Here is a 144,179-nt window from a genome sequence, read left to right on the forward strand (position 1 = left end):
AGCAGAGCCCTAAAAACTCACGTGCATTCACCATAATGCACTGCTGCCATGTCAAGGCCAGTGGGAAAACACCAAATATAGCAGTAGGCCAGCAACATGGCTGACTAGCAGCACAGATGTGCACTAGGAGCCCCAGCAACTACTTACATTAAGGTTTCACCATTTCCTTTTTGACTCTGATTGTGTATTTCTGGCAGGCTAAGGAAGGCTTTGTAAGGCTCACAGGATGGAGCCCTCCTCTGAAGCGCTTTAGATCTTTGTGTTTGCAGGGAAGACTGTGGGGCAGCTGGCAAAAGTAGCATACAACTAAACAGGTTATGGAATTTACATGCACAATTAATCATTTGAGTTAAGACAGCAGATCTTTGAAGTCCTAGAAAATGAAGCTTCGTTTTAGGGGTTTTTTTAACCATTTTTCCTTTTTCAAAATAGTAGAAGTTCCATATGACAGTAAGAGAACATTAACTGAGCAAAGTTAAGCACTGAAAAGTCAGGAAATGTCTGTTATTTTGGCATGTGCTATCTACCTCTCTCTCTTGCACATATGCTATACAATATTACTTAGCCCGGGTCTACACTTACCTGGAGATTTGGCAGCAGGCGACGGGAGTTACGCAAGCTACACATTGACTGCTGTCCTTCCCTTCTGCATGCCGTCTTCACTGCATTGCGCCGATGGGAACCGCATTCCCACCAACTCAGCGCTATGCTACTTGAGGGGATGGTTTTACTCAATCGACTTCCTGATCGATTGAGCGGGTCTACACTGACCTCTCAATCGACACAAAAAGATCGAACTGGCGGTGGCGACTTTGGCGCCGTCAGTATAGACACACCCTAAGTGTAAGTACTATGTGTAAAGAAGAACTAGAGGTGACTTTTTTATGGTGTACAATAGCCTTCAGTGAGAGGAGTGCTTACGGAATTAGCTGAAGCAGTTTCAGTTACAAAGTCAAACTGAAAACCAGACTGACCTCTAAAAGTCAGGAAACAGTGCCATCAAAGTTAATGCACAGGCTTAAACCTTGCCTATTCTGTGTAAACACTAAGGTGCAGTGCTACTTACATGGCCACAACGAGTTCTCAAATCATGCAGTGTAATATCCTCAAATTCATAATGAGGAAGATAATTGCAAAGCTATCTTGGCTACAAGTGTACTGTCTATGCCAACAACCCCTTAATCTTTACTCTGTGCTGTATACTTTTGTGTAATAGAGTGTGTACATATGATTCACTGTATATAGAGTCACAAATAGTGTACTTTGTCCAGTAATGTACTGCCTCTTTCTGCCTCGTACACTAATAAAATGGCTTTTGGATAGACTCTGGGCTGACACAGTTGAACTGATGGTGTGGGAGGCAGTGTGCATTCCACCTCCTTCTTGATTAGAGACAGACTCAGACTAGAGAGTTTATACATGAATCACCTCAAAGCTCTGTGGGGTTCAGATCGACCATTCTGCTGCAGCCTCATCTAAAATCTTTGCTATCTTAGCTCTGCACTGCTAACCACTCCTGCCTCCACTGAATTCAACAAGAGTCGGTTTGAACCTTTGTCATATCCTTCATATGCAGGAAGGATGTTCAAAGGGGCCCAGGGAAACAATGTGACCAGTGAGAAGGTCATAGAATATTAGAGTTGGAAGGTATTTCAGGAGGTATCTAGTCCAAACCCATGCTCAAAGCAGTACCAACCCCAATTAAATCATCCCAGCCAGGGCTTTGTCAAGCCCACACCTTAAAAACCTCTAAGGATGGAGATTCCATCAGCTCCCTAGGTGCTTCACCAGTGCTTCACCACCCTCCTAGTTAAAAAGTTTTTCCTAATATCCAACCTAGACCTCCCCCACTGCAACTTGAGAAAATTGCTTCTAGTTCTGTCATCTACTACCACTAAGAACAGCCTAGCTCCATCCTCCCTGGAACCTCATTTCAGATAGTTAAAGGCTGCTATCAAATCCCTCCTCATTATTTTCTTCTGCAGACTAAACAATCCTTGTTCCTTCAGCCTCTCCTCATAAGTCATGTGCTCCAGCCCTCTAATCATTTTGTTGCCCTCCGCTGTACTCTCACCTATTTGTCCACATCCTTTCTGTAGTAGAGGCCCAAAACTGGACACTGGAGTTGTGTGCCCTTGTCTGTCTGGCAGTTCACTCATCCCTCGCCTCCTCTTCTGGAGCGAGTGTGTGTGCATGCTTCCTTCTGGCTTGGAAGGCATGTGAGATTTTTCTAAAAGATCTGCTCCAGGAATTGTTATGGGGCAGTTCCACGTGCTATGCAGAATGTCAGTGTAGAGGATCACAGTGGTCCCTTCTAGGCTTGGAATCTGTAAGCGATCACCTCCCCTTCTTCCGTACAGACTGGCACTACTACAGCATCGCCACAGACCTCTAAGTTCAGTGTATTTCGGCTGTTCTGATCTAAAGTAACATAACTTCAATTTATTAGACACTGCCACCCAAACATACTGTGAGTTGATGCAGGGCTTAATTCGTAATGAAAGACATGCTGGGGCTCTAGCAATGATTTTAACTTTCATAACTGGCACTGCAAACCCAGAAGTGCTGAGGCTCTGAACTGCCAGGGCCAGGGGTACAGGGTGTCTGAGCTGCCAGGCCCAGAGGTGCCAGGGCTTTGAATTGCCAAGCCTAGAGGTGCCAGGACTCAGCCCTGGCAAGCCCTGGCACAAATTAAGCCCTGGTGGAAAGTCTCTGCATCTCAATCATGACTTCAATGGGAGCAGAAATAGGACCACAGTCTTTACATAGACAAAGGCTTGGTCTACATTTACCCCGGCAATGCAGCGGCAGTCGACAGGAGTTACGCAAAGTATACAGAGAACTTGCGTAACTCCTGTTGGCTGCTGTGCTTCTCTTCTGTGTGCCATCTTCACTGCACTGCACCGACGGGAACCGCATTCCTATCAACACAGTGCTACACCACTTGCGGGGGTAGATTAATAGCATCGACTTCTGGATCGACTGAGCGGGTCTTCACTGATCCAGATAAGTTGATCTGACGGCGGCGACTTTGCCGCCGTCAGTGTAGACATAGCCAGACACCCTGTGGATAAACGTACTACATCAGTCCATGTATAAACTCACTACCAAGTCAGAACATTGTTTTTCACAGCTGGATGGTAGTGAATAATCCAATTTGTTTAAAGTTAGCGCTGTTTCACCACTAACACTAGGTCTGAATTGGATCCCCAGAGTGTACAAAGCATTTTAAAAGAAACCTGAGATTATTTCCAGTGATTTGTGCTGGGGTATCTTTTTTAAGTTAGGAGAAGATAAATTTCTTACTGCATCACTGATTGTATTATAATACAAACTGAATTTGTTCTTATAATATCCTAGACTAAATTCATTCTTGGTTTAAATCAACCAGAGATGACTTTGGCCCACTATGTTTAATGCAAAATCCATATAAAATGGAATACTTTGGGAAATTGGGTTAATGCTATACAGTGGTGCCTATATGACTTCATAACCTGCTTTAATATTTTCCACCCTATTCAGATTGTTACCAAATAACATTTGTCTTGCATAGTTTTAGGGCATTACCATATTGTTCTTTATTTGTGGTGTTTAAAATAAGTATAATGTATAAAATATACTTCAGTGTGGACCAAACTGTAAGGTTCGCATTCAGTTTGCGTTGTTGCCTGACCCATCGATTGTTCATTGATTATGCTGATCATTTTAAGAATTCCCAATTAACACTGAAGTATTTGGTAGCTTCTGGTCCCAAGACCAGGCCCAGTACTAGAATTACTCCTGATTTGCACAGTTGCAACACCCATACTTGGAAAAACCTTCTGTGTTTCTAAATAGTTTTATCAACACAGTTAGCAAAGATACAAATTCTTCAACCCAGCCGAGGACAGAAAGAGAATACAAAATGTGTGTGAGCATCCATATACTTGCAGAACAACCATAGAACTGCAGGAAAAGAAGGGACATTCAGAGGTCTTCTAGTCTGGTCCCCTGCACTTATAGCAGGACCAAGTACTATCTAGACCATCCTTGACTAGTGGACTAGTGTTTGTCTAATCTGCAATTGAAAATCTCCAGTGATAGAGATTCCACAATCTCTCTAGTCAATTTATTCCAGTTCTTAACTAGCCTGACAGTTAACAAGTTTTTCCTAATGTCAAACCTAAATCGCTGTTCCTGCAACTTAAACCCATTTCTTCTCATCCTATCCTCAAAAGTAAAGGAGAACAATTTTTCTTCCTCCTCCTTGTAAAAACCTTTTATGTACTTGAAAACTGCATCATGTCCCCCCTCCGTCTTCTCTTCTCCAGACTAAACAAACACAATTTTTTTCAATCTTCCCTCATAAGTCATTTTTTCTAGACCTTTAATCACTTTTGTTGATCTTCTCTTGGTTTCCTCCAATTTGTCCACATCTTTCCTGAAATGTGGCACCCAGAGCTGGACAATACACTCCAGGTGAGGCCTAATTGGTACGGATACTGCGGAAGAATTACTTCTCGTGTCTTGCCTACAACACTCCTGTTAATACATCCCAGAATGATTGCTTTCTTTAGCAACAGTGTTACACTGTTGATTCATATTTAGCTTGTGATCCACTATGACCCTCAAATCCATTTCTGCAGTATTCCTTCCTGTGGGGTCATATACCATTTTGTATACGTGCAATTCATTGTTCCTTCCTAAGTGCAGTATTTTGCATTTCTTCTTATGAATTTCATCCTATTTACTTCAGACCATTTCTCCAATTTTTCCAGATCCTTTTTAATTTTAATCCTATCATCCAAAGTACTTACAACCCCTCCTGATTTAGCATTGTCTGAAAATTTTATAGTGTGCTTTTTATGCCATTATCTAAATTATTCATGAAGATATTGAACAGAACTGCACCCAGAACTGAGCCCTGTGTGACCCAACTTGTATGCCCTTCCAGCTTTTGTGAAAGCTTCCAGCTTTGTGAACCGCTGATAATTACTCTCTGGGAATGGTTTTCCAGTGGTTTATGCATCCACCTTATTGTAACTCCATCTACACTGTATTTCCTTAGTTTGTTTATGAGAAGGTCATGCAAGACAGTATCAAAAGCCTTACTAAAGTCAAGATATACCACATCTACCGCTTCCCTTCTATACACAAGGCATGTTACCCTGTCAAAGAAAACTATCAGGTTGGTCTGACTCGATTTGTTCTTCACAGATCTATGTGGACTTATTTATTACCTTATTATCTTCAAGGTGTTTGCAAATTGATTACTTAAATTTTTGCTTCATTATATTTCAGGGTACTGAAGTTAAGCTGACTGGTCTGTAATTTCCTGGATTGTCCTTATTTTCCTTTTTATAGATTGGCACTATATCTGCCATTATCCAGTTCTCTGGAATCAATCCTACCTTCCAATATTTTTCTAATATAATCGCTAATTGCTCAGATATCTCCTCAATCAGCTCAGTGAATATTCTGTTTCATCAGGTCCTGGTAACTTGAAGACATCTATTTTGTGTAAGTAATTTTTAACTTGTTGTTTCCCTATTTTAGCTTCAGAACCTACCTCATTTTCACTGGGATTCATTATATTAGCCATCCAATCACTATTAACCTTTTTGGTAAAAACTGAAACAAAAAGGAATTTAGCATTTCCACATTTTCTGTTGTTCTTCCCCCCACATTGAGTAATTGGCTTACCCTGTCCTTAGTCTTCCTCTTGCTTCTAATGTCTTTGTAGAATTTTTTTTTGTTACCCTTTATGTCTCTAACTAGTTTACTCTTGTTTTGTGCCTTGGACTTCCTATTTTTTCCCCTACTTACTTGTGTTGGTTGTTTATATTCTTCCTGTGTAATTTGACCTGGTTTCCACTTTTTGTAGGACTCTCTTGAGCTTCAGATCATTGATGATCTCCTGGTTAAGCCAGGATGGTCTCTTGCCATACTTCCTATCTTTCCTATGCAGTGGGATAGTTTGCTCTTGTACCTTTAATAATATCTCTTTGAAAAACTTCCAACTCTCTTGAACTATTTTTCCCCTTAGACTTGCTTCCCATGGGATCTTACCTATCAACTACCTGAGTTTGCTAAAGTCTGCCTTCTTGAAATCCATTATCCTCATTGTACTGTTTTTTCCCTCCTACCATTCCTTGGAATCATAAACTCATCTTTTCATGATCATTTCCACCCAAGCTGCCCTCCACTTTCAAATTCTCAACCAGTTCCTCCCTATTTGTCAAAATGAAATCTAGAACAACCTCTCCCCTAGTAGCTTTCACCACCTTCTGAAATAAAAAACTGTCTCCAGTATATTCCAAGAACCTGTTGGATAATCTGTGTGCAGCCATGTTATTTTCCCAACAGAAATCTGGGTAGCTGAAGTCTCCAATCACCACCAAGTCTTGTGCTTTGGATGATTTTGTTAGTTGTTTAAAAAAAGCTTCATCCATCTCTTCTTCCTGGTTCGGTGGTCTGTAGTAGATCCCTACCATGACATTACCCTGGTTTTTACCCCTATTATCCTTACCCAGAAACTTTCAACAAGTCTGTCTCCTATTTCCACCTCAACCTCAGTCCAAGTGTATACATTTTTAATATATAAGGCAACACCGCTTGTCCTTCCTGACCAAGCTGTAACCTTCTATAACAATATTCCAGTCAAGCGTATTGCCCCACAATGTCTCTGTGATGCCAACTATGTCATCATTGTGTTTATTCACTAGCATTTCAAGATCTTCCTGGTTATTCCCCATGCTTCTCGCATTAGCGTACAGACATCTAAAATACTGATTTGATTTCCCCTTATGTTCTCTCTTGTCTCTCTCTTATCACTGCTATAACAGTCCATGATCCCCCGTAATTCTGATACTTCTCACAGGTCTCCATGTTTTTGCCATGCTTTTGTCACCTGTCCCCATCGAATCTAGTTCAAAGCCTTCCTCATTAGTTAGCCAGTCTGTATCCAAATATGCTTTGTATATGCAACCTGAAGTATTAGTCATTATCTTCATCATCACCTTCACCAGTGGCCATCATCCTGGCATCACCCAAGAGCTACCTCTCTGAAGGCACACAGGTGGGGATACAACTTGTACAATGTGTTACACTGATGCCACTATGCCTAATACATGTTAGTTTCATCCCCTTTTCCTTATTTGTATTTCCTTGCCCTACAAATGTTTGGGTGCCCTTCTGTCACAGATCACTAAGCCTTTTAACTTCAAGTTCATTAGAACACATGTCCATTAGTTACTGTGCTATCCTTGTGGTTGGACATCTGTTGATGTCCCTATTTCATAATATCTAAAACAGGTACGAACAAGCATCTCATGGTTACCAGTCAGCAGTTTATTCATTCGTGTGTATTACAGAATTCTATCTTGTGATAACTTAAGATGTAGGGTTATTTTGGTTAGCTACTTATGCTAAGGCTTTTTGGGCTGCATGCCTTGATTAGTTAGCTAAACTGTTGTTTTACAGGCCTTGAGGTGTGCAGGTGCATTGCTTTACTACCTTAATTTGTACCTGTGCCTTAACTGTAGGCTACAGTATACAGTTCTTGCTCAGGCAAACCTCCCATTGACCTTTGGATGGAGATTGGCCTGAGTAAGGGTTGAGTAAACAGTAAATAAGGATCCTTTCAGGGTTTGGCCCAATGTCCTTATTTCTGAGTGATCCAATCTCTCATGCCATCAAGCCTGTGTTGCAATCAGTTCTGCCTTTTAAAAATGTGATTAGTATCTTTGCGGTGAATACATTTTTCCTAATGGGATCTACATAAAAATGTCAAAAGGGATTTTTCATAAAGGGATATGAAGGCATGTAGAATTCAAGGTTTCTGTAGAAAACTGCTTTTAGGATTTCAGCAGTAGACACTTGGTAGTCCCAGAGGCAAAGATGCTGTTGCTACTTTTGGAGGTGAATGCCTGGAAGACAAGTGCTATCGTACAGTGAGAAAAGTAATTCTTGTCTAATTCGTACCAGAAGTCTATTAGACCCCCTCCAAAAAAGTAATAAAGGTAGAAGAGGTGAGATGCAAGGATAACTAGCTGAAATGCCATAAATTGTTATTCTAGCATAGACGGGCTGGATACTAAAGTGTGTTTACCTGTCGGGTCATATTGATTAATTTTCTGTACATTAAATACCACAAGTGAACATTTTACAGTAAATATATATAGTGCTACAGCAACTTAACTGGAGAGTGGTTTGCCCAAAGTCCTGAAACTGACTTATTGGAAGGAACTGTGGTACTAGAGGTGCTAAGCAACTACTTAGTTCCTTTGGTCTTAAGGAAGAAGACTGTATAGAGAATAAAAAGTCATAGAATCATAGATTTTAAGAACAGAAGGAGCCATCAAATCAACAGAAGGCCATGTGCATCACAGTGAAATGCCCTCAGCTCCAGCCAGTACCTTACAGTCAGAATGTGGCCCTATGGTTAAGGCTAAATTGTGCTGTCAAGGCACAGCTGGGGTGAATTGTGGTTTTATGATTGCTCCAGTAATCACTTACACAACATTTTGAAATGTACAGTTTAATTTAATATTCAAACTTTAAAATTCATTCATAAAATTGCATGAGTCAGTGATGCACAGTTATAGAAGCCATCCAGTCAAGGAACAGAAACAATGGCACATGAGTTCTGAAATTAATCAGAACAGCCTGGGTTTCTAAGTCTGAATATTTGCAGCAAATTATTAATGGGACAGGAAAAATCATGGGAATATTCACAAATAACATTGAATAATGAATCATTTGATAACTCACACAGGGAATCATAGAAACTTTTTCATGTAAACTGTTCCTGGAAACAATGCATCTGAAACAAGAGACTTGTTAATGAAATGCAAGTCCACATTAATATTTATACCAAAAGTCTAAAAATCAAGTTCTCTCACCAGATACCATTAGCATATTTACTAGCATGGTTGACATAGAAGTCTATTCTCATTGCTGTCATAATCCAGGCATTGTCAGTAAAGCCTGACATTAGCAGGAAATGACACGGTCAGGAGAAAATGCAACCATTTTGTTATTTATACATCCTGGAGAGGAGTAATGAAACACAGTTAAAACTTTAATTCCGTTAGTTTGAATGCTTTGACTCTGAATCTTTTCATCAATAAATAATCAACGACGTCTAAAAACTTAAAGTCTGAACCTTATGTCTGCAAACTCTAGCTACTTCTGTCTGATACGTTCCAAATTACAGATGTACATAGTCTTTATAAATCTTAACGGGAATAGGTCAGACCTGGCACTCCTTACTCAGTTTGTACTCACTAGTACGTCAGTGAGAGTGTTTTGCCTGAGTGAGGACTAGGAGTTGGCTTACTATTTGTAATTGTAAGTGGCCTAATATGATTCTGAGGGACTTTTTTCAAAGTGCAGTACACAATATGTCATTTTCAGGTGTGCATTTGTAAATATTTTGTTCCTGTCTCAATTTACTGCATCACACCCTCATATGCTAGCCACACTTGTCAGACATTCTTCTAGAGCAATGTCACATTGGTGATTCTCATGCAGAAAATGAAATAAGGCAAATTTGTATTCACTGAACTGTCTTTCTGGCCCATCTGAAATAAACCTGACTGACTTTTAAACAGCTATGGTAGGAAGAGGCACTTAAGAATTATTGGTACCTCCTTAAGGGCTGTTTTAGCAACGCATGTGATGCATAAGCTAGTAACTGGTCACCCTGCTGAAATGCAGTGGTGATAACTGCAGCATCAGTTCTGAACACCAGTTATTTGCAGTGATGGGGAAGAAGAAATCTGTAGTGGGTTTGGTAAAAGTCATAGAATCATAGAAGATTAGGGATGGAAGGGACCTCGGGAGGTCATTTAGTCCAACCCCTGCTCAAAGCAGGACCAACCCCAACTAAATCCTCCCAGCCAGGGCTTTGTCAATCCCAGCCTTAAAAACCTCTAAGGATGGAGATTCCACCACCTCCCTAGGTAACCCATTCCAGTGCTTCACTATCAGTCCTGGACTGATAATGAAGAGGAAAGCACAGACATCATATAGTGGAATGTCTAGTGGTTGGGAACCTTTACTGGAAGCAAATAAAGAAAAGGAGACCTACAATGAGGTGGGGTTCTGGAAGACAATGGAAAGAAATATGGTTCTAGAAGTGGGGAAAGAGTGGGAGGGAATTGGAAGAAGAGTGATGGGGCAATGGAAACAAGTTAGTACATTCAATTTTGATTGCAATATCATTACATTTTATTAAAATATTAGAAGTGTTTTATCAATAACCATGATGAAATTGGCACAGACACAAAAAATCTGGCAGAATGAATGTTCTGTTTATTATTATTCTCTGTTACAGAATCAATTTGTAGATTTTTTGTTATAGGTTTAATTAAAAATTGGTTCCTATGTGGCAGTGATGCAGCCTGTATAATCTGGTCTTCTCATCTCTATATTTTCTGTACTTTGTTTTGTAATTTCTTGTTCATAAGTTTCATTTCCTTATTAGTTTGCCTAGTAAATCTATAATGGTGTCATGGCTGAGTGACTATTGACAGGAATTTCTAATAATCCTAGTTTATCAATTCAAACTGTCTGCACTGCAGTTGTGAATTTGGTAATTAGGAAGATTGAGTATAACCAAATGAACAGTAAACTGATTTGCACAACAATAATGGCAGGGATTATCATGCATTTTTAAAGGAACATTAAGTCTTTACATTTTTTTTAAAGATTGGAATTAAACCATTATAAATATTCATTATTTGAAATGAAGTTCACAAGATAGGTTATCCTGAAGGTTTGATAATGATTGCATTGCAAGCCACATTAATCATTATGAAAGCAATTAACTTATTTCTGTAAATCCATATACAGTACTTGAGGGAATTTGACATGCCCATGCATGTATAAAGATTTATAGCATAAACTGTTATTTCTCTGAGAGATGATGATTATTAGATTAGGGAATACTTTCAGTTACATTGTAGCAATAAAGTTCAATATGTTCATCTGCCTGGAACATATATAACAAATGGCTGGCTAGTCAAAGACTCCCCATTAAAACCAACAGGCTGACATGGTTTTGAAGTCTACCTGTTACTGCGCAAAAAAAATCTGCATAGGAATGAGTCGCCATGTCTGGAGGAAATAAAACAATCTTTTCTTTGCAGGACCGCTGCACCGCACAGCCTAGGCCATCTCCCCTCCAGCTGTTAGCAGTATCCACTGGGCCCAAAGCCAAAGATCATTCGCACGTGATAAACACAGTAAGGAATACACTTTCCTTCAGCACCCTGCACACTAGCCATGTGTGTCAGGCAGTTCAGGAAAGGTAGATGATCAGTTTTCCTACCCACACACACAATCTTTGAGTCTCTGCTGGAGCAGTCAGAGAGCAGGGATCTGGGATTCCTATTCCACTGAGTCATAAAAGGAGAGTTTGTAACAAAATGTTCAGAGCATTTCAGCCCTGTTTTTATGTCACCAGAAGACTCAAACCCGAGAGTCCCCACAGAGTTGGAGCCAGTGGAGAATTACTGGGCAAAAATCAAGGAATGTCTTGTAGTTGGCATTGAAGGGCCAGTTTCCAAATCTCCTCAGTTTGAAGCCTATAGAAAGATCTCTTGTCCCTCCATTGGTTGTATTACTGTGGTGAGGCAGATGAACCACCCCACCAGCAGCAGCAGCAGCAGCCAAAAAGAAGATACAGAACTTCTGTGGTCACAATCAGTCCCAGCCCTGTGGAGCTTCTCAGGCCTGGAGGAGGACACTTCAAAGGGAGGGCCCATGCTCAGTTTGGACAACATGCTGAAACAAGCAGAACTGGATCTCAATGCTCCCAGACTGGGATGCTGGGTTACTTGCAGAAGAATGGCTTGCGCGTGTACTCACCCAAACCATCTGAGAAAGGAAGGCCAGTTTTGTTGTTGTTGTTGAAATCCCCAGGGCTGAGCCCTGGCTATTGCTGTGCAGGAGGGCAGGAGCTGAGACTTCCTCTGAGGCCTGAAAAAAGCTTCCCATGTCCTGGGTGAGAATGCAGGGAACTCAGTCTCTTGGGAGCTGTACAGTATTTTTCTTCGTACCCCTGGAACAGGCTGGAACTCTGTTTGCCAGAAGCTGGGAATAGGCATCAGAATGCATCACTTGATGATGACCTGTTCTGTTCATTCCTGCTGCAGCACCTGGCATTGGCCACTGTTGGAAGGAGGACACTGGGCTAGATGAACCATTGGCTGATCCAGTATGACTGTTCTGAGAGGTACAGCTGGAGGGCTATACCTCATTCACAGGAACCGGTCACAGGATTGCCATCACCCAGGGAAGAATTGGCAAGTATGTGAGTTGCCTGTCCTTGCACCAAGGGGATGACTGAGAGGCACAGCCTGTGACAGGAACCTGCAACGCTTCTGTGCATTGTGTACATAACAGCGCTGCTTCTGTGACTTGGCTCTGACCAGTGCCAGGACTCAAGACAAGGATAAATGTGGTATGATGAGTGGGGTGTCTATCCCACACAGATGGCAAAATGACTGAGGGCCTAAGCCAATTCACACACCTGGCTGCACCTGGAGGGGGCCAGGCCCCGTTAAAGATGAGTCCCTGCTGTGGGCAGAGCTGGGTGACTCTGCAAAGCGAGGAAGCCCAGAACAGAAGGTGGCTGCAGGGAGAGAAGGGAAAGACTATGCAGTCCCTCTCTGGGTAACAAAGAGCAGAGGAGATCCAGAAGGGAGTTTACACCCTTTCCTGATGGGAGAAGGCAGCAGGGATGAAGAAGACTCCAGGAGTGGGCCTGAGAAAAGCCAGCCCACAGGCAGATGGCCTGGGGGTAGACGGGAGCGAAGGATACAGAGTAGGGGCAAGACTGAGAGTCATGTGTATGTGTAGGATGCTGATACTCTGGAAGGGAAGTTTAAGATTTTAATCTGACCTGGCCAGTGGAGAGATCACTGCAGAGCCTGGGCTACTGCTGGCTGAGGGTTTTAGGGAACAAATGAGCTGCTAATGGCTCTGTTTATATTACTCAGCTCACAGAGAATTTTCTTTCTAGATGTCAGTCTGGTGGGTCTTCCTCACATGCTCAGGGTCATACTGATCACCAGATCTGGGGTCCTGAAGGAATTTTGCCCCCAGGTCAGATTGGCAGGGATCCTGAGGATTTTATGGAACATGGTTCACCTGTGGGGATCATCTGAGCCATTCTCACCTAATCAATTCCCTGCCATCACAGGGGTCTAGGACATTGGTGACAGCTTGGACTCTCCTATTCTCTGTCTGGAGAGCACCACAGTTAGTCATCTGAGGACTGAAAAGTTTTAGTCTAACCCAGTGATTCTCAACCAATTTACCACTGTGGGATGCATGTGCAGCTCTTTGAGTTATGTGTGCCATTTCCACACAATATATATACTACTACCTGTATGGCCTTTGAGGGTGTTGCATGGGCCATAGTAGTGTGCTGATTGTACTGCAAGCGGTCCGTGGGCCATGGGTTGAGAACCATTAGTCTAACCCAAGTTATTCAGCTCAAAAAGGTGGTAACTGGGTGAAATCTAATAGCCTGAGATACACAAGAGGTCAGACTAGATGATCCAATAATGAAATCATAGAAATGTATGGCTGGAAGGGACCTCAGTAGGTCATTTAGTCCAGTCCCTGCACTCAAGGCAAGACTACATAATAACTTGGCCATTCCTGACAGGTGTATGTCATCTGGAATCTCTCCTGTCTTCCATGAGTTTTTGAAGATAATCATCAGGCCCTGTTAACTTGAAGACATCTAAATTGTCTAAGTCAGTGTTTCTCAATTGGTGGGGTTCCACGGGAACACTGTTAGGGTTCCACAAGCAGCTGTTCTCCGCGCCACCAATCAGCTGTTCTCCCCGCCGCTGAAAAAGGGAAGATGTCCCGGATTTTTCGGCGGAGGGTATCGTCGACATTTTTTTTGGCCCCATATGTAAAAATACTGTTAAGAGTTTGGGTGTTCCGCAATTATTTATCGAGTTCAAAAGGGTTCCGTGGCCAAATTTAATTGAGAAACGCTGGTCTAAGTCATTTTCAATTTGTTCTTTCCCTATTTTAACCTCAGATCCTATCTTTTTTTCAATGACATTCACTGTTAGACATCCAATCGTTGGTAACCTTTTTGGTGAAAACCGAAACAAAAAAGTCCTTTAGCACTTTTGCCATTTCCATATTTTTGTTATTGCCCTCCCTTCCCCTCATTGAATAACTGGCTTACCCTGTCCTTAGTCTTCCTCTTGCTTCTAATGTATTGGTAGCATGTTTTATTCTTACCCTTTATGTCCCAAACTAGTTTAATCTCGTTTTGTGCCTTGGCCTTTCTAATTTTGTCCCTACATGCTTGTGGTGTTTGTCCATATTCATCCTTTGTAATTTGACCTAGTTTCCACTTTTTATAGGACTCTTTTGAGTTTCAGATCATTGATTAAACCAGGATGGTCTCTTCCCATACTACCTTTAGTGTTGATTTGCAAAACATACCTCAGCCCAGTCTACCTTGAACAGAATGGCCAAAGAAACAGTAAAACTTGGCAGTTGGGGTTACTGTTGTACAGGCCCCCAACTACAACACTATTGCATCCAGCCATGAAGCCAAGGTGTTGGGAGAGTGTTGGTCAGTTATGTTGGACTTGCAAAGATGTACAAGTCTGTGTCCACTATTCCTCTGCAGTAGCCAGGATACTGAGCCCTTATACTAGTGATGAAGTAGTTTTAATTAAGTTCTGAATGTCTAATGGGTTTAAAAGTTGGATTAAGTCTAAACCTTTTTCTGAACTCATGGATTCCTTGGCCTCTCTCTGCAGATTCAGTCTCTAATTCAAACTGCCTCAAAGACATACACATTCTTTTGTATTCTTGGGTTTGAGCTGTTGACTAATAAATGCTGGCTAGCATACATATATATACTCAATATATTTACTCAGTGAAGGGAATAAAGCAAGAACAGAAAAGGTGGAAATGGCAGAAGTGTCAAAAAACTCTTTTGTTTCAGTTTTCACCAAAAAGTTTAGTAGTAATTGGACATCTAAAATTGTGAATACCAGTTAAAATGAGATAGGATCAGCAACTACAATAGGAAAAGAACAGATGAAAAATTACTTAGACAAATTAAATGTCTTCAAGTCACCAGGCCTGATGAAATACATCCTAGAATACTCAAGGAGCTGACAAAGGAGATATCTGAGCCATTACAGATTATCTTCCAAAGTCATGGAAGATGGGAGAGATTGCATAGGACTGGAAACAGGAAATTATAATGCCAATCTATAAAAAGGGAAATAAGGATAACTTAGGGAATTACAGACCAGTCAGTTTAACTTCAGTATCTGGAAATATAATGGAGCAAATAATTAAGTAATCCATTTGCAAACACCTAGAATATAATAAGGTGATAAGTAACAGTCAGCATGGATTTGTCAAGAACAAAATTATGTCAAACCGATCTCATAGCTTTCTTTGACAGGGTAACAAGCCTTGAGGATAGGAAGTAAGCAGTAGATGTGGTATATCTTGACTTTAGTAAGGCTTTTGATACTGTCCTGTATGACTTTCTCATAAACAAATCAGGGAAATACAACCTACATGGAGCTACCATAAGGTGGGTGCATAACTGGTTGGGAAACCATTCCCAGAGAGTAGTGGTTATCAGTGGTTCACAGTCAAGCTGGAAGGGCATATCGAATGCAGACCTGCAGGGATCAGTTCTGGGTCCAGTTCTGTTCAACATCTTCATCGATGATTTAGATGAAGGCATAGTACTTTATAAGTACACTTATAAAGTTTGTGGATGATACCAAGCTGGGAAAGGTTGCAAGTGCTTTGGAGGATAGGATTAAAATTCAAAATGACCTGGGCAAACTGGAGAAATGGTCTGAAGTAAATAAGATGAAATACAATAAGGAAAGTGTAAAGTATTCCACTTAGGAAGGAACAATCAGTTGCACACATACAAAATGGGATATGACAGGAGTACTGTGGAAAGGCACACAGTTGCAAAAAAAAAAAAGCAAAGAACATTCTGGGCTGTATTAGCAGGAGTGTTGTACGCAAGACATGAGAAGTAATTTTTCCGCACTACTCCCTGCTCTTTAGGCCTCAACTGAACTATTGTGTCCAATTGTGGGTGCCACATTTCAGGAAGGGTGTGGACAAACTGGGATAGTCTAGAGAAGAGCAACAAAAATGATTGAACACACAAGCTATGAGGGAAGATTGATAAAATTGTGTTTAGTGTGGAGAAGTGAAGACTGTGTGGGGGAGATATGATACAGTTTTCAAGTACATAAAAGGTTGTTAAAAGGAGGAGGGAGAAAAATTGTTCTATCTCTGAGGATAAGGTTAAGAAGCAATGGGTTTAAATTGCAGCAAGGACGGTTTAGGTTGGACATTAGGAAAAGCTTCCGAACTGTCAGGGTAGTTAAACACTGTAAAAAATTAATAGCAGGTTAGACAGACACCTGTCAGGAATGGTCTAGATAATGCTTGGCCCTGCCTTGAGGGCAGGGGATTGTATTAGATGACCTTGTGAGGTCTCTTCCAGTCCTACGATTCTATGATTCTTTCTTATGCTGATAATACTACCAGCAATATATACTTCAACTATTTAAGTATACATATTTAAGTATTAGAATAGCAGGTGTAGCCCTCATTGGCCTGTAGTTTTGTTATAATCCTTTAGGCTTATGCTAAGTATCCCATAACACCTTGCCTTAGCTGAAATAAGCCTTGTATTAAGTAGATAGGAAAAACTGTGAGTATCAGGACATATGATTATTTCCTCATGGCACAGGAGAGGAGTCACTCACACAAACCTAGGCAGAGTCTTCATGCCTCTTCGTATCTAGAATGCATGTGCTCCAAGCAAAGATAACGGTGCATTATGACCTGCAATTACTGGGTTCAGAACAAAGAGATAAAGGAGGTACACAACGGTACTAGAAACAAAGAAGGTAAAAAAATGATTAACTGAATTAGGTTTCAGGTGACATATACAGCACCTGTCACTGGTAAACAAGTAGAGTTTAAACGATGGCTTTAGGGATGTAACTCTGGAGAGCATACCTTTTGCGTAAGGTGTAACATTGTTGCATGGGATGGCTTTTTGGAGACTGGTATCATATAGAACATTTTTCCTACGTCATATTAATAATCCTGATTGACATTGGTTAGTTGGTCTCTTGAATATATTTCATAAGAAAGCAAAGTGTGGTCAAGCAATTGACTCTACAACCTAACAACAGAGCTAATAGGACCAACTTGATGTGGTAAATCTCTGTATTTCTGGGCAGGGTTCTGACACGTGGCATCAGAGTCAGCAAAAGGCTGCTTCACGTCTCGGCTGTTCCCTAGAACCGTTCACGAGCATTTCTAACAACAGTGTTGAACAATGGGGTCAGAAAAGTTACAGTAAAACTGCTTTGCTGTCTGCAGCTATTGCGGTGTGTGATGGAAAGAGCAGGGAAAACCAGTTTCTATTTGCATTTTGGATTTAGTGGCATAGACAATTATTGAAAGTGATGTTTCTAGAAGATTAAATAATATTTAATCGGGCTGTTTTCCTCTAAATGATGGTAGAAGCTACAGCTGCCTTGGCAGTTTTTATATTCTTTGCCTTGATAGTGAATGTTGTTTAATATAAGTGCACTGCAGAATATCAAAGTACTTTTCAACCATATCAGTCAGAAAAACGTACTTTCAACTTCCTCGTACCAACGCTCTTTCTAATGGATGTGCTCTCTGCAACGACAAGTTTAACAATTATAGTTTATTTACACTTAAGTTGCTAGAGCATTTAGATTTAAAAGTCAGACACAGGAAATTACAGCTTCTTAATACCTCAGTGTATTGTTACAAAGGTTTCAAACTTACTGGTATGTTTACTTTCCTAGAAGTTTGTTGTTGTGTTAATACCCAGAAAATACCTGCACGTTTATCTGTAATGGATTATCTCCTAGACAACAGTAAAGCTAGGATTATCCTTGTACACTTCTGTAAGCAAATGTTATAGTTAAATATACATAGAGTTAACAACTGTAAATGGAGTTTAGACATGAAAACAACTGGGATCAGTGAAAATCCTGTTCCATTTTATAATGAATGAAAGACTTAATAGCATCATTAGTTTTGTTCTTTGGCTTATGGCTACTTTAAAAAAAAAAACTAAAAAGTGCTCATGAACGGTGACAGTTCTGGGCTCTAAGTTCTCTTAATTATAAAATGGGCTGATCATGCAAGACTCCCAACCGTCTGACAGTGCCTCTGCCTCAACTGGAGGCAGAGAAGTGACCCTGTCTCCCTGCTATATGGATAGGTCACATGTACTCTGTCGTGGATTCCCTCTGACCTACACACATGCACTTGCCAATGGGTGAATAGGGAAGTGTCTGAACCAGTGTAAACTACACCTGGAGGAGCCAAATGAAGGTAAAAGTTAACAAAGGGATGACCACTTTTCATCATCACTGTTGTTGTTGGCACACTCTCTTCTAGCCTATTGTCTCATGGCCATTTACGCCTTCTCTGAACTCAGTGAGCCCTGTGCAGAGGTCTATAGGGTGTAAAATGTGTGTTTGTTTGTTAAGCTGGTCACATTCCTCAAATGTTTATGAGAATATTTGTTGAAATTTTGACCAGAAAAGAGGGGGGAATCATGGGAAATTTCCAACGTTTTTCCCATTTTCCAACCAAATGGCTGCAGGTTATGGAGTTTACTGTGAGTCTGTCCAAATCCGTGTAGTGTTGAAGTAACATGCATGCCTAGAAAGCTGGCAATGGATGTGAGTTTCACATTTTGGACTCCCTCTAGATGTTCGGAGCCCAATTTTCAAAGGTATTTAGGTGCCTAGGTGCTTCCATCTGCAACCTTAAGCACCAAATACCTTTGAAAATCAAGCCCTTAGACTTAATTCCCATCAATTCCTTGGCGGCTCTGCTGAAACTGCTAGTGACTATGCTAATAGTGATGATGGTTTCTGTAGCCGGGGCAATGGCCCACTGAATAATAGAATCATAGAGTTGGAAGGGACCTCAGGAGGTCATCTAGTCCAACACCCTGCTCAAAGCAGGACTAACCTCAGTTAAATAATCCCAGCGATGGTTTTCTCAAGAGACAGCTTAAAAACCTCTAAAGATGGAGATTCCACCACCTCCCTAGGTAACCCATTCCAGTGCTTCACCACCCTCCTAGTGAAAAACTTTGTCCTAAATCCAACCTAGACCACCCCAACTGCAACTTGAGACCGTTGCTCCTTGTTCTATCGTCTGTCACCACTGAGAACAGCCTAGCTCCATCCTCCCTGGAACCCCCTTTCAGGTAGTTAAAGGCTGCTATCAAATCTCCCCTCATTCTTCTCTTCTGCAGGCTAAACAAGCCTAGTTCCCTCAGCCTCTCCTCATACGTCTTGTGCTCCAGCCCCCTAATCATTTTTGTTGCCCTCTGCTGGACTCTCTCTGATTTCTCCACATCCTTTTTGTAGTGGGGGGCCCAAAACTGGACACAATACTCCAAATGCGGCCTCACCAATGCCAAATAGAGGGGAATAATCACTTCCCTCGATCTGCTGGCAATGCTCCTACTAATGCAGCCCAATATGCTATTAGCCTTCTTGGCAACCAGGGCACACTGCTGACTCATATCCAGCTTTTTATCCTCTGTAACCCCCAGGTCCTTTTCTGCAGAACTGCTGCCTAGCTCGTCGGTCCCCAGGCTGTAGCTGTGCATGGGATTCTTCCGTCCTAAGTGCAGGACTCTGCACTTGTCCTTGTTGAACCTCATCAGATTTCTTTTGGCCCAATCCTCCAGTTTGTTTAGGTCCTTCTGTATCTTATCCCTACCTTCCAGGGTATCTACCACTCCCCCCATCTTAGTGTCATCTGCAAACTTGCTGAGGGTGCAATCTACCCCATCCTCCAGATCATTAATGAAGATGTTGAACAAAACCGGCCCCAGGACCGACCCCTGTGGCACTCCACTTGTGACCGGCTGCCAGCTAGACATGGAGTCATTGAGCCCTACGCACTAGCCAGTTCTCTATCCATTTTATAGTCCATTCATCCAATCCATACTTCCTTAACTTGCTGATAAGAATGCTGTGAGAGACCGTACCAAAAGCTTTGCTAAAGTCAAGGTATATCACGTCCACCACTTTCCCCACATCCACAGAACCAGTCACCTCTTCATAGAAAGCAATCAGGTTGGTCAGGCATGACTTTCCCTTGGTGAATGCATGTTGACTGTTCCTGATCACCTTCCTCTCTTCCAAGTGCCTTAAAATGGATTTCTTGAGGACCTGCTCCATGAATCAGACAGCCTTTTGGAGATATTGGTTGTATTTGGTCACTAGCAATCTGTGACCCATGTCTTGATGCTCAGATGACCAACATGGTGTTGCCATGTTGTGCAATCCTGAAGTATGGCTGAACCCCACTCCCCGCCTTTTTTTTTTTTTTTGGACCGTAACTTTATTGATCCTTTTTACTTAGAACAGTGCATGCATACATACAGGACATGCATAGATACCGGGGAGAAATAAATCCTACATCCATGGCTTATTTCTCTGTCAAAAAGGGCCTGTCACTTTGCCATCTATTACCTGACCAAGACATTTTAATGTCTCTATCACAACAGATTAAGCCAGATCTCAGTACCAACAACAAAGGTTGGAGGTGTGGGGGGAGCTGGGGAAGCTTCATCTTTCGACAAGCTGATGGCAGGTAATCCTGACTGGAGGTTGGTTAGACATACAAGAGGATCAGAATACTGGAAGCCTTCAGATGATGCACAACTCAAAATGTCCTCTATTTGCCTTTCTGTTTTTGCTTGAAATCTCTCATTTAAAGAAAAAATGGCTCTGTAAAAACAGAGACCTTGACTTAACCTTCACTTCAAAGAAAAGCTTTTGATACAGTCTCCCGCAGTATTCTTACCAGCAGGTTACAGAAGCATGGGTTGGATTGGATGAATGGACTTTAAGGTGGATAGAAATCTGGTCAACGGGGAGTGATCAATGGCTTAATGTCTAGTTGGTAGCCGATAGCAAGCAAAGTGCCCCAAGGGTCAGTGCTGGAGCCAGTTTTGTTTAACATCTTCATTAATGATCTGGAGGACGTGGTAGATTGCACCCTCAGCAAGTTTGCAGATGACACTAAGTTGAGGGGAGTGGTAGATACACTGGAGGGTAGGGATAGGATACAGAGGGACCTAGACAAATTGGAGCATTGGGCCAAAAGAAATCTGATGAGGTTCAATGAGGACAAGTGCAGAGTCCTCCACTTAGGATGGAAGAATCCCATGCACAGCTACAGACTGGGGACCAACTGGCTATGCAGCAGTTCTGCAGAAAAGGACCTGAGGGTTACAGTGGACAAGAATCTGGAAATCAGTCAACAGTGTGCCCTTATTGCCAAGAAGTTAACAACATATTGGGCTGCATTAGTAGGAGCATTGGCAGCAGGTCCTTCTTCTCTTTTGCAGACTAAACAAGCCTAGTTCCCTCAGCCTCTCCTCATAAATCATGGGCTCCAGTCCCCTCATCATTTTTGTTGCCTTCTGCTGGATTCTCTCCAGTTTCTCCACATCCTTTTTTAGTGGGGGGCCCAAAACTGGACACAATACTCCAAATGCAGCCTCACCAATGCCAAATAGAGGGGAATAATCACTTCCCGCAATCTGCTGGCAATGCTCCTACTAATGCAGCCCAATATGCTATTAGCCTTCTTGGCAACCAGGGCACACTGCTGACTCATATCCAGCTTCTTGTCCACTGTTACCCCCCCCAGGTCCTTTTCTGCAGAACTGCTGCCTAGCTCGTCGATCCCCAGTCTGTAGCTGTGCATGGGATTCTTCCGTCCTAGGTGCAGGACTCTGCACTTGTCCTTGTTGAACCTCATCAGATTTCCTTTGGCCCAATCCTCCAGTTTGTTTAGGTCCTTCTGTATCTTATCCCTACCTTCCAGGGTATCTACCACTCCCCCCAGCTTAGTGTCATCTGCAAAGTTGCTGAGGGTGCAATCTACCCCATCCTCCAGATCACTAATGAAGATGTTGAACAAAACCGGCCCCAGGACCGACCCCTGTGGCACTCCACTTGTGACCGGCTGCCAGCTAGACATGGAGCCCTTGATCACTACTCGTTGATCCCTATGCTCTAGCCAGTTCTCTATCCATTTTATAGTCCATTCATCCAACCCATACTTCAACTTGCTGATAAGAATACTGTGAGAGACAGTATCAAAAGCTTTGCTAAAGTCAAGGTATATCACATCCACCGCCTAATCTTCTAATCCTAATCTTCTATGATTCTAATACACCTCTTAGGAGACTGTATCTTCTTTTCTACGATAGTCACAAAGGGGGCAAGATTTCATCCTCATGCATCTGTTAATTATTCACATCATCCTGACAAACCATTGCAGCTGTTTCACTTTTCAGGAACACACACTATTTTTAAGTATTTGCTAGAATAAATATGAGCTTCCTCAGATATATTCTCTATAGGGAGCTCTCTGCCCACTTGTAATTTTAAACATCTTTCAGTTAACTTACACACACCCTTGGGGAGAGATCAATAACTGCTAATAAAATGTTTTGTGACATGTACTCCAGAACCACTGAGCCATGTTTGCTGTTGTGGGGAGAGACACATTTTTGTCTTGGTGTAACTGCTAAATTCACCAGGGTAACTGAGACCTAAATCTGGCTAAAAGACTGGACATTTTCACCTGGAAAAGTAATAACACAGAACTTAGAACAAGAGAGAATGGATATGTTTATAACAACTTTGCTACAGAGGCCACTGCCCTTACTGCGATACCAGCTTGCATATTGCAATAAAGACAACAAACAACACTACATGAAACCACCTTAACTAAACAAAGAGTGCAGCACTAGCAACAGAGCACTAAGAGAGCTGGAAGTACTGGTCTCTGCTTATGTCACCAGTCCCAGTCGAGCACTCCCTCCATAGACTGCTGGGAGTGAACCAGTCAAGGGTCACCCAGGAATTTTAAGCTTCCCTGGGTCTGAACAGGTTACAGCACTCTTTTCTCCCCTGGCCGCTCTGCCATATTTCCTGGGCACTGACCCTAGTCTGCTATCCCTTCATGGAAACGGGACCCCTCAACTCATCTGCCTAGGCCCCAGGACTAGCACTGACCCCCAAGATATCCCAGCAACTTAAAAACACCCTCTCCCAGGACTCACGCAAAGGAATGAGCCCTCTGGTTTAACATTTAACTCCCTCAGAGGCAATGTGGCAATTGTGAACTACAAGACAGACACAGACATTCTACACAGGAGTCTAACACTTTTACTCTATAATTAGTCACCTATAACACAAGAGGGTACAAAGCATTTTCCTCACTAGCTCACCCTTCCCTTGGGAGTCCTCGGGGAGCATCTCTGTGTTCAGGAAGGCAGTAATGGACTCTTGCCTTTTCTAGCTCCTACACACTTGGATGCTTCTCCCCACTCCTGAGTTGTAGATAAAATGACCCTGAAGAACAGCTACCGCCCCTATATAACTTTCAGTCCCCTCTTGTAAGAACTGATCAACCTCTTCAGGTGGACAGAGACTTCTGCCAGGTGACTTTGTTGTTAAGCAATCTCTGCCCTAAAATAACCGTTCTCCTAGTTGGGAGCCAGCCTCTTGTTTATCATAGAGTCATGGAAGACTAAGGATGGAAGGAACCTCAGGAGGTCACCTTGTCCAACCCCCAGCTCAAAGCAGGACCAACCCCAACCAAATCATCCCAGCCAAGGCTCTGTAAGGCCTTAAAAAACCTCTAAGGATGGACTAACTAAATCACCCCAGCCAGGGTGTTTTAGAGGCCTTAAAAACCTCGAAGGATGGAGATTCCACCCCCTGCCTAGGTAACTGATTCCACACCCTTCTAGTGAAAACATTTTTCCAAATATCCAACCTAGACCTCCCTCAATGCAACTTGAGACCGTTGCTCCTTGTTCTGTCATCTGCCACCGAGAACAGCCTAGCTCCATCCTCCCTGGCATCGCCTTTCAGGTAGTTAAAGGCTGCTATCAAATCCACCCCCTCATTCTTCTCTTTTGCAGACTAAACAAGCCTAGTTCCCTCAGCCTCTCCTCATAAATCATGTGCTCCAGCCCCCTCATCATTTTTGTTGCCCTCCACTGGACTCTCTCCAGTTTCTCCACATCCTTTTTGTAGTGGGGGGCCCAAAACTGGATACAATACTCCAAATGCGGCCTCACCAATGCCAAATAGAGGGGATTAATCACTTCCCGTGATCTGCTGGCAATGCTCCTACTAATGCGGCCCAATATGCCATTAGCCTTCTTGGCAACCAGGCACACTGTTGACTCATTTCCAGCTTCTTATCCACTGTAACCCCCAGGTCCTTTTATGCAGAACTGCTGCCTAGCTCGTCGGTCCCCAGTCTGTAGATGTGCATGGGATTCTTCCATCCTAAGGGCAGGACTCTGCACTTGTCCTTGTTGAACCTCATCAGATTTCTTTTGGCGCAATCCTCCAATTTGTCTAGGTCACTCTGTAACCTATCCCTACCCTCCAGCGTATCCACCACTCCCCCCAGCTTAGTGTCATGTGCAAACTTGCTGAGGGTGCAATCTACCCCATCCTCCAGATCATTAATGAAGATGTTGAACAAACCGGCCCCAGGACCGATCCCTGGGGCACTCCGCTTGTGACCGGCTGCCAGCTAGATGTGGAGCCATTGATCACTACCCATTGAGGCCAATGATCTAGCCTGCTTTCTATCCATCTTATAGTCCATTCATCCAACCCATACTTCTTTAACTTGCTGATAAGAATACTGTGGGAGACCGTATCAAAGCTTTGCTTAAGTCAAGGTGTATCACGTCTACAACGTTTAGAACTAATCCTTTTCATTTCAAGGACCTTCTTGTTATCCTTTTGCTACCAGCCTTTGGAATTTCAGCCCCAACATGGAGGCAAACTCAGTGGAGAAGGCAAATAGACTTTGCAGCTTGGCACAGATACAGAGTTCATAATCTCACACAGAATTCATGACCTGCAGAAGCAGTTTTCAAGTCATCACAGTTTAGGCTAGAATTCAAAGAGAAACATTTGCTCATTCAGTGTAAGCAACCAGTCATTGCTTTTTAGAAAAGTCTCGAAATGAAACTTAAAACTTAAACAGTAGCAAGAGCTCTCCAGAAAACTCCTCTGATTCACCATCAACTTGTATTTGAATGAACTTTCTTGAAAGTAACTTCACACACTCCAGGTAATTAGTGGTTTAGAGAAATGATAAATAAGCTGTGAACTCATCTGAGTTTCCTTGAAGTAAAATACTCTAGATGTTCAGAGTCTGATTTGTTTAAACATTGACACACAGGGAGATACTGTCAAATTTACTGCACTGAAAGATCTTTAATTTACAAAGAGGAATTAACACAGACTATATAAAGCTACAAATTGCTACATTAAAAGAGAAAATCTTGACAACCTGATAGGAATGTGAAAGGATTTAAAGAATGAAGAACGTTACCATATATTTCATAAACACAAGTGTTTTTAAGTAATTTCAAACTCATTAGCACGGCCATAGAAATAACCTAATGACAAACTGTGTTTCTTGCAGAAAGTTATCCTTTCAGAGGCAAATGCTGCCCCGTTGGTATGCATAGCTTGGACCACAGCAGGACAGCTGCAGCCCACAGGACTAGCTTGCCTTTATTATAGTAATTGCTTAGCATTATATGCAGCAGTAATGCAAGGAATGTACAAGCCTGTGTCCTGTAAGACATTAGCTTTAGCAAGTAAGCAGAAGGCTTGAGGCCTATGAACTTTGAACAGATAAATGGCCCAACGGAAAAGCCCAAGTACTGGGAAGCTGATAAAAGAGTGTTTAAGGGGAATTTCTGACCCCAGGAACATGACCCAACCACAGTGGTGTCATGGCAATAAATTGATGTACATAACAGGTCCATGAGCTTCATCAGCAGATACCTAACCACAAGAGGCCCATGGTAACGAACTGATACATATGATAATAAGTTGAAATAATTGATATATCAACCTATAGGAGAAGAACATGCCAACATTGGTAAGGTGAGGAAATACAAACAAGGAAAAGGGGAAAATCCCCTACTGAATATGCCTCAAACATAGTGGTGTCTGTGTAACATATTATAAAAAAGTTACATCCCAGACTCAGGGCAGTAGAAAAAGGAGATGTAGTCCTTGGGAGGTGCTAGAATGATGGCCACTGGTGATGAGGGGAAGGTGATGAGAAAGGAGATGGATAACATTTCAGGTTGTTCGGCAAGGAATGGTGTGAATATATGGATGTGCAGATGTACATTTTGCAGTCTCTTTATCTACCTTACTGAACTGAGGTGTTTGTGACTGTGCTAAATGTACTAATAAACTCTTTGTAACTATGGAAAAATTCCTATAGTGTGAGTGTGGCAGCTGTGCACAGCAGGGTTCCCAGCTATATAATAATTTGAATAATACAGGGACTGACCTTGGGACAAAAACTTGTCAACCTTCAAAGTGATAACTGTGGATTATTAAGAAATCTATCTAGCTAATCTATAAATCGGGCTACACAGTGAGGTTCTGCTCTGCAGGTGAGCAAGAACACAGGGGGCAGCCTTAATGTTGAATTTTCAACCTTCAACACTGCATTTCTTGTTTTGTGTACACAATTTCTCAACATCATTGCGTTAGAGCAAAATAGTCCATGAATTTTCAAGGTGCTTTAAAAATAGATGAAGGACTTCACTCTAAAAGGAACAAGCGCTATGAGATGGAATCATACAAAGCAATCCTGTGGAGCTCAGAAACTGTATAGGATCAGAACTGCAGGGAGAGCTTTAGGAACTCCACAGGACTAAACTGCAAAAAAGTTTTATATACACGGTCTCTACGGAATGTATTGTTGCACACGCACACGCACACACAAGTGAATCCTTTGTTAAGTGACCAACTGCTCTAAATAAAGCAGCACAAGTATTTGAAAAAGTTAAACTGTCTGTATCAAGTGAACTATTCTCCAGTGCAAAAGAAACTACCCAGACTTGATCTATGTTGAGAGATCGATTTATCAATACATAGAAACTACAGATGCCAGGCTAATAAGATGCATATATACCTGTTTTACCTACCTCTTTGGTAGACAACCTTTCAGGGAAAAGTTACAATTTATACATTCAAATTCTATTTTTATTTTTATAAAATATTTTAAACTTTTATTAATATTCTATTTGTAATTTAAGGTTTCTATAAACTTTACCGTATTATTTGGTATCAAATATTAATGCACCCCTGAAACTCTCATGGGTTTAAACAGGATTTAGATGGTGCATAGGCCTCTTGGCTGGCCCTTATGATCAGGAGTGAATTTCATCTCTAGGGTAGAGCCTTACTTTGGGAACAGTTCCATTGCTTTCAGTAGCACAGTTTGTGGGGTCATCAGAAAGGGTGTAAAAACCAGGCACTTTATTGGGTCATCTTTATGTGCCAGAAGAGGACCATCAAAGGGGGAAAAATTTTGGGGGGGTATGCATCTGTTCTCTTTTGCTTTGTCAGAAAAAGGCACCACATTCTCTTCAAACGGACCTATGCCAGTCTACACTAGCATATAATTTGGCCCTGTTCTTAGATTTCAAGGCCAGAAGGCACCATTGTGATCACCTAGTCTGACTTCCTGTCTAAAGCCATGTTTATATTGAGGGTGGCAAATTCACCGCCGCCAGATCGATCTTTCTGGATCGATTGAGTGGTCAGTGTAGACCCGCTCAATTGATCAGGAAGTCGACTGAGTAAAACCAGCCTCTCAAGTAGCGTAGCGCTGCGTCGACAGGAACGCTGTTCCCGTTGGCGCAACGCAGTGTTCACAGTGCACAGAAGGGAAGCACAGCAGCTGACGTGAGTTACACAAGCTACTCTGCGTAGTTTGCGTAACTCCTGTCAACTGCCGCCGAATCGCCAGCTGAGTGTGAACCAGGGCTAAAACAGGGCATGGAACTTCCTCAAAAACTTTCCTAGAACAGATCTTTTAGAAAAACATCAATCTTGGTTTTAAAATGTCTGGCTCATTTCCAATCTGAATTTGTCTAACTTCAACTTCCAGCCATTGCTTCATGTTACACCTTTCTCTGCCACATTGAAGAGCCCATTGTTAAATATTTGTTCAACACAGAGATTCATACAAGATTAGACCTCCCCCACTGCAACTGGAGACCATTGCTCTTAGCTCTGTCATCTTCTACCACTGAGATGAGCCTAGTTCCATCCTCCTACTAATGCAGCCCAATATGATATTAGCCTTCTTGACAACCAGGGCACACTGCTGACTCATATCCAGCTTCTTATCCACTGTAACCCCCAGGTCCTTTTCTGCAGAACTGCTGCCTAGCTTGTTGGTCCCCAGTCTGTAGATGTGCATGGAATTCTTCCTTCCTAAGTGGAGGACTCTGCACTTTTCTTTGTTGAACCTCATTAGATTTCTTTTGGCGCAATCCTCCAGTTTGTTTAGATCATTCTATATCCTATCCCTACCTTCCAGGATATCTACCACTCCCCCCAGCTTAGTGTCATCCACAAACTTGCTGAGGGTGCAATCTACCCCATCCTCCAGATCATTAATGAAGATGTTGAACAAAACCAGCCCTAGGACCGACCCCTGGGGCACTCCACTTGTGACTGGTTGCCAGCTAGACATGGAGCCATTGATCACTACTCGTTGATCCCTATGCTCTAGCCAGTTCTCTATCCATTTTATAGTCCATTCATCCAACCCATACTTCTTTAACTTGCTGATAAGAATACTGTGAGAGACAGTATCAAAAGCTTTGCTAAAGTCAAGGTATATCACGTCCACCGCCTTCTCTACATCCACAGAGCCAGTCACCTCATCATAGAAAGCAATCAGGTTGGTCAGGCATGACTTTCCCTTGGTGAATCCGTGTTGACTGTTCCTGATCACCTTCCTCTCTTCCAAGTGCCTTAAAATGGATTCCTTAAGGACCTGCTTCTTGATTTTTCCAGGGATTGAGGTGAGGCTGACCGGTCTGTAGTTCCCTGGATCCTCTTTCCTCCCTTTTTTGAAGATGGGCACTATATTTGCTTTTTTCCAGTCCTTAGGGACCTCCTCCTGTTGACACGAGCTTTCAGAGATAATAGCCAATGTCTCTGAAATCATATCAACCAACTCCCTCAGCACCCTCTGGTGCATTGCATCTGGCCCCATGGACCTGTGTATGTCCAATCTTTCTAAATAGTCTTGGACCTATTCCTTCAGCACTGCGGGATGTTCACCTCCTTCCCATTCTGTGCTGCCCAGTGCAGTAGTTTGGGAGCTGATCTTGTCTGTGAAGACAGAGGCAAAAAAAGGCATTACCTCAGCTTTCTCCACATCCTCCGTCACTAGGTTGCCTCCCCCATTCTGTAAGGAGCCCACACTTTCGCTAATCTTCCTCTTGTTGGTAACATACCTGTAGAAACCCTTCTTGTTCCCCTTCACGTCCCTTGTTAGCTGCAACTCCAATTGTGCTTTGGCCTTCCTGATTTCATTCCTGCATGTTTGAGCAGTATTTTTATACTCCTCCCTAGTCATCTGACCAAGCTTCCACTTCTTGTAAGCTTCTTTTTTGCGTTTAAGTTCGCCAAGGACATCTTTGTTAAGCCAAGCTGGACGCCTACCATATTTGCTATTCTTTCTGCACATCGGGATGGTTTGCTCCTGTGCCCTCAATAAGGTTTCTTTAAAATACAGCCAGCTCTCTTGGATTCCTTTCCCCGTCATATTAGCCTCCCAGGGAATCCTGCCCATCAGTTCCCTGAGGGAGACAAAGTCCGCTTTTCTGAAGTCCATAGTCCGTATCCTGCTGTTCTCCTTTCTTCCTTTTGTCAGGATCCTGAACTCAACCATCTCATGGTCTCTGCTGCCTAGGTTGCCACCCGCTTCTACTTACCCTACCAAATATTCCCTGTTTGTGAGCAGCAGGTCAAGAGAAGCACGGCCCCTAGTTGGTTGCACCAGGAAATTGTCTGTGACACTATCCAAAAACTTCCTGGATTGTTTGTGCTCTGTTGTATTGCTCTTCCAGCAGATGTCAGGGTGATTGTAAGTAAGTATACATTATATACTTACAGCTGTGGGTGTCTTGCACTCTAGACATACCCTCAGTCTCGGATGTCTGCTAGGCCCTAGGCATTACAGAGTCTCTCACTGAAGGGCTCTAAATGCCACATGCTGCTACATCTCCTGCAAGATACCTGGGAAGGCTGCCAAACCATTCATTTTTGAAGCTCTCGTCCTTTTCTCCTCTCTGGACCTGCACTTTGTTAACTGCACTCTCTTTGAATCATTTCTCATGCCTGCTCTATTGTTGATGTTTTCCATTTGTTAGCATTTGTTAGTAAATAGTAACACGTTTAGCTCTCTCTTTCTTTATATTGGATTCATTCACATATTAACTATTCTTTAGAATCTTTATCTTCAACCAAAAGTAGGTCTGAATGCCAAGGTCTAGAACACTGGTCCTTTCTCTAGACGTAACCCTTTATTCATTATGCTGTATTTAATAACTCTTGGATACCTACACCTTATAAAACTCCGGCTATCCTTGGAAACCATCTCCTTAACATATAGATATAATGCTGCTATAAGCACATAAAGACTTGAGGATTGTTATATAAGAATTTCTGTTGGGGAAGTCAACAGGAAAGAATGATGGTGGGATAAGAAAGATCTAATGTGATATATTAACTTGAAGATTTGTTTTCCTTTCCAGCTGTAAATAATCACACTTAAATCAGATAAACTGAGAATGTACAGAAATGACATCACACCGTGTATTTCTGGGAGAATATCGTTGGCAGCCAGGGTTCCTTTGTCTGAAATCCCATGTAATGATACTGATATGAAAACTTCGTGGTGGAATGAAGGTTGTGTCCCCCTTCCAGATGCAGGAGACACACATATCCAGCTCTTAGTCTGAGAAGAAAGGGTGGTAATGTATCTGTTTGATTTTCTGTCTTCTCTAATACTGTACTATACTCTGATTGATAATCTTAGGTTAAATAATTCCAATTGAGCCTGTTATTTTGACAATCTTGACTCATTAACTCAGACATGCAATTAAGTGGTGACCCTGACATGATTGTCAAAAACAGCATCAGTTGGATCCAGATTACCTTTAACTACCTAACAAGCTTTTAACTACATGAAAGGGGGTTCCAGGGAGGATGGAGCTAGGCTGTTCTCCCTGGTAGCCGATGACAGATTAATGATCTGGAGAATGGGGTGGATTGGACCCTCAGCAAGTTAGTAGATGACACTAAGCTAGGGATAGTGGTAGATACCCTGAAGAGCAGGGATAGGATACAGAGTGACCTAAGCAAATTGGAGGATTGGACCAAAACAAATCTGATGATATTCAACAAGGACAAATGCAGAGTCCAGCACTTAGGATGGAAAAATCCCATGCACAGCTACAGACTGGGGACCAATTGGCTAGGCAGCAGTTATGTAGAAAAGGACCTGGGGGTTACAGTGGACAAGAAGCTGGATATGAGTCAGCCATGTGACCTTATTGGCAAGAAGGCTAATGGCATATTGGGCTGCATTAGTAGAAGCATTGCCAGCAGATCGAGGGAAGTGATTATTCCCCTCTCTTCGGCACTGGTGAGGCCACATTTAGAGTATTCAGTCCACTTTTGGGTCCCCCAATATAGAAAGGATGTGGACAAATTGGAGAGAGTGCAGCGGAGGGCAACAAAAATGATGAGGGGGCTGGAGCACAAGACTTATGAGGAGAGACTAAGGGAACTAGGCTTGTTTAGTCTGCAGAAGAGAAGAATGAGGGGGGATTTGATAGCGGCCTTTAACTACCTGAAAGTGGGTTCCAGGGAGGATGGAGCTAGGCTGTTCTCAGTGGTGGCAGATGACAGAACAAGGAGCAATGGTCTCAAATTACAGTGGGGGAGGTCTAGGTGTGATATTAGGAGAATCTTTTTCACTGGGAGAGTGGTGAAGCACTGGAATGGGTTATGTAGGGAGGTGGTGGAATCTCCATCCTTAGAGGTTTTTAAGGTGAGGCTTGGCACAGCCCTGCTTGGGATGGTTTAGACGGGGTTGATCCTGCTTTGAGCAGGGGATTGGATTATGACCCCCCCTGAGGTCCCTTCCATCCCTAATCTTCTATGATTCTATGCCTGGGATAGCGACTTACATTTTCAGTAAAGGTAAGGAACATCTTACTGAGAGTTTTCTCTAGTGTTCTAATGACTGAATGCATATTGCATTCTGGCACTCAGTAGTAAAAGGTACCTGGGGAAAAGAATCAAGTAAGTTTAAGATAATAAAAAACTTGAAATAGGCTTAATAAGAAAAATGTCAGCCGACAAGGGGAAAACAATAGAGAATTTTATAATAAATTATGTTACTGAACAAAGAACCACTTTATTTGCAATAAAAACAATTGATGAAAATGATCCTTGGAAATGTGTGTGTAAGCTGTTTGAAGATGTGACAGAGGGGAAATGTAGAAAAGGGAAAGAGAAACAGTTAAAAGGCATGGCTATTCACGCTCTGTATGTAATCTGCATGGTGTTCAATAGTATGGTTATTAAAATGAAGGAGAAAATAAGAGAATTGGAATATGATTTGGAAGCAGAAAAGGAGCAAGCCAAGGAAGTAAAACCACAACAGGAAGATGTCAGCAGTTTAAATACCTTCTTGACTTGTAATTTGTAGGAGGCAAAGGATAAGATGGGGAATTCCAAGAACAAATCAGACAGGAGAGAAAGGAGAAATTAGGGTGGAAATCGCAAGCAGAGGATTTGAAAAGTGCGTACAGGATAGTGCTGTGTCAGGTTGCAGCAGCAAGACTCGGGGAGTGTGACAGACCACAGTCAGTGTAAAGTTGAGAGAGACAGATTTAAAGGACAGATCAGAGATTTCAGGGGGCAGATAGCAGTTTTAAGACTACACCGCCCACAGCATCTCCATATCCAGACCCTGGAGACAATGCTTATTGGGATTCTCATGAGTATGGTTATAAGTATGTGGAACCACCATGGGTAGATGAGGAGAGACAGCGAGAGCATGTGTTGAAGGGTTAAGATTCCCGTAGCCACAGGGGGAACAAGACAGTCTCAACAAACAGCCACCAAAAATCAGAGTTGGATTGATTTAGGGGGGAAAACTGAGGAGGAAGGACAAGAAACAGAATCTGAAGAAGAGGAGCCAGATCTCAGCATTATGCCTTGGCAGCCACTAAGGCCTTCCTCTAACACTAAAATAAACAGATCAGGAACTTCCACTAAAATGGAAAAGTCAGGGACTGTTACTAATAGCAGAACTCTTACATCTGTAGCTCAACTTGTGGGTCACATGCAAAAATGAAGTCAATTTCAGAGGATTGTCAGTGTGTTTTTTCAAAGATCAGATTCAGACAATGTGTTCCTCATTCTCACTTGATTTAATGTTCTCTGTCAGCTTGGTCACTTACTGGTCACTTATTAACCTAGTAGTTAGCAAGTGCATGCTAATAGAGCATGTAGAGCAAGCCCCATACAACGTAGTGCCAAAGATATGAGAGACAGTCTATTGGGACAGTCCCATGGCTCTGCCGATAACACATGAAAAGCCACAAAGGCTACTGGACCAGTCTCTGCTCAGGTATGCCCGTGTAAATCCTGTACAACTCCACAGAATACTCCAGATGCACAGCAATGTAACAGAGGCAAGAGTCTGGTCCATGGTGATTAGTAGCTTTGTTTTTAAGCCTCAGGGTTTTACTAGAGCATTAATTCACACTTGGGGAGGCAGTGAAGGATGATTTACACCATTTCTTTTTTTCCAGGGATCTTATCTACATCTTTGTGCCTCTCTACTGTGTATATAAACATTAAGCTTTGACTAGAAATTTATCCTCACTACAGGCAGTTCTGTCATACGTCAGAACATGGGATAAGATATTGTCAAAAAAGATAGAAAAACCTTTCTGAGATTCCAAGATCAAGTTTAAAGTAGAAACTTTTTTCTAGGCCTGGTCTATACTTAGCGGGAAATTTGGCGGTAGTTGACAGGAGTTACGCAACCTACGCAGAGTAGCTTGTGTAACTTACGTTGACTTCCTAAATTTTCTTCTGCACGCCGTCTCCACTATGCTGTGTCGATGGGAAATGAATACCCGTTGATGCAGCACTATGCTTTTTTTGGAGGTGGCTTTATTTAATCAACTTCCAGATCGATTGACTGGATCTTCACTTCCGCTCAATCGATCCGGATAAATTGATCTGACAGTGGCAAATTTGCTGCCATCAGTGAACACATACCCTATGATTTTATAGGTCTATATGGTGTAAAGCAAACTCACCCTTGGTTAAAAGTATCCATACAGTGTTAGCGTCCCAGAGCACACTCAGGAAGCTACCTTCTATTTGTTCATTCATTCCCTTTCAGTGCATTAGGCATCTCAGACTGATCAGAATTCACTTCTTTTTACCTTTATCTTTCACCAGCGTTTTCCATGTTACAGAACATAAAGGGAATGCAGTTATCTAAAGTATAGAATTAATAAAATATGTGAAGTTCCAGTAGGATTGAGCTATTCTTGTACTTATTTTATTGATGAATTCATCTATGTTTTCTACCAGTTACAAACAAGTATGAAAGAAAGACCTTTTTCTCTGGATTTGTCTTCCTGAAGGTATTTAGTTTCTCATTCGTGTGTATCGACATAATTTCTCCACTGCCCGCCTCCCTCTATATATTATTATCTTAAAAAAACAACTAATTGAATTTCCTTGTTAGGAATGCTCCTCTTGTCAGAAGGTTATTTAGCATGGCATTCAGAGAGCTTAATAACCTTGCAACGGAAGGGAGTGAATTCTATCAAAAGACTCAGAGAACTAATTAAGATGTTAAGCCTTCCCTACCATGGTGGTTCAGAGCTCTAGTGCAATAAATTATTGACTCAATGCCTACGGATCATAATTTGTACAGCTATCGATGCTGATAAAGCTAGGAGCTGAATGGTGGGACTAAATGTATTCTGTTTTGATAGCAATAACATTTAACCTGTCTTGAAGGAGCCAGCTACCACCTAGGGTGGAGGAGAAGGATTCAAAATTTGCTAAGATTCAGTTTGCTAAAAGGGGTGAGTTGATATTATGTGTTTTTCAAAAAATCATATTGTAAAACAATTAGTTTTATATATAAACAAGAAAAGCCACACGCATTAAGGGGACATTTAGACCACATAGAATTACAATGGTTCATTCTAGATGTCATAAAATCACTCTCACTGCAACCAAAGTGCTATCATACAAAGTCTACATTCCAACTCCTAGTGATACGCATTTTATGCTCTGGCAATTTAAAATCTCTTTATCTCAACTTGTTTGAGAAGTTGAGTAATCAAGGGAGTTTCATAAGAAACACATAAGTGAAATAAAAACCAACGTTGCAGATATATCTGGTATTTGTGTGCAGGTATGAGTAATTCACTGGAAAAGTGTTTGCCGCATTCAAGTATCATTCTCAGACGCTTTACTTGGAAAAAGCCGTAAGGGTTTTTGTCATGCATATTAACTAGACTGTGGTCTTTTGAAGTTGATCAAATAAAGCAGTGCTTTTCAGTCTTATGTACCAATGCCCCTTTTCCCTTACTAAGCCCCTCCCCCAGTATAGCCAGAACCAACTTCCCCTTTAACAATATGGGAAAGGTAGAGTGGTTGTGACCCCCTCACACCTGTTTCCTAGCTGAGAACCCAGGATTTAAAGAAATTAATAGAAAAAGGTATATTTAATCACCCTTAGAGATTTCTTTAGCAGGGATATAATTCTCTAGTAACATCTGCAAGAGGTTTTTTAAAATCCTATAGCAAGGTCATCATTTCCTATTATAGTCTACAGCACTTCTCCAGAAGGTGCAGATGCTCTTTTCATGCAAATGCTGCCTATTTTCAATAAAAGTCTCTGCAGAAGTTACAATGTGAAACATTGCAAGACCAAGCCAGGCCAGGCAGATAGGAAATGTCTCCCTTACAGAAATAAATTAGAAGAGGTTCCTCTTTCTTATGAAATCTCCAGCACATGATGAGATAAATTAACTCTGAGGGAAAATACAATTATGATTTAACCAAAGACAATGAACATGTGTGATTTCGATATTCATTTTCTGAGAGGTTCTTGAGAAGAGTGAGCAAACTCCTCATCCTCCCTAGGTAATGAAAGGATGTTTTTAATCCATAAGGTAAGGAAGTCCTGGTAATTCTCAGCCTCTCTCATTGAAATGTCTTCAGAGGCCATTCACAGAGTATGCCAGTCAGGAAAACACTTGCAGGCTGATTCACTGCTGTGGGCAAAATATTCCAGCAGCCCTGAAGCTGTCAAATAACCTCATCCATCGATAGTAGCTGCAGCTAGGGAATGAAGGGGAAGAGGTGGAGGAAAAAAAGAGAGAATTCACTAGGGCACCAGGAGTCCTGTGGAGTGTCATATTCTGACTCTCCCACAAGCCTGTCTGAAGGACTCCACAGCACAACAGGTTGCAGGGACGGTTTTGGGTTTGTTTTTTTTTTTTAAATGTCCCATGGAAATGGCAACATTCGCACCTTTGAGATGTGAGCTACTGACTATAGATAACCCTCTTTAGGTTCTTCCTACCCTGCAATCTCACTTCCTCTATGTACACTTGCAAGCTGACCAGAGCAGCTTTGTCTATAGTGAAGGGGGAGGATCAGGACTGCGTAAGTTACAGTGTATCACTCAGGTATTGTGTTGTTCAATAGCAAATTGTCTTAAAGCAAATCACTGAGTCAAAAAGGAAGAAGTTAATTCATTAAATTCAGGAGGTGGAGAGGAGGGCAACAAGTGAGGAACACTGACTTGGTGTGCCGCAGAGAGGGGGTGGGAAGATGCCACTGGCCCTAGTGAGCATCCCCTCACAGACACTCCCTTGGACTGGGATAGGGGAATCCAAGACTGTGGTTCTGAATCCCCCAGGTTAAACCTCTGCAACCCAGTCAAGGCCCCAAACCTAGGCACATGCTCAGAGCACAGGCCTGCCTGGCACCTTTAAGAGTTGGAACCCACAGTCCAGCTGCCTAGCCTCTGGGCCCAGGTCTGACCCTTCACACTCCCCCACTCCTAAACGCACCTGTGACGCTGGCAGAGCAGGTGCCAGCTCATGCCCAGGCCTCTAGACCTCACCAGAAATTGTTGGGAGGCTTGGGCGGATTGTCAGAATGTAACAGAACTCTGCACAATTTCTTATTATTTGTGAAGTATGAGAGAAACCATAAACCCGTTAATTAAAACTGGCTGCTGTGTTTATCATCATTGCATCCTTTATTTTTCCAGCTTTTCCACTTCTCCTGAGGGTTATGGATTCTGCAAGCCTGCGGTTTAACTGGAGGAAGAGGGAACAAATGTTATAGATGGCTGCAGCTGGTACAGGCAACCACAGATGAAGCCAAAGCAGAGACTATTACACTGGGAAAAGGTAAAATAGGGCCCAGCTAGGCCAAGTGTCCCCCTCAGCACCCACAGATCCAGAACTGTGCAATAGAGAGCCCACACGCAGACTGGGAGAACTGGGACCCAGGTGCCGCCTTGTTCATTTCTTCCCCCCTCCTCCCCCATGTTGTCTTGAGGAAACAGCTGGTTGGGTCAGAAGCAGCCCAAGCAGGGCACCCGGGACATGCCAAGAACAGTCTGCAGTTTTCACTGGACTTTCTCTGCTGGGTGCCAATTTACTGTTTGCTCCAGCCTCACCCCCCATCTCTTCACCTCAGCTTCATTCCACCCCAGCCCTTATCTCCTCCCTTGCCCCAGCTTCACCCTCCTTTTCTTAAATATCCCTTCTCCCTGAGATTCTTTTTCAATTTAGCCAATCCTTCCTAACAAAACCCACCCAAAATAATCATGGCACTAACATGTCCTTTGCTGCCAACACACTATCTACTCTGCTGGTGGGTCCTGACTCTATCCCGCCCTGTTTCTGTCTGGTGGAGTTACACTGTAAACTCGTCAAGGCAGGCACTGTCTACTAGTCTGTTCGTACAGCACCAAGCGCAATGGGGCTCCATTCTTGGTGCTCCTTTGGCACTACCACAGTAACCAGGATTATTAATAATGCAGACTCACACCTAGCCCTGTTGGGTAATACCTTGCACCACAAGGGTCCCTGATGCTTTCTGAGGGTTGAGCAGGTCCATCCGAGTAATGATATCAGAGAATCTAGCCCAAGCTTTTTGTACAATAGAAGGTTTTCATTAGCCAAAAACCAATGAGCCACGTACAGCCTGCGGGGAGCAACAAGATTGCAGGGAGCACAGGACAGGATCCAGAGCACCCAACTCACCGTTTTACTGCAAGTTGCACAGTTGGCTTTTTAATTCCCAGCTCCTGGAGTCACATGATCCTCAGAGAATCTCAGCTTCCATTGAAAAAAAAAAAAGTAAGTTTCCAGCCCTCCTGGCTGCAGAGAAATGCCTGGAAACGTGACCAGAGTGCATCCAAGCAGCTCGGAAACCAGAAGGGAAAGAAAGTCACCCCACATTCTCTAAGTCTCATGATCACGGTGCACATCTCATGATTGAATTTTGGAGTTAGCCATACTGGTGTCCACATCACCATGCCCAGACCACACAGGGTCTGCCCTTCAGATGCAAAGGATTTTTTTCTACCTTTTCTGTACTTTTTCCAATATACCTTTTTTGAGATGGGGCAACCAGATCTGCACACCGTATGCAAGATATGGGCATACCATGGATTTATAAAGAGGCAAGATGATATTTTCTGTCTTATTATCTATCCCTTTCCTAATGATGCCCAAGATTCTGTTAGCTTTTTTGACTGTCGCTGCACATTGCGTGGATATTTTCAGAGAACTGTCCACAACGACGCCAAGATCTCTTTCTTGAGTGGTAGCAGCTAACTTTGACCCCATCATTTTATATGTATAGTTGGGATTATGTTTTCCAATGTGCATTACTTTGCATTTATGAAAATTGAATTTCATCGGCCATTTTGTTGCCCAGTCACCCAGTTTTGAGAGATCCCTTTGTAATGCTTCACAATCTGTTTTGGAGTTAACTGTCTTGTTTTATATCATCTGAAAATTTTGCCACCTCGTAGTTTACCCCTTTTTTCAGATCACTTATGAATCTGTTGAACAATTCTGGTCCCAGGTCAGATCCACTATTTACCTCTCTCCATTCTGAGAATGGATCTTTATTCCCACCCTTTGTTTCCTATCTTACTTATAGTACTGATCCAGGAAGGGACCTTCCCTTTTATCCCATGACAGCTTATTTGGCTTAAGAGCCTTGGGTGAGAGATCTTATCAAAAGCTTTCCGAAAACCTAAGTACCCTATATCCACAGGATCACCCTGGTCCACATGCTTATTGACCCCCTCAAATAATTCTGTTAGACTGGTGAGGCATGATTTCCCTGTACAAAACCCATGTTGACTCTACCCCAACAAATCGTGTATGTGTCTGATATTCTGTTTACTATAGTTTCAACCAATTTGCCTGGTACTGAAGTTTGGCTTCCTGGCCTGTAATTGCCAGAGTCACCTCTGGAGCCTTTTAAAAAAAATTGGCATCACATTAGCTATCGTCCAGTCATCTGGGACAGAAGCTGATTTAAATGATAGGTTACATACTTCAGTTAGTAGTTCTGCAATTCCACATTTGAGTTCCTTCAGAACTCTTGGGTGGATACCATCTGGTCCTGGTGACTTGGAACAAATTGATAAATTTAAATAGTAACAAAACCTCCTCTAATGACACCTCAATCTGGGATCATTCCTCAGAATTGTCACCTAAAAAGAATGTCTCAGGTTTGGGAATCTCCCTGACATTCTCAGCCGTGAAGACTGATGCAAATAATTCATTTAGTTTCTCCACAAATAACCTTATCTTCCTTGAGTGCTTCTTTAGCAACTCGATCATCCAGTGCCAATCCCCCCCCCGGTTGTTTAGCAGGCTGCCTGCTTCTGCTATACTTAATTAGGGTTTTGGGTTTGTTTTTTGTTTTTTTTTGGACTGTGGCTAGTTGCTCTTGTAATTCTGTTTTCGCTTTCCTAATTGTATTTTTACACTTCACTGCTAGAGTTCATGCTCCGTTCTGTTTTCCTCAATAGAATTTAACTTCCCAGTTTTAAAGGATGTCTTTTTTGCCTCTTTTACTTTGTTGTTTAGCCCATGGTAGCACTTTTCTGGTCCTCATACTGTACTTTTTAATTTGGGGTGTATATGAGCCTCTATTATGGTGTCTCTAAAAAGTTTCCATGCAGTTTGCAGGGATTTCACTTTTGGCACTGTACATTTTAATTTCTGTTTATCTAACTTCCTCATTTTTGTGGAGTTCCCCTTTCTGAAATTAAATGCTACCGTGTTTGGCTGCTCTGCTTCTCTCCACTCCCCACAGGAATGTTAAATTGTATTATGTTATGGTCACTATTACCAAGCGGTTGAGCTATATTCACCCCTTGGACCAGATCCTGTTCTTCACTTAGGACTAAATCAAGAGTTGCCTCTCCTCTTGTGGGTTCCAGGACTAGCTGTCCAAGAAGCAGCCATTTAAGGTGTCCAGAACCTTTATCTCTGGATCCTGTCCAGAGATGACATGTACCGTCAATACAGGGATAGTTGAAATCCCCCATTATTTTTATAGCCTCTCTCATCTCCCTGAGCATTTCACAGTCACCATCACCATCTTTTTCAGATAGTTGGTAGTATATCCCTACTGCTGTATTTTTAGTGTCCAAATGCCCCTGGATGTAACCTTTGTTGACCTTAGTAAGGTGTAAGACTCCATTGGATGCTCTGCTGTCTGGTGCCTTCTTGCAAAGTTTGGCTGCAAAGTTAGGCAAAACTAATGAACTTTATATGCTGCTTCTGTGACAATACGCAGGCCCATCTAGCAGTGGGTGCTGACTCATCTGATCCCTTCTCTGAAGCCCATGGGGTTAAACAGAGCTGTGTGCTTGCCCCTATGTTATTTACTTTGTTCTTGGTCGGAGTGCTAGAAATCGCCGCACGTACCACTACTACCGCTGTCACTTTAACAACATGATTCGATGGCAGACTTCTCAACCTCTGCTGAGTCAAAGCTAAAAGTAAAACCCAGCAAAGTGCAGTAAAGGATCTACTGTATGCCAGTGACTTAGCGTTGGTCACCCTCGCCAAGACCGACCTGCAACACTTGTTGAATTCCTTTGGGGCTTTTGTATGAATGTGAAGAAAACAGAAGTCCTGTGTCAACCATCTCCTGGCAGAAAACCATTACTTCCACCAGCACCAGAAGTAAAATGGAAGGGCTGCCATTGCACAACATCAAATTCTCCCTCTACCTAGGTAGCACGGTCACTGGCAACACCAGCACTGACAAAGAACTCTCAGCCAGCTGCCTCAGCTTTTGGTCTGCTATGCAAGGAGGCTTTAGACAAATGGAGGGAGAGTTCTAGTGTCCACAAATGCCTATTGTGCTCCCGTCTTCTGTATTCAGAGACCTGCCCCCTTTATTGTCGCCATATCCAAAGCTTCACTGCCTGCAACAACGCCACCTACGCAGCATCACGGGAATCAAATGTCTGACAAAATGACCAGCAATGAAGTATCGTGGTTGGCAGCCATGCTAAGCATGGGAGCCATGCTAGAGCCGATGCAAATGACCAGAGTCGTCATGCGATACGTATGACGAACACTCGGCTGCCAAAGAGAGCTCTGTACAGTAAACATCAAAGAGGCAGGAGGAAGGCTGGCTGCCTCAAACTCCGCTACATGGATTGCATCAAGCAGCACAAAGTCTGTCAGACTGGACTTAATGACCTGGGAGGATACAGCCCCGGACAGGCGAGCTTGGCTTTCTGCTGCAAAGGAAGCAGAATGTGCAACAGAAGATCATTGCACTGCCTTGGCTGACCAGAGTAGGGATGTAGACACCAAAGTGCCCCGGCACGGCTCCTGAACCCTACATGCGGAAACGGATTCCCAGTAGTAGTAACACCCACGATGTGTATCTATAGAAATATATAGATAATGTCTGGGCAAAGTGCCATGTCTCAAAGAAAGCATGATCTGGAGAGCAACAGCCCGCCCAGATGCAGCCCCGCCCCAGGCTCTGAGCAGCAGAACCCCAAGCCTGATCTCGCTGCTGTTTAGCGATGGTGGCTTTTTGGGGGTCTGCTTGCTGGGTTATCTGTCATTGTTATCTGAGGTACATGTGTAGTTAGAGCCTCGAGTCTGGTGTTTTTAAATAGTTTCCATGCAGCTTGCAGGAACTTCACTCGTGACTGTTCCTGACACTTTTCATTTAACTGGCCTCCTCGTTTTTTGTAGTTCCCATTTTTGAAGTTGAATGCTACTGTGGTGGGTTTCTTTGGTATTTTATCCCCTACAAGGATGTTAAAATTGATCACCTGATAGCCACTATTACTGGTTCAGCTATAGTCACCTCTTTGACCAGATTAAGAATTGCCTCTTCTTTCGTGGGTTCTAGGACTAGCTGCTCCAAGAAGCAGTCAGTGTGTCTAGAAATTTTATTTCTGCATCCTGCCCTGAGGTGACATGTACCCGGTCAGTATAGGGATAGCTGAAATCCCCCATTACTATTGGGTTCTGTTTTTATACTCTCTAATCTCATGAAGCATTTCACAATCATAGCCCCCTTCCTGTAACTTCATCTTTGGGTTGTGATTCACCCATTTTTCTACTGTAAAGCATTCAGCACTAATCATTCGGTGAGTTGAATAATCCATAGGTTTTTCAAAATCCAGTGGCACAGGACAGAGTGGTAATCATTATTGCCATACAATACCGTGCAAGGTTACCACTACAACCACCTCTTCCCACACAAAAAAGGTACAAAAGTGAAAATGGGGCAGGTAGAGAGGGAGGAAATGGAACAATTTCTGTGAAAACCTTCAAAACAATTTCCTGAATTGCTGTAGTAAATGCCTGGTAGCGTGATGCTTTTAATTCCTGTAATCTGGTGCAACAACTGAACAGGAAAAAGAAACAGCTGCAGTCAGCAAAGTCTTATCCTCAAAGGTTAGAGTTAATAGCAAGATAAATACAATTTAGCAGTTTGTTTCCAGTACCATCCACCATGTTCCAAATGCTCAAAATGAAAAACAAAAGAGGGCATGGCTCCAGCCCCGAAGAGTTCACAGTATAAGAAAACAAGAAATAGGGAATAAAAGCATAACATACAAGAGAAGTAGCCACGGGGTTCACTGGCCCCAACATGGTCATGCCATGTCTGATAGCACAAGGTGGGGATTTTAAATGTATCCATCTTTTCAGGTGGACAGATTATGCCCAGTTACTCCTCCTTGCCATCAGTCAGCTGGTTCCGTTGAGGTATCATAGTATGGAGGAATCTCCATCCGTAGAGGTTTTTAAGGCCCGGCTTGACAAAGCCCTGGGGGGGGTGGGGGATGATTTAGCTGGGGTTAGTCCTGCTTTGAGCAGGGGGTTGGACTAGATGATCTCCTGAGGTCCCTTCCAACTCTAATATTCTATGATTTGAATATGGAGAGGGTAGTGGTCAAATATATAGTCTTGGGATGAGCATTTGTAATAGTGACATGGGAAAAGAAATTAAGTGGCCTGCCTGAGCTAAGGGAGTAGGAAGGATGGTGTCAAGGAATTGCTCATTCCATGTTACCGGATACAGATAATTTTCCTTCTGTTACCAGCTTCTCTCCATGTTCACTACTCATGGGCTAAGACCGCCCCCCCCGGAGTTGAGAGGCAGTCCCAGGATGAGGGACTGGGCTCTGCCCTTGAGCTTGGCCAGAAGAACAGTTCTTCCACTGCTGGACAAACTCCAGAAAGCAGCCAGTTGTCAGCATTAAGACAACTTGATATGATGTATTCAGTTGACCTTAAGAGTATATAATGTCAGTCTCTCGAGAGACGGATTTTCAATTTAAATTCTAGTCATTTACCAGACAACCAGCGTGGGTTGAATTCAGAGAGAAGCCATGTAACAGTGAGACATTTCTTATCTGATTTTTTTTGCATCTGTTACACAGCTTCTCTTCTCATTCATTACTCATAGGAAGTAGAGAGGAAAAGGATAAGCAGTGTTTAAACATTATTCTTCTACAAGAGGCAGGAATGGAAGTTCCCCCCATTAAACAAGAGGTTTATAAACTAAGGAGTTATGTGGGAACCAACTGAGTAGCCCCTTCCTACCAAAGAATGGCTCTGCAGAAGAACAGAAACTTACTTTGTGTGAGCCGGATCTGAGGAAGATTTACTCCTCTCCCCCTGTGCCTCTAGGGACTTCTGTGAAGAGTTTCCCAGATGCTTAGCAGGCCAGCTTCTGCAGGGTTTTTACATCTTGTCTGCAGCAATATTGAGCCCCTAAAGCTTTGGTATTTTGGATAGAATGAGGCAAACAGGGTACAATTAATATACGCACTTCATATGCTTGGGATAATCTTTAGAGCTCTAGGAAGCCCATTTATACCTCAACCTTCCAAGGGTTGGAACAAAATGATGGGAGAACTATTTATCAGGAACTGCGGAAAGAGGAACTTACCTTGGACAGAAAGGTTTCTGGAACCATAAGAATAACTTTTTCCTCATGACAAAAGCAGTGTGGTTCTGATATGGATATGGGAACTAGTTCCAAAACTTGCGTTTTGGACATAACAGCAACTGGACAAGCCAGACATGGGCTTGTCTAATCTGTCGTTCTGATTAAATTTGGCACCCAGTATTCAAATGGAGGCTCCAATATGCCCGTCTCCAAAATGCTGGTGTGCCTGGTATCCACATTTCTAAGTTGTTGGATTCCAGCTACACACTTCCAGAAACTCTAGTGTAGCTGAGCTGACTATATCTATATACTATAGAATCACTTTGGGATTATTATAACATTTGCATCACAACAGCAGCTAGAGGTCAGGACCCCATAGTGCTGGATGTAGCCAAGGTCCTGCCTAACGTAAATAATTAACACATGGAGGGCGGCCTTATTTCCTGAAAGACAGAATTAGGGAGGTAAATAAATCAGGTTGAAACGAGCACATTTGGGCGAAATGGACTAAATAAATAGGTCAGTAGGTGAAGACCACAGAATGTCTGGACCAAACAAGATAAGAGGGAGAACACACATGGAACTATTTACTGTGAATTAGAGAACAAGGGAAAATACACTTTTAAATGAAAGATAAAGGTAAAGAGTAAATCAAACCATGGACAGTGCATAAACAGTACAAGCTGCACAGGTCCTGGTTCCTTCAAAGTAACTAAGCCAGTCCAGGAAGGGGCCAAGTTTCTGTGCAACTTTGAAGTTAGTGAACCTTGCAGCCATCTCCCAAGCACCTCATGCAGCACTGCTGTATGACAAATGCAGATAGCTGAGTTGGATGAAGGTGGAAGTCAAACTGAGTTCTTAAAAAGCTGAGTGGAAAGAGGTCTGGCCAGTCCTAACCCTGGACCCTGCACAAACAAAGGCAGTCCTGCCCCAAAGAGCTCTGCTTCCCCTCAGCCCAGAAATGTACGTTTGATCAGATCGATGAATAACTGCGTTGCCATCTGGCTACCAAACTGTATGAGAGGTTAATGGAGAATCCCCGCTGAACTATACTTCTCTTCCACTGTCCAGGCGGTTAATTGTTAATGTTACTGGCCTGAACGAAGGACTCCCTGCTTCAGGAGTCTGCTGCTTTCTGCAGGACAATGTGTGGTCCTGGACTAGCCAGCAAGTTCAAAATGCCTTCTGGGCCAGTGGAGGGGGACCTCAACTCTCCCTTTCCTGTCTCAGTTATGTGAGCCGTCTTGAAAGACTGTCTCTTCTCCCCAGGATATTATTTCCATTGCCACAGAGAAGCTTTGACCTCTGTTACACCCTAGTTTTGGAAGGGATATAAACACTCATGCCTCAATCAAACTGACCCCCTAATGAGAAGCAGGAGGAGCAGACTTTTTCTGTGGAGTATCAATATTGACCATTACAGGATCTCTTCAAACGTCTAGAGATGCAGCTGGTATTGGTCAATGTCACAGACAGGATATTAGACTAAATGGTCCAATCCCTTTGTCCACATTTCTGCATTTTGCCTCTTTTTAAAAAGACACCCCACAGAGGTGTCCAAATGACATGTGCTGTGAGATTTTGTTTTCCAAGTGTGCAAGTGTCTAGAGTGAAATTTGGATTGGCTTTCAGCAGGTTATTTGTACTTAACATCCATCCAATCCCCTTTACAGGCAGGTATCAGAGGGGCACCTAATTTTTCATGGTCTCAAGTGCATAGTTTCATATTTGGAAGGAATTTCAGCGGATGCATTTTGTCTCACTCAGGAGATCAAGCTGATGAATACCACCAGCAACCTCAGCCACTGGAAATAATTGGCTACTGACGACTCCTCAGGAAACAATTGATGCAACAAAGTTTTGAATCTTTACCATTATTGTAAGAATTATAGCCAAGCCAAGTGTGTTTTGACCCCTAAGTGAGTAGTTCTCTGCATTGGGATCAAAATCTCCTCTTGATTATGAAGGATTGGTGGCTATGAATCTTTTCCAGCAGCCGATCATTTACTGGACAGGGCACTGATTGGTTTGTTGTCTACGCATGGGTACAGGTGTAGAACGTACAACCCTCTGGATGCAAAGGATGGATCAGAAGAAGTCTTGTACAGAAATTGTGAATTTTCATATACAACTGCTCTGTGTCTGTGTCATGCTGAGGATTTTGTTGGTTTGGAGGAAAAGAAATCTCTCTCCATTTCCTTGGAAGCTTCTGTTCCAGATTCTTCTTTCTGCCAGGGTGCTTGTCCGTTCTTAGACACTCTGGGTACTGGTAGCACCCAGAGGATAGCTATGATGTCTTACAGTGGGGCTCTCTGCAACCTCAGCCACTGATTCCCCCAATAGCTCCTCACTTGCAAGTCTGGATGCACAAGATCTGTTCAGGATGAGCAATGGCTATTCATGGATGTAACACGGCTTCCTTGTAGCCAGCACATTAGAATGCAGGACTTGTCACAAATCTCATCAAGGGTTTGAGCAAGACAGAACCCAGAGGTTTCTGATTCCCAGCAAGAATCACGCCCTTAGATGAGCCACTTGTTTGCCACAAAGAGACTTTCCTTACGAAAGGTATGAAAAGCCTTTGGCCTGGAAGGCGATAGGGAGGCCTTGAAATTCCTGTGCCGTGTCATTCCTCTCATGGCTATGGGGTCTTTGGCAAGAAATTCCCATTCTAATCGGTGTGACTGTCCTTCACGGAGGGACTCCTGCACCAACCATAGACATGAACGTCCGTTGTTTTATGGAAAACGTTTTAGTTTAACCCGATGTCCTCATCTGGATCCTAGGATGCCCTCCGAGGAAGCCTCAACAGGAACCGATATTAATCACAGAGTGGTAAGAGATTGTTTTTTATTTAATGGAGTTCCTTGCAAGCCACTGACTGACCCTCTGTCCCGGGACAGACCTGCAGGATGCACCCCCCCCACACACACACACTTTCTATGATGTATCTGCGGTGCGTCTTCCCCGGGCTGTTTATGGCGGGAGGTAGTACGTCATTCATCCTGCCAAGGGCACCTATGACAGAAGGCGGCACGGGACCACATGACTCAGTGGTGGAAATAGCTTGCTCGGTGACCCTGGCAGGCTAAAGGCTGCCTGCCTGCTCCTCCCTGCTGGCTATCCCCAAAGAAGGCCTCTAGGAGCAGCATTGTACCACTCAGGGTGTCAGTCAGTAGATGAGGGTCCTTTGGACCTGGGAAGGGATTTCAGCCCCTCCTCTGTAAGCCCGTGACTGTGCAGCTTGTGGCAAGTGCAATCCTTGGTCACAGGCTGAGTGAAGTGACCCTATGGCTTTCACATGGAGCGAGCCTGCAGAGCAGAGCAGGGGAGGGGTGGGGTGGTCAGTGCCTGTTTCATCCTCCAGGGTCTGAGCCCTTTTCCCTGGCTGTGCCAGGGGCCATGAGCTGAAACCCAGAGAGGCCCAGTTTCCAGTGGACTGCAGCCTGTGGCAGGGCTGCCTGGCTGGAATGGGTTTCTCTGCAAACCCAGACCTGCCGCAGGGCCGGGGAGCGGTGGCCACAGGATACAGAGCCTCTGTACAGGAGAAAAATCCTCAACACAGCCTCCCTCTGAGGGACAAGGCAGAGGAGAAGGGGTTTGACCCTGACCTTCACCCCAACGGTTAATGAACACTAGAAATTCCTGCCTTGGAAGGACACTCCTGACTTTGCTTTTCTGGAGTCTCGGGGGGTTGCGAGACTCACCCCTGAGCATCACAAGAATTCCCAACTCCCAGCGGGAGGAAGGAGAGCTGGGTAGGAGCCCTGCTTCTTTCCCCAGGGAGCCGGGGACCCATTAGCATCTGGGGGGGAGCAGGCAGGGGAAGACAGACTATCCTGTCAGGGTTTTTTCCCCTCCTCCAGTCCAAGTCTGATGCAGGACTGACCCCTACGTTGGCTAATGGTGTCATCCTTGTCCTTAGACTCTCTGAAAACTCAGAAGTTCCTGATTGGGCTTTTCTGCATTGAATCGCTGATCATTTGGCAGGGGGGGGCAGCCCACATGTCAGCCTGACGCCAAGGCCCGGCAGTCTGAGGGTCAGTGGGCTGGGAACAGGCAGGAATAATCTCCCTCCATAGTGCCCGTTAGTGCTACCTCATGTAGGGGCACCACTGATGCAAGCTGGGTCTTTGCAAGACGGATCTGCCTGGCCTGAGTGAGATGGAGGAGTCTGACAGAGAGGTGCCTGAGGTCTGAGCCCCTGCATCCCAAAGGCATTCAGGACACTAACTCGGGCAGCCGTGCTGAACCTCTGTCCCTGTACACATGAGGAGCAGTCCCTGGGGGCAGGGTCGGATCTGGCTGTTTCCAAGTGGGAGTTACCCCCAGGACACTAGGGGCACTCATGGGAGGCAGTACCAAGGCTCCTGACAGGGTTGGGGGAGACAGGTCAGTGCCCTGGCCACTGCTTTGGGCTTGATGGGGGAGGGAGGTGACCCTGAAGATCGCACCATGGTGACTTCTGTGGATTTGTACCTACTCACACCACATGGTTGGTTTGCCTCAAAGCACAAGTTACCAAAGATGACAGATGTGAAGGTCACCCGAAAAGGGAGAGACAGACAGAGTGCTTGCTGGAACAGTCTGAAGACTCTGAACTACATTTGTTAATTTTGACTTGATTTTCAGCACATTATCTGGCTCCAACAACACGAGAACATCAGAACGGCCATGCTGGGTCAGACCAAGGGTCCATCTAGCCCAGCGTCCTGTCTTCCGACAGTGGCCAGTGCCAGATGCTTCAAAGGGAATGAACAGAACAGGGCAATCATTGAGTGATCCATCCCCTGTCATCCAGTCCCAGCTTCCGGCAGTCAGAGGGCTAGGGACATTCAGAGCATGGAGTTACTGCCCTGACCATTTTGGCTAATAGCCATTGATGGACCTATCCTCCAGGAACTTATATCATTCTTTTTTGAACCCTGTTATATTTTCCCCCTTCTCATTATGTCAGCCTAAAAACACAAAAATAAATGTAGCTGAAAATCCAAAATAAAAACATAATATTCAATTAGTTTAAAAACTCCATATTTCCGAAAGGAATTGTAATTTAAGGAGGTCAGGATACATATTTGAATGGCCTTTTAAAGATGTGAACAGAAGAGTTATACCAGGAAATGAGTAAGACATTAGAAAAAACAGGCTCTGATGAAGGAATTGGATTCCAGTTGCTACCACGGTGAAATGAATATTTGCAAGCCAGAAGCCCAGTGCCCCAAACCTTCCCTCTTCTGAACACACACAATCAGTAAAGCCTACAGTCATTTTACTGTGTATTTTAATCTTTCCCTCCGCTTTGTTCCATACAGGACGACAACATTCACAAGGAAACAGGCAGCCCCACGGAAGGCTTTACATGTCACAGGAATGTCATGCTTTGATCACCAAAACCAGGGAGCCCCTGGGAATTAGCTGGGGGAAAAGAAAAGAGCGAATTAATGGGCATTTCCTATCTTCCTCAGGTGGATTCCACTTCCTGCACCATGTCTGACTCCAGCCCAGAGACATGGGCCAGCCTGAATCTGAGGACAGGGGACTGTGCTGGGCAAGCAGAGAGGATGAACGCTGGCCTCCTTTCTATGGAATTCCCATTCCTGGCCATGGTCACTGGAGAATCAAGGTGTGGCCTCATTAGTTAAATAGGGCACAAAGAGCACTTCTGCTAGCACCACCCCCTTACTTACACATGCACATTTAAAATTCTCAACCCTTATATGCTGCAAGCCACATCCAGCCTCACCTCTTCGAGACGAGGATGTTCTCGGCTTGTGTACTGTCTGGAGTGAGACACTTTCATCGGCTCAGTTGTAGCTTTGTCTTGCAGCCATTTCAGAGACTTGCTCCTTAGTCTTACAGTTCAGGTAGGCACATTGTACTGGCATGACATAAAAAGTGTGAAGAGGATTTTCCTGCATCTTTTCCCACACAGAAGGCCAGTCACATGCACACTTTAGTACAGAAATGTGCTCCAAGCAGATCTGACACCACAAGTTCTTGCTCTCAAATTCAGTAAAGATTCCATTTATAACTACTAATGGAGCTGGTTGGAAAACTGAATTTTCATGCCAAGGCAAGTGCCAATATTTGGAAATTGGTTTTTGTTCTGAATCAGACAAAAAGTCAGAATGCCAACATTTACCGCTACAATTCACAAATTATTATTTCTGAAACATTAAAAGAACTTTTCAAAACAAAATGTTTTGCTAAGACACAATGTTTTGATCTTATATTAAATTAATAAGGTAACAGGAGTTGAATAAGTTAGACCTTATTGAAGTGAAATATTGATATTTTCTAGAGAGAATCTCTTATTAAAATGTCTATGTTTTGATTTAGTCAAACTAGCATTTTCCAATGGAAAACATTCAGTCAGAACATTTTAGACCAGCGCCAATTAAAACATCCTCTCCTAGGCCTTGCACTCTGAGCCCTCCTCCCCACAAATCCCACGGAGATTTCAGCACAAAAGTTCTTTAGATGCATTTCAGGATCACAGCTCTACGGTTTCAGTTTTCCTACAGCAATGAAACAGGAAGAGATTTCTCCAGCCCTACTTGAACTCTTAGCTTGCCCCATATGGAAGGTTTTGTAGACCATAGAGGTGCATGTATTTTTCTCAATAGTAAATTCAATAAGCCTGATATGCTAAGGAAACCTGGCCGAGCAATAACGAACATGAACACCTTCAGCATATTTCTGTCTTGTTTGATTGCCAATGGAATTGGAGACATGATGAAAATAGCTGGCAGGCACTCTTTAGAGCACAGTATGGTTGTCACCATTTCTTGTGAAGAACAGAAAAACATTTATGCACCATTTGTTTTATTATGCAGTTGGTAACTTCTCTCAACACCTCTGAAACGTGGTGTTATACAAGGCCTGATGGTGCTCAGCCCCTGTGAAGAAGACTCCACGTTGAATTCTTGGCAGGTGCTCAGCAAATGTAAAGTATGGGTTTTTCAAATGTTTTTATATACGAGTTCATTTACAGTACATTAGAGGTTGTATCTATCTATCTATAGGTCCTGCTTTGAGCAACAGGTTGGATTAGATGACCTCCTGAGATCCATTCCAACCCTAATCTTCTCTGATTCACTAAGTGGCCTACTCTTTCTCATCCAGACATCAGAATATAGCTGCCATCGCCATCAGGGATCAAAAGGATGAGCTTTACAAAAAAAAGGTGGGTTTACAATTTAATAGCATTCTAAATTAGTCATTTTGACAGGTAATTACTCATTCATTTCTGTAATGCGTGGGGTGTAAAAATTATGAACTCCCTGACCCAACAGACAATGCTTCTCTTGTATCTGTAGTTTAGTTTATTTCCACCTCCAGAATGTATTAATTGAATGTAGACTAGAAGCCTGACTGGAATTTAAAACACCACTTTGTGGTTTTTATATCTAAAGTGTCTCAGAACTAACCAAACAAAGCCCAATAATCTGGATACTTTTATCTGTAACCAATTTAAACATTAATTCTTAGTGGGCTGTGCAGGACTGCTGAGCAGAGATGAGTTCATTTCCTAAAGAAGGGGAAGATTATCTTTGAACACAGACTAGCTAAACTAGTGAGGAGGGCTTTAAACTAGGTTCTGTGGAGGCAGGACGCAAAAGCCCACAGCTAAATCCAAAGCATGGAGACCTGGGTGAAGGGTCAAAATTTGGGACAGGAGATGGGAACCATGGGCAATCACAGCAGGGACAAAGGATAGACAAGAGGGGAAACTAACAAGCCTCTTAGATGTCTGTATACAAATACCAGAAGAATGGACAGTAAGAGCTAGAAATACTGGTAAATGATGCCAGCTATGTCATGATGCTTAGAGACGCAGTGGGGTAATTCACAGGAGTGGAATAGTGGTCTAGAAGAGCACAGCTGGTCCAAGGAAGACAGGCAGGGGAAAAGGGAGGATGTAGATCAGAGATGAATACCAGTGACACTCAATCAGGTTGACTCGCGGGCCGACTGGAGAAGTTTATGACAAGAGGGCCATTTATGCAGAAACCCGACAAAATACAAACCTAACAACAAACCTTTAGCTGCCAGTGAATAGACCTGGATCGAAATACCAATATCTATGTTGCAATCTTTTAAACGATTTATAAATCAATCTTATTACCTGTGCTTGGATGTCCAAATGAGACAGGAGACATGGGAGAGCAGCGCTGCCCCCCAGTTACCCAGATAGCTCTCTCAATGCCGGAGTGTGTGTGAATCCTCCACCCCACCCAACACACCGCTCCTATACAAAGGGGCTGTGGTCTCTGCTCCCTGAACCCAGATTGCTCTGCTCAACTTAGAGAACTTCATCCCTTGCACAAGGGGAACCAGAATTGGGCCCAGCTCTCACCTCTTCCTGGTGTGGGTTCCCGCAGGGGATGGTGGGTGGGCAGTGTCTCCCACCCACCCACCCAGCATGGCTGCTGCTGGGGGCTGTGGCAGCTGGGATCACAGGCACCATGGCGGGTTCAGCCCTCCCCGGCCAGAGCACAGAGCATCTCCCTGTCTTGAGCATCTTGCACACTCCTCTCTGCCTGCCCTGGGCACCAGCTCCACCTCCCCTGGGGAGGCTCTGCCCACAGCACTGGGGCGGTCTCCCGAAGCTTCCCTCCTGTGCGGGTGCCCAGCCTGCCCAACGTCCTAGGTGCACCGTCACCTCCCCAGTCCTTGACAACTCATCTTTCTCCTCACAGCCAGCACTGGGGAGTCTCTGCCCCTCCTGAGCCTCCCAGGGGCAGCAACCACTGCACAGAAGCCCCCCCAGGAAGCCCAGGGGGCAGTGGCAGAAGCGCTTCCTGGGTTGGCCTCCCCGGCCCCCAAGGATTCACTGCTCAAGACATAGGAGCTCAGCTTGCGATGATTTAACTAGTTGTACGTTCTGAGAGTCAGGCAGGCTGAGCACGCTGCTGGCCTTGCACCGGGGCATGGGGAGGCAGCGGCACTGGAGCTTGTGGGCGGGAAGGGCGCTCTGCGGCCAGCATGAAGCTCTTGCTGCCCACGCTGGGACTGGTAACAGAGCAAGCCCAGACGTGCCAGGGCTATGAACTGCTAAGTCCCAGTGCAAAGCAAGCACTGGCTGGCAGGCCACACCAGAATCCGTCGTGTGGCACTTTAATTTGATCCCTTTTATTCTTAGCCAGAGGATTTCAAAAGGTCTGCTTCCCACACCTATCTGAACCTTCCTTCATGGGGCTGGGGCCGAGCAGGATTTCATATATTGCCCTGAGCTCTGCACTGGGACAAGGACTGAAATCCACTCCTGCTTCAGGGCCTCAGCTTCCCACATGCAGGGGCCAGGAAGGTTTTTTGTCTGATGCTCAGAAGTATCCCGCCCCCATATGCTGAATCGGAACTTGGCCAGAGTAGGCGACTGAACACTGTGGGAGTGGACCAGTGCTCTGAGATGTACAGAGTAGCCTGTCTGATGCCTGGTTGGTGGTCTTACGCACATGTGCAGGGTTAAACCAACCACCAGATTTGGTGCTGGGAAGAGTTTTCCCCCAGATTAGGTTGGCATGGACCTTGGCGGCTTTTCATCTTTTCTGCCCTTGGCAGCAGAGTATTGCCTGCCTCTCTCACCTAGTCAATTCCCTGCCATTGCAGGGACCGAGGGCACGAGTGGCACCTGGTCTCTCATGGTCTCTGCCTGGGGCTCACAGTTGAGTTTCAAGCACTGAAATGCTTTCAGAAAAAAAAAGTATTTGGGTGAAATTTGGTAGCCTGGGACATTACAGGAGCTCAGACTAGATGATCTAATGGTCCTTTCCAGCCGTAACGTCTATGAAGTGGAGGGAGCAAAGACACCAAGGAACCATGGATCCAGACATAGCCTGAGGAAACAGGAGCTATTTGAAAGAAAGCTGATGGCTTGAGGGATTTTTGGGATGCTGTTATGACGACTTGGTTTATTCTCTCATGGTTGCGGTGTTGGGTAATGGAGGTCCAGAGATGTACCTGAAATAGAGTCTAATGCCCCAGTCCTGCACAGAGCTTCCCTAGTGTCTGAGCACCTTGTAACTATTAGTGTATTTATCCTCGCAACACATAAGTGTCTTGCCCAAGGTCACACAGGAAGCCTGTGACAGAGGCAGGCATGGAACTACGGTCTGTTGTGAAACATCTTCCTCCTCCAAAAGTTCTCTGCAGGGAGAGCTGGATTCCCTTTCTCACTATGGGGAGTTTAGAGAGACATGCTTCAATGAGAGAGACATCTGGTCAGAAGTCTCTCTCGATTTTAAGTTTTCTATTGTGCTCGACCCTGAATTAACTTGGCTAACAGGTAAGAGAAACAATGCAAGGGCAGCTGCTCGAGAAGTTGGTGGGAAATTCTCTGAACTCCATGAAGCCACAGTAATTAGGCTTCATAAAAGTGATGTACACAGAGAAAACGCACCCCATTTCGGGTCAAGGAAGCAGCTCATCCATTCCCTGTGCTTTCCCATGCCTGTACCAATCCCACTAGGTTGGCCTGTGAAGTACCAGAGCAGAAACCAACTCAGCAGTCCCTGTTGAGATCCCCTGGATGGCTCCCCTGCCCAATGTGGGGCTTCAGTGGGCCGAGGACCTGGCCTGAGCCATCAAGGCCCTGTGCAGAGCAGAAACAGGCAGAGCTAGTTGCACAGACACCTTACATACACACAAAGCAGAAGGGTGAGTCAACAGGCTGCCCTCTCTTCTTGAAGAAAATGACAGGGATTAACCAGCTTCTGGGGAAAGGGGAAGAATCTGACTGAGCAAGTTCACCCAAGTTTTGTGAAGTCGCACCAGGGAAAAGTCCTACCACTCGTGACAAAAATTAAACATGTTGCATCTACAGCGGCTTATTGCATTCTCAGAAGATACTTATTGTCCCCTTCAACCCGGAGGGATGGAATAGCTTGCCAAAAAACCAAACCAAGACAAAACACGAATCAGTATACTTTGAATTTCTTTAAATGGAAAGAAAAAAAAGATTGTTGGGGGGCTTTGTTGGATGTGGATTTCTTCCCACAACTCATGATGTAGGACAGTCATAATGCTACGATTTTAAACACAGCACATTTTCAAAGATATTTGTCACCATCTCCCAGATGTCCAAAATGAAACAGTAAAACGGATTGTTTTGAACAAGACTGAGTAGAAGTAAAAGACGCACCACAAACACACACTGCTGGAATTGCCAGACACCACTTAACAAGAATACTGATGTTCGTAGCAAAAACAAAAGATCAAAGTGAAGTCAGAGCTGGAATAACCATGGCTCATCTCGTATAAAGTCAGCGCTCGGAGGGATGGTGGGCCTCGAACCTGGGCCCAGAGCCCGAGCCCAGGCCATGACTGCCACCCAGCAGCTCACTTCAGTAATCAGGGAAGGGCTAGTTCACAGAAGGCCCCACCCCCATAGCTGCCAATTGGGAGAAATAGCCAGACCTCCGACTGGCTGAGGAACTCCATATAAGCCAGGAAGTTGTCTGAGCAGCTATAGGAATCCCTGGCTGGCTGCAGTTATGGACCCCTCTGGCTTACCTAACTTCTAAGCCTGACCCATCCCTGGTTCCTGACTGCCGGCCTGTTCCTGGTTCCTGTCCTCCCATCCCAGACTCCTGTCTACTCCCAGATCCTGCTCCTCCACCTTACCTCTAATGCTGTTTGACCCCTGCTTGGCACCTGACTTGGTATTTGGTTTTGAGCCTTGGCTCCAACCCCTAGACCCCATTCTGACCACCAGACATGACCATCCACCCACTGGTTACTGAGAACGCCACCCATTATTACAGTTGCTCAATGCTTCACATACGTTAGAAGACCCAGACTCACTCATTAGCTATGTGGGCTGATGTTCCCCCCACACAGGCTGTCTCCAGTGGGATTTTTTGGTCTGATCGCAGTTAAAACGGTTCAGCGGTTTGAGAATGAGGTTAAAGAAAAATACATGGTTTCCCCAACCAACCCCATTGCCCCACATCCTAAAATAATTCTGGCAACTCTGAGAAGTGCTGCTACCCCCATGCTTTGGGGCAGGGACTTGACACTTCGTCAGGAGGTGCCTTCTCCAATTCCCATTAAAATGCATCCACATCTGGCCAAATTATCAACTTAAACTCTGCAGCTCACATGCTCACTAGAGACTTACTAGCGCCTCACAGCTAAATCCCCAGATACTTGTCTGCACTGAACAAGCCCAGGCTTGTCCCAGGTCCTAGGCCAGATGTTGCTAGCCCATGGCTGAGTTGGAGTCTTGTCTTTACCACAGTCTCTGCAGTTTTCATTATTTCATGGCCAGAAGGGACCATTCTGAATATGCTCCAGCTTTTGCCATTTCTTAACTTCTGAGCACAGGACTTTGCAACCGTAATATTTATATACATCCCTACTTTGCCAGCCATGTCTGGGGAACGGTGACCACAGCATAATTTCTCTCTTATATCCTCCCCAAAAGCACCTCTTCACCCATCCATCAGAGGCATCCCTTGTTCTCCCATCCTTAAACTCCCCAGATCCTAACCCCTCCTATCTGAGCTGGAACCTCCTTGGGGTGGAGGGAAGGAGGTGTTGGTAGGCAGGGCTCACCTCCCTCCGATCCTGGCACCAGTCAGGGATGCTCTTGGCACCCCAAGCTGGAGGTGCGTTGCTGAAATGCAAGGAGGAAACGGACTCTGCTGGGGCATGTCCAGCTCCATCTTTGGCATACTGCCCACTGTGCTTGGCGTTGATCCCGTGGTCAGTCCTGCGCCCAGAGCCAGGGTGGGCACCTCCAGCCTCCACAGCAGGAGAGAACCAGCCCTAAGCAGCAGGAGCTGTTCTTGAATAGATGATCTGCTCAGCAGGTGAGCAGGATGCAGATAGTGGAGGATAGAGAAGTCTGAGGCTGCACAATCTACAACACCCTGCTTCCTATCCCCCCTCCAGACAGGGCCTGAAAGCGGAGGAGGCTAGAGAAAGATGCCGGTGTGACATTGGCCTCCAGGAGAGCCATGCTGAGATAGCTTAAACTGCAAAGAGTGGCAAAGCCCTACAAACTGGTGGTTTTTCTTCCATAAGATATACTAAGCAAGCAAACAGCTTCTGATCACCTCACTGGTCATTCAGTAGACAAAACAGTTTCCTTAAAATTATCCAGGCCTTTGGCTAGCACCCAGACAGCCAAGTCAAATATGATGGGGATTACTGAAAATCTTTATGCATCAGATGTTAAAAAGTTCTACCAATCCTAACGGATCAGACACGTTATCAAACAGGTCAATGAACAGCTCCGATCTTACCCAAACACACGCTTAAAGCCAATGCTTATTAACTAAACTAACATTGATTTTAAGAAGGAAGGAGAGTAATGGTTAAAAGCTCAGTATACGTACACAGTGCAAACAACGCTCTGGGGTCAGTTTCAAAGTAGAGATGATAACTGAGTTGCAAAGTTCTTAAATGACAAGGTCTCTGAAATTACCCAAACAGTTTGGGGGTCATCAGTGCTTGTGCAGAGCTTCTTTGTTAGAAATCTAGCCCAGTGAAATGAAGACTAAATAGTCCATGTGCAGGGTCTGTTCAAACTCTCCATTGAGAGTTAGCAGGGTGATTCCAGGCTGGTGCTGGGATCTCAATCTGGTGATCCAAACTTTCCCTGACAAGCATGAACAGATTTGAGATAAAAAGGATCAGGCCTAAAGCTTCCTTTACAATTGAAGTAAGGTGGACACTTGCAGGTAACTCCCTCAGGTGGGCTTTGATGAAAGCAACATTTGAACTTTACCCAGTGGGTCCTTCCTCAGACAAGACAGACAGCAATAGCCATTTCAACATTTCAAGACAGTCCACAGATACTTCCTGGAATGGAGAACAGTGATGTATGTTGTCCTTTGAAGTAAAACCTTCATTTCCTAGGCACACAGGTAACCAGCTGCATTAGCACAATTCACAGACAGTTTACACAAACCTTAAAGAATAATACAGGCAAATGATGTTATTACACCAAAGGTCCATCTAGAAAGAGGATCCAGGAAACTACAGACTGGTCAGCCTCATGTCAGTCCCTGGAAAAATCATGGAGCAGGTCCTCAAAGGGACTTAGGGGGCTGGAGCACAAGACTCACGAGGAGAGGCTGAGGGAACTGGACTGTTTAGTCTGCAGAAGAGAAGAATGAGGGGAGATTTGATAGCAACCTTTAACTACCTGAAAGGGGATTCCAGGGAGGATGGAGCTAGGCTGTTCTCAGCAGATGACAGAATAAGGAGCAACGGTCTCAAGTTGCAGTGCAGGAGATCTAAGTTGGATATTAGGAAACAGTTGTTCACTAGAAGGGTGGTGAAGCACTGGAATTACCTAGGGAGGTGATGGAATCTCCATCCTTAGAGATAAGCCCTGGCTGGGATGATTTAGGTGGGGTTGGTCCAGCTCTGAGCAGGGGGTTGTACTAGATAACTCCTGAGTGCCCTTCCAACCCTAATCTTCAAGGATTCTATGATATGACCTAACAAGTGCTGAATAGAGATCTCGTATTGCTCTCCCAGCAGATGTCAGGATGATTGAAATCCCCTGTGAGAACCAGGGCCTGTAATCTGGAAATTTCCATTAGTTGTCTGAAGAAAGCCTCTTCTACCTCATCCTTCCTGGTCTGGTGGCCTATAACAGACGCCCACCACAACATCACCCTTCTTGCTCCTGCCTCTAAACTTAACCCAGAGACTCTCAACAGACTTTTCTCCACTTTCATACTGGAGCTCTGAGCAATCATAGTGCTCTCTTACATAGCGTGCAACTCCACCTTTTCTCCCCTGCCTGTCCTTCTTGAGCAGTGTATACCCCTCCATGACAGTGCTCCAGTCTCGTGAGTTACCCCACCATGTAATCACAGCACAGTTCCTTGACTGCGTCAGGACTTCCAATTCCTCCTGCTTGTTTCCCAGGCTTCTTGCTCTGGAAGCTGCAGGTGCTGCAGAGCCTGGTGGGACACATTACAATTCTCTAGTCATCTCCACTATATTAATCTGGTTCCCTTCAGTCCTGCCAATAATGTTTCAAGGGGTTTTATTGCAGTGGCTATTACGTACTAATAGTATGAGGTATTGCTTAATGACTGGACTAGCTCGTTACGCTGGAGCTGCCTATCAGATTCTGCAAGTCTTTTGGCACAGGCCTTTGGGCATCTGCTGCCAAGGGAATCAGCAGAATTTGCCAATAAACACTGAACCTGAAAACGAAGTAGACAGCCACAGTATTACAGACAGAATGATCCTCCGGTATTTTCAGGGGTCTCCTCTTATTGAAGCTAGCCAGAGAATTCAATTAAAACAAAAGATCGCTGCTCACATTGGAAAGTGCTCAGAACACTTGAACACTTTCCTGTTAAATTTTTGGTGACGTTTTAACTGAAGACTTAAAATGTGTTCTAGATATTTTCTGAAAAGCTGGGTAGTGTTGACAATCAGCGGGTGTTTTTTGTTTGTTTGTTTTTTTAAAGAGGCCCTTGTCAAAGATTTTCTATGGTTCTGCTATTCATCACAAAGACTGGAAATGCATCCAATTTCTTATTTCAAGGCTGGCTAATGTGAAGCAGTGTAGTTCTTTAGCTCTGTTTGAAGATGCACAGAAATTCTTGGAAACAGTAAACAGTAGATATCAGCTTGGTGTTGAGGTATGGAGCTACCTCACAACCATTTAACATCTGGTTAGCCATACTTTGTATTTACTGCCTGGCTTTAAAAACAAACCAAACCCCCTCTCCCCCCCCCCACACACCTTTGTTATGCCATTAACAGAGGGCTTATAAAAGCAATGTGACTTTTACAGCTGTTTATATTTAACAGCAAGTAAATTCACATTTTTACACCAGCATCCAATCTTTGTGTATGTGCAGCTTTTCTGTCAGGCTAGATTTGGTAGACAGTGAAATTAAGCATGACATTTTCCTCTTATTACCAGCTGTGCTGTGCTGCAGTGTACATAAGCATTATTGCAGATGAGGGTATCATGAAAACATTGTTGCAATGTTCTACTCATTGTACTTTGGCTACAAATTCAGCATTTTCTTGTCTCCCCCCCAGGTTAATTATGCACACCAAAATTGACTAGTTGTCAGTCACCAGTTAGGGACTGCTCCTGGATTCCTTGCTGGTGTGATGCTCTTACAAACTGCAACTATCCCCTGTCGGTGGATGACAGCACACGCACCAACCTTTGTCACTGCCCATCTGTATTACACAATGCAATATACCTGGATATGGAACCAACGAACAAATGTAAGGTAAGCTACATAATTACTTAATTGAGTGAGTATTGCTATTATGCATATCCCTGCTTAACAAAGCAGCACCACATCTAGTGTAGATGCTTATTTAGTTGCAAATCAATGTTTAAGTGGTTACCAACCAATGAGGATCAGCCTCTCTTTAGGAAAAGAGAGTACAGTTGCAAAACACAATTATAACTGATGATTTATATCAAGGGTATCCTTCCTGCTGACCTAATTCATGATTAAAAACTGGTGATTTAAGTCACTTCAATTTAAAATCAATCCACCTTGCACTGTGAGCAAGTTAGAATAAGCCTTCTGCACAAGTGGTAGGTTGAGGAGGACAGTGATAGATGGTATCAGAGGCTGCATAGAGTTTGAGGATAAAGATAATGTACAGCCATGAGACTTGGCCAGGTAGCAGGTAATGGAAGAATGGAAAGCCAGCATTACAGCTGCTGTGCAAGCACTGTTTTTCCTCTTACAGGTCTGATTTTGTAGTTTTGCACCAAGAACTCCAGTTGATTTTGTTTTTGCTTTGGATGCTTAAGGAATTCAAGATTTGTTCCTGGATTTAGATCTCCTGTTTTGTATCTGACTTCAAAATGAAAGAATTGGAATTCTATTTCAAGTCTCACTATTCAGAAAGCCTAAAGATTTTGTTCATGTGAAGAAAACATATTACATTTAAACTGAATATTTTATGATTTAGGGTACAACATCAAAACCTTTTGCCATGCTTCTTTGAACTTCAGTTAGCCTACCACACATTAGTAACATTATATATTTTCCTTCTTTATATGGGCCCTGACTAATGTGAATGTTGTATCATGTTACAGTCAATTGGAAAGTACATGTGAAGTTAGTCCATTTTTGTTTTATGTGTAATGATATGAAGCCGTTAACTACATTTTAGTTATTACTAGTGCATGGTTTTCAAGAAAGCTAAACTGCTGCAAGTATTCGGTAATTAAATAAACTGAAGGACAATTGGGTAAAATCTGTTATTGCCTGAATATTCAGGTATTATGTAGTAATCTGGAGAGGCAGAAAATATGGTTAAATGTAGATAGCAGGTGTCAAAACAGCTGCTCTTTGATTTACTGTGCTGGTGAAATACTTGTCAGGAATGCATGCAGGAATCATTTCTTTTAGTAACTAGAAACACTAAAATGATCACAATTTCAACATAAATCCTAAACAGCATCTCTCTTCTAGGTCATGCCATTCTAGGTGATCGCATCGCCTTTCTAGTAGCTCCAGCACAGTCCATACAGGGCAGGATTTTGCAAGTTTGATGTCAGGTTGACACCTTTACAGTCAGAGTAGCAGCAGACTGTAGTAGCAGCAGACTGTAGTCAGAGTAGTGAAGACTGGGGATTGCTCTGCATGAGAACTAGACTAGCCTTTGGAAGCGTAACAAGTTCTTTGAGCTACAGAATCTACAATAAGACTTCACAGATAGGATTCCAAATTGAAATGGCAACAAGTAACCTTACATTCCTTAGGCCCTTTATATTGCTATGCTGGTGGAAGTTGCAGAGTGTTAATACCCAACATGGAAAAAACAGAAGCTCCATACAAAAAGGTTCAGACAGATTTCCCTTACCCTGGCTATCTAGTTGGGAAAGGTGGCGTTGATTTAAGTTCCTGATAGATGAGCGTCTGCAACGTAAGTTGACTACACCGTGTCCTTTCTTAGGTGCATATTCAGCACTGGAGAGTCTGTGATGCTCCCTATGCCAAGATCAGCTCCCAGACTACTGCACTGGGCAGCACAGAATAGGCAGGAGGTGAGCACCCCGCAGTGCTGAAGGAACAGGTTCAGGACTATTTAGAAAGATTAGACAGTCCATGGGGCCAGATGCAATGCATCCAAGGGTGCTGAGGGAGTTGGCTGATGTGATTTCAGAGCCATTGGCTATCATCTTTGAAAGCTTGTGGCAATTGGGAAAGGTTCCTGATGATTGGAAAAAGGCAAATATAGTGCCCATCCTCAAGAAAGGGAAATAAGAGGATCCAGGGAACTACAGACCAGTCAGCCTCACCTCAATCCCTGGAAAAATCAAGGAATCCATTTTAAGGCACTTGGAAGAGAGGAAGGTGATCAGGAACAGTCAACATGCATTCACCAAGGGAAAGTCATGCCTGACCAACCTGATTGCTTTCTATGATTGCCATCCTCTGTGGATGTGAGGAAAGTGGTGGACGTGATACACCTTGACTTTAGCAAAGCTTTTGATACAGTCTGCCACAGTATTCCTATCAGCAAGATAAAGAAATATGGGTTGGATGAATGGACTATAAAATGGATAGAAAACTGGCTAGATCATTGGGCTCAATGGGTAGTGATCAATGGCTTGATATCTAGCTGGCAGCCGGTCTCAAGCAGAGTGACCCATGGGTTGGTCCTGGGGCCGGTTCTGTTCAACATCCTCATTAATGATCTGGAGGATGGGGTAGATTGCACCCTCAGCAAGTTTGCAGATGACACTAAGCTGGGGGAGTGGTGGATACGCTGGAGGGTAGGGATAGGATACAGAGTGACCTAGACAAATTGGAGGATTGGGCCAAAAGAAATCTGATGAGGTTCAACAAGGACAAGTGCAGAGTCCTCCACTTAGGACGGAAGAATCCCATGCACACCTGCAGACTGGGGACCGACGGGCTAAGCAGCAGTTCTGCAGAAAAGAACCTGGGGGTTACAGTGGATAAGAAGCTGTATTAGAGTCAGCAGTGTGCCCTGGTTGCCAAGAAGGCTAATGGCATATTGGGCCGCATTAGTAGGAGCATTGCCAGCAGATCACAGGAAGTGATCATTCCCCTGTATTTGGCATTGGTGAGGCCACATTTGGAGTAGTGTCCAGTTTTGGGCCCCCCACTACAAAAAGGATGTGGAGAAACTGGAGAGAATCCAGCAGAGGGCAACAAAAATGGTGAGGGGGCTGGAGCACATGATTTATGAGGGGAGGCTGAGGGAACTAGGCTTGTTTAGTCTGCAGAAGAGAAGAATGGGGGGGGGGGGATTTGATAGCAGCCTTTAACTACCTGAAAGGCGATGCCAGGGAGGATGGAGCTAGGCTGTTCTCGGTGGCAGATGACAGAACAAGGAACAATGGTCTCAAGTTGCAGTGGGGGAGGTCTAGGTTGGATATTAGGAAAAAGTTTTTCACTGGGAGGGCGGTGAAGCACTGGAATGGGTTACCTAGGGAAGTGGTGGAATCTCCATCTTTAGCAGTTTTTAAGCTGCAGCTTGACAAAGCTCTGGCTGGGATGATTTAGTTGAGGTTAGTCCTGCCTTGAGCAGAGGGTTGGAATAGATACCTCCTGAGGTCCCTTCCAAACCTCATCTTCTATGATTCTAAATGTTGTGGGGGAAAAAATACTACAGTGCTGCAACCCTAGAAAGCTGTATCCTGGGAACACTGTTCTGGGGCATGAGTGACAGCACCCTTCCTCTTGCTTCATCTTGTGCTGAGGGGTAGAAGGTGCCCAGAAAAATAAATCCATTGTGGATGGCAGTATGTATAGTGCGATGCAGCACGGTTGCTTATCTGGAAGCATCCCCCTCCTGTTGCGTTATGGCTAAATAAATCCTGATGCTGCACTATTTTAGTTCCCAATATTAAAGAGTATAGCTCAGATTTATCTATCTTCTCTTACTGCATGTGTGACCACCACATCAAGCTACTGAAACTGATTTTGCACGTGCTTATATTCAGGAACTACTTTGAGGTGTAGCTATAATTTGACTTCTGAGAGAGGGGATTTCTTCACCAGCCTCAAACTGTTGCCTGGTAGAGTGAGAGCTAGATTGATTAACAGCTGAGACAAAACTAGAATGCAAATTCAAGATTGGCTCACATTGGCTATGATGCTTTGCCAACAGCTCTCAGTATTCTACCAGTCCCTTTTTATAAGAACAGGAACACCAGGTTTCTGGTTGTCCTCAGAGGAAGGAATTAAAGAAAAACCCTCTCCCACAATTGCTTGAAAAATTCCTACATCAATAATTGAGCATTTGTGAATAGATTATGTTCTATGAACTAGGGTTTTGTTTTATCTGAACCAGGGAGAAAACCCTCAGCGTCGTTTGACACATTTAGCCACCGATAAAAGCCAGCTTGGACCTGCCCCTACCTATCAGTCAGAGCTTGACAATTAAGTTAAGCTAATCTTTTCATGTTTCAGTATTTCTGGTTCCGGGACTGGAAGCAGATGTGCCAAGACATTAGGAGGAGGCTGGTCTTACTGTATTTCCAGCCCAGAGATTTGATTCTTGTCCAAGTTCATATCATTAAGACTCTACTAGTTTCAATAGGAGGAAAGAGTCCCAGTTTTCTAGGCCAAAGTATCCAGATTGTTGCTTTTCCAGCCTAAATAAAATGTCCAAAGCCGAGATGTTTAGAAAGGTATTTAGGTGCTGTGGAGCCCAAGATGGCAATTGCAATTAGGAGCCTTAATCCCTTTGAAAATACAATTTAGGTTCCTAAGTCAATTGGGGATTGCCACACTGGGCTACACAACAGAGAAACACCATTAAAAGTTTGGGCCCATGTCTTTTGAGGTCCATGTATAGTTAACATATCCTAGAAAGCATCATGTAATAAATCCTTACCCATGTTTAACTGCCAGCCTCAGATAATTATTTCCTTTGTGACCCACCTTTTTATTTGATAAATGCTTTCTTGCCTGAGTTAGGCTTACACTTCACATGTAAGTGAAACAAGAAATTTGGCTTACTAGACTGTAAAATTAGAATGCCCATGTCTCTATTATCCCCAGGGTGATAAAACGCTGCTATTAAAAGTGACAGCACAACACTGAATGTACTGGGGTTGCAACTACCCTAGTTTTCCAGTAATTCTTCTGTTTAGCCATTCCGTTAGTTAAGGCATAGCCAAGGGACTGATCCAACGTCCATTGCACTCAGTGGGTGTCTACACAGGAGCCATTCAGTTAAGTGTCACATTGAGTGTTCGTTTCCCTTAGCATTTGACTATGAAAGGACAGTCGTAAGTACTGCTTTTATGTATTAGCAGTTTTTGTTTCGGTCTTGTGTGACATTTAATCAGGTACATTTTAAATTGCCTCTAAAGAAGAGGCAGAACAAGAGGCAACACGTTTGCAGCTCCAAAAAGAATTGTACGTGGTGGAGAAGTTATAATTAATGCATCTTCCTGCTTTCATTTTTTAATCCGTTAAAGTTGGGTTTCCAGGTGGTTCTGACAGCTCTCAACTTCAAAGTGAGAAAGGAGTGTCACATAGACACGTAAAGTTTTATTGTGTGATTTAGTATGGCCATTTCACACCTCCCTCTTACCATCAAGTTCTAACGTCCTTTGAGTGTGACAAATCCAACACATTTGCCCATTCTGCCCAGAAAGAGCCATGAGAAGGGAATGCTCAGAGGCCACTCATGAGAAATATCAGATACTATTCAGGTGGAAAGATGGTTGGCACTCTATATTTGACCTCCAACTGACAGTTACCAACATTGTGAGAGGATGTACTGCATTTGTTTCATAATGCAAGAGAGCCAGCAGCCTGCCCTACCTCACCTGTACTTCTACTCTGAAGTGCATCTTCAAAAGCACTCTTGAAAGTGGTTTATTCCTCCACTCCACACAAGAGAGCTTCATGACATTAGATGTCTTCCTCCTCATCTTATCTGCAGCAACATATTTCAAAGCCAAGGATTCTTTGCATCACCTAGAGATTTTCAAAATAAGATCTAGATGTAATTCCAGTTGGTCCTGCTTGATTAAACTGATGCAGGAATGGGCTGGAAGATGTAGTAGGAAGTGAGATCCTGAGACGTGAGGCCTAGTAGAACAGGCCAGGTCTGAGGCGTGAGCTAACATAGCTGTCAAGCCCTGCCATTAGAAAGTGAAGTGAGCAGGAGTCAGGCGGTGAGCCTGCCTGTAAGTTCACAGAAACTGGCAAACACACATTCCTGAAGAAGCACCAGGCACAGAGCACTCACACAAGCACATCCGGAACAAGGTAAAGGGTGGTATCTTAGCACGTCGCACTGTGGCAACTGCACATGTCAGAAGGGCAACACCCAACTTGTTTGTATCAGTGTATCAGAGAGGGTCTCAAAGGGAGTGTCTTTGTCTGGCCGAGTGAGGAACAGAAAGTCCTGCCATTTACAGAGCTGGTCCAGACACATATTAACTGTACTTGTAGCACACATAGGACACTTTTTACTGTGCTCGGTTGACAATAAAAATGGCCTGGTGCCTTTGTTACTGAAGCAGATTTCTGGTCTTATTGGATAATCCAATGGTGGTTTGGTGTTGGCTTTCTGTGCAGAGCTGGGACAGCATACACACTGGGAGAACACACACGCAGCCAACAACTGACAACACTGGTGATGCTGACCACTGTTTGGTAAGCAAGCTGTCCTCTATAAAAATCGCAATCTAACATGACAGAAAACCACAAGCTGGGTAGCCCCCTTATCCCTTCCCTGCAAATCCCCCAGAGTTCAATAAGGTATGGGCATGCTGGATTGCCAGCAAAAGAGGTCTATGTGAATTTGAAAAAAAGAGTGGGGAAGAAATATGGAATGGAATCTGTAAGGGTAGAGCAGAGACTGTAGCTTGAGAAAATAATAGAGTAAAACATGTACACAACATGCCACAAAATTGGCAGGGCAATTAACCAAAACAAAGTAAGTCAAAAGAATTAAGAAAAGCAACAGAGCCCTGGAATGCTGCTGCTCTTTTAGCGGGACGACAAGCAGTCCAGAGACATTATATGTTACGGAAAGCACAGGAACAGAATAAAACAGTTGCAAAAACTCTGCAAAAAAGAGAAGTGTCATTCCCCGTTATAAATATTTGTGGTCTACAGCAAACTTCAGGTAGTTAACCTGTGCCTTACGAATGGGGACAGCAATGGAAAAAGATGGCCTAGCAAAATTTTAAAAAATGAAACAGGGGCCACCACATTGCAACCATCACCATATGAAGAAAGCCAGATTCCGGTAAAACTTAAACCAAGACTTAGACTGGTGCTGTCAGAATAGAAGTAAGTGCATAGGAGGGAGAAGTAGCAAACAATACTTTCACTGGATCGATAAATCAGATAAAAGGAAAAAATGGAACTGATCACAGAGCACATTAGAGGACAGGAGCTGCGACTTGATCGCAGGGGAATGGACAGAAAAGAATTTCAAAGTGAAAAACTGAGAGTAAGCAATTTAACATCTAAACTTAATGCATTAGCACATGGAGTTGCCAAAAAACAGTTAACTGCACCAGGAAAGGACACTCCTGCCATCCACTTGGCATGCAGACAAGAGCAACAGACACTGGGGGAACAAATTCAGATTTCACAAGAACAGTTAAGGATCCCCACTCTCCTCTCAGAGCCAGGATCAGAACCAGAGGTGCGGGTTCCCAACTGCTTTCACCCACTCCCCATGCCTCACTCAGAGCTAATAATATAAACCAGGTAAAAACTTTACTTTAAATAAATCCAGTAAGCTAATTATTTTAACCCTTCAGCAAAGCAATAGCTGAAAATATTCCAAACTTTCTTGAAGATATTGTTGCTAAGCAACGACAGAAAGGCAGACTGCATCTAATCCTAACCACTGACTAATATTTGAAGCATGGGCATTACTTATTCCATATAGCGAAGTTTTAAAATAAAGTAAATGCCTTAAATTACTAAATTAATACAACAAATTTCACAAATAACTTGATATGTTTTTATCAATTATTAATTTTGAAAAAGATAAAAGGTAACAACTTAATTATTTAAATGTTTAACTCTTTGGTTTGTCTATTTTCTAAAATGCATTGCGTTAATTTTAGCTCTTAATGCCTTAGCTTGTATAGTTGTAAATAGAAGTCTGGCACCATTTGTTTTTAATTGTAAATGTGTCCTGTACGTATGTTGTCCTGGGTTGTGTGTGTGTCTCAGAGCTATATTTTTTCTTTTGTTGCAACAAAAGTGATTTATAGTTTTTAATGTAAGTGGTACCTATCTTTCTTATGCAATGGGATAGTTTGCTCTTGTGCCTTTAATGGACCAGAGAACCTAGCTGTTCCTGTTCCCTAACCAGCAAAGCTTACCAAAGGATGACAGCCAGCGGTACGGGTAACCGATAACATGGATGGACAGTGCAGTGTAGTAACTAATCACAGAAAGTTATATATAAGGCCTCATTGGTAGTGTCACTCTCCTTATACACATGGCACTGAAGACTACGGTAATAATGCCTATCCCAGTATTTCAAAAACACTTCGCCTGCTACTGATGATAGGGCAATTGCAGTTGCCACCTGCATTAACAGAAGTGTGTTGCTACCTGTGGTACCAAAGTGAAGGGCCAAACTAAAACACCAGATTGGAAAGGATCATAATGAGGTGGTGTTGTATGTACACATACGTACCACATGCACATATCTACACACCACATCCATTTTATCCATCTACATTAATTATTTAAGAGTGGCCCCAAGGGTCAATCATAAAGCTACATTCCCCAATCAATATCCCGGACCTCACATTCCCAGGCCCACGATAAGAGACTAAAAATTGAAAAATAAAATCTGTCCACCAGTCATACGAGGGAATGTGCAGACTAAGGAACAGATAGGGCATGAGCGTGTGGATGGCAATAAAAGGTGGCCATATAACAGTGTTTAGCCCACTGGGTTATCTTCAGTCCATGCATTATGCTTTTCTGGGATGTTGGGTAAAACATCCTCCCCATAAAAAGACAGAGGGGGGAGTGTTGTAGAAAGTGAGAGCCTGAGACAGGAGACCTAGTATAACAGGCCAAGTATGAGGCCTGAGCTAAAGTAGCAGCCAAGCCCTGCCGTTAGAAAGTGAAGTTAGCAGGAGTCAGGCTGTGAGCCTGCCTGTAAGTTCATAGAAACTGTCAAACACATTCCTAAAGCAGCACAAGGTACAGAGCATTCACACAAGCACATTCCAGAGAGGTACCAGCACATCCCAACCCAGGAATGGTACAAGCTCACTCCTCAAAGATAAAAAGGACACACTGACCCCTCTTAAGGATAAAGTCAGAATGACAATGTGATGAAAAAACGTTTTGAGCAAACCATCCTCTACAAGGTAAAGGGTGTATCCTACCACACCAGAGAGCCAATATGCAATTTGTTTGTGTCCGTGTATAAAGTAGAGTCTCAAGGGAAGTGTCTTGGTCCAGGCAAGGGAGAAATGGAAAGTCCTGCTATTTATTCAGCTGGTCCATTGTAACAAGCACACGTGTTAGTTGTCCTGTAGAGTCTGTGGGATACTAGGACCATGCTTTACCTATACTAAACCTAGCCTGGCACCTCTGTTACTGAAACAGATCTCTCGTATTTTTGGATAATCCAATAATGGTGTGATGTCTTGGTTATCTGTGCAGAGTTGGGACAGCACACACACTGGGAGAACACACACGCAGCCAACAACTGACAGAAGGTAGCAGCAGACTTCACACAAATTAAAGCTTCCCAAACTGATGCACCATGTGTGCACTGGATACTTCCCTGGCCCTGCTTCCCCGAAACACTCCTGTGTCCTTAGAAACATGACAAAGTAATGCACTATGCAAGACCCAGCAAAGGATGCCCTTGGTTTATTGCCTCTAAAAATGTCAAATAAGCAAAAACAAGGAGTAAAGCCCCAAAACTCTGTGTGATCTGTGACAATATGTTCTCTATTGTGAGATTTCTCATGTCAGCAATAACTGCAGGGCTAGGTGCATTTTGAATAAAGATTTGTTAAGTTTGTCACAAACTTTGCTCACTACATCGGAACTACATCAGCTCATGTGTGAACAGTGACAATTACTATGCAAATCACTACACAAAAGAATAAATGGACACAAATCAGACATAAAAAATGGTAATATCCACAACCCAGTAGGAGAGCACTTCCATCTCCCAGGACACTCTGTAGCTGACTTGAAAGTTGCCATACTTCAACCAAAAAACTTCAAAAACAGACTGCAGCGAGAAACTGCAGAGCTGGAACTGATCTGCAAACTTGACACAATCAGACTGGGTCTGAACAGGGACTTAGAACGGTTCTCTCATTACAAGTAATAATTGTCACTGTTCACACATTCTCACCTTCTAATCAACAGTTGTGAATAGGCCTCGTCTACCCTAACTGAATTGACTTTGTTAGCACTTGCCCTCCCCATTGTTATGTTTCTTACCCTTGGATGTATATATGTGTGTGATATATATCCGATTTCCACTTCATGCATCTGACAAAGTGGGTCACAACCCACAAAAGCTTATAGCCACAGAAATTTTAGTCTTTAAAGTGCTACAGGACTCTCATTGTTTTTGCTAAATAGTTTGTGTTATTGTTCAAAGCAGCTTTATTCTGAATTACGGAGACAATGTAGGGTGCTGTCAGACTGTGTCGGAGCAAGTCAATCAGGGTTTGGGCTATTATGAAATGTTCTTCAAATTGATAGTTTTGGTAGTAATACGTAGCGATTATTCTGCTGCTATGGAAAGCAAGCTACATGTAACACTTTGCTGTCAGCGTTTCAAGTTATCAATTATTTTCATTTCTTTTTAAGTGAAAAGTCAATTATTGTTTTGAAGCTTTGTTTAAGCCTACAGCAACTTCCGAGCCCTTGACATGACTGTTCTAAAAACATTCATTAGTGCAGTGGTTCTCTGCCTTTCCAGATTACTGTACCCAGATTTGTCATGTACCCCAAGTTTCATCTCACTTAAGAACTACTTGCTTATAAAAACCAGACAAAAATACAAGACTGTTATAGCACACTACTGACAAGTGAACAATTGTATCAGATAATTACCGTTTGGAATACAAATGTTGTACTTACCTTGAGCCTGTTTTTCCACTTCTGAGCCTTGTCTGAAGCCTGAGCCCTGCCACTTGGGGCTGAACATGTAATTTGCTTCACAGGGCTCCCTGCAGTGTGGGCCCCTGGCAATTACCCTGCTTGCCACCCCCTAATGCCAGCCGTGCACGTGTGAACCCCCTAAAACCATCCCACAACCACCATGTTGCAAAACACTGAGGTAGGGGCTTGAGTACCTCTTGGAAGACCTTTGTGTACCCAGAGTTGAGAACCATTGCATTAGCAAATGTTTGAGTTTGTACTATGCACAGAGGCTCAGATTCTGCTTTCAGATATAGCAATGCAAATATGGGTTAACTCCACTGAAGTCAATGGTGTTACTTCAGATTTACACTGGGTACCAGATCAGAAGTTTAGCGCCGTGGCTCTGAACCTGAACTCCTTTACTCCAGCAAAGCCACCATTGCCTTCAGCGTGTCGTAAAATCAATGAGAGTTTTGCCAGCGCAGGGATCAGAGTAATAACTGCAGTTTTTGCTCCTTATTATTATTGAAGTGTGCTTAGAGACCTGGGGCCTCCTTGACGTGCTCATGGCCTAGTCCAAGAAGTTAGACACAGACACATACTCTTGCAGGAAGGCCTGCAGCAGACCACTGGTTTCTTAAGGTTTAGAACATACATGAGCCCCAAAACAGGGAGACAAAGCAGGCTGCTTCCTAAAGTCAGTCATGACTCAGCCCCCCTTACTCTAGGCTCTCTGGCTGGCTGAAAGCTCTTCTACAGAGGCCCCTAGCCTGCAAGCAGCATCATGAAACCGCAGGAGACATTAAAATGACAACTTACAATTCCAACAGTTCTCAAAGACACTACCCATCCCCAGTATTCTCTCTTTAGACACATCTATTCATGCCCAAGGTATCCTAATGAGCCGTACACAGCATTAGGTTCCAAGTGTGCGGCAACTATGTAGGCTCAGCACTTCCTGTAACACCAACAGCCAGCAGCATGGAAGGATCTTGCAAGGACAATGCACGCTCAGCACTACGTAGGAGACCGTCTCACGAGGCTGTGTGCTACCCAATTAACTAAAAGAGAACCTTGGCCATCACACCAGCATGCTCCTCTTCCCTTTTCAGGAAATATCAAGGGTTAACAACAGACTCTTCACCCTATGCCCAGCAACAGGACATCAGCTGTGCCTCCGCAGGATGGAACCTCTAGCCCCACACGCCTGGAGCAGGGTTCCAATGTGAACACTCAGTAAAGAAGTCAAGTTCTTCTCCAGGTTTCCTATTGCTCCCTGACAGTTTCACCCGTGATTTCTCATCCTGTCAAACAATTCAGGAGCTAGAATGTTTGACAAATGTGAACAAGGGGCATGGAAAGGAAATGGGTGGAGGCTAACAGAACCTTGCTGGGTTCTCCCCACGTGCACAGTAATGTAAATCACTGCAATGTCCTCATGTTCCCCCCATGCCTCTGTGGGTCCATGAGTCTCCCCCTCCCAATGGAATTTGTGTGTGGAAGCTGGGCATTCCAGCTCTCCTACACACAGACCATTCCCATGTAGGTGAGAAAAAGGCTGGGTTTTTTTGTTTGTTTGTTTGTTTCTTATTTTTAATTCTTAGGCTTACTCGCCACAAGTTTCTATGTTGCTGTGAACACAGCTGCATCCCTTTGAAGGGCATCTGTTGTATTTATTGCACCAGACCTCAAGACTGGCATTCTAGGGGCATATAGTTTCAGTTTTGTTTGCTGCATGGAGGTGCATTTTGCTTAGTGATGTGTACAGGGCAACTGCAAAGCAGTGAAGCCACAAGACCAATCTGCATGAGTAAACTGAGATTTCTTTGCACCATGAGCTCTCCCTGCCTGAAGATGACATGGATCGTGTTTTCCGGTCTGCTGATTTGCTTGCCTTAAGGTGCCACCTACAACAAAAATAGCTTTTCCCCTCCTTTCACTACAGCCATCTCACCTAAGAGAAGACAAGAGCGTACAGCACAAGGCTGCTGTGAGAATGAACCAAGAAGAAGTGCGTTGCTTAATGTGCTCATTCTCTTTGGGTCTGAGAGGTAAGCAGACAGGCAAACTGCTTGCCATGCAGATGGGGCAAGAAAGGTCCATTTAAAGCATAACAAAACATTCTCCAAGTCCCATAAGCTATGAGAACGATACACGGGGCAGGAGCACAGAAAACCAGCTGTATGATCAGGCACGCTTCCTTCACTTAGACACGCTACTATCACCCCCAGAATGGTCTGATTGTCAGAGGTAAGTTAGTAGCTTCTGGCAGCTCACACACAGATGGGCATCTCTGTAGCCAGGCTGTTTGACAAAGTAGCCCCCGTTAATGATAAGCTCAACTAGAGTAGCCAGCTCAAACTGGGCTCACTCCCATATGGGCAGTCGCTAGAACTGGGCAATTTGGAGAAGACAAATAAAGCCGAAAACTGCTTCACTATCATTGACCCTAAGCTAGCTGCTTCCTTATTAAGCACATCCCAGCAAAGTGGAGTGTGCTCTGTAACTAATGGTTAACACAACACTCTGCTCAGTGGAGAGGAAATGTATTAAGATGGCTCGTATGTGCCATGTCTACACTGCGACTAAAAACCTGTGGCTGGTCCTGTCAGCTGACTCGGGCTCTCTGGGGTCAGGCTAAGGGGCTATTTAATTGCTATATAGACATTTAGGGTTGGACTGGATCCCGGGATCTAGGAACCTGTGAATGGGGAGGTTCCTAGAGCTTGGGCCATAGCCCACATGTCTACAGCACAATTAAACAGCACCTTAGCCTGAGTCCCACAAGTTTGAGTCAAAGGCCTGGGCCAGCTGTGGTGTCTAATTGCAGTGTAGACATACCCTCAGTCTCTGCTGTCTGCTAGGCCCTAGGCATTACAGGGTCTCTCACTGAAGGGCTCTAAATGCTGCTACATCTCCTGTAAGCTACCTGGGAATGCCTCCAGACCATTCATTTTTGAAGGTCTCTTCCTTTTCTCCTCTCTGGACCTGCACTCATAGAATCATAGAATCATAGAATATTAGAGTTGGAAGGGATCTCAGGAGGTCATCTAGTCCAACCCCCTGCTCAAAGCAGGACTAACCTCTGCTATATCATCCCAATCAGGGCTTTGTCAAGCCGCAGCTTAAAAACCTCTAAGGATGGAGATTCCACCACCTCCCTAGGTAACCCATTCCAGTGCTTCACCACCCTCCTAGTAAAAAACTTTTTCCTAATGTCCAACCTAGACCTCCCTCCCTGCAACTTGAGACCGTTGCTCCTTGTTCTGTCATCTGCCACCACCGAGAACAGCCTAGCCCCATCCTCCCTAGAACCCCCTTTCAGGTAGTTAAAGGCCGCTATCAAATCCCCCTCACTCTTCTCTTTTGCAGACTAAACAAGCCCAGTTCCCTCAGCCTCTCCTCATAAGTCCTGTGCTCCAGCCCCTAATCATTTTTGTTGCCCTCCGCTGGACTCTGTTAACTGCACTCTGTTAACTGCACTTTCTTTGAATCATTTCTCATGCCTTATTGGCTTGAGAAACTATTCAAAACTTTCACAGGCTTGCAGTAAAATGTTTGGAAAATGCTACCAAAAGGAAGAGTTAAATCCGAGATTTTGCCATCTACCCAGGAAGTGTGGCTGCTGCCGCCACAGTGTTTAATTTTGATTGCTTGATTTTACATGCTTCTAGACGTGCACAGCGGAACAGATAGCTCTACTGTCCAGGCACTGGTTATTGCTTACACACATTTATCAGCTGGCTTTACAACATGTAGACATCCAAACATCAGACAGGATTTTAAAACATGACATTTGGTTTTGTTCATATAACTATAGCTACCAAATTTTGTGCAGCTCCCAGTAGCTTTTATGCAAGTTATCGAACAAAGTACTTTGCAGCTAGTCTGCTATTTTGCATATCACCTGGGCCGAAGGCTGGGCTGTAAGATCTGGGCTAATGAGGACTGAAGTGCACAGAACTGGTGAGCCATTTCATGAATTGGGTTTATTCTACTCACATATTGAAATGTAAGCTGGGAAGAGTATGTAGAAATGTTCCCATCCTTCATAGAAAATATTGAATTTTTATTCACTACACATTTGACATTAAACATTAATTTGTAGGACATTTGGTAAATTCCTTTTCATATGACATGGTAGACTCTTTTGAAGTCATTAATTCTTAATATACTACTCATATTTCCTACAAACTCACTGGCAATCAGAGAGGGATGTTAAGGTCTTTCAGTCTTGAAAGAGTTAATTCTATGTCCTTCCCCATTCTTGCAAGGATTAGTTAAAGCATCATTGGTTGGTATACGTCCATAACTGTAGTCCTACTGCACCCTAGAGAGTGAGCAAAAGGCCATAGACAGATTTACGGTAGGATATATTAGCCATGCTATGCCAGAATCTACAGAGCCTCCAGAATGAGAAGTCACTGCAAGAAATAACTTAATACAGAATTGTCACCGTCACTAAGACCCTCCCCACCAGGGAGCCTGCTGAAGTGGGGAGGTTTCAGGAGTAGCTTTTGCACGGCACAAGTGGTGGGGCTATGTGCAGTTCCTAGTGGACGCGTGGCTGTGCACCAAAGTGCTGAGGTATACTTTTAGTGGAAATCCAGCGGAGAACCAAGAACTGAACAGGCATGGGAATTCAACATGGCTGGATATTAAGATGGATATGAAGAACAGCCAGAGCTATCATGCCTACCAAAAATGCTGTAAAGGATTTTAAGACATTCTTCAGGGCTTAAGTCAGTCTCCATTTGTGAAAAAAATCTAGTATGGGGGCAGACAGCCCTACAGCTGTCTATTGCAGTGGAGGGGGCAGGTTCTTACACCCTCCTTTCAGACACTTCCATACAGACTCCAGGACCAGATGAACTTCACATCTGATACAATCTGGTAACGTCTCTCCTAATCTTTCCAATCGCTAGGGCAGGACATAGGAAAAATTACACTGCCTGGGAATATGGAACAGGGAAAGAACCAAGATCAGCAGGATACAAGGAGGAGTCTCTAATGAAGAAAAGTTAAGATAGTAACATTGTGCAGACTGCATAACTCAGAGTAACTCGCTATGAAATCCGTAAACCCGAGCTAGAAAGTCTAAATAAAACTCTGACCAAGAGGCCTATCAGCCAGAAGCACCTTGAAAACCAGCTAACCCCAGACTTCTTCCCAAAGGTTTCCCTGAACCATCCCCTACATCCTCAGCACCATAAAAGCAACCAAATGCCCAAGACTCACCACTGCTTCAGACACCTGCTTTCCCCTGGCTGGCTCCCTGGGCAGTCCCAGCCCTAGGCCTGACGTCTGCTTCCTTCTCTCCTTTTATAGGTCCCAGAATGATTGACAGGGAGGTTAATGACTGTAGCTGCTGGCTATTAACTCTTGCATCTCCACACAGAGCCTTAACCCAGAATCTCAGCTGTTCCTGACCAACCTCCTTCCAGATAGTCCTGACTCAAGCGGCAGTAATGGCCTCTCTGCACCCTGGGTCAGAGCAAAGAAGTTGTGCATCCTAATTGTGGCATTTTCTTCTCTTTCCTCCATTTGGCCTTTCCCTTCGCCTGTCCTCAGAACAGGGAAGATTCAGACACAGCAATCGCTCTGCTCTGCAGATCAGCTGGTGCTGGGACATGCAGAGATGTTGTACAACACACAGGGAGCAGCAGATCAAGTTCCCTGCCTGCACCTTCCTCGCAGCTGTTTCAGGATGGTTTGTCACTCTCACAAAGCCTACCAGGGGTTTGTTAATATGTGGCTTATAATAGTGTGCAGAGGGATCAGGGCGCCATGGTGGTGGGCATTGTACAAACCCTTACAAAAGTGCTCCTGTCCCAGAGAATGAGATTCAGCAAGAAGGAGGCAATAGAGACTTGGTAGAAAGCAGTGGATCATATCATATAAGAGCACTAAGAATTTGGTTGCCTTCATCAAATAGAAAAGATTTGCATTAGTCATGCATGGCACTGCAGATCTCCCCAACCCTCTGCTGCTGTGCAGGGGCCTCATAACAGGGACTGGGGTGGTTCTGTGAAAAGACGCAGCTCTCAGGCCAAAGGTTGCAGGGAACATGCACACCACTTTCACAGCTTTGAGCCCCACCTGGCGTGAGCTCCCAGTATAACACTGGGCACGACCCTGAGGGATGGCCTGAGGCAGGTGCTGCAAGAAACTCCTGCCAACTGCCCCATGAAGGCGCCACATAAGAGCCCCCAGAGGCATCTTCAGCTGGACAGGAGGTAAGAGTGGCAGAAAAAGCCAGGGAGAAAAGTTGTGTGTGTGTGTGCGCGCGTGCATAGATTCCAAGCCCAGAAGGGACCATTGTGATCATCTAGTCTGACCTTCTGTATAGCACAGGGCATGGACCTACCCCCAAATAATTCCTAGAGCAGATCTCTTAGAAAAAACATCCAATCTTGATTTAAAAATTGCCAGTGATAAAGACTCCACCACGACCATGGGTGAATTGTTCATCATCATCATCATCCCGCCTAGACTAGCAGAGATCCATTGCGACCGTCCCCTATGGCCTCTACCAGCGGCTTCATTCCATTTGCATCTGATGCTACAGATGAGCCATCGCCGATTTGTTGCAGCCAGGTTAGCAGCGGCTGACTGGGTAATCTCTTCCAGTTTGGGGGTGGCCGATGACCAGAGCGTGTGTTGAGGGCACACTTAATCCTCTGTGGGCTGGGACGTAGCTGTCCATGAGAGCCACATGTTCAAATAGTGAGTACCAATGACGGCAGATGATGTCTTTGAAGCTGGAGAGTTGAGTTCTAGAGTGAACTTCGCTGTTTCTGACAAAATCGAACCAGCTTATACATAATAGTTGCCTTTGACAGTGCATACGGAATGCTTCTAAATATCGTCTTTAAGTAGAAGTCCAGGTTTCGCAGCCATACAGAAGAATGGGTACGATACATGACTGATAAAGCCAGACTTTGGTGCCATCACACAGTTTTTGCTGACGCCAAGCCTTCTGGAAGTATTGCACTGCAGAGGCCACACACAAGTCATATCCTTCACATGGTGTCGGGCTGGCACCATCCACTAGAAGGCTGTTTGCAGCCCAAGTAAATGAATTCTTCTATGGCGTCAACTGTGTTTCCGTTTACTGTTATGCCAGGCGTACCATTACTAGTACCCAGATTTTGGATCTGGGTTTCTGCCCAGGATATCTATAGGCCAACTGCCGGAGACTCGTGTTGGAAGCTTGCAAGCAACGACTGAAGGTTCGAGGTGAGGTCATCCAACAGGGCGACGTCATCAGGTGATATGGATTGTTCCAATGGTCCATTACTCTCACCATTAAACATTTACCCCTTATAACTGCTGGGAGGAGGTGGGAAGAAAAGGATATTTCAACAGGTAAATCTCTCCTTCTCTGCAATAAGTACACGTGATATATTGTGTCACAGCAATTATGGTAGCGTATGCATTGCAATGATCTTAAACATTCTAGTCACTCATCCAAATACTCATTTTTGTTATTAAAATATAAATATAAAATTGCTTACAAATCACCCAAATAAAAAGTATTTGAAATGGATATGTAGCAGAGATGAAAAGATGAGGAAATGAATGTTGAATCTAATGAGGTTATTTAAAACACTTTGAATTAAGATTACTTTGATTCTTCAAACTAATTGCAAGATTTAAATATGCAATAGGATTAAAATTTAGGAAGGCAGCGTTGTTTCTTTTGAGCAGCCGTTCAGTCTGTCATTTTTTTGACAACCACAGAGAAATTCCAGACATGCATGAGCCTCTTTGGGAGCATCTAGGGTAAAATGTGGGCCGCACTGAAGTTGCTAGCAAAGCCCCTGTTGATTTCAGTGGAGCCAGGATTTCACCACTTTAGCATTGATGCCAAACAAACACATGGCAAACTCTTTCTGCTCATTGCATACAAAAAAGTTTGCTTCTCCCCTAAAAAAACTAAAACAAAACCACCTCTTTCTGCTCCCTGACTTCATAATTCCCAACACAGAACAGAAAAGAAATTGGAAGTATTGATGCAAAGTTTTAGAAAGAACTGTGTGTAGTTATGCTTTTAGTAAGACATTGGTTTGGTTGGATTCAAACAGGTTTTGAGGGATCCACTCCTGCCCTCAGCAAAAGTACCACTGATTTCAAATTCTTTGCAGCACCTTTAAAGTAATGCAAACCTGCGCACTGGGTCACTGCACATTGAATCATCACTGTAATCTATAATTGAAGTATGCATCGGTGTGAATGATACCGTACACTGCAATGTAATGCTGGTCAGTTCCTGTCCTGAAGAGTTTACAGTTTAAGGCTCTCCACTTGGCATACCGATACCTCTCCACCTGAGTGAATACCATGAGCGATTAGTCAGGAGATACCACAGCTCCTTCTTTATAGGCCTGCAGGGGCAGAGCCCGGAAAGGGAAGGCTCTTCTGGCAACCTGTGTTTTCCCTGGAATGCTCACTCAACTGAAAACTCACCAGCCTGTTATACATTCTCATTGCTTTAGCTGCCACTTATTAAGTATAGCTAAACCCCATTAAAACCAGCAGTTTTTGATAACATTGCTGTGCTCCTTTAACCTTTCATCCCCTTTATTAGCTTCTCCCTTTCCTACCTTCCTGGCAGCAAAGCAGCGCTGATGGCCCAGGTCAGGAGCTGGGAACGGGGAGAGCTTTCTCCACTACCCCTTGGCTCTGGGAGGCAGCTGTAGCCCCTTTTCTCTGGGCAGAGATGGCCCATCACTTTGCAGGTTGAGGGGTATGAGTGGACCTCTCTTCTCTGGGGCAGGTGGTACATGGCTGTGGGGCATGTGGAGGGCTGGAATTGCAGAAGCAGCAGAGGTGGAGGACATTTGACCATAGAAGGCCTTTCAATGATGCAGACCAAGGTATAATGAAGATAAGGAATTTGAAGCTAGACAAACAAACAATCTCAAAATAAAGGTAATTAGCTACTGGAACAATTTACCAAGGATCATGGTGGATTCTCGTTTACTGGTTGTTTTTAAATCAAGATGGGAAGATTTTCTAAGGGGCCTACTCAAGTTCAAACAGGAATTATTTGGGGGGAAATGCTACAACCTGTGCTATGCAGGCCATCAGAACGGATGATCACAACAGTCTCCTGTGGCTTTATAATCTAAAGATGATGTTGCAAAATTTCCAGTTTAGTACACCGGGTCCTTGCATACACGGTACCAAAGGCTCATACCTTTGCATGCAAAGACAACAACAGATGTTTCTGGCCTGGTGTTCAATGGAAATTAGACTGTTCCAGTGAGGGGCAAATATTTTTAAATCATTAGAATATTATTTATTTTTTAAAGTTTATAAGGCTTTAATGTGAAACTAGTAAGCAGATCAAATCAGTTTTTTATTACAAATATACTCCTGCCTGGTTCATATGCATTAGCATTCTTAGACCGGAGTATTTTTTAAATCTTTGGTGGAGTCTACAGATGGGAAATTATCTTTAATGATAGCTGGGGAGAAATACTTTTCAGAGCTTTTGGATAAAACAGACAGGAAATATGTAGCAAGCCAAACAAATTACATTTAGTCAAGCAAGTGTACAAGAAAAAAAGTTTCACATTACTCAAGCACCCAGATGGCAGTAAGGGCCTGCAGATGGACTGAAATACACTGGAGGATTGGGCCACGTGGGGGCAGATGCAATTCACCTTGGATGTAAGTCTCTATCTGTCCACAGAGGGAGACAGTGCACACATCACTGGGGTATCTGCCTGATTTACAGGGTTATAAAAACCACTTGACTTGAATTTGTTCGTCTCTCCCCCTTTCCAGGGGCAAAGAGAACTACCTACAACATCATTCCCCTTATCCTTGCATTCAGTATAAGGTAAAGGCAAGATGGCCTCTACTTTTCATTTTCATATACATTGATGTTCTCTGATTTTGCAGAAGCTTCTAAAGAGTAAGATGTAGGAGTTACTATGGGTAGCTCAATGAGGAAGTCTCTCTAAAACACAGCAATACTTTTAAAAGCAACTAGCATGCTTGGTTCCATCAATAAAGAATACAATAGAAGTCATGTGAAAGTCATTGTACACAGGACAATCATGCATTATCCATTGGAATATCGTGTTTGGAGTATGTCATATGTTCCTTAAAATGAAATCGCTGAAGTTGGAAACATCCACAGAAGGGCAAAAGAGATGCCTCAAGGGAGAGGACTGCAGGAACTGCCTGCGAGTTTATTTAACCTGCAAAAAGACAAGTTAGTGGCAGCTTCACAAAGGGCAAACTGACCAGTTTTTATTCTGCCTCATTATGCAAGAACAATTGGCCACTCAAATAAATTAACGGAAAATGAAACAAAATAAGTGCAAGGGAATGCTGCTTTTTTAGAGTGTGTATGCAGCCCATGGAATCCCTTACCTCCTGTGGTTAGTGCCTTTGAATTCATTATCTTTTTAAGTCCTACCCCATCATGTAAAAAACACAATTGTGTGCTCATGAAAGCCTCAGTCCAGCAAAGCACTTCACCGGAAGATGCGAGGAGCCCCTGTAACCTAGGCAGCACTCCTAAAAGCAGGCACACCCTCCGACGCCTTACTGAACTGGGGCATACCATGGGAGCTGGATCGAACAAGGAGCCAAATAACTGTTGTTACGGATATAAATGCTGTCATAGGGATAACTGGATTGCTTGGTTTAGCGTATAAGCTAGTCACCACATGAATGAGGAAAGACATTTTGTCCATTGCGCCTCATGCACAACATTGTACAATTGGCTGCGCATACTAGAACAGTTCTTCAGCTTTTTCTTGTAGGTTCAGATATTAACCCCTGCTGGATACTGGTCTCATCCAGTATAGCCAACGCTGTGTCCCCCTCTGCCTTTGGGGTCGTTAAGTAATGGCATATTCCACATACATAATAAAGACAACAACACTGATGGGTATTTTAAACAAAAGAGAAAGTGAATGCTTTGGAGAATTTCCAGAGGAAATATATCATTTGAACACTTTGGGATTATTTTTAAAAAGTGGTGTTGTTGAGACCTCACATCCAAGATTTAGTAGCCTTACTGCCAGAAAAGAAAATATTGTTCTTCCAAGTCTTTAGCAATCTTCAAACAGAACTAGCCACCTTTGCTCTGACCTCTGCTTACATCATGCTGGGTTTGGCTCAGAGGTGTCCATGGAAGTTGCACCAGCCTTAGCCCTTAGTCTGTTCTCAAGAAGCTAAGAAAGTTGCTCTGTGTATTTGAGTTATTGTATGGTTACTGGGATAGGGAGCTCTCTCTTTCTCATCCTTTGCTCCTTTCAAACTCTAAAAATCAAGGGCAGTTTTTGTTTTTATGAATTATTTGTTTTCGTTAAATTTCATATTCCTTTCTTATTGCTTTCCTAAGAAGCTATTATACCCATTAATAAATACATTCACAATGGAAAATCTGTCCAAAACACAATGATGCCTTCACCACAGGAAAACCACTATTTATTGCAGCATCTGTCAACCTTCTGTCTACTACATGGTAAATGGTAACCTCCCTGCAACACTCACCCACATTTTGGGGACTCCTCCATCACTTTAGAGAGTGAGAATGGCAATATTTTACAGTTATTGGTGTCTTACACCCTGGATCTCCCAGAGCTACACTGGTGGAACACCACTGACAAGCAATGATATCCGGGGGGGGAGCCAGCAGTGAGACAAACAAAAAGCTGCATAACTGGCATGGGGTAAAATAATTTTTGTCCAGTGACAATTTCCCACACTTATAACAGTGCCACAGTGTGTCTTCAGCTCTCACTTGGAAGAGCCTCCATGCTCCAGGAATCAGCATGGATCTCTACCTCTAAATGAGGAATAGGATTTGAACCATCTTTTTAGGGAGTCAAGGTACTGCAAACCGATGCTTTAGCCAGTAAAAATATGCCCAACTCCCACAAACTTGGCCCAATGGAGTGGGAGGAGGATCAGGAGTCCTTTCCTAGAAAGAGCAAGAGTTCTCACGGTGAGGATATTCCCTAATTCTAATGGAGTGCACCATGGGTTGAATGGACTCTGCATGACTGAAATCTATGAGTAATGGAGAAGGATGGGCAGCATTATTCTCTCTCTGGACGTCTTATCAATGAAGACTGCTGAGCGGCAGACCATGACTGCCCAAGAAAACAGTACACCCAAACGTCCTAACAAGAGAAAATATTCAGTTCTCCATATGCCATTATTGATCATATTATTCCATTGCCTCCTATTTGTAGAAATGGGTCTTTTCTTTGATTGTATCAGGTCACGTAATTACAAGGAACTGATATAACACTTGCACAAGATTTGCATCGGAGCAACAGACACATCAGTGTTTGCCATTTGTGTTGTTTGTGTTTGTGACATGTTTAGTGCTGAGAAAAGGAGCCTGAGAGGGAACTTGATAATGTTCCAATAGGTTAAGGGCTGTTATAAAGAGGACAGTGATCAATTGTTTTCTGTATCCAATGAAGGTCAGACATGCAGTAATAGGCTTAATCTGCAGCCAGGGAGATTTAGATTAGATAGGAAAACATTTCTAACTATCACGATAGTAAAGCAGTGACAGGGGTTTCCAAGAGAAGTTGTGGGATCCTATAGACTGGGGTGCCGTAGAGTGTGTAAGTAACGCCATCATTGTCTAACTTGCTCTTACACCCCCGCTCCTCCAAACACCTTTCAGGGACAAACTAGGTATATTTGGTCCTGCCTCATTGTAGGGGGATGGACTAGATGAACTATCCAAGTCCCTTCCAGCCCTACGTTTTTATGATGTGGGCAGGCTGGCTAACCTAGTGAGGAGGGCTTTAAACTAGGTTCACTGGGAGAAGGGGACCTAAGCCCAGAGGTAAATGGGACACCAGGAGGAAGTACAAGGAGGAGGGTGCAACAGGGGAGGCGTCCTGATTCATACTGAGAAAATAGGACTATCGTCTAGTTATCTTAGTTGCCACAAGAAGCCTGGGAAACAAGCAGGAGGAATTGGAAGTCCTGGCACAGTCAAGGAACTGTGATGTGATTGGAATAATCGAGACATGTTGAGGTAACTCACACCTGGAGCACTGTCTTGGATGGTATAAACTGTTCAGGAAGGGATAAAGGGTGGAGGAGTTACACTCATGAGTGGGTGGTGAAGCTTCCCATCACACCTCTTCCAGGCCCTGTCCCCACTCAACCCCTGCTTTGCCCCAGGCCCCTTCCCAGGCCTCACCACTTGTTCCACCTCCCCCCACCCACCCATAGCAAGATTGGCTACAAACATTCTCGCTGGTGTGAGATGTAAGATACAAATGGACTTGGAGTAAGTGACTGATCTCTTGGGACTGGGAGCAACCTGAATATTTTGTGATTTAAGGGACTGTTTATCACTAAGTTCAGCTTGCCTAGGAGGCAAGATAGACAGGAATGCCCAACGCGATTATCTGTGACTCCATGGTAAGACTGTAACAGTGACCCAGGAATTCACATTTGTTACTGGGTCAGTGAAATCTAATTATAGAACACATCACCTGTTGAGGGGTGGGAAGAGGGGTCTGCCCTGGTTTTGATAGTCTCCCCTGAGTTTGGCACTCATGGTCGTGAGCCACTTCAGGCAGCATGACATCCTCCTCGCTGTAAATTGCCCAGCTGCATTTACTGGTTATGGTGCTAGAAGCAATTCCCAGATCCAGGCATGAGAAGCTTCGGCCAGCCATACTGAGCCGGGGGCTGCTCGGTCAAATAAAGTTTTAAGTTATTCTCTTCAAAGAATTGCTCTAAACATTTTCCATTTTTCTTACTTCCCCATACTCTGTTGTGACTATTCAGAGCACCATAGATAATGCAGTGACACTTGACACTGGCAATTCATTCTTTCAGGTCCATAGCCTCTAGTCTCCTGCCTGGGATATACTGATTATAACATCTTAGAAACGCAGAACTGTTTTGTATTGGCATTGAGTAGTATTTTAGGAAAGGTCAGCTGGCTAATCCCCACTTGTTCTGTACCGATCATCACTTCTTCTAAATGTCAGCACAGACAATCACAACTCTGAGAATTGAGCATGTGCAGTAGAATGTTTGCAGGCGTCCAAGAATAGGACGTTGGTACTGAGCGTGTGCAAAGACGAACAGTATAACACGAAGAGAGAGCTGGAGAATATGAAAAGTCAGCTGCAGCAGACAGTAGCCAAGCGGGACTGGAGGAGTAGAGCAAGCAGCTGGCTGAACTGAGACAGAGCTAAGAAAGCAACAGAAGCAGCACGGGCAGCAGAAGTGGACACTAAGCACACAGTCAGCAGAGAGAGTAAGCCTATTAGTTACAGTTATAGTTTTTAATTGTAGTTATGTGTAGTGCAGCATAGTATAGTGGAGAATCCATACTAGAGTGAGTGCGCTTGAAATGTGGGGGGGGTGGGTTAAATTGTCGCTATAATTTATCTGTGTAAAATGTAAAGTAAATTTGAGAATTGCTGTCAGCGATCTCTTACAGGCTGGCCATCTGTAATCAATCGGAGCACTTAGAATCATTTAACCTGTATGTTATTGCAATTTGAATGCTCTTTAACTTGCAAGAAGGGATAAGTTTCTGATTTATGCTTCTAGATTATTAGGGTATTAGTTAGGGTTACTATTCATATAAATAAAAAGTCCTGCTTTTTGGAAAGAATACTGCCTGTGTCAATCATTTGTTGGAAGGCTGTATCTGTGTCCTTCAAGTATTTCTTTAGCTACCCCAGCAGCCCATATCTTAGGAAGAACAGAGTAAAGGCCGATAGGTAGGTTATTCTAGGTGCTCCCCAAAACCTATTTTTGGAGGGGTAACAGCCTTACCCAGAGATTTTATTATGATGTAATTTTCCCCCATTTCCCCTTCCTGTTCTCCTGGTCTTTCTTCTGGGCCCAAAGAATTGACCCTTTTGTTTTTTTCTTGTTTAAATCCAGTATCCTCAATGCTTTCCCCATCCTCACCATCAGGCCAGATTTCGGTTTCATTTGTTATCTCTTCCATCACACTCTCCTACCCTGTCAGCCAAAGGCTCAGCCAGCCAGCTGCCTACTGAGCCCTAGTTCAGCCCTTCCCCTCACACCGAGTGAAGAAAACCAAGCCGGGGTAGGCCATAGGCAGCCACCAGCCTCAGCCTTTTTAAATTCCTTCCTCCAGGGTTGATACCTACTGCAGGTGTAGCAGGGTGAGGCTGTGTGACCCCTGTGGGCCCAAGGTGTGGTTGGAACACCCCGTCACACCTAATTACTACCTTCCCCTGAGAAGAATTGCTGTAGATATCACAGGGACATTATTGGAGTGTGAATAGTTGGAAAGGAAGCATGCAGAAGCATCATTGGCTGCAGTGCTGGCTCACAAGACAATTCAAACACTCTGCTGGTGTGCTGTATCCCTTCTCCCACTCTGAGTACCTTCCTCTGCACAGCTTATCAACACTTTGGGGCCAGGACACGATGCTATGTTTGTACACTGTCCAGCACAATGGGGTCCCGTTCTTGGTTGCATCTGAGGCACTACAATAAGAACTAACACTTTCTGTAGTGAAATGTAATCCAAGTCTTGAAAAATGTCATGAATCCGTGTTCAATGAGTAAAGCTGAATACGGAGTGCTTTATTTTTAGCACACAATGCATGTAAAAGCCTGGAAATTCCAGATTGAGTTTAGTTTAGATTTAAAAAAGCTGCCTAGATAATTTCAATTTGGAATGACTGCCAAAGTCTTTAATTTTGGGAAAAAAAAAAAAAATATGAACGAATGACCCTCTTACTAATTTATAAGGCATTTCCAAAACAAAGTAGTATTTAAAGATAATGTTTATTGCAGTGCTTGTTAGCTCCACTGTTTAAAACAAAACACTGGGGCCACGCCACACCCACTGTCCTGGAATGAGTCCCAAAGAGAATAATCAACAGATCGGTTCTAAAATGAATTACTGCCAACCTGGGAGACAGTTTGCTTACTAAACAACCAGTGATACGCAAACTACATGACATGGTTAGTGTGTTCATCCCTGAGTAGAACTACTTATTTATGCTTTTCCATACGATTGTTTAAAACTAATCAGGTCATGTTTCTTTGTTGTTCAATATGCTTGGGAAAAACACCATCCCTTTTCCTGAACTAAAAGTCACCGGACGTTTTAATCAGAATACATTTTACACCTTTTGCTAATGAGCACCTTGCTGTGCAACCTCTGCTTGCAAATCTACCACAGCTGTGACGACCTGGAAATGGTGAGGCCGAGTACACGTAGGAACAATACGTAGGAACACAGGCCTTGGTATGGCAAATGCAGAGACATATATGTGCCTATGCACAATGAATATTCCTATGCTAATAAAAGTAACTGAGTATTAACAAAATATTTCACCAGCATCTAGCATGAATAATCAGTTGATGGAATCGACATCCTCTGGTGAGGACAAAGAGATTGATTGGAATTCCCATTTCATTTAAGCACCATAAAGTCATTTACAAAAAGACAAGTCTATTACAGGAATACAGATGCAAGTATCACAATAACTCAAGTTATTAGCTCGTTTTATTATTAGTCATTTATTAAAGTAGTCCCAAACCAAAAATATATCTCCATTGAGCTTGGCACTATGCAAATTGAGGAGCAGACAGTTTCTGTCTGGAAGAGTTTACAATCTAGCTAGACAAGACAGAGACAGGTAGGGTAAGTACCTAGTCATAGTACACACGCAGAGTGAACCAGGTGATGGTGATCAACAGCAGATTAGTTCCACGATTTGGGAGCAGTAGTTAGTTTGGAAGGGATCGGCTAAATGGGTTAGGGTTGGGTTGGCGTGAATCTGAGGGGAAAAGGTGCTTGGAGCAAACAGCCAATCAGCACCGGGCAGAGAAAGCCAAGCCAAAAGTGCAGTGAATGTTAGGCAGTAACCAGTGGAGACTGCTAAGGGGCTTCTGTGGCTTCAGTCTCTTCTCTGGCTTTTCCCTGTAGGCCACATAGCTGGAGAGTGTGGGACATTGCTCTGACTGCCTGGGAGAAGGGGCTCTCTCTGCCTCGCTCTGGGGTGGAAGGTGTGGGAACAACATCAGCATCTCTCTCCTGCTGTAGTAAAGATCTGGGTCTGCATTTCCTAACACAGCTTCTCCCTTAGGTTGGGCTTCCAAAAACTGGGACACCACAGGCTAGGAGACCCTTCTTTCCAGGAGTTCTGAACAGCCAAAGCTCCCATTGCCTTTGGCTGGAAGAGGGTGCTCAGCACATCTGGAAAAAAAATATCAAGCCCAACGTCATAAATTGGGCCCCAAAATCATAAACCACTGTTGAATACTTTTGCTCTGAGATCACAATTCTGCTTCCACTGAAGTCAATGGCAAATCTACAATTAGTTTCAATGGGTTCCAAATTAGGCCTTAAGAATAAGTAGGGCAACAAACAAACAAAAAATAATAATAATCCTGCCGTGGGTCTGATTCTGCCACACTTTTTCCCAGGAAGTAGCACTTTTCCCCCATGCACAGTTCCATTAGGACAACTGCTCATGCAAATCAGGTAAATGCATGTACACATTAGATGGCTAATGGTAGCTGGGGCAGAAAGTTCTTCATAGGTAGGGTGGCAGAACTGGGCTCATTAAATAACTACAATAATGTTAATAGGAAAAAAAATTCTGCTGCTATCCTGGCTGGACCTTATCATTATTTGGAAGATGAGTTTCAGGAACACCTTTTGTCAGCTTTTAAACCAGTGAGAACAAGGGATTAGGGAAAATATCACACCCACATTTGCAAATGAGAAATCCTTTTAGGATCTAAAGAAAGAGATTGGGTACGCTGACAGACAGGTAAGGTCAAGGGCTTACACTGAAGAACTCATTCCTGCTCTGGGCATATGCAAACTAGGGTAAAATTTAAAAAATGAGATTGAAATAAAATTTATAACTGTGCCAGGAAAAGACATGCCTATACTGGTCTTGAAAACATGTCAAGCACTAGCATTAATAGAGATCATGCTCTTTAGAGGAGCAAGGAGACTCGGGTATTAGACTCAGCAGTTTCAGGATGTCTTTAAGGTCATAGGAAAGCTGCCAACAGACTATAAAACTGGATTGACAGAATCTAATTGTCCCATCATCTATTCCCCTAGGAATCTTCCTCTAGCTCTGAGGGGAAAAAAAAAATTCAAAGAGGAACTAGACAAATTTGTGGTACTAGAGACCATCTAGAATGTAGAAGAGCCTACAGAACGGGTTCTTTCATTAGTAATTGTAGAAAAGAATGTTTAGACATTAAAGAACTTACATTTGTCAAAAGAGCACATTTTCCTTTCTCACTAGGGGTAGTTTTTTTGGATAAATGGCTTGTGCTAAATATCTCTACATCGGATACATCAGCAGAATTTTGACAAATCCCCTTGGAGGAGAGTAACACGTGTTGATGTGCTTCTAATACACCATATGGGAAATGCTTCTTTTGCAGGCTGCCATTTTGGTGAAAAGCTGCACCAGTGGTATTTATTGGGACAGCGCAATACATATTTGAAGGTACAGAAGGTACTAAGGTGTACATTGGTGACATATAAGAAGCAGAAATGTATATTCTGGGTCTCAGATAGCACACGTATGGGAGAAGGACTCACAGAACATGGAGTCCACATAACTCCTAACACAGTTCAGGCAACCACAAACTGGCCACCCCCCAGTAGATAAAAAGGAGTGCAAAGATTCTTCGGGTGGTCAACTCTGTGGGAAATTTGACTGCTAAAACAAGCAACCTTAGAACACTCTTGCACAACAATAACCAGAGGACATGAAATGCCAACCTAGACAAGGAATTTGAAAACTTGAAACACTAATAAGGAAGGTTCCTGCCCTTAGATTTTATGATTGCAAGAGACAAAGGTGTCCACCAGAAGCCTCAAAGGCAGGCATACGGCCAACTTTACTACAAAACATGATGGAGACCAGTGGCATATGCTTCCAGGGCACGCACTAAAACGGAGTCCCAAAATGCACCAATTAAGAAGGAGGTTCTAGCTTTGGTACAAGTAATGACTGCAAAACTTTCATGTATTGATCTATGGGTGACCAGTTATTGCTGAAACAGACCATAAGCCTTTGACATCCATTGTGAAGCAGGGACTGGCTGGCACTCTTCCCAAAATACAAAGACTACTTTTTCAATTGCAATGGTATGATTTGCAAAGAGAATATAAACCAGGAAAAGATGTTGTGCTAACAGACACTCTAGCAGAAAATGATTCTGAATCTGACAGCAACGTGAACCTCATCAAGAAAACTAGCCAGTCTCTGACAAAACGTGGACTGTGTTTGCAGCACAAGAGGCCATCTTGCAAAGAGCAATCAGAGCTAGAACAGTAGGTGGCCGGGAGACCACATACCTGATCCATATTGTCACTTTGAAGAAAAACAAATGCTATCAATCACTGAAAGTTTAAGGTAACCAATTAATTGTTCCCAAAAAGTGTTTCAGTGTGACATGCTTCTTAGAGTTCATGGAGGATGTTTAGGAATTGAAAAACGCAAAAGAAGGGCCAGAGATGTGTTATATTGACTTCAAATGAATGAGGATAGAGGAAAAACAGTTCAACATGAAACATGTCAAAAATTCCAGGCCAGGCCTGTGACAGAGCCTATGCTGCTACAGCAGGAATCTTTCAGAGCTTGGTATAAAGTTAGTCTTGATTTATTCAGTTATACTGTAATCACTGTGTTTTGATTTCAGACTATTATTCACACTTTCCAGAGATTGCTTTACTGGATTATGCCATGGCAAAGCATGTAATAATGTGCATTAAATCAAGATTTGCTAGACATGGTATTCCTGCAGTGGTAATATCAGACAATGCTCCACAATGAGAATTCAAAACATTTGTGAGATGGTGGGTTCAGGCGTGTTAAAGAGTCCTAGCGACCCACGGTCAAATGCTCTAGTAGAGAATGGTGCACAAATAAGAAAGAGGCTATTCTAAAAAGAAAGGAGATCCTTACGGGGCATGGCTTAGGTTTATGGCAGCATCTGGAGACATAGGCTCTCGCCCACAGATTCCAGTCAACAAAAAACGAGGCTAAGAATGAACATGGTGTGAATGGGTTGAAGAAAGCTGGTGAAGAAAAACAAAAAGCATCCTACGGCCGCAGGTCACGAGCCCCGGCAGCCTCCGGATGCCGTTTGTGTACATTATGGGAATCGCTGGGAACAAAAGGCAGCAGCAGTCGCACATGCAGTGGCTCCTACGCCCTATGAATGGGTCACCTCCGAAGGACAGACTTACTGACCGAACAGGAGCCTCTCCAATGTGCTCCTGAAGAAAAGGTTCCTCCTCATCCTGCCTAATTTACTGAGAAAGAACAGGAAATGTGGCAGGCACCATAGCAGCAGATGGCAGAGCCCACTGCTGCAGAGACAATGCTGTGTCCCGCAGCTCAGTCAGACGACACAGAAAGCCTCGGAGACTAGGTGAGAACTGTTAGAGCTGTAATGAGCTCCATTTAACTGTGTGTGTGGGAGGTGGGGGGGAGAAGAGAGAGCACATGCATGTTGGGATTAATTCTGACTAAATTCTTTAATTGGAAAAGGGGAGGGACATACCCAGCTTAGCTGAAGAGATACACTGGGGGAGCTGCAAACGAAGCTGATACCACCATCCAAGCAGTTGCTGAGCTGAGTCTAAGAGACAATAGATTCTGGTTTTCCTAATGTCCTGACTGAGTCTCCTTTCGCAGAACTACTGCCACCACCCATCAGTTGAGGCAGACCGTGCTGCCCAGCAACCAGCCTAGCCCCAAGGGCCAGTTCGGATTCAGAGGGGGGCGCGTTAATCTGCTGCCCACCCTTCTCCATCCCCGTTTGGCAGCTGGAAGACAGGACCTGCACGCTCCAGATCCAGAAAGCAAAGACGACAGTGTTATTTTTTTTAAATCTCATAATTGTCGGGGGTCTGACTCGTGATTTTTAATGTGGGAGGCTGGTGATGCTGCACATACAAACTTCAGAACCTCCAGCTGACCACAGACATGCGGGCATATGATATCTCATGGCTTCGCCTCCAAGCCCCTCCGCCTGTATTTGGTGAGAGTTCTGAAGGAGAAACTCCCCTAGCTCGACTGCAGAACGAGCTGAAAAACCAGTTCAGCAGACGCTGAGTGAGGCCAGGCGATTACAGGGGCTGAGTCTCTGCTCACATTTACCGGGTTGTGTCCATTGCTCTTGTAACCCCCTTTTCCTGGGTTACTTGGGAGCAGGCACACCGGTGAGTCTTGTGTTGCAAGGGCACCTAAGGTTGCTGACAACAAAGGAGATCCTGAGTATCCCAGCGGTGATGTAAGATAGGTGGGAATCCTCCATCCACCCCCCTGCTGCAGTCCCTTTACTCCTCAAGGAATTTAAAATTGGCGGTGCCTCCACCTGGCTGGCCCCTGCAGACACTCAATAGCAGCCTTGGGAGCTTCCAGGACTAAACCTAGTATAATAATTATAATCATCCATGGCATGGGTCTAACTCAGCCATTGCAATTATGCAAACTAAACATCCACTGTACTTACATTAGAGTTACCACGCCTTCACTGAGCGAATGAAGGAAATATGGCCTCACAGACTGAAATCAAACGTCACGACTATTTTAAACCCACAGGGCAGTTGAATAAATCAATTAATAAAACAGTACGCAGTAACAAATGAAACGTGTCTAGCTGGCATCTGCACTGCCACTGTTTACCCCACCTGCGCAGTGTGCACTACTCTGCAGCTCAGAGCCCCGACCCCTGGCTGGCGTGGGCACGTTGCAGATCTGAAGCAGCAGACAGCTCTCTGTGGGTTCAGTGCATCAGTTCAGCCCAGGGATCGAGCTGGAGATTTGGAGTTGGCCCAACCCAATGTCTGCAGTCCTGGCCCTGCTGGAAGGGGCTCTCTGTCTGCCTCCTCTCAGGCCCAGTCACAGTCTCTCCGCAGTGCCCCTTCCTTTACACGCCCTGCCCCAAACAGAGTGTGGGGGGCACTCACCCCATCTTCACTGCAGACCCAGCTCAGCCAGCTCCGGGCTCAGTCCCTGGCCTGGCCCGGGCAATGCCACCACCCTCCGACACTCCCTGCTCGATCAAAAACTCCAGCAGGCTCCAGCAGCAGCTTTGGGACCCCGGCAGCATCAGCTTCCAGCCTCCACCCCAGCACCAAACTGGAGCCCCACATGCTTTGTTCTGAGCTCCCTGGAAGAGGGAGAGTCTCTGTCCCTTTTTCCCAAGGCATCATGGGAGTTGTAGTCTGCCAGGATCTTCCCAAGTGTAAAACTCTCAATTAAGTTCCGAGGCCCCTGAAGCACAGGTGCTCACACTCGTTACACAACTTACAGCATATGGAGGAAGCACAGAGGCCCTGCCAGGTCCCAGTAACTGTACTTACCTACTCCACACAAACACAAAAGGAGACACACACTCACACACACACACTGCTGATCTGGCAGCCTTCGTGTGGCTTCCAGAACATAGAGACAGTGCGGTCGGCTACAGAGCGGAAATCGGTGTGGAGAGGTACTGCTCAGTTCCTATGCACTGCAAAACTGTCACAGCAGCATTTCTCCATGGACTTCACCGGAGTTACACTGATCTGAAGCAGTGCCAGTGAGCGGAGATTTGGGCCCATTGAGTAGACAATACCTAGTGCAAGATAAAGCTCATTTATTCAGAGTCTGTCTGCATCACCTGTAAGGGACAGTTCTGTTTGTAATTTATGGGTTTAATCTCATCAAGTCGAAGTGGTGGAGATGATTGACTTGATCTCCAGCTGAGCCAAGTGACCTGAGACTGGAGCTGGTTGGGAATGTAACAAAGAGGATTTTTGGTTGAAAAATGCTGATTCATCAAAACTGAAACTGCTCATGAAACAGGGTCAGCTTCAACAAAACAGTCCTAACCTGAAAAAAAGTGGAGACTATAAAAGTTTCACATTGTCAAATCATTGCATTTAAACACGCAAAAAACATTCCAGTTTCCCAATTCAAAATGACTTTGTTTTGAAATTAAGCTAATTACACAAAAAAGTTGAGGTCAAAATTGAAACAACATTTCAAAATTATGAGAGTAAAATGTTTCCGTTGACCTGGACTGAAGAAAATTTTGATTTGCAAATATTTTCAAGTGTTTGTCCCTATTAGCGATGGAAGAACATGTAAACCGTTCCTTGCCTAGATGTAGTGGACACCAGAGCCCGTCACTAGCCAGTGTTGTAGTGTTATCTCTGTGCTGTTCCATCGGCTCTACCTGTATCCAGCCGTTGTCTAGTCTCTCATACTTAGACTGCAAGTGCTTTAGGAAACAGACTATCTTTTTGTTTGGGGTTTGTATGGCACCTGGGACATGGGAACCTGCTCTACGAGTAGGGCTTCTAACTGCTACTGCAATAAAATAACTGAACTGAGACTATTTTATTACTATGTGCATACATTTTGGTGACTTCTCAAGATAATCTTTCTTTGCTCATGTCATGCTACCAAGGCTTTGTTCATAGCAGTGTTTGTGAAAAACCAGTATCAGGTGCAAAGCCAAGATTCACATTAACATGGACCAAAATCTGTTGTGGGTGGAACTAGATATAATTTATGGAGATCCCACTTGCAGAGGAGAACCAAACACCATGTGGTTTAGGGTGACCAGTTATACAGTTCAAATTTTGACTTGTCAAACAACAAAAGGGATAGATGCAGTGACACATGTGTGAGTGATTCATGGGCTTTTATGTATCAGTAAGAAGCATTCAACAAACAATTGCAAACAGGAACCAAATCTGTAAAATCCAACTTATCCCAGACAGACAAGGTTGTAAATTCATCAAACTGAGTGTTCTTTGAAAGCTGTTCTCCCAACTCTTCTCTGCTGTGCTATTAATTTAAACATATAAATTTTGCACCCAAAGAGATCTCAGGGGTAAAAAAAGAAGTCCAAGAACTAATCCTCCATTGTATAATGGAACTATAAAGCAAAACAGCAGCTCATTTAAGAGCAGCACTAAATTTGTGGCATAATTCATTTGTTATCAGTAGTTTACAGCAACACAAATAATCATATCTTTCAGTTTTAGGTCATTAAACAAATATTTGATTGTATTTTTTCCAGACTACTAGAAAAACAGCAGCATGATAAATCAATTGCTCTAATAAATGACTCACTTATTTCTTCTGCCAAACATTTTATCATCACTTCATTACAAAATGCATGTGTGCTGTGTAAAGTGCCTTCTCCCTCCCTAGGACCAGTTGCTTCAGGCTCAGGAGAAACCCTGGTGTGGATACCAATAGGTGGAAAGGTAGATCAAGGGTGGTCACAACCAGTAGGCAGCACCTGAAACAGCTTCACTGAGATGGAAACCAGTCCCATGGCAGACCTACCTTCCCTCAGGAAGCTTTGACTTCTGCTAGCCATCTCTGGATAAGTTCTCCTCCCAGCTGGCCCTACCCTCAAGGAGTGAAAGCAAGAGGTCTACCTTTCCCTTCTCAGCTGATAAGCTGGGCCCACTCCTAGCCTGATGGTGGGGCTGACTGAGCTCCTAGCCGCTCATTAACCCTGGCTAGTCAAGGGGGAGGGGGTGTGGCATACCCCCTCCCACACACTATTAATGAAGGCTATTGGCGTACACATTACAAACAGGCAAACGCATTGGATCAGCCCCTCAGATAGAGCAAGTTAGTCCAGCTCTACTGAAGCTAATGTACCAATCTCTGCTAATTCACAACAGCTGGAGAACTGGCCCCAGGGGCCTGATTGTGATCCCACTCGAACACGCTGGAACCTAAAGTGTAGCTTGAACTCAAAGGTTGTGAGATCACATTCTGCTTTGGAGAAGCAGTAAAAAGGAGCAGAGAGGAGGTAGGCAGAAGGACAGGATGCATGCATGGAGGGAGGAGGAGAGAAGAGAAGAGAATGGGCAGAGCAGGGGAGAAAAGAAACTCTAGTGCAAAAAGGAATTTAAGTTTACACACTCTTGTGGGCCAGTGACAAGTTCAACGCGTGGCTCTCCTCTGCTCAATGACTGTAAAAATGCCACCTGTGGTCTCTGCAGATCAACTCCCCCAGTGCTCAGAGTCAGATCCGCTTATGCTAGTGACTAAAATGGGCTTGTACCACTTGTGTTAGCTCTGCAGAGCCCACACAGCTGGGGGTGGGGGAGCAGTGTCAGCTTCTGCTCTGGTAACCTTTGCTGCAGAGGGTGCCAAGATTCAGTCAGGGACACCGGAGACCTGCACCTTCTCTGAGCTCTACCTTATTTCCCTGGCCTGGCTTTCAGGCCTCAGAGAACTTCCCTTCCAGCCCCTTGGTCTCCTCCCTCCCCTAGAAAATGAGAGTGCCTCACCCTCCCTCTCCTCTGGTATTTGTCTGCACACCTGCAGAAGGTAACTTGATTCCTCTTGCCTACTGGCTGGTGCACCTAGCTGCCCTGTTGGCCTTTTAGCTCCCACAGGCTGTGGTCGGCCTGGAGCTAATGGGGAGATCTGTGCTGATCTGTTTCAGTTTGAAGAGCTTCCTCAGGGCCTGGGTGTGCATCCATGAAGGTTCCTGAGATGGATGGGTGGTGCTGGTACACCCTGACTGCCGATTAAAGCACCGGAATACAGGAATGTCCGATGGTAAATTTTATCTGACCAGTGTGCAATGGCTGAAGTCCTAGTAACTAGCAAATATACAATTATTAGACATCTGTGTGCAAATGCTGTATGTCTCGGCTCAATTTAAGGCATGCCCCTTGTCATCTATCTACTGTAGATGTGCCACGTTCCTGCTGCCTCTCATGTGGCCACGTTCTCCTGCGTGCAGTGTCTATAAAACGTCGGGCAGGGCAGGCATGGTGTGATTTAAATCTCCCTCAGAGGGGACTTGACCTGGTTCTCTGCACAGGGGTGAATTTCAACCAAAAAGAACAAATCCCGAGCACACTTAAAACTGATGTTTCTCTTCCTGCTGCACTCTTAGTTTGTCTCTTAATAATTCCCAATTTCATCTCCTCTCTCACTCTGTGACTGAGGCACTGAATACTGATGAGACCATTGTTGGCCTAACCTCCCGTGTTCACTTTGGAGTAATTAATTTGGGTTTCTATATTTGTTTAAAGCAAAGGCTACAGCTGCCTTGACTAGGAAACAATTTTAACAACTGTTAAAATTCCTTTGTCTGCTTGCACAATATGCCTTAATTCAAATGAAATGCTGGAATTTCTAAGCTCTTGCAACAGTCTGAGATCGCCTGCATGCAAAGACATCCCTTTTCCCTGCCCTACATGACAGGAATTGTTATGAAAAATGGATAGTTTTGATCCTTTCCTCTAATTAACTTCTAATTGCTAGTTAGCTGGTAGCTATTCATATTCCCAATCTGTTTATTTTCCTAATATGATTGACTTTTGGGGGACATTTTGGTGGTTAGTTCATAAATACAGACAACTCTATACTGCCAACACTGCATGAATAAAGCCTCTGAAGGTACAAAAAATCCCAAAACAAAACAACTTTTCAAACACCATGACTGCAAGATGTGGAAGGGAGATTGGGAGATCCATTAATGCTTGCATCATTGCTACCATCATCAATTATTATCATAATTTACTCTGTGGTAGCAGCTAGAGGGCTCAACCAGATTGGGAGCCCAGGGTGCTAGGCCCTGTACAAACTTATAATATGCGATAGTCCCTGCCCCAAGAACTGACAGTCTAAAAGACAAGACATAACATGTGGCAGGGACTGGGCTAACACAAACAACCACATGTTCAGCACAGATAGCTATGTGTGCAACCTGTGGCCAACCCACAGCAGCTGTCCAACTAATCCCAGCTCATTAGTGGCCCAAGTGTGATCAGAGGGCAGTTTACTAGATGCACTATGGCAGAGATCAGTTGTAAGGAGGGATCTGAGAGTGGTAAAGATGGTGGCTTTGCAGATTTTGACTGTGTGACTGCACCTGTGATAGCTATAGCTGGAAATGTCAGGAGAAAGAGTCATGGGCTCTGCTTAAACTTTGTTGGTTTTTGTTTTTTTTCTTCAAATTATCCAGTTTTAGGTGACACTGGAAAATGAGAAGATTAGACATTTTTCTTCCCCCCCGCCCTTCTCTCCACACACTTTTTCAGTGGCAAAGTGGAAATAGGGGAACAAATGGGGAAAAAGGAAAGAGGGGGGAGAGGAAAAGTATTAAAGAGAACAAATGGAAAACTAAGAGGACAACCTAATGAGAAACCAAAAACATTCCAAATCTGAAAACTTTTGAGAAACATTTTTTGTGAAAAATGTTTGAGTCAACAAAAAACTCATTCTCCTCCAAAAACACCCCTTCCCCCCATACACACCATTTTGTGACCTCCTCCAAACCAGCCCTGGCTTGTTCTTCAGGAAGGCAAGAGCTCGCCATCATTCTTCCAGCCAAAGAGAACACCGAAGGGAGCCTGCAGAACGTGATAATCAGACCCTTGTTTTTAATCCTTTTGAGTAAATACATAACATACGTAACAAAAAGAGTGTAGGGTCTGTGGAACATCAAGACTCTGTGGAATGATTGGCTGAATATTTATGCAGTTAGTTAAAAAATAGAAAACAAAATTAGTTGGGGCCAAATTTTGCTGTCAGATGCCTATTCACAGCTTCTATTGTTTTCAGTGGGAGCTGTGTACACACATCTATGGCAAATTCTGTCTCATCAAAGTGCTCCATTATTGTCACTAGTAGCTGAAAACCCATGTGTCCCACCAGAGTAATTAATAAAACCATGTGTGTAAACAAGCCAAAAATGACTGAGAACTTAAAAATTGGAGGGTAACAGACTGTGAATCCCACTGATGACTGAACCTAGTGATAGTCTAAACAAAAAGAGCTCTCATACCATACATGTGGCTGTTTCCATTGCCTCCCAGTGACTCTCAGTCCAGACTGGAAAGCAATGTTTGGGATTGTTGTGTGTGCTGGTTGTAGTGTTGTGTGGATGGCTGTGTTTATTTATGTGTGGGTTATGTTGTGCCAGGAGATTTGTGTCGATTTGTGTGGGTGGCGGTTGGATGCACGGGTGTGGCAGTTGGGCCAGGTAATCCAGCATTTGTGCAGTCTCCCTCATACAGCCAATGAAATTGTTACATACCAATTAGCTGGAGAGTAAAGGCGGTGATTGGTTTAGTTACCTCTGATGTCACAGTGATCTAGGACTCTTGACGTGACATAGAAAAGTGCCTGATTATCGCTGTACACTGCACGGGTTTAACTCAAAGCCGGAATGGTTGAGAATTAAACATTGGACAGCAGCAGATCACGAATCCCACTCTGGTGCTATTCTGGTCTAGAGGAGGTCTCAACCACGCTTGTAAGTGTGTCCATCGCTCAGCAGTACCTTGGATATTTCGGCTTCATGGTGATGCACAGTGACCTTCCTGGAATCGTATTATATCACCACCTAAGCCCACTCCAGTTCTTGGACCACACTCATTTTCCACTGGAGAGTTCAGCTACTGCCCTGGCCCTTGCCCTCCCCCAACCCAGCTCCCAAGAAACCCTGAGATGCCATAGGTCGGTGAATGGAGAGAACTGAGTCCCCGTAACAGGAAAACTGCCTCCCATGGAGTGGAACGGCATTCGCTCTCTAACCTCTGAGCCCTGACTTGGCTCTTGCGTTAGTGGGAGGGTTTGACCTGTTCTTCTAACATCAAACCAGTGTAAAACTCCCAAAGTTAATCAACGTCTTCTGGCTACATTGGAATGTCATGTCATTTCAGAGTTTATTTGCACTGAGAAACTGTGTCCCCCTAAATCCCAAACCACACGATGAACAAATTGCCAGAACCCAGCTACAACACCACATTAAAACACATGCCAACAATGCACTCTCCCCTGGGCAATACACTACAGCAGGGAATTATTCCGCTTGCTGGAACAAACTAGCCTGCCCTGTCAAGAATCGAAATGGTCAATGTTAAAAAGTGTCTCCTCACATTTTAGAACAAAGGATGGCTTGAGCTGACCTGGCTGGCGTTCCAGTCAGTGACACTCAACCTGTGTACTCAAGCCCTTACATAAGGTATGCTAATAACATGCTCATCTCTCCAAAGTGCATGTCCCCATTTATTCTGTTTCTAGTACTTAAAATAGGAAACCACAAAACTCTTTTGTAACAGTTCCTTAACAGAAGCTTTATATTTGTCTCTTGGAAAAGGTTCAGCACAAACAGACAAACGATAGAAATTCCTGGGACAACATTTGCACAAGTTCTGTCATAGCTATTATGCTGGTACCACACTTTTACTCTCCTCCAATGAACAGGGTCTTATTTCACCTGAAGAAATATATATCAAACTTATCATTAACACTTTGTGATATTTTGTAGATGTTTTATAGTCTGTATTATACAGGAGGCTAGACAAGATGATCACAATGGTCCCTTCTGGCCTTGGAATCTCTGAATGAATCTGTGAATATAGTAATTATACATAAAAAGATGTATTCTTTAGCACATCATGTAGCTCAGTATTGCTTTCCATATAAGTTTTTCCATATGCTTTTCCATATCATGAATTTCTTCCTTAAAAAAATCAGGAAGCAATATATATATTAGGATTAACAAGGGTCTTTAGACATGTCTCATACAATCAGCACTATTTTAATTGTAAAGCAAAGATCACAGACAGGTTCTCTGCAATGCCTCCTTAGTAATAGCCTATTAAAATGACCTTTGAGCATCCCCAGTCTTCTTTTGTCATGGCTAGAAAACACATGTTTTACTTAACATTTAAAGGACAGGACATTTATGACAGACAGCATTAATCTCAAACTGCTTAAAATGCGATTTCAGAGTCACCATTGAACATTTGTAGCATCACAAGTGACAAACTTTCATAACCCATTAGCTCTTGGACATCATCTACCCCACAAATTCTGACAATGTTAATTTACAAAAATTGCTTAGACGCCTGTTAAATGTACATTTAAATGACACCACTGTACATGGAGAACGTCTTTAAAGATTCCAAATAGTCCAAATAGATTAGTGACATATTTCTTACAAAAATAGTATAACCATTTTCTCTTGTGTTGGTTTTGTAGATTTTGTGATGGAAATTTTTAACGTTTAGTCTAATTTCCTACACGGAATAGTTCAAATGGGCTAAATGTATAGGATAGGAATCCTCATACAATACAATATTCTACACTATTGGGTTTTCCTGTGTACACCCACTCATCTGGGATAACAGTAATAAAAGGGAGAAAAGGGAGTTGATATGAATGTTTAAAGACAAACTACATTGAAAGAAAATCTCTTTGTTCTTTAACATGCCTGACATCATAGAACAGATTCTGTTTTCTCCTGCGCTGAAATGGTATGACATCTGTGCTATCAAAGGAGAGGGGCAAATGCTGCTTTAGAAGGTCTGTGTGCCATTGTCACTAATTGTTTCTTTGTTGCAGAGAACAGCGTTTGAGTGGCGAGGAGCACTTCTCTGCAGATGATGCGCACATTTTGTGACAGTGAAATGCAGCTCACACTACCAACTGGTGGAGTGGCATAAGAGAGGAGGGGGCTAATCAAAGAAACATGTTATTTGAAATGTTGCAGGTTAGTTCTTGCACCCCCACAGCTCCACTTTGGCTGGATCTGCCTTTCTCCAATCTGCTTTCTTTATCTGTATCTATTTCTTAAAGGTTTGTTCTGAACTGGGTGATATATTTCCCAAAACACATTATAACTCTTTCCTCTTGCTTTGGTTTGTGGGTAAGTCTGTATTTAGAGTTCTTTTCTCGAACCCATCTTTTTGAACTGGTTAATAGCAGCCGACCCTGTTAGACTTGCGCCTGTTAACACCATGATCATATAGGAGCTTTATTCAGTAGCAGAAGGCAGTGAATCTCGTCCCATGGCAGATTGACCTATCCAACTGAGAGGTCATGTGCACTGCAGACAGAGCCATATAATTTATGCAGACAGTGGGGTTGTATTCTCTCCCAAAGGAGGATTCACTGATTTTTAAATAGATATTGTATATGGAAGAAGGCAGTTCATTTTAAATGGACTGCAGTTATTTCTCTATGGAAGCAGTAGTGTGGAGAAATGTCAGATTTCACAAGAAAACTGATCTTTGTTTTACATACAAGGCTGGCCCTTAAAAACGGGCCAATTTTGTCAAAGGCAAATAGGGATGTTAATCTCAGCGTGGCCTTGAGCCTGGTATGATGCCCATGGATTTCCCAGGCCCAAGACTGGACCTCTCTTTGCTATTCTCATCTACTTTGCTGTGCTCACTGTACAGAATAACCAGGATACCCCCTCAAGCATAGCCTGACTCAAAGCCTCAATGTATGAATTAGCACTGGGTATATGAATCAATACCGAGTTAGCATTGTTGTTTTATAACATACAAAGAAAGTCTAATCAAATAACGGCAAATCCCAAGTTGGGGGAACATCATAGCCCAGCTTAGGCACAAGACTCCCTCTTATCAACACATCAACCCATCCCTTTCCTTGGGATTCTTTTAACTGGGGACGATGCATTTTGGATCATGGCAATGAGCTTTCAACCCGTACTCACAATAAGCAGCATTTACTCATGAAGAGGTCCCCTTGGCTTCAGTGGGTAAGTCCTGCTCCTGTGAACAGAGGTAGCAGAGTCAGGACCTTAGAAAACTGAAAAACCCACCGACAAACCCGTAAGGGCACTTGGATACATGTCCGAAGGGCTCAGAAGTCTCGGCCTGGCAGGCCAGGTGCAAACGCCCGCAGGCAGAACGAACTCTTTCCTTTCTTCTACATCAATGGGATTTTTAGGCACTTATTGAGTTTTCCCCATGACACTCCCCTATTTTCAGCAGGACTAACGCTGGCCTATGCTACCTTTGGCTGACAGCACGCTGGGATTTGTAGGCTGAGGCAAGCAGCATTAGCTGTCAGAGCTGCGGGCTGGTTTTGGCTCTCTATAAATGGGCTGTCAACCCTTTAGACTGTTTCAAGTTCTAGAAAGGTTCCTCTTGCCAGCCAAGAGTGACTGCAGAGAGTGATTGCAGTGGTAGCTTCAATTCTAAATTCCAACCTACAGTAAAAGCACCTCAGTGACCCGCTGGGCTCTCCCTCGCCAAACAATGGAACGTGGCGAGTCCCCATGGCGCTGTCTCTGGCTCACTGCCCAGCTGGCACTACTGGGGGTGATGCAGGAAGCCTGCTCTGGCTCCCAGTCCCAGCTGGGAGGTGGTTTCTGAGGCAGGCACAGGCTATTGCTTTTCCATCCTCCCCTATGCAGAACTCTCACACTTCCCAGGTCATCTTTCTGGAGCTCCCAGGGCAGCTTGTTCTTCTCTTGAGTAGCTCTAGGCATGTACAGAGGGAGGGGGAGAAGAAGTGAGCCAGGAGTCAAGTTGGGTGGGGTGGAGCAGGGCAGGTGTATGTACCATCCCCCTGCCACCTGCTCGGATCCTATAAGGAAATTAACTCAGCTGCGTGGTGTTCTGGACACAGCATGGAGGGACACAATCTCTGCACATTTGGCCCTGCAGCTCAACAGAAGCCCCAAGATCTGCCTCTGTCTTGCAGGTTCCAGGCGCTTGGAAGCTTGACTCCTTGCTTCTTCTTCTTCTGAGGAGGAGGATTTGGGGGAAGTGCGGTAAGGAGATTTGATTACTTCCCTTCTCACCTTGAGCCACTTCCCACTGGAGGCTCCCTTCCCAAAAAGAAATGACAAGTCGGCCATCCTTCAAAAGCTTCCTGCTACGGGCACCATCCTCCCGCCATTGCAATAGTACTGGGCTTGGACGTGATGGGAGCTTTGTCCGATGAGCTGTGAGCTAATGGAGAGAAAGCGCAAACAAAATGTTGAGGAGAACCCTGGGGTGGGTCATGGGCAAGCAGGTCAGACGATGGGCCTAGTTTATGGTGTGACTGTTGCTGACTATTTAAAGAAGATGAAAGAAATAATATCATAGAGCTGTGTTGCCCTTTAACATATGAAACCTGTACGAGCGCTGCAAAACATGTAATCAGACATTATGCATACCTGCCAATTATTGAATATAAATGTGGGTCAAAACTAGTGTAATTTCACATTGCAATTGATGCTGAATATCCAGTAGGTGAAAGGCATGTGTAATGTGATAAAAGCATAACTGCAGTTTTGACTGGAAGACTTTTTCCAGTTCCTAAGATCTATTGTGGTCTCTCAGGTGTGTTTTCACAATATCAGTTACATACACTTCTGGCACGTGAAGTGTTTGTGAAATAAAACTGAGATATTATTGTAAAACAGTGTCCCTAGATTCTGCCTCACCCATTCTCGGCTCGGTTCATGCTCCTCATATTTCAACTCCTCCTGGACACAGAAGTTTTCTTATAAAGATGACATTTCTTACAGGGATAAATGAACCATATTTTAACCTATATGTCTTCATTTTGTATGGGCTTTCGCATACCCTGTGTGTTGCTCTTTTCAGGAGAGGTGTTGTGTTGTAGCATATACTCTATAACAAAGGCAGAAAGACAAGAAAGATAGATATTTTACACAAGTACGCCCTCCAGAGTAACAGATATTGAAATGTGATGATAAATACCTTTAGATGCAAATATTTATTATTCAATTACTATAAAAATGTCTTGGCACCTCCCCAACTATTCCAGCACTGGATTTTTCTGATAAACAGATTGTGCCATTATCTAAACCTACTGCTCCAGTTACATAAACATGAACGCCTGTCAAACAGTGTCATACATCAGCCTAGCAGTAAAGTGAGTCAGCATTGGATTTTTGCTATTCTAGGGCCGAGCGTGGGGGAATTTGTCCAAGTGGGATTCTATCACTCTCTAACTGCAAAGCTGGAACACCAGACTGAAGAATCAGGCACAGCGTCGATGTTCAGTTATCACAGCATGTGCTCGGGTCACTCCCAGTTGTCATGGCCTTATAAAGAATGTGCTGTTCTGGGCTGGGTTAAACACTATGGAAGCACTTAGGTGCGTGTAACAGCCACCTTTCATTCAGAGTAAGTGTAATGAAACCGTTAAGCTCCTTTATGTAACTAGGCAGCTGACCCAATAGCAGCCACTACCCAAAACATAGGTCCATGTCATGGCATGAGTAGCGGAACCATGTGACCCAAGGGGCTAAGGCATTGATTGGTGCTGTGTGGGTCCGGCTGTCTGAGAGGGAAACAGCAGATAGACAACAGAAACTGAGAGAAGGCAGTAAGGAAGCATCAGACAGCCCCAGAAGCACCAGTAGCAAAGCCCTGAGAAAAAGGTAGGAGAGAGAGCTTTTGTGTCGAATGGTGGCTGAAAGAGGCTTGGAGCTGCGAGCAGATAAACGCTCTTGCTGTGTGATTGCGCCTGTGTTCATGGAAACAGGACTTTGCCCATTCTTTGTAAATAAACAGGATTGCATCAAACATACCTGGCTCCATCATCAATTTCTACTCCTAACAGAAACAACCCAGGTCTGCTCAGGTCACAAAGGGGTAACAGCAGAACGTTCAGAGGTCTCACCGGAAAGCTGTGGCGGAGCTAGGAGGAGACCTTGTCCTTTAGCCACAAGATTACATGTCCTCTCTTGGGACAATCTTTGAAGTATACAAGCACTTCTAAAACGTGAGACTAACCATGCACGTGCTGAGGAAATGCAGGAGTCAAAGAAGCAACTAAATGTCATTTGGGACATGAAGGTGAAGACTGATGCCAAGTGATTTCTTCAAAGACTGTAAAAATGTAACAGGAATCATTAAAGAAGGAGGACAGCAGCTGCACGGAATCTGCATAGTTTTAGATTCCTTACATGTCTGTTGGCACTGAAAAGTAAGGCCAGGTAAAGCAAAGGTATCGTCTTGTCTGATGGTAAATGTCAGATAAATATCAGCTGTTCTGTTTTCAAAGGTGATGGTCTCTACTTAGAGTATCTGAGTGGAGGAGTATTAATTAAAATAGGGTTTCTTTCCTGCTTCATGATCTTCTTGATTCTGAACTTGAAAAAATAAACCAAAATTGAAGATGCAATGAGAATTTCTGAAGAGCTGGGCTGCCAGTCTTTGGCCATGCTTCTCACATATGTCCTGCCTTTCTTCTTCTCCAAGTTCACTTTTGTGAGCTGGTGCTTAGAGAAATTTTATGGATTCCAAGGCCAGGAAGAGCCATTGTGCCTATTTAGTCTGATCTCTATAATACAGGCCACAGAACTTCCCCAGAACAATTTCTTTGGAACTAGCACATATCTTTAAAAATAAAATCCAATTTAGAGTTAAAAATTGCCACTCATGCAGACTTCACCATTGTTAACACTCTTCTTTCTTTGCTCCCCCTTCCATGCACACTCACAAAGAGCGGATGTTGGATGTCTGTCTCCCTTGAATGTAATGAGTTCCAAAGGGGGAGCCGTGTTAGTCTGTTTTTAGCAAAACAGCAAGAGTCCAGCGGCACCTTAGAGACTAACAAATAGTATGCCCAAATCAATGTGTTAGTCCTTCAGGTGCCACGGGACTTTCACTTTAATGTCATTTTGATTTGGTCTGAACACCTGGGAAATCTACTTTGGAGATCTGATTGTCTAGTATTTTCTGGTTTCAGCTGGCCTGGAACACCCACAAGGAAAGCCGGCCTTCTTCCATGCGGTACTGTGTCCGGTCCCGTCTCAGCCCTGGCCAAAGCCATGAAGAATTTTTAAAGATGAAAACAAGTGAACCTCAAAAAGTTTCAGGTCTGGCTGAGCCTTCCATTTTCATTCCCTCTGAAATGCTTCTCTCACATCGACTGTGCTGCATGCCAGGCATGGAATCTCTTTTGGAGCCAACATAAAACTGCACCAAGCTCAGTGCCTTCCCATGAAAGAAGTGCAGGTATCACACACATTATCGATCAGGTCTATAAATAGCTGTGATCAGACAACTGTCACCGTTCTCCTCCCTCTGCAGCGCCCTCTTGGGGCATGACAGATACGTTCTCACTCTGGGTCTGGTCATCCAAGGGGGGTGCTCAGTAACGCGGGTCAGGGTTGGAATCTCAGCCCATTCTTGGCTGCGTTCCTCTGGAGTTTACCCTTCTGGGGCTCCACAAGAACAAATAAAAGAGCAAGGAGCAGGAGAACGAAGGGAAAGAACACAGTCAGCCAGTCCCAGGCAGGCCACCAGCCTCTCTTCCTTTGAGGAAGCCTGGTCGAGCGTCAGTCCAGCTCCGTGTGTGCTGGTGAGCCATCCGAAGGAATACAGGGGCCTGGAACCTTGCACAGGAACTGTGGAGATTAGCAGTCCTCTCTCCTCCCAGAGCTGCCCACTGCTGAACTGAGCTCCTTTCCTTTTGAAGGCTGCTCCCACACCTGCCAAACTAGCCAGGGCAGCGGGGTGGGGCCGCTCTAGCCCGGAGCAGTCCCTTAACCCTTCTCTCCTTCTGCAGCCTTTATACCCCTGGCATAACGACTTACACTGGGTTCCCTGGCCTATACATTGTCTACAGACATCCGGATACCAAGCTGAGGAAGTGCCCTGAGGTAAGAGGATGTCCCAGCTGTTATGGGTTGCCATCTAAAGGAGAAACTACCCTCAGGGTAGATGAGGAGGGGATCTGTAGGTTAAATAAAGCTGGAAATGCCTTGACTTCAATTTTCTATTTTCAGGACCAGCCTGAACAAGGTTCAGCCAGCGCTGGGATAACCTAAGAATGGCCATACTGGGTCAGTCCAATGGTCCTTCTAGTCCAGTATCTTCTCTTCCAACAGTGGCCAATGAGAGGTGCTTCAGAGGGCACAAATAGAACAGGAAATCTTCAAGTGATCCATCCCCTATCTCCCATTCCCAGCCTCTGACAAAGAGCAATCCCTGCCCATGCTGGCTAATAGCCATTGATGGACCTATCCTCCATGAACTTATCTAGTTCTTTTTTGAATTACAGGCTTGGCCTTCACAACATCCTCTGGCAGGGAGTTCCAGAGGTTGACTGTGCATTGTGTGAAGAAATACTTCCTTTTATTCTTTTAAACCCACTGTCTATTAATTTCATTTGATGACCCCTTGTTCTTGTGTTATGAGGAGTAACTAACACTTCTTTTTTTACTTTTTCCACACCAGTCCTGATTTTATAGACCTCTATCATAGCCCCTCTTAGTCGTCTCTTTTCCAAGCTGAAAAATCCCAGTCTTATTAATCTCTCCTCATATGGAAGCTTTCCCATACTTCTAACCATTTTATTTGCCCTTTTCTGTATCTTTTCCAATTCCAATATATCTTTTTTGAGATGGGGCGACCAGATCTGGATGCAGTATTCAAGATGTGGGCATACCATGATTATATAAAAAAACAAGATGATATTTTCTGTCTTATTATCTATCCCTTTGCAAACGATTCCCAACATTCTGGTAGTTTTTTTTTTACTGCCACTGAATATTGAGGGGATGTTTTCAGAGAACTGTCCACAATGACTCCAAGATTGCTTTCTTAAGTGGTAACAGCTAACTTCAACCCCGTCATTTTAAACTTATAGTTGGGATTATTTTTTCCAATATGCATTGCTATGCATTTATGAACATTGAATTTCATCTGCCATTTTGTTGCCCAGTCACTCAGTTTTGTGAGACCCCTCTGTAACTCTTTGCAGTACGCTTTGGACTTAACTATCTTGAATAGTTTTGCATCATCTGCAAATTTTGCCACCTCACTGTTTACCTCTTTTTCCAGATCATTAATTAATCTGTTGAACAGAACCGGTCCCAGTACAGACCCCTGGGGGATACCACTATTTACCTCTCTCCATTTCAGAACTAACCATTCATTCCTACCTTTTCTTTCCTGACTTTTAACCCGTTACTTGATCCAGGAGAGGACCTTCCCTTTTATCCCATGACCTCTTACTTTAATTAATAGCCTGTGGTAAGGGACCTTGTCAAAGGCTTTCTGAAAATCTAAATACATTATATCCACTGGATCACCCTTGTCCACATGCTTGTTGACCCCTCCCCCCCCCCGCACAGAATTCTAGTAGATTGGTGAGTCATGATTTCCCTTTACAAAAACCGTGATGACTCTTCCCCAACAAATCGCATTCATCTATGTATCTGATAATTCTTTTCTTAAGTATACTTTCAACCAGTTTGCCTTATACTGAAGTTAGGCTTACCAGCATGTAATTGCCAGGATTGCCTCTTGAGCCTTTTTTAAAAATTGGCATCACATTAGCTATCCTCCAGTCACCTGGTACAGAGGCTGATTTAAATGATAGGTTACATAACATAGTTAGTAGTTCTGCAATTTCACATTTGAATTCCTTCAGAACTCTTGGGTGGATACAATCTGGTCCTGGTAACTTATTACTGTGTAATCTATAAATTTGTTTTAAAACTTCCTTTAATGACACCTCAATCTGGGACAGTTCCTCAGATTTTTCACCCAAAAAGAATGTCTCAGGTTTGGGACTCTCCCTCACATTCTCAGCCATGAAGACTGATGCAAAGAATTCATTTAGTTTCTTTGTAATAACCTTATCTTCCTTGAATGCTCCTTTAGCATCTTGGTCGTCCAGTGGTCCCATTGGTTGTTTAGTAGGCTTCCTGTTTCTGGTGTACTTAAAAAAAAAAATTGCTGTTATTTTCTGAGTCTTCAGATTCTTTTTTGGCCTTCCTAATTATATTTTTACATTTCACTTGCTAGAATTCATGCTCCTTTCTATTTTCCTCAATAGGATTTAACTTCCACTTTTTAAAGGCTGCCTTTTTGCCTCTAAATACTTCTTTTACTTTGTTGTTTAGCCATGGAGGCATGTTTTGGTCCTCTTATTGTGCGTTTTGATTTGGCATATACATTTAAATTGAGCCTCTATTATGGTGTCTTTAAAAAGTTTCCATGCAGTTTGCAGGGATTTCACTTTGGGAACTGTACCTTTTAATTTCTGTTTAACTAACTTCCTCATTTTTGTATAGTTGCCCTTTCTGAAATTAAATGCTACTGGGTGGGCTGCTTTGGTGTTAAATGTTATTATGTTATGGTCACTATTACCAAGCGGTTCAGCTATATTCACCTCTTGGACCAGATCCTGTGCTCCACGTAGGACTGAATCAAGAATTGCCTCTCCTCTTGTGGGTACCCAGACTAGCTGCTCCAAGAAGCAGTTATTTAAGGTGTCCACAAACTTTATCTCTGCATCGCATCCCGAGATGACATGTACCCAGTCAATATAGGGATAGTTGAAATCCCCCACTATTGTTGATTTTTAAATTTGTATAGCCTCTCTAATCTCCCTGAGCATTTCACGGTTACTATCACCATACTGGTCAGGTGGTCAGTAGTATATCCATATTGCTATATTCTTATTATTCAGGCATGGAATTGCTATCCCTAGATTCTGTGGAACCGTTTGGTTCATTTAAGATTTCTATTTCATTTGACTCAATCTTTCTTCATATATAGTGCCTCTCCCACACCAGTGTGACCAATTCTGTCCTTCCGAACACTTTGTATCCTGGTATTGCTGTGTCCCATTGATTATCCCCATTCCACTAGGTTTCTGTGACGCCTGTTATATCAATATCCTCATTTAATACGAGGCACTCAAGTTCACCCATTTTGGTATTTAGACTTCTAGCGTTTGTATAGAAGCACTTTAAAAAATTGTCGCTTTTCAGTTGTCTGCCATTATGTGCTGTAATTGAATGGGAACCTTTTTCATTTGACTGTTTCTCATCAGACCCTACCCATATTTTATTTTATTACATCCTCTCTTCCTTACTAGGATACAGAGAATCTCCCTTAAAAGATCCTTCCCTAAGGGATGTCTTTGACTGAACCACGTGCTCCTCCGCACCTGTTGATCAAGCTGCAATGCAGTTTGTGATTCAGAGAACAACCTGATGCTTAGATCTGGTGTTTTTGGCCCAGCCCAGCACTAGTTCATCCGAGAGCTTCTTCTCAGTAACACATTGAACCGTCTAGGGGTTTGTTACAAACAATCCATACTACTTCAGTCACCAGGGCTTTTGTGAAAATGGGCTGTGAAGCCTAGTCCAAAGCCCCAGGTTCTGTATCTGTCCAAACCTGTGGCATAGCTCTCCCTGTTCACCTAAGGGGATGATCCATCCGCACACGAGATCCTCCTTTTTGTCTCAGGCTGAAAAGGAAGGAGCATTTTGGCAGTGAAAGCAGCCATTGAAGCAGTGTCCTATTTCCTGCTGTTTAGGTTGCAAACACTAGTAAATAGTAATCAGAAACTACACTTGGCATCTCATTGCCCCACCAAGGTCCAATCTGAGCCCAGGATGAAGGGTATTTAGGGGAACTCATAAGAAGTTTAGATGGAGAAGAGAAAATAGACCTGGCAAGAGGTTAAGTGCTAAGTAGGTGGGAGAGAGTTTAAATTTAATACATGGCTGGTATGCTGCTCTTAAAGACACTGAGTAAGGTAATGAGACAGCAACCCCTGCCCACCTCCCAAACCACAAAACCAATGAAACAAAACCTCACTAACACGATTAGAAATGACGGTGGGAGATCTGGACTGATAGCTGACCAGCCCTAGTTTGTATAGTTTAAGCAAATCAATCGCCCCACTGTCCTAGTGCAAGCACTCCTCCAAGTTAGTGGAGTCTATAGACAGGTCACTCCTTTCATTGGCACCGGTCACCCACCAGACGGCTCCCTTAGAAGTTACTGCTCTTTGAGGCCTCCAAGAAACCTTCCAGTTTGGACGAATTTGTGCATAACATTCACCAGTTATCTTTAGCATCCCCTGATTAGTCCCCCATGTCCCGCGCATCTGCTGGTGTTCAGGCATGATATGCTCCCTGACAATCCCTGTCTTGTGCTCTCGAGAGGCAACCTGGGACCTGCAGCTCTTTGTGGATTCCTTGGTCAACTGATCAATCGACAGTAGTCCAGCATTCTCCATCCAATCTCCGATGACCCATTTGCAACCCCCCTCTGCCAGACCGGGAATGAAGTCCCTGCCAGGCCTGACTCTGAGTTCTGTCTATAGAATGGCCAGGGTCGTATTTATGTTCCGGAGGGATGCCCTAGCTTCAGGTACAGTAGACGCTTGTTAGTAGCACCCCACTGATGCCCTTTTGCTATGCTGCTCCTAAGCTGCCGTTGCTGTTATGGGAAGTGTTGTCTGAGCAAAGGTGTATGAAGAGTTACGGTATTTTGGAAGGGGCAGGGCAGCCACCTTGTTGGGGGGTGGGAACCCCAGGTTTGGGGGGGATGGGGCAAGGGAGCCCTCAGTCAGCAAAACCACTGAGCAAGCCTGGCTGCCAGGGGCAGGCTGAGGATGCTCCCGCTGGCAGCTTCATGCCCCGCCCTGGTGAGGGCCCCGTGTGGGGAGTGTGGGTCCTAGCAGAGACAGCGGAGACGGGAGGAGAGAAGGGGACATGTCAGTGCCCTGGGGAGGGGGATCCCCCGACCTCCCCACTGCACAGCACCCACACCTGCCGCCGGCAGCTGAGATGGAAGGGACAGCTCTGTGCAGTGGGGCGACGCTGCCCACTGCACAACAGCAACCTCCCACCCACTGCCAGCAAGCCAGGTGCTGAGGAAGGGAGGAAGGAACCTTCCAGCTGTGTCTCTGCTGCTCCCTGATCCCAGCTTCCTCCCCCCGGCCCAGGAATCCCTCTCTTCTAGCCCCTCCCCCAAAATGCCCCCATGCACGCTTTCCAGACAGGCTGTCAGGCTGTCAGGGTCTGTGCACCCGGCGCTGTGAGCCCTGGGTCTGTGTGCCCAGGGTCTGTGACAAGGGGCTGTGAGGGGCTGTGTGCCCAGGGGCTCTGCCCAGGGGCTGTGCTGCTCCCAGGGGCTGTGCGCCCTGGGTCTGTGTGCCCCGGGTCTGTGCTCCCAGGGGCTGTGCACCCGGCGCTGTGCACCCAGGCACTGCACTGAAGGGCCAGGGTCTGGAGGCGAGCGGAAAGATGCAGTGGGGGGCCGTGCCCCTGTTTCTGCCCCGGGATGTGACGGCACATCACAAACGCTGCTTTCCAGGGGCGGCTCCGCTGCTGTTACCAAGTGGACAATTCACAGTAGGGAAAGTGCGCCCGGGGCGATGTTGCTTGTAAGTGATGGTTGCTCTTACAAGTTGTTGCTGCAAACAAGCGAAACTATGCCACCGTTTGCCACTGGTGGGCCATTTTGGCCAGTTCAAGACCTGGAATTTGGTCTTGAGGCGTTTCTGGTGGCCAGGCCCATGAGTTTACATCAGGGATTAAATACGTTCCTGCAACCTCTGCGCCCATAGCAAGAACCCATGATCAAGGACACTAGGTCTCCTCCAGCCTCCACTCACGCCTCCGCAGCCTTGGTCTGCTATGGCAATAGACGTCACTGATGAACTGCCACGCTCCACGGGACACTTGATAACCCTGACTGTCATCCACCTCCTAACAAAGGTGGTGCACTTCATCCCATGGTGTCCTGTCCCTACCGTACGGAAAATGGCTCGGCTTCTCCGGGAAAATGTCTTCCATTTCCATGGGTGACTGACAAGCATTGTATCGGACCAGAGTCCCCAGTTCACCTGATTCTGGTGCGAATTTCTCAGACTCCTCGGCACTGAGTCTCTCACCTCATCTGCTTATCACCCGCAGAGGAATGGACAAACACGGAGAGTCAGTCACATCTGGGAGCAGCATCTTTTCTGCTTTCTGAGATACCTACAGGACATCTGGCTGTTGCTGCTGTGCTATGCCGAGTTTGCACGTAACAATGCAATCCACACCTTGACCATTCTTTGCAAACGATGGCTTTCACCCCTGCCTCCACGCAGACTTTCCCGTGAGTTCCCCAGCATCAGCTGCCATGGATTCAGCCTCCCACCGACACCGCATGCACTGGGAGCTCAAGGAACACTTGCAGTCTGCCAAAGCACCCAAAAGTGCCATGCAGATCCAGTCTGCCAGGCTGCCCCCAGTCGGGCCAATCTCTGCTCAGAACTTTACATTGACCTGGCCATCCATGAAACTAGACTACCAACCCCTGCGCCCTTCACGGTTATTGAATAAGTGAACCCAGGGGTCCATGAAGATCCACTCCATCCTTCAAAGCCTTGCATTGAGAACCCAGACTCACACTGCTCCAAGCCACCACCCACAGCAGTCCCTGGACAAGAGCAGTACTTGGTCTACCAACTCCTCATCTCTCAGTGAGTTGGGGCGGGCTCTAGTACAGGGGGTCTGGGAAGACAGCAGCCAGACAAGAAGTCTTGGGAATACCCATGCCCTGGACCTATTCTGAGCGTTCCACCAGAAGTACCTCCACAGACCAGGCCAGGGGAGCTCTAGGAGGAGCCTTCGGCGCAGCGGGTGGGGCCTGGTTACTGGTAGGAAGCAGGGCCTGCTGCAGAACCAGTCTCTGGGCACCGTTGCGAGTGCAGCTCGCCTGCAGTGGCTGCCTGCTTGCTGTGCTATCGGGCTGGTTGGAAAGTCAGCAGGCCAGCTCTCAGGCCCAGCAGCAGCAGCAGTTCCGCAGCTGCTCAAAGCATTTGCCCAGAGCGTTTGTTCCTGTCCCTGCCTCAAGCCAGCTCCGATTCCGGACCTCTGACCCTGGCTCTGACCCTGGGCTTTGGCATGTGGCTCTGACCCGGGGCTCCGAGTCCTGGCTACCGAATCCTGCTTTAACGACGAGGCCCGACCGCCCATGTCCCAGTCACTGGCACAGGGAGCTGGTCACCTGGGAAGATGGGCAGTCCCAGAATCCAGGCTCTTCATGGAGCCAGGGGAGCCAGCTACTCAGGGAGTGCGGCGACTTGCAGCTAGTCACCCAGGAAGCTGGGTGCCAGCTGCATGGTGGGCTCTGGGAGCTGGCTAGACAGGAGACCTGTGAACCCAGCATCCTGCCAGGCGGGTAACTGGGGAGTTGCTCAGCCAGGGAGCCCCCGGCCGAGTCATGGACAGGCTGGCAAATAACTAAGCAGATTGGCCAGCTGCCTCGTCTCCATTGAGAACTTTGGTAGCAACGACACCTTCTCTCCGAACATTTTAATTCCATGGCCCAAGCATTTCCTGTCCGGACATCTCGACCAACTCGAATAACAATAATGGCCTTGTCATAGAAGTGGATTGGTCTCCGTGTATGATAGATGGAACAGTTCTGCCAAGCCTGAACACTGGGCTTTGTCTGAGATCTGGCTGTCAGAATTCAGCAGTGAAACAGGACAACATAAGCTGCTCAGCCACCTTCATCCTCCTCTGTGTGCAGCAGAGCCAGGATTGGAGCACATCTCCACGGACAGTAAGGCTTGGGTTATTCACCCACCGCTGTGAGCTGTGCCACCACCGAGGTGTCTGTGGGAAGATTGATTCTCCACCATCATCCCGCAAATCCTGGGGGTGCAACAGAGCCATAAAACAACACAACAAGCCTGACTTCATCTCCAGAGGGCTGGATGTTGGGGGTCAGGACTGCCTTTGACTTTTATGGCTCAGAGCTTTGTTCAGGGATATAAAATAACTTTCAGGAAGATTAATAACAAGTGTATCCCTTTGGTGAGGCTAAACTATGCTGCAGACCTTTTTAACAGCTAAATGAAAATGGGTCTCTCGGGTTTAATAACTGGAGCCCGGAAATTAGTAACCTATTGACAACTTCAGAAATGTCTGTTTTATGGACGGCAATGCCCATGAGGCCTGGGTATTGGACAGAAGATCTACAGTAATTGCTGGCTCACACTCAGGGCCGCAGACTTTAGAATCCAGAGCTAACGAAGGTCTTCAAAGCTACGCGAGGAAGCAGTCAGCTTAGCAGAGAGGAGCTCACAGAAGGCAGAGCCCGAAGGATCAAAACCCCACCTTGAAATGTGACCAGTGTGGCAGAGATGGTCTTTCTCGAGTGGGTCTCTTCAGCCACAGTCATGGCTGCCCTAAAACTAACTGAGCAAATTCGTTACCTCTCCAGGGCGCATACCACTGGTCTCTCAAGACAGCAGGATGCCTATTAACTAACTAGTCCTTTGCATTCCTGTTGCCTTGTTCCTCAATTGTGAAAGTCCCGGACTCACTCTCAGAGTGCTGGAAGCTTTTCATGACCTACCGTGTCCTTTCTCTCTCTGCAAACCCATGTGCTTGTTCCTCCCTGCATGAAATGGCTGTCCAGAACTGCTACTATCCCCTCCCCCCAGCTCCTCCTATGTATCCTCACTGCCTGCTAGCTTAAACTGGCAAATTTAGACTTAATCATCAAACCAGCGTGAACTGTATTTCTAACATACTGTCACTGTCTGGCTAGTGTCTGTGGGCCCCACTGCCCTCTGCTAGGTGGAATCAGAACTTCTCAGGGGAGGGTGGCTTGCGATGGAACTGGCATTGTAAACCAGATCTTGGCATTCAAAAATAAATGATATGAAAGACAGGAGGAGTATGGGGGAAATATAAATGCATTTCTTTAAAATAAAAACAGCTCCGCTGCAGAAACATGGGGTGTACCCAGGTAAAACAATGCAAAAAGCATGACTGTTGCTGCTGTCATTATTTTTAAAAGGGAGAAAAATTAACCATTGTATCAATTTATTGCGAGCTGCGGTGGATTCCCCATCACTGACAACGCCTCTGGACTTCTTCTAAGTCCTCTGGACTGAGCAACAACTAGAAGGAAGCATCCTTGTTTGAAGACTGACAGATGATTCACCTTTGTCATAGCAACAGCTTGACTTGTAAGTGCCAAACTGGAGGAAGTCATTTGTGGACTAACAACTTAAATAAAGCTAAGCAGCATATTGAGCAGGTCCAGACCCTGCCGGCCCTCAATCACAGTAGTAACTCTGGGTATCAAGAGTTCAGGCACTGGGTAGATGGCGGAATTGCAAGAGAGGATAATGAGGAGCACGGCTGCGAGTAGATTGAATTAATCTTTTTCAATGATACCCGTGCTTTCTCCTAGGTATAGGAGTTACAACATCTGCTTTGCGACTACTGTTACTCCTGCACTATGTGAATCCTCATTCCTGGTACTACAGGTGTAGCCCCTTAGTCTCAATTTCTCCTCTAATATAATAAGTTGTGGGTCCTTAGTATGACCCTTGCTCTACTACTATCCGTACTGTATCCAGTCCAACTGAACCCCTACACCCCATTGTATGGGAACTGTGCTCTGTCAGCAGGGCTTTATTTGGCCCCGTGGCTGTAAGACAATATATTTTTAGCTTTGCAGCTACCTAATGTCTCAAGTTTGATGTGCAAAGCAGACCTGCAATTCTGTGATAGATGCTATGCAATGCACCCAGGAGTGTTTCACTGAACTGCAGTGTCAGTGGAACATCCCGAGGAAGTGACAGTGCCAACACAGCAGAGGGAAACCAGTTAATGTAAAGAAAGTTACAGTGAGTATATGGTCTAACTGATGCTTTCAATTGATACCTTTTACTGCTGACAAGTAAGAGTGTGTGTGGTGGGGGGGAAGTGGGGTGAGACACACACTAGAGCTTGTAAAACACAGAAGCCTATTTTCAGACAAAACATTCAAAATGGCAAAGTTGTTTTTATTTGGAAGCATTTGAAACAGGTCCATTGTTTGAGTGTTTTTAAAAATATGTTTTTAGTATTTATCGTTTTATTGAAAACTTTACGAAAATATTCTCAACATTGTTATTGCTATTTTTCACAATTTAATCTTTATCCACTTTTTTGTTGCTATGCCCACAATTCTAACAGGGCAGTGAGGTAGGCATACCGATCTGTAATTTCCAGCACCTTTCCGAAGATACTGTGGGTACAATAGCTGATATCCTCCAGTCCACAAGCTGATTTTAATGAGAGAACCATTAATGTCAAGACTTTTTATGTTTTTAACTATTCTGACAGCACATCTTCTATAGTCTTTGCACTGTAGGTAAATTAGTTCCAGCTCCTTGCTCTTTCTTATGTGTATTTTGGATCTCTGTTTGCTAATCTACTGTGGAAGATTCATGCAGGGTTGTAGACATCACACTTGGTGTTGGGTCCTGGCTGCTGGATTAATAAAACATTAATAAAGCAGGACATTTTTAAAGTGCTGAATATATTATTTGATTTATCTGAACAGTTCTACTGGCTCTTTTACACAACAATTTTACTGCTGCCTCAATAAGTGTCACTTTAGCATAATATAATTGCTACTCAAGTAATAAAGAATGACTGGAGAATAGTAGAAAAGCATTAATAAAAAATGTTTTATACAGCCTTTTGAGGTATTTCTCTTTCAGATAGTACAGGCTCACCAGAGCTAAGCTAATTAAATGTCAACTTTAATATAGAAAATGTTTTTTAATCAGTTGCTTTGATACCGTGAATGCTAGGATTTTTTTTTACCCTGCAGAAAAAGTAGTTAGCAAGTCAATTAGCTAAGCAGAGGTCTGAAGCTAATGTACGGGTATTTATTTTTCTGGCAACAATTGATAAACTCAGATGTATATAAAAGATTAATTTTAGGACCAACACTAGATCATTTTCTGTTTCTCAGTACAGTTTCCCAAGCACAAGAAGATAATTAAACTATGTCACGGACAACAAGGGACAGGACAATGTGAGACAGTGAAATGGCTCTCGCTGAATCAAACCACAAGGCTTTATAGTAATGCTATAACCTGCTTCTCAAACAAAGCATACCAACACTGATTCTTTAAAGATAAGCACAGGCCTTACTGCGTGTACTCACCATAAAGGACGGGGAAAACCTTCCGAATGTACTGTTTTGGAGCCAAGTAGACAAGTACAGGTCTGCTTTCATTCTTTTTTATTTCGCTGTCAAGTGACCATATTCAGCTCTCTTTTGCACTTGGATAAATCAAGAGCAACTGCATCGCCCTTTGCTGCTAATGCAAGCAGTGTCTTGTGTGAAAAGGACTCTCTCTTACCCAGAAGATCTGCACCCCGTCTGCTAACTTCAGCGCCTAAAATATTCTGACGACTCCTTTTGGGCACCTCATTTTGCAAACACGCAACATGAGACTCTTTAAAGGACCCTAATTTTCAGAAAGCGCTGACCGGCCACCCTCTGAAATGTAGGCTTCTTTAACGTGTCTCAAGGTGAGCACCTAAAAATTGTTGACAGCTATTCCTCGTAGTTCAACCCTTGACCAAAAACTCTTGACGTGGTTAGGGAATATTGGCAGAACACACAAGGCACGCAGCCCTCTATTTATTTTGGGTACCTACGTGGCCCTTGTTGCCATATTGTCTGAGTGTCTGACAGGCGAGGCAGGGAAGGGCTTTTACCCCCATTTTACAATGGGGAATTGAGGCACAGAGAGGCCAAATGACCTGCCCAAGGTCTCCCTCCCTCCCTCACTCACACACACACACACACACACACACACCACACACACACACACACACACACACGATTGAAATCCATGACAAAACAGGTTTCCCAAATCCCAGGCTCGTGCCCTGACCTGTTTTCATGCTTCCCCTCTTCAGTTCCTCCTTGGAATTCACTGCAGTAGCCTCAGCAAGAACTTTTCCTAGTGGCTTTTAATGCAAACAAAGCAAAACTTTCATGTGTAAACAGAGGCTGAGGTAAGCGGTAATGCTGTAAAGCTGCAAGCACAAAGGGCTTCAGGGCCATGTTCTGTAAGAGGGAGCACAGGGTCAGAACTGCTAACCCCTTCAGAATCAGGCACTACATCATCCTAACTATCAGCTTGATGTTGACACTTAATCCAGTTTCTACCACAATCAACCTGCCTTTCTTCAGTGCTTTGAATGTCAAGCAGGCTAATTGTATAGGGAACATATTTATCCCAACCAGTATATAAGCCCATTCTGTAAAGCAACTAAGCTACCCTGTATTCATGAATGCAAGTTGAAATAATGCAAACAACGTGCATAGCTATTCATTTTAACAGAGTACTATTAGTCAACTCCTATTATCCCTCACTTAATATTAAAGACATTATTCAAGAAGCTTTTACTTGATCTAACCAACCGGATTGCCTTCCATGAAGAGGTGACTGGCTCTGTGGATGTAGGGAAGGCGGTGGATGTGGTATACCTTGACTTTAGCAAAGCTTTTGATACAGTCTCTCACAGTATTCTTATCAGCAAGTTAAAGAAGTATGGGTTGGATGAATGGACTATAAAATGGATAGAGAACTGGCTAGAGCATAGGGCTCAACGAGTAGTGATCAATGGCTCCATGTCTAGCTGGCAGCCGGTCACAAGTGGAGTGCTCCAGGGGTCGGTCCTGGGGTCGGTTTTGTTCAACATCTTCATTAATGATCTGGAGGATGGGGTAGATTGCACCCTCAGCAAGTTTGCAGTTGACACGAAGCTGGGGGGAGTGGTAGATATGGTGGATGGTAGGGATAGGATACACAGTGACCTAGACCGGCGGTTCTCAACTGTGGTAGGCAGGCCACCTTCCAATGGTATGCTTCCACCGACTAATTAAGACTGCAGAGCGTGGGCCCAGCTCCACCAATATCTCTGTGCTGCTGAGGGGCTGGCCCTGAAGCCTCCAGTGGTGCTCAGCCATGCAGGGGCAGAGCACACAGCACCCAGCGTGGCCTGGCCATTCTGCCCTTCTGCCCCCCCGACACACTCACAGCGGCTGGCCAGGAGCTGCTCCGGCACCGGCCCCTGCCCCAAGCAGTGCGGCGGCTGTCCCCACCTCCTAAGATTTCACCAGATATCCACCAACTTTGCTCTGTCAAGCAAGCACATCCCTCTCATTAAAGGCATACCAGAAATCTCAGATGGGGTAAGTTTATAATGCATTTATTAATATTTTGCAAGACTACAACTTTTTATATGTATAGCTATGCTATTGCTACAATGTGTTTTAACAACACTTAGGTTTTAAGACGGTATCATACATAGTCTGTTTATAAAAAATTGGTGGTGGTACTAGAGGTGGTGATGTTTTATGTTGGTGGTGTGAAATATTGGAAACCGCTGACCTAGACAAATTGGAGGATTGGGCCAAAAAAATCTGATGAGATTCAGTTCAACAAGGACAAGTGAAGAGTCCTCCACCTAGGATGGAAGAATGCCATGCACAGCTGCAGACTGGGGACCGATGGCTAGGCAGCAGTTCTGCAGAAAAGGACCTGCGGGTTACAGTGGACAAGATGCTGGATATGAGTCAACAGTGTGCCCTGGTTGCCAAGAAGGCAAATGGCATATTGGGCTGCATTAGTAGGATCATTGCCAGCAGATCACAGGAAGTGATTATTCCCCTCTATTCAGCACTGTTGAGGCCTCATTTGGAATATTGTGTCCAGTTTTGGGTCTCCCACTACAGGAAGGATGTGGACAAATTGGAAAGAGTCCAGAGGAGGGCAACAAAAATGAGCAGGGGGCTGGAGCACAAGGCTTATGAGGGGAGGCTGAAGGAACTGAGCTTGTTTAGTCTGCAAAAGAGAAGAATGATTTGATAGCAGCCTTTAACTACCTGAAAAGCGGTTCCAGGGAGAATGGAGCTGGGCTCTTTTCTGTGGTGGCAGATGACAGAACTAGGAACAATGGTCTCAAGTTGCAGTGGGGGAGGTCTAGGTTGGATATTCCGAAAAACGTTTTCCCTAGGAGGGTGGTGAAGCACTGGAATGGGTTACCTAGGGAGGTGGTGGAATCTCCATCCTTAGAGGTTTTTAAGGCTCAGCTTGACAAAGCCCTGGCTGGGATGATTGAGTTGGGGTTGGTCCTGCTTTGAACAGGGGTTGGACTAGATACCGCCTGAGGTCTCTTCCAACCCTAATATTCTATGATTCTATATCTTTCTATATTTTCACCTTCAGGGGGTGCTAGCAATGTCTACATTATTTGCAATATTTTGACATGAAAGTTTTAATGAGCTAGTAATAGTATACTTCCATGAGAGTCCTGGAGATATAAGAAGACAGGTATTAAATTCAAATATATTCCCATGTGGTTTTTAAAATGTCCAAGCACAGAGAAGATTACTAGTTGCACAACCTCTGTTTTGTTACCAACACATTTGTGCAAATGGTGAAACAATCCAGGTTGAAAACTATTCACAGGGAGCCAAACACTCATGTCTTATTAGGATCTGGATGGCTAAATGCCCTTAGATGCCTTTGAAAGTCCCAGCCTCTGATTTTATCGGCTGTTTAAAAATGTTCCAGAAATAGGAACAAGAAATAGAATAGAAACGAGTTTGAGTCTTTTTAAATTACAAATGACAGAAGTAAGTAGTGGGTGACACAATAGAAAATCAACATGCTCTTCTTCCACTGTAATTATCTGTAGCTGGGTGAAGTGGGCACTCTCATCACGCCTGAGAAATATCGAGTACAACTAAAAGCGCGCACGTGCGTGCGTGTGTGTGTGTCTTGAGAGCCAATGGATACATGCAAGACCTTCCAAGGTCCTGACCCCAGAATCCTTATCAAGGAGGATTCATCACATGAGCCTTGGTCATAGGCTCAAGAACAAGTCTGTAAATGTTGCCGCTGAGTGTGTTTACCTGGAATAGAGTGTCAGCCTAGGGCATCTTGCTGGAGGCATACACAGGCAACTCTCTTTGTAGTCCCTGGCTGTTGTTAACCAAGGGTCGTGGTGGATTCTCCAGCACTGGCAATTTTTAAATCAAGACTGGGTGTTTTTCTAAAAGTTCTGCTCAGATGCAAACAGGAATTAATTTAGGGAAGTTCTATGGCTTGTGCGATGCAGAAGGTCAGAATGAATGCTCCCAAAGGTACCTTTGGGTGTTACACTCTGTGAGGAAGAGAAACCCTGGTCTGACAACCTCCTCCACAGCCATGGGTTGAAGCGCAGCCAGATAAACTCAGCTTGTGCTATGCCGTGATACCCACTACGCTCAGGCACCAGCTTGCTACAGGAGGGCAAAAATCACTCTTGCTGCCGGGTAAAAGGTTCTCCCCCCCCAGGAGTTAGCATGGAGAGTTCCCAGCTGATGGTTGCCATTTTGCACAAGGGAAAAAACTTGACAGTTGGCTTTAAATATTGGAGCGAGTATAGAAGATTGTTGCATATAACAAAACATTCAGCTCTTGGAGAAAGTTTTTCAGAACAGCAACATTTAACTTCTGATGTATTGTTTATTTGGGAAAAATAAGCTCACAGGTCTTCTGTCTCCCAACAGACCTTTACCAAGCCTTTGGCATTCTCAGAAATGCAAGAGAAAAAGCAAAACAGAACACAACCCACTTATACAGGCTTTCGTTGCCTGAAAACAATGCTGTTTGTGTTGGCTTTCAGTCTGTCAGAGTTGTTTCATCAGGTGAAAAACAGTTTTTTCCATCACTTAATGTTCTCACAAGAGAACTCCATCATCTTACATTTCTCAGAATACTATTGTGACTGAATGCACAGCCCCTGACGGGTCTGGATTGCACCCCAGAATGTGATAACTATATTTAAAAATATGTAAATTATCCTCACAAGAGGCCACCGCTCAACATATATGTTTCATATAGACATCGGGGCTACCCCATAGCTCATGCCTAACGTTCTCCATAGAGAGATTCATAGATTCCAGGCCTAGCAGGGACCTTGTGACCAGCTGGGCCATGCAGCTCTATCACACAGGCCAGAGAACTGCCCCAAAATAATTCCTAGAGCAGACCTGTTAGGAAATATCCAATCTTGATTTAAAAATGGCCGGTGATGGAGAATCCGCCACAAGCCTGGTTAATGGTTAATTCCCTCACTGTTAAAGAGGTATGCCTTATGTCCTGCTTTATAAAGCTCCGGCTGTCTAGCTATGCTTTCACACTGCGCTCATCACACTGATGCCTTAGCTCTTTCCAGACTGTATAAGAAACACACTGTGTTTGTCTCTCCCTGCATGAGATGGCAGGGGTATGTGCTTATTGTTGTCCAAGAATCTTTCAGGGAAGTGAGCTCACAGCAGTGTGTCTGATGGTGACACAGCTAATCAGCAAGTGATCCATCCTGTCATCCGTTCCCAGCTTCTGGCAAACAGCAATCCCAGCCATCTGGCTAATAGCTATCAATGGACCTGTCCTCCATGAATGTATCTAATTCTGTTTTGAACCCCGTTATAGTCTTAGCCTTCACAACGTCCTCTGGCAAGGAGTTCCGCAGGATGACTGTGCATTGTGTGAAGAAATACTGCCCTTTCTTTGTTGCTGCCTATGAATTTCCTGGGGTGATCCCTAGTTCTTGTGCTATGAGAAGGAGTAAACAACACTTCCTTATGTAGTTTCTCCACACTAATCATGATTTTACAGACCTTTTAGACATCTGAGACTCCTGGCTAGTTTCCACCTTTCTCCCTACGGCAGCTCGGTTTGCTTTTCTGAAGGAGTGTCTCCTGCTCTAATCCTCCTTCTCTTTTTTGTTGCTGGGGAAAGCTAAAGGAACAAAGTGCATATAACTCATCTAGGTCAGAAAGTGGTAAGGCCTGAGACCAATCCCGCCTCCCCTGGGGGGAGAGTCCTAGGGTCCTAAACTAGCATCTAGAAGAGCTCCCTCCTTGACTTTCATAAGCCTGACCCTGAAGGCATGACAGTTCTGCTGATCCTGTAGAACACACCTGTGACCTGTCCATGCCCAGGGCAGCCACCTGAAAATGCCAAGGTCAGGGCAGGCTGTAAAAGGAGAGCAGATTCTCCCAGCACTGGTGGGTGACACTGAAGTCAGGCTTCCCAACCAGCCACAAACAGTGCATCTGATTCCCCACACTGGTTATCAAGAAGCCAAAATACAAATACACACAGCCCCCTTTACTGCATTTCAGTCTCTGGCTCCCAATCGGCCACTAGGTCCAGTAAAGAGACCAGTTATTTAAACTCTATGCACTTTACCACAAAGGTTCCTCCTGACCCCAAAGGGTCAGCCACAGGACCAGATCAATATAAGTTTGGATCATACCTAAAATACCACGCTGCCAGCCAATCCTTTAGTAACTAAAACTAAAGGTTTATTCTAAAAAGAAAGAAACAAACTATAAGAGAAATGTTAAATGACTAGAGCAATCAGACACATACAATTGATTTGAAAGTCCATATAGATCAGGTTTCCAGTAGAAATGTGGCATTTGCAGGCTTGGATAGTCCCTCTGGTGTACATCCAGTACCTGGATGGGTCTCAGTCCTTTGTTTCACAGCTTCAGTTCAGTTGTAGATGAGTTGATCCAGAGATAGGCTGGAGACTAAAGACAAAATGGAGGTGGTGCAGCTGCCTTTTATGTCCTCTGGCCTTGGCCATGCTGCTGGTGGAATTTTACAGGAATAAAATTGGAGTCCAGAATCACATGAGTAAGTCCTGGTAACTCATCAGGTATATCCCTGGCTTCTCCCCCTGGGCCCCTTGTACCTGCGAATTTCTTAATGGGCCATTAAGCAGGCTATTTCTGCAGCCATCCTGTCTGGGGTGTCGCCCAGACACAGCACAATTTGAAATACAGAAATACCAAACATGTCCATAACTTCCATTACACATATAACACATGAACAGAAACATCATCATCTTACTTAGCACATTATAGCCTTTCTAACAGTACCTGACATGGCATATCTCACATGAATTATTATAATTTTGAAATACTGATGTTAAATAATGTAATAAATGCCCCCCTCCCCCTAATCCAGCCAGCGTGACAACATCTATCCAGGGAGATGGTGTCTTCGAGGGAGGTGTTCTCTCTGAAAGTTCATGGATCCAGGGGGCCTGAGTCTCACTTTCACACCACTCCAGTCCTGAAGAATGGGCAGAAATCCCATTTCATGGAGGATTTCAAGATTTCTCTTCATTCTGATTAGGAATGAAACGAGTATATCTTAAAATTCTCCCTCAAAGAAAATAAAACAAAAATTGTTTCAGGTCGATCAAAACAGTTTGTTTTCATTTTAAGCTATATTGAAACCAAAACCATTTCATAATAATAAAATCAAACATCTTGTTCTAAAAAATGTCACAGGACCCAGACTGGACAGGTCCTCCTGGGCCATTGGGTCCAATCTCCTGCTGGTGCTGGCTTCCCCCTCACACCACTCTGTTCATAAACTTATCAAACTTCTTTTCCAAACTGGTTAGGTTGTTCACCTCCACTGCTCCTACTGGGAGGCTGTTCCATAACCTCACATCTCTGATGGTTAGAATCTTCTAGTTCCCAGCTTACATTTATTCCTAGACAGTTTATCCCCTTTTGTTCATTTTGATCTTGTCAGAACTTTTGTCCCCTGCAATTTTTCTCCTAAACAAAATTTTGAAGAAAACACCATGGTTTTGTGAAACCTTTCAGCTTTGATGGAAAATGGTTCTGTCAAAGCTTTTCTGGCCAGCTCCACACCACTCTGGCAGCAGACTGTGGCACCCAGGTATCCAACCCAAGCAGTGCCAAGGAACCATGAGAACCAGGCCTGAAGATTTTTAAGGCCAGAAGAGGCCATGATGATACCTTTGTCTGACCTCCTGCATAGCACAAGTCAGAGAATTTCATCCAGGGATACCTGCATCAACTTGGGCCTTATCTATGAGCACTGAGTCCTGGAATGAGATTAGCTATTTGATGGGTATACAGTGTAGAGGGCAGAGCCCTAGAGCAACGTGTTCAGCACGGCTTGCAGAGAAGTCTGAAGGACAGAAGGAACCATTGTGGCTAAGGGGTTGAGCTTTCAGGCCTGATCCAGCCAAGCACTCATGTGTACAAGTGGTCTTCTTGGAGTCAATGGGACCCTGACCAAGTCCTGATTTTCTGAGTTAATGATTCTCCTTCGTTTACGTTATTGGTTAAACAAGCAGTTCCAGGACATTGCGGGACAGGACAATTGGCATGCAATGGTCAGTTTTCTAAGCAGTTGCCAGTGGAGTGAACCCAAGGTATTTTGATCACTGTGCTGTTTTTTACAAGATTCGGGACTGCATCAAATACGTCAGTCTAGTTAGTCCTGGAAAACATGGAATGGGTGATGCAATATGGTCTAGTTGTGAAAGTGTAATAGGGCTTCTGTGAAAGAGAGTTGGTTGAGCTATGATAGGAACCCAGCAAAATGCATCATTTCCTTCAAACTTTGATATTTTTGTCAGCTTTATTTTACTTGGTCAATGCCTCACATAAATCTCACTGAGATGTGATAGATATTTGATCCTCCACTAAAATTATATGAAATTGATATAACCCACACAGAGGAAATACATATTTTTCTCTTTTTGCCGATGTCCTTGGGAAAGATCAACTGTAGATAAATATGCCCTGTAGCCAAGAAGTTGAGTGCATCATTGATTCTGAGGGAGGGATAGATGCTCCAGAAGATGTTAGTGTTTGGTGTAGTCTTGTTCACAGGTACTGTGGTCACTGTGGTGAATGATTAGTATGTGGATCACAGGGTAGAGATGCAGGTTATAACTTCCATCATGCAACTTTCCTCCATTCGGTTAATTTGATTTTGGTTCCTGCTTTTAGGATGGTCACTGCTTGGATCAAGCTGTTCTGCTGCTGAATCTCAGAACAGCGGCCATGGAACAGACCAATTGACAGAGACCGGGAGTTTGTTCCCAGCAAGAGTGTCTGAGTGTCTAGAGTGGCTCAAGAAGGTGAGTGCCAACCTCAGGGCAGACTGTTACAGACAAGGACACAAAACCCGAACTGGCTGTGAGTTCTACATTTAGATTTCATCTGTCTGTTCTACAGTCAACTCCTCAAGCATCATAACGGCATTAACACAGAGTCACAGATAGGCCCCTGGGGCACGCCGCTCTACCTTGCCACCTCAGAAAACTAGCCTTTGTGATAGATGGTCCCTTACACCAAAAAAATCACAACAATATTTAGGTTTCTCCCAGTCCCAAAGGACCAGTCATTTATCCCAGGTCAAGTGCACACTAGATCTCTCACCAAAGACAATACTTGTAGCCAATCCTATAATAAATGAAGTAAAGACTGATTGGTTGACTAACTAAGAAAAAGAAATGGGAGTTATTTACTAGGTTAAAGGAGGTAAAATGGGCACAGATGAGTTACAGTTTTAGGTAAGTAACAGAAAAGTAACAGAATTTGCTGAAATGTGCAAGCTGTATATGTCCTTTAGGGCTAACCCAAGCTGAACAGCCAAGGGATCCATTGCTTATGCTTAGAAATATTGCCCTCTCCCTGAAGTCCAAGCAGCATAGGGATTTCAATTTCTTCTTGACAAAGTTTTTTATTCCCTGTCCCTGTGTGTGCCTGCTCTCTGCTGGGTTGTTGACCTTCTCAGGTGGTTGTTGACCTTCTCAGGTGGGTCTCAATGGCTCCACGCTCTGGCTAAGTCCACTAACTAATAAGTGACTAGATGAACAAAGGTCCAACAAGGCCTGTCCTGTGCCCCTGTTGGTGTCTTTGCCCTGTCTCTGGGCTCAGTTCTTATGCCTTCTGGGCTAGCTTAAAGTCCATCCCTGCCTGTTATAGAGCACGGCTCCCAGGGCTTCCTCCCTGGAGGGTCTTTGTCCTCCATGCTTCTCCCTGCTCCAACTCTCCATCCAGGTCACCTCTCAACTTCAGTCTCCTCCCAGGGGCTTAACCAGGAGCTCACCAGATAGTCTGACTGTCCTGACCAGGGTTTTCCACCCTGTCCCTGCGCCCTTTACATTCCAGCTCTTTGCTTGGGCTTCTAAGTGAGCCTTATCCCCTCTCAGGGCTCAGGCCACTTCTCCAACAGCCATGGCGGGACTGATGCCCACCCACTGCTGTGGGTCCCGACCCAGGGACGCTGTGAACAGCAGCCACGTACTGCTTCCCTTAACAGTTGCTGCTACACTTCTTGGGGTGCTTCCCATTCAGTCCCATCACCTTCACTCATTCCCTTAGAGGCCTTGGGTTCTCTCTGTCCTATCCCTGCTTGATCAGGGTCTCCTTCAATCCTCCTTGCCTGGAGAGATCCTCTGTCCTGTCTCTCTTGGTCCCAGCCAGGGACTACCCTGCTCTAGCCCTGCAGCTCCTTTTATCTGAGCCTGCTGGGCTCTGGTTGGCTGCTTCTATGCAGCCTCTCTAGGCAGGCCTGGAGGACCCACCTTCACTGCTCCTTTACTGGAGTGGGGTGTGGTAGGACCATGGAGCCTCCAGCTGGGGATTCCCAAGGGCCTGGGACACCCCGTCACAAAGACTAAACCTAACTTACCAACCTAGAGCCTTTTGTTCAAAGCAGTTTTCCCACCACAGCTGTTCTTCCAGCGCGGACGGACAGTCCTTAGCCAGGATCCAAAACAGCGCCCAATGCACTGGGACACAATGTGTCTCCTCGGGTGAAGCCTGCCAAATGCAGCTCTCTCTCTTTCTGCTCATAGCCCCAAAGTTTGTCTTTGTTTCCAAAGTCAGGAAGCCCCCTGGGGGTTCAGCTCACTCAGGCACTTCCCCCCATCGTGATAGTGATGGGGCCGTCCCCACACTCGCGAGTTTGCTGACTTTGTTTACTGTGTATGTCCATGTGCTTCCATTGTCTCTCTTGGCTCCATTTACCTCAGAAGCACATTTAGGCAGGCAGCACCATGTCCCATGTGTCAGGGGGCAAGGGGGTGACTTAAGCCCAACCTGCAAAACCCCTTTTAAGAACTTACGTGCAGCGCATATTTATACTTTTCCCTGTTTCACCCATACAACAACCTCAACAACCAGCGTGTTACCAATTCACACGTGACACCTTGTAGTTACCGATGGTGACAACAGGCAGTGGGGTACACTGAGCTGCTCACGCCAGCTGGCTCTCATTGCTAGGTACCAGAGAGCCATGGTCCTAGGCTCTGTGGGTCACAGCTGGCTATCTGTATTCGTACAGCACGCAGCACAATTGGGGCCACCCTTGGTTGGTCCTTCAACACCATCGCAATAACCAGGACTGAACTCACAAGGAGAAGAAATTAAATGCGTGTGTTCCCTGCAAGGATCCTGGACAGAAGCTCCCTTCACAGTGGCCTTGGAAACAGCCTGGACAGGCATTTATGGGACTTCTTGTTCTGAGGAGTCGCCAAATTATTCTTACACTAGTGTGCGAGTTACTTCTGAAGCTAGGCATTATTCTGAACAGGTATCACATTGTTGAGGATGCCGGACATAGAGACATTACTTTGCTTTTTATCATCAAGTGTATCCTTTCTCTAGCACCTTTACCCTGCATGTCACCCGGGCACACAAAATCCTGAGACCTCTTGGAACCTAGTGGGCACGTGAAACACCCAGTTAGGCCGTCCACTCTCTGGCAGCCAGATGTTTCAATACCTCTTCCAACAACGTTTTGAACCAACATTTTGTTACAAATTCTCAAAAAATAAAATGGCTCATTTCACACACTGTGCAATGGAAATAACTTCCACAGTTCAAACATGTGTGACTTTTTTCCCATTCTTTGACCAGCTGTAGCAGGGACTGAGCCATTCCCAGGCTGGGGAGGCTGAGGGCTCGGCCCAGCTCCAGTTGGATGAACCTTGGTGTAAAGGCATGTGTTGTCCCTGCGTGCCCCTATGTGGGCAGGCGTGGCACTATGGCTGAGCCCCGCCATATTTTCCCCAATTGGGGTATCAAAATATTCCCAATAAAGGATCTAGGCCAGGGGTAGCCAAAACACACTTCATCAAAACAAGTAACCCTGCTTTAATAAAGTTTCATAGAGGGAGCAACTACCAGAAACCAGAGGTAAGTAGACTTGGAAGGACTTGATTTTTATCTGTAAATGAGTTGGTTTCACCAAACACACCCAAACTGATGGAAAACTATTTCCATCCGGAATCAAAATTTACAGCTAGGCAAAATCAGAGAAGCACTGCCTGAGAATTTAGAGTTTGCTGTAAAGGTATCTCTTTGTATATGTTGAGCAGTGACGGTGACATCTCCCCCCATAGCTTTGCATAACTATGACAATGTAAATAGATAATAATAAAAGAGGCTGAACAATAAACAAGAGCCTTAATCCCACAACATTATTACAAAATAGAAAGTGAGTTCTGCCAACTCTGTTCATGAGACCCAGAGCTCAGTGTGCTGGTCCAGAGATCCCAGGCTTACAGGGTCTGTCTACACGGCAATTGACAACCTGCAGCTGGCCTGTGCCACTGGCTCAGGTTCACGGGGGCTGTTTAATTGTGGGGCAGACGTTCTGGCTCAGGCTCTAGCCCAAGGTCTGGGACCCTCCCACCTTGCAGGGTCCTAGAGCCCTGGCTCCATCCCGAGCCCCAATGTGACCTCACAATTAAACGTCCCTTAGCCGAGCCCTGCAAGCCTGAGTCAGCTGGGATGGGCCAGACGTGGGTGGCTAATGGCAGTGTCATGAGGTCTCTGAGCCTGGCCAGGCTGATCTCCTGGAGCCTGCGAGAGAGAGCGAGAGAGAGAGAGAGAGAGGTGTCACAACCCCTGGCAACCTGGATGGCTTCTCTGGTCTCCTGGGCATCTCTGGCCTTCCCAGGGAGAACCTATTTCCTGCCCCTCAAGCTCAGCTTCTGTTCTTGTTTAAATATCCCTGGAACAGGAGGCCTCCTTGCTTCTACCCAGGCTGTCCCTTAAAGGGGTAGTTCACGCCTCCCCACTCAACGGCACCCTTACCAGCAGTACGCCCTGCAGTGGGGCTAGCCCCGATGCACTTCCTTACAGTCCTGGCAGGACTCCTGCGGGGGTGGGAGCTGTAGCGCTGACACTCCTCCTGCTGCAGCCTGCCCATGTCTGTGACAGGGACTGGGACCTGTGAGTATTTGCATCTGCTCCAGCTGATGCTGCTGCATCAAAGAGCAAGCTTCTAAGGGGAACACATGGGGGCGGATTCCACTGCTTGGTCCTTCCCGCTAGGGCTCTGTGTACGGGTGGGTGGTGGTGGTGGCCAGGGGCAGAGGAAAGGCCTTAAGTGGAGGGGAAGGTGTGCTGGGGACAACCCATGCAATTTTCAGAAGATCCCCGTGACAAGCTTCCAGCATCAGGGATTAGGGATTGACCTGCAGTTTGAAGCCTCTCTGCCAGTGAAGAGGGCGGGAGGGGAACATCATAAAAAGAACCAAGTGCGTGTGGATTTGCAGTGACGTCTCAGCGCTGAAGTGTATAAGTTGTACTGGTGACTGGATTGAGAGGGAAAGGTGCTAACTGCAAATCATTCTAAACTGAACCCCTCAGCTCTGAGAAAGGCCCCAGTTAGCACCGGCATGAAACATGCAGGCAGTGCCTACAATGGGCCATTTCTGAGTTACCAGTTCCAAACAATTGTTAAGTCTTTCCCCAGGCAAAGCTCCACTCACATTTCTGTTTTGCAGAACTCCTGGTAACCTCAATTCTTAAAAAAAGCAAAGCTCTTTTGTCTAGTGAGCACGCACGCGACGTTTGCAAGGCTATGTTAGTTACCCCCTTCACTACGGGGCACGACCAGAGCTTGCGAGAAGATGCCAATTTGTCCCTTGGAAGTGGCCAATTGAAGAGAAGATTATAAACTTTGCAGCCTGTGTGTCTGCTACTGCTGCATGCACAGCCGCTTTCACTGGGACCAAACTCACCCAGGCAGGCAAGGTAGCAGGCCTGGATCCTGGTAGGAGGCAAGCAGCATTTCTGTGGGGGAGGGTAACACACATTTCATTCTCAGTGCAAGTAACTGGGGATTGCTAACTTTAATTTCCTGTCATGCTCTGGGGCAGAACCCCACGCCTCCCCTCTCCAAATGCCAGGGCTCTTGCATCCCCTTCCAGCACTGCTCCACTTTGGTGCCTTTGAAGTATTGGCTCCCTGCAGAGAGGCCAGGCATCTCTTGCTCCAATTAACTACTGCAGACACCTTCTGGAACAGAACCAAGTTCTTTTCCTTTGAAGAGGCTGAAAGCGTTTCTCATAGCAAGGCTCACACCTCAGCCGTTTCCCCACCTGCCCTGCCTCGCAGTCTGCATGGAAGTAGGGTGCTCCATATCCCTGGGACACCCTGGGGTGGCCCTGGTGTCTGCAGGAGGTCAAAGGACCCAGCCTGCAGGCAGCAGAAGCAGACCCACCACACAGGGTAAGGGCGGATCACAACCCAAATGGGCGCTTCCTACTGAAAGTGAGGGAGACCATTTCCCCACCCCCAAAACATCCAACTTGGCAGCTCTTTTAGGGTTGGAAGTGTTGACCCACGAGTTCCGCAGGAATGTAGGAATTGCCGGACTGAGCCGGCCTGTGGTCCATCTAGTCCAGTATTCTGTCTCTGTGGCCAGTCAGCACCAGCAGCTGCAGAGAAAGGTACAAAAACTGTGCAGTAGCTGATGTGGGCTCATCTGCCCCACACAGAGGTCTCACCCTGATACCCACTAGTGCAAGATTGGTCTAAACCCTGAGGCGTGAGGTTTAATTTGCCTTCTGCAATGTTGGGAGCATGAATTATGGTAGCTCTGGATATTCTTATTATCCTTGCACATTTCCAACCCTTTACTGGATCCCCGGCCTTAGTGACATCCTGCCGAGTTACGTGCTGTGTGTGTGAAAGGCATTTCCTTTTTTGAATTGCTCATCTTTTATTTTCATTGGCAGGCCCTTTGTTCATGTGATATGAGCCAGGGAGCACAGACTCTCCTGACCGATGGACTCTGTACCATTCATTAGTTTATATATTTTTATCGTGTCCCTTCTTGGTCAGCTCCTTTCTAAGGGACAATCCCCAGCCTTTTCCAGCTCTCTTCAGAGGAGAGGTTTTCCAGACTCTTAATCATTTTAATTGCTCTTCTCTTGGCAATTCTGCAATAGCTTGCTGAGTTCGGCTCACCAGCACTGTGCACAGGACCACGGTGAGACCATACAGTAGAACCTCAGCATTACAATGAACACCTCAGGAGTGGAGGTTGTTTGTAACTGAACAACATGTTATGGGTGTTCTTTCAAAAGTTTATAATGGAACATTAACTTAACACAGCTTTGAAACACTGCTAAGCAGAAGAAAAATGCTGCTTTCCCTTTATTTTTTAGTACTTCATGTTTAACACTGTATTGTATTTACTTTTTTTTTTTCTCTGTGGCTGCCTGATTGTGTACTTCTGGTTCCAAACGAGGTGGTCAGTTCGTAACTCTGCTGTTCATAACTCTGAGGTTCTACTCTATCATTGATTTATATAAAGACGTTATATTGTCCATATTATTCACCATTCTGCTCCTTATGCAGCCAAACATCTTGGGTTTTTATTTTGACCATGGCTGCACATTGAGCAGCAATCTCCATTGAACTGTCTACAATGATGCCCATGTCCTCTCTTGATTTGATTTAGAACCTGAAAGGAGCACAAGTAATTTATTTTTTCCCTCTTCTGTGCATTACTTGGCATTTATTGACAATGCATTTCATTTGTCATCATGTTGCCATTCACCCAGCTTGTTTAGGTCTTTTTGAAGTTCCTCAGATGCCTCTCTGGTCCTCACTAACCTAAATAACTTTAGCAGATGTCACAATTTTGCTACTTCACTGCTCATCTACCTTTCTGGATCATTAATAAAGACATTAAAAATCACTGATCATTAAAGATCATAGAATCATAGGATTGGAAGGGACCTCAAGAGGTCATGTAATCCAGTCCCCTGCACTCAAGGCAGGACTAAGTATTAGCTAGACCATCCCTGACAGGTGTCTTTCCAACCTCTTCTTAAAAATCTCCAATAACAGAGATTCCACAACTGCTCTAGGCAATTTTTTCCAGTGTTTATCCTGACAGGAAGTTTTTCCTAATGTCCAGCATACACCTCCCTTCCTGCAGTTTAAGCCCATTTCCTCTTATCCTATTTTGAGAGTTAACTAGAACAATTTTTTTCTCTCCTCCTTGTAACAAACTTTTATGTACTTGAAAGCTGTTATCATGTCCCCTCTCAGTCTTCTCTTCTCCAAGCTAAACAAACCCAATTTTTTCAATCTTCCCTCATAGGTCATATTTTCTAGACTTTTAATTATTTTTGTTCCTCTCCTCTGGACTTTTTCGAATTTGTCCACATCTTTCCTGAAATGCGATGCCCAGAACTGAACACACCTCCTCAGCACAGAGTAGAACAGAAGAATTACTTCTTGCATCGTGCTTACAACACTCCTGCTAATACATCCCAGAATGATGTTTGCTTTTTTTACAACGCTGGTGACACTGTCGACTCATATTTAGCTTGTGCTCCACTATGACCCCCAGACTCTTTCTGCAGTGCTCCTTCCTATTGTTCTTCTGAAGAAAAGGGAAATCCTGGGGGCCCTTAGTACCATCTCTATGATTACACTAAGGCCTGTATGAACCATACCTATTCCTGCCCCTCACTGTGTCTTTTAACAACTGGAGAGACTGGTGGAGATCCAGCTGTGCTGTAGGTTTTGCATTTCCTACCTTTACAAAATATCACCTGGCAGCTGTGACGCTGTATTGAGACTGTTACAAGAGGTGTCTGCTTTGCCACTGAGCAGGACCTCAGGCACGACGATCCTGAACAGCAGCAGCAATGGTACGTTCGGTGACTGTTCAGACTGACACCTGTAGCACACACAAGACACATCTGGCACTTCAGCACTGCAACACAGCAATAGACACTGACCTGATCACTGCACCCATGATGTCATAGTAAATATTAAACAGGGACCACTATCCTTCGCCCACTAGTGACAGTATTTTTCATCGATTTTAAGGTCACATGATTCCTGTACGAAGCCAAACAAACTTATGGTTAAACTCCATTGCCTTTTCTAGAGCGACATCCAGCCTTGATGTATACCTGTCAAATGATGGAGAATGCACTGTGTCTTTTGTACGCTGTGTCGATGGTTAATTACCCTCTCCACTGATTAAAGTGTCCTCTGCTATTGGAAACCTCTTCCCCATGCAGGCACTTACAGACTGTGATCAAGTTCCCTCTGTCCCTTCCCTTTGTTAAGGTAATTAGCTTGGCCAGGCAGATTTTCCATTCTTGAGTCATTCTTGTGGCTCTCCTCCACAGGTCTCAACATCCTTTTTGCACTGAGGATGCCAGTGCTGGATACACTATCCCAGCAGCGGCCTCGCTACTGCCATGTATAGAGGTAATAACACTGTCCTCACCAGACCCCTCTGTCACAGGGCAGCTGGTCCCTGTGGACCATCTGAGCCCAGCTCCCTTGGACCAGAGCAGGTGAGCCCAATCCAGCCAATTAAAGAGGTCTGAGCTACGCCTGGGTCTATACAGGGCTGCTAGTGGGCAGCTGGAGGGGATGGACTGAGACAGGCTGAGCCATGGGGAGGGAAAGCCACACTGGGATGGAATTAGCTGCTGTGGTGGGTTCCTGGAACAAGGGGCTCAGGGAAGCAGCCCTGGGGGCTGCTGCTTCAGGAGGGGAGCAGAGCTGGCTGAGGCTGGGAGGTTGCCCAGAGCTGGAGTGCCAGAGACCCCAGGGAGAAGTGGCCCTGAAGCCAGGGGTCCCAGCTGAGTTGACTGTTTTCAGTTTGTTAACCTTGGCTATGAAAATGAACCCCCTTGACCGAGACTGGGAGGGGCAATGCATGCTTTGGAGCTGGGGAGACATGATGGCCCTGGTGACACCCCTTTTTGTACATTTGAGGAGCCTTTTCATTGTTTTGACCCCTTTTAACCTCTTATGAAACACTATATTTTACATTTCTATCATGCCTTTCATGTAAGGATCTCTCATTGTTTTACAACTAGTACCTACAGTACTACAAGCTCTCAAAACCTTGGTGAGATGCTGCCGTTTGTGGTATACCCGGTAGGGGTCTCTTCACCTGAAAATGGAAAGCCACCATCTCTGTTTAAGGACCTGATCCATTAGCCATTAGAGTCAGGACTCCCACTTCCTACACTGAGAATGGGAAGGGATCCTAACAGCGTATTGCCAGATTGTGTAATCTGTGACAGGGAGTGACGAACACGGGATGTGATTAAAACTGCAGGTGGTATTTATGCAGGCAGAATGTAATTACCTGACCTGGAGTTTGGCTGCGACACCAAAATCAACAGCATGAAGAGGAATTGTTAGGCAGCAATCTGCAAACTGGAGAAATTGTAAAGAGATTTTGATGCTGTGTGAAAAAAAATCAAACTAAGTAAATCCAATGAATGACAGTTGTCACAAAGGCCAGTTGCCAGGCAGGACATCTGGCCCATGGTAAGCCTTGGCAAAGTCAATTTCTGTTTCACAACTGCCAACATTCATTGATGCCCAAGTAACAGAAGGAACATTTCACCAAGCAGGAATGTCTGCTGTAAATCCTCATTGGGTGGGAAGGAAGCAGGATAAATCGATTTGTTTGCGCCAAGTCCCTCTGTCTGTGACGGGAGCATGATAACGTTAATTAATTAGATAATGCTGAAGGCTTAATGTAGCTGTTTCCAGTAATTAGGCAGTAGCTGCTCACTATATACAGTGTGAGTGACAGAAAGAGAAAGTATTAAGTAACTATAACATTAATGTTCTGATCAGTTTCTCTTTTCTAATCGCTTATGGCATTTCTGATGGCATGTGCACTAATTACATGAACAATATCTCACTTTTACAAGGCAATAACCTGTCCCCCGAGGGCCTGCTCCTGTATGCCTCACACACGTAAGTGAAAGGAACTTTTGCTCCCCGATGGTAAAGATAGCTGAGCTCACGTAGGAACCTTCACCGAAGACTAGGCCTCCGCAGTGTCTGCACACTAGACAGAAAGGCCACAATTTAATGAGACGCCGCCAAGGGCTGGTGTTTGCACATATCTATTAGTAACATCAGGGTCTAGAGTTAAGCTAGGACCATGCATACTGGTAATTCATCGACATAGGCAGCTGTGGGCTTAGTTGCCCACCCCCCAAAAGAAGTAAGGACTGCATTAACCAAGAACACACTGAGTTTGGAACCGAAGCTCATTTATCTCAGGGTATTGAAAGTGAGCAAATCAGTCATGGTACAAAACTACACAAAATGATAGTCAGTAGCTGTTATTTTTACCTCTAACCCCTGAGATAAAAACCTTGGCAGTGTCCCTGAAATAGAATCATAGAAACACAGAATCACAGAGTTGGAAGGGACCTCAGGAGGTATCTAGTCCAACCTCTGCTCAAAGCAGGACTAACCTCAGCTAAATAATCCCAGCGAGGGTTTTGTCAAGCTGCATCTTAAAAACCTCCAAAGATGGAGATTCCACCACCTCCCTAGGTAACCCATTCCAGTGCTTCACCACTCTCCTAGTGAAAAATGTTTTCCTAATGTCCAACCTAGACCTACCCCACTGCAACTTGAGACCATTGCTCCTTGTTCTGTCATCTGCCAGCACTGAGAACAGCCTAGCTCCATCCACCATGGAACCCCCTTTCAGGTAGTTAAAGGCTGCTATCAAATGCCCCCTCATTCTTCTCTTCTGCAGACTAAACAAGCCTAGTTCCTTCAGCCTCTCCTCATAAGTCTTGCGTTCCAGCCCCCTCATCATTTTTGTTACCCTCTGCTGGACTCTCTGCAATTTGTCCACATCCTTTTTGTAGTGGGGGGCCCAAAACTGGACACAATACTCAAAATGCGGCTTCACCAATGCCGAATAGAGGGGAATAATCACTTCCCTCAATCTGCTGGCAATGCTCCTACTAATGCAGCCCAATATGCTATTAGCCTTCTTGGCAACCAGGGCACACTGCTGACTCACATCCAGCTTCTTATCCACTGTTACCCCCAGGTCCTTTTCTGCAGAACTGCTGCCTAGCTCGTCAGTCACCAGTCTGTAGCTGTGCATGGGATTCTTCCGTCCTAAGTGCAGGACTCTGCACTTGTCCTTGTTGAACCTCATCAGATTTCTTTTGACCCAATCCTCCAGTTTGTTTAGGTCACTCTGTATCCTATCCCTACCTTCCAGGGTATTTACCACTCCCCCTAGCTTAGTGTCATCTACAAACTTGCTGAGGGTGCAATCTACCCCATCCTCCAGATCTTTAGTGAAAATGTTGAACAAAACCGGCCCCAGGACCGACCCCTACAGAGCAATCAGCCATGACAGTTTCTATTGGCTTCAAAGGCAGGCACAGCAGCAGGCCCAGAGTTTTCAGAATAAAAAGGCCTCTGTGTATCAGGATCTCCATGGAGACTTGCAGGATTGCGGGATACTGCTGTTGGTTTGCCCAGTCCTGGTATGCAGTGGTCACCATTAGAAAGTCAGCATTTGCCAACGGTTCACGTGCAATCATCTGTAGGACAACAAAGGTTTCCATAGATTTAGAACAGGAAATGACTGGGGATGGCTGCATGATGCGATCGGTATCAGACTGTTTAACGGGGAGTACTCGATCAGATGATTGTAGGCAATCGCCATGAATCTCTTTTTGGAGCAGTACATGTCCCTGCCACCAGCATTCTCCTCTCCCCCTGTGATGGACCCTTAGTTCCAGCAATGGCTGATGTACCCCAGTATTTCTCTGCTCAGCTGGACTCTGAACCAACATCTGTGCTCCAGCTGAGAGAGTTATTTTGCAGATAGTTCTGGTCTGTTCTAGAAGTATCACTGGGCTCTTTGGGTATCTCTACACTGCCTTTGGGAGGTGTGATTCCACAGCCCATTGTGATTCCAAAAACAGCTCCACTGGACTTCTATAAATCTGCATGGTGCTGCTCCTGGGCAGAGAGCACAAAACGAGGTATGGAAGCAGAGGAAGCTGGGAAGTAGGGAGCAAAGGAACCAAGGAAGTCACTGGGAGACCTGGAACAAGAAGGGCTGCAGGCTCTGGAATTTCCTTGGATTATTTTAATGGTAACAAGCTTCACTGGAAAAAAGCCCTGTTCCTATAACCTGTTGGAGGCCTCTAAGAAGGGAAATCCAACCCTACACACCTTGCCGATCCAGGGGAGTGATCAGCATTTGATGTTAATTGGCAATGTTTGGAGCAGTGCAGCCAGCCTCCACTAGGGGAATCCTGCAACAAATGTTAATTTCTCTCTTGATTTCTGTTTTGGGGAGAGACACTTTGCTCAGTGCTGGAGATGCACAAGCATTCCTGCGTGGCTGCCACACTGCAGACCCCTCCCACAGCCCCTCTGAACCAGTGAATTCCCCCCTCTTGGCATATAGGCAACTATCATTCATTACTGCTACTTCCCCTCCAGGGACTTGGAGAATTTCTGCTGGAATTATACCAGGGTGCTCAGGGGATTCCAGACAGAATGATGTGATGTCCGGCTCTCTGGATGTGGGAAAAGACAGCGAGGTGATATACCTTGACTTTAGCAAAGCTTTTGATACAGTATTCTTATCTGCAAGATAAAGAAGTATGGGTTGGATAAATGGACGACAAGATGGATAGAGAACTGGCTAGATCATTGGGCTCAACGGGTAGTGATCAGTGGCTCGATGTCTAATTGGCAGCCAGTCACAGTGCCCCAGGGGTTGGTGCTGGGTCCGGTTTTGTTCAACATCTTCATTAATGATCTGGAGGATGGGGTAGATTGCACCCTCAGCAAGTTTGCAGATGACACTAAGCTAGGGGGAGTGGTAGATACCCTGGAAGGTAGGAATAGGATACAGAGTGACCTAGACAAATTGGAGGATTGGGCCAAAATAAAAGTGATGAGGTTCAACAAGGACAAGTGCAGAGTCCTGCTCCTAGGACGGAAGAATCCCATCCACAGCTACAGACTGGGGATCGACGGGCTAGGCAGCAGTTCTGCAGAAAAGGACCTGGGGGTTACAGTGGATAAGAAGCTGGATATGAGCCAGAAGTGTGCCCTGGTTGCCAAGAAAGCTAATGGCATATTGGGCTGCATTAGTAGGAGATTGCCAGCAGATTGAGGGAAATGATTATTCCCCTCTATTCGCCATAGGTGAGGCCGCATTTGGAGTATTGTGTCCAGTTTTGGGCCCCCCACTACAAAAATGATGTGGACAAGTTGGAGAGAGTCCAGCGGAAGGGCAACAAAAATTATTAGGGGGCTGGAGCACATGAGTTATGAGGAGAGGCTGAGGGAACTGGGCTTGTTCAGTCTGCAGAAGAGAAGAATGAGGGGAGATTTGATAGCAGCCTTTAACTACCTTAAAGGAGGTTCCAGGGAGGATGGAGCTAGGCTGTTCTCAGTGGTGGCAGATGACAGAACAAGGAGCAACGGTCTCAAGTTGCAGTGGGGGAGGTCTAGCTTGGATATTAGGAAAAAGTTTTTCACTAGGAGGATGGTGAAGCACTGGAATGGGTTACCTAGGGAGGTGGTGGAATCTCCATCCTTAGAGGTTTTTAAGGTGTGGCTTGACAAAGCCCAGGCTGAGATGGTTTATTTGGGGTTGGTCTTGCTTTGAGCAGGGGGTTGGACTAGATGACCTCCTGAGGTCCCTTCCCTATGATTCTATTTGAAAACCTTCTCCTACTTGGGGTTAGAAATGCTGTGATTCCAGCTCAGTCAGTTCACATGTGCCTGGCACCATGGAAATGTTAATGTACGTGACTCCTTCTCCACTATAATTTGTGTGCACTTTTCCTCCGACTCTGTAATTGTCTCTTGCACTGTCGGAATGGCTGCTAGAGGCCATATACATATCTCTACTCTTTGAATTTGCTGTGTTAGGACTAATGTACATATACTAGGACTCTGACCCACGTTAATTTAAAATCCAATGACCTATCACAAAGCTGTAGTGATGGCTACATGCCTTAACACCACAACAACCTTTTCCCAAGGAATCAGTACCAAAAGAATGCTGCCTAGTCCTGTGTTGGGACTAATGCCTACAAAATTTCCTCTTTTACTCCCTTAGTCTTTTGTTCTGTATTGGCCTATTTTCCCAGGCTTGGGCTTGTGTTTGTGTCGAACAAATGGCACATTAGCTCCTATTTTAGTTTCTGGTTTCAAGCTATTTTTCTAGAACTTATTCCATGGCCAGAAGAGACCACTGCGATCATGTAATCTGGCCTCTTGTATAACACAGGCCATAGGACTTTCCCAAAATAATTCCTTTCTGGACTAGAGCAGTTCTTGTACAAAAACATCCAATCTCGATTTAAGAATTGCCAGTGATGGAGAATCCAGCAGAGCTTTTGGTAAATTATTCTACTTGGTATTAATCTCACTGCTAAAAATGTACGTTGTACTGTAAGTTCAGTTTTAATTTGTCTAGCTTCAGTTTCCAGCCACTGGAGCTTGTAACACCTTTATCTGTTAGGCTGAAGAGCCCATTATCAATGTTTTTAATCAAAGTCAGTACATACGTACATGGGGAACAAGTCACCCATAACCTTCTCTTTGTTAAGCTACATATAGTGATCCAAGCATGCCAGTCTAGCATGTCACGATAGAGCATTGTGGAACTATGACCTACATTCTTTGTTCCTAGATTTATGCATTCACATTTGGCCTTACTGAAACACATACTGTGTGTCCCCTGCAAACTTTATCAGTGATGGCTTTTATATTTTCTTCCCGGTCATTGATAAAACTGTTAAATAGCACAGAGCTAAGAACTGATCTCTGTAGGACCCCACTAGAAATACACACATTTGAGGATGATTCCCCCTTTACAATTACATTTTGAGACCTATCAGTTAGCCAGTTTTCAATCCATTCAATGTGTGCCAGGTTAATTTTTATATCATTCTAGTTTTTTAATCAAAATGCTATGCAGTACCAACACACATGCCTTACAGAAGTCTAAGTACATTACATCAAAGCTATTACCTTTATCAACCAGACTTGTAATCTCACTAAAAAAAGATATCAAGTTACATTGACAGGATCTATTTTCCATGAACCCATGTTGATTGGTTTAATTATATTACTTTATTCATAGGGTCCTGTATCAGCCGTTCCATTATCTTGCCCAGGATCCATGTCAGACTGACAGGCCTATAATTATCTGGGTCATCCCATGTACTCTTTTTAAATATTGGTACAATATGAGCTTTCGTGCAGTCTTCTGGAACTTCTCTCATGTTCCAAGAGTTATTGAAAATAAGAATCAACAGGCCAGCAAGGTCATAAAACTCTTGGATGTGGGTGGAAAAGCTAGGAAAGAAGATGGTGATTTAATCCAGCTCTTCATAATCTAAGGTGAATAAATGAAAGCAAGTTAAGAAGATAAAAAGAGCCACGCCAACTTGAATCCACACATTCGTGCCGTAGATATAAACATGCACGCATGGAGCCAGTTTTTAAAAGAAAAAATGCAAACTGAAGAGAACTGACAGAGCCCAGTCCCAGAGACCAGCCTCTAGTGGAGAAAATTCAGCCACAGAACCCAGTGCCAATGGCCTATCCGCCCACAGAACATATTACAAATGACTCTGCAGGCTTGAAGATGTACAATAAAATGGTACTGCTAAGACTGGGAGAGGAAGTGTGACAGTGGCCATTTTGGAAAGGTCAGACAAAGAAAGCATGGCAGCTCTCTTCAGAGTGGAGGAAAGGCGAGATCTAGATAGCTGGGAAGGAAAGAAAACCTCCAATACAAAGATCAGTTTCTCCAAAACAAAGAGAGGGCCACAAACGAGAGAAACTCCCTCTCCAGCAAACACATTTTTAATTTTATGGGATTAGTGGGAAAATATCAGATGTGGAGGCAAGATGAAATGAGCAATTGGACAATGTTACTAATCGAGATGTCAGAATCCAAACTGAAGAAAGTGAAAAACAACAAAAGAGCAGGAGACCCAGATCTCCCCTGATGAAGAAAATTGACTTTAGAGTTATTCCAAGCAGTCCAAAATGCGTATTAGTGGGAGAAGAGTTGTCTACGGTGGAAAATGTCAAGAATAAGTGAACTCAAGGACGACAGAATCATCTCCTAATACCCATGTTATAAATAAATATGTTAGGATTAGATAGGTTTGGTTCTTATGAATACATATGGGAACTAACTTGCCCATGGGGGAAGTAGGGAGAGCCTGGGCTCCCACAGCTAGCGAGGACCAGGCA

The 144,179-nt window shown here is 44.5% G+C and overlaps 1 long non-coding RNA gene across 1 annotated transcript; it reads right to left on the reverse strand.

The window, feature by feature from the left end:
* Nucleotides 1-35,770: 35,770 nt before the first annotated feature.
* Nucleotides 35,771-96,071, reverse strand: LOC137157684 (uncharacterized). The gene is made up of 4 exons (XR_010921182.1): nucleotides 95,935-96,071; nucleotides 38,330-38,404; nucleotides 37,124-37,375; nucleotides 35,771-36,386 (listed from the first exon to the last, which is right to left on the reverse strand). It is a non-coding gene; the product is annotated as an uncharacterized lncRNA (long non-coding RNA).
* Nucleotides 96,072-144,179: the final 48,108 nt, after the last annotated feature.

The sequence above is a fragment of the Emydura macquarii genome, unplaced genomic scaffold (genome assembly GCF_026122565.2).
Source record: "Emydura macquarii macquarii isolate MOO-44397 ecotype Brisbane River unplaced genomic scaffold, CSIRO-AGI_Emac_v2 contig_1551, whole genome shotgun sequence".
NCBI lineage: Eukaryota > Metazoa > Chordata > Testudines > Chelidae > Emydura > Emydura macquarii.